Source organism: Telmatherina bonti (genome assembly GCF_933228915.1).
Source record: "Telmatherina bonti genome assembly, chromosome: 3".
NCBI lineage: Eukaryota > Metazoa > Chordata > Actinopteri > Atheriniformes > Telmatherinidae > Telmatherina > Telmatherina bonti.
Window position 1 is genome coordinate 30,082,619 of NC_136621.1, and position 140,930 is coordinate 30,223,548.

The 140,930-nt window shown below is 39.0% G+C and overlaps 5 protein-coding genes across 8 annotated transcripts; 2 read left to right on the forward strand and 3 right to left on the reverse strand.

The window, feature by feature from the left end:
* Positions 1 to 20,240: 20,240 nt before the first annotated feature.
* lef1 (lymphoid enhancer-binding factor 1) lies at positions 20,241 to 60,239 on the forward strand (the record flags this gene model as incomplete). 4 transcript variants are annotated; one of them, XM_079265037.1, is made up of 10 exons in its annotated part: positions 20,241 to 20,471; positions 22,153 to 22,216; positions 23,319 to 23,446; positions 43,021 to 43,153; positions 46,600 to 46,690; positions 47,978 to 48,097; positions 48,901 to 49,063; positions 49,862 to 49,969; positions 51,678 to 51,726; positions 60,160 to 60,239. In XM_079265037.1, the coding sequence occupies 10 exons, from the start codon at positions 20,241 to 20,243 to the stop codon at positions 60,237 to 60,239; spliced, it is 1,167 nt and encodes a 388-aa protein (XP_079121163.1). The 4 variants fall into 4 exon arrangements, with proteins under 4 accessions (XP_079121163.1, XP_079121164.1, XP_079121165.1 ...); XM_079265038.1 differs by having other exon boundaries at positions 20,241 to 20,444; positions 23,274 to 23,446; XM_079265039.1 differs by having other exon boundaries at positions 20,241 to 20,444.
* A 3,543-nt stretch (positions 60,240 to 63,782) lies between these two features.
* hadh (hydroxyacyl-CoA dehydrogenase) lies at positions 63,783 to 70,330 on the reverse strand. The gene is made up of 8 exons (XM_079238313.1): positions 70,152 to 70,330; positions 68,714 to 68,842; positions 68,455 to 68,612; positions 67,365 to 67,491; positions 64,956 to 65,045; positions 64,394 to 64,466; positions 64,186 to 64,302; positions 63,783 to 64,094 (listed from the first exon to the last, which is right to left on the reverse strand). The coding sequence occupies exons 1-8, from the start codon at positions 70,266 to 70,268 to the stop codon at positions 63,976 to 63,978; spliced, it is 930 nt and encodes a 309-aa protein (XP_079094439.1). The 5' UTR covers positions 70,269 to 70,330; the 3' UTR covers positions 63,783 to 63,975.
* A 696-nt stretch (positions 70,331 to 71,026) lies between these two features.
* On the reverse strand, positions 71,027 to 75,197 carry cyp2u1 (cytochrome P450, family 2, subfamily U, polypeptide 1). The gene is made up of 5 exons (XM_079238402.1): positions 74,651 to 75,197; positions 73,095 to 73,745; positions 72,274 to 72,435; positions 71,962 to 72,129; positions 71,027 to 71,872 (listed from the first exon to the last, which is right to left on the reverse strand). The coding sequence occupies exons 1-5, from the start codon at positions 75,072 to 75,074 to the stop codon at positions 71,667 to 71,669; spliced, it is 1,611 nt and encodes a 536-aa protein (XP_079094528.1). The 5' UTR covers positions 75,075 to 75,197; the 3' UTR covers positions 71,027 to 71,666.
* Positions 75,198 to 78,424: 3,227 nt separating this feature from the next.
* Positions 78,425 to 82,947, reverse strand: sgms2a (sphingomyelin synthase 2a; the record flags this gene model as incomplete). The annotated part of the gene is made up of 5 exons (XM_079264334.1): positions 78,425 to 78,861; positions 79,813 to 79,979; positions 80,385 to 80,538; positions 80,952 to 81,069; positions 82,499 to 82,947. The coding sequence occupies 5 exons, from the start codon at positions 82,945 to 82,947 to the stop codon at positions 78,676 to 78,678; spliced, it is 1,074 nt and encodes a 357-aa protein (XP_079120460.1). The 3' UTR covers positions 78,425 to 78,675.
* A 5,236-nt stretch (positions 82,948 to 88,183) lies between these two features.
* On the forward strand, positions 88,184 to 101,866 carry papss1 (3'-phosphoadenosine 5'-phosphosulfate synthase 1). The gene is made up of 12 exons (XM_079264898.1): positions 88,184 to 88,347; positions 89,217 to 89,331; positions 89,414 to 89,649; positions 90,639 to 90,777; positions 91,311 to 91,429; positions 92,150 to 92,263; positions 92,492 to 92,603; positions 94,152 to 94,357; positions 97,095 to 97,230; positions 97,524 to 97,792; positions 98,912 to 99,141; positions 100,831 to 101,866. The coding sequence occupies exons 1-12, from the start codon at positions 88,288 to 88,290 to the stop codon at positions 100,967 to 100,969; spliced, it is 1,875 nt and encodes a 624-aa protein (XP_079121024.1). The 5' UTR covers positions 88,184 to 88,287; the 3' UTR covers positions 100,970 to 101,866.
* Positions 101,867 to 140,930: the final 39,064 nt, after the last annotated feature.

Below are 140,930 nucleotides of genomic sequence, written 5' to 3' on the forward strand. Positions count from 1 at the left end.
GCAGGAGAAGGGAGCCAGAGATGCAGAGCTAAGAGGTTTTAATCTAGGAATAAACTGATGGCAGAACTAACAAGGGAGACATGGTCTAACACAATGATCCAGCAACTAGACACAGAAACCAAGCCGTATATATACTCACAAACAGAAATAGACACAAGTGGAATGACTTAACTAATGACTCCAGGTGAGCTACTGAACAGGAAAGCAAAACAGGAAACTAGACATCAAGGAACTAAACCAGGAAAACTACTGACTATAACAGGAAAGCAGGAACTAAAGAGAACATGAAACATCACATCCTGACAAAAGGCTTCAAGAAGATCCAGGATGGGCTGAAGGGACTACTTTCCAGCTGACATGGGCATGCCTGTGATCTTCCTGGACAAACTGGAGGGAATGGGCAGATGAGCTGAAATAAGTTGTCAGAGAAAGTCTGGGCTTCACTGTTTCCCAACCCCCATATCTGTAGCAGAAAACAGATGGGTGGTTGGATATTTGTGTTGAATTGACACACGCAACCACCAAAAGAATGTTATTTTAGTTCACCAAGAAATTTCTTCCCATAACCTTTAACAAAATTATTCAAAAAACACCAAGGATACTGTACGGAGGAACATTAAAACCATTGCTATGCATTATTTTCTGTCATCTATTTTTTCTGACTAAAACAAGTGGCTGCACATGTGCACTACTCTCTCATGTTACTGAAAGACAGCAAATCTATGAAATGTTGACTACAGCTTTTCAAGTTCCACTCTATGACCAGGTAACGGAATATACATTGCTCTGCGGGTGTGATGCAGCATTTCTAGGCCACCTTTTTGCAAAATCCTTGCAGGTTTTCGTGCCCTCGTTGTTCTGTTGCATTTTAAGCAGATACCCTAAGTTATCATTATGAAATACAGGAAAAAATAAATTTCCTGCATGAAAGCAGCACCGTAAGCTAGCTTGTTGCTATTCTGAGGTTAGCCCAGTATAGTTTTCTTATCAATATGTTTGAATGTGGGGAGGGGTAATTTGTTAATCTTTTATACATAATTCCTTTGTATCACAAGTTTGCCTATCCTAAAATTTCTGCGCGGAAAATCATTAAAAACCATAACTTCAAATAAATTCAGTGTTATTTGTGTACCACCATTTCACAACAATGTCATCACAAGGCACATTACAGACATACAAATTCAAGACAATTTACAATAGGTAGCTAGATAAGGAAAACTGACAGACTGCATTGAATCTTGACTTCGATCCAGTCCGTCAGTGTGCACAAGGTGACATTGGAATATTTCCATCTAGGACATAACATGTTTCCATGCTAATTTCTGAATGAAATTAAAGAAATATTTTTTTCTATAGGGAAAATATAAAAATTTGTATTTGAATGTACTTATTTAGACTTTAAAACAAGCATCTAACTGACACAATACAAGTCTGTTGTAAATTCTGCATTCACAAGTTGTCTTTAACTTTAATTTAAGCTAACAACTTTAAAAGGATTCTTTATTTACTGAAATAATTTATCACTGCCACACACAGAGACACAGACATACATACTGTATTCACATTGACCTAAAGTTGCTTGCTGTCTGTCTTCCATATACTTTCCAATACATCTGAGGAAGTTCCCATTTGAGCTCATGCAAAACAGTGCTGTCAATTGCTTGTTCTACTTGCTGTAGCAACAAGACTTTAAGGCTCAACCGCTTGTAGTGGGATTGTGGGTAAATGCAGCACTGTGAGGAAATGTTGATGGTGAAGTCATGCATTTTCATCTGCGATTAACATTATTTATGACATTGTTTGGCCTGGGCTTAGCAGTAAGAAATTAATGATGGATTTTAGAAGGCCATAAACACAGTCTTTATTTGGTGCCAAGCCAGTGGTTAAATATAAATTAAGAAGAAAGCAGAAGATCAATGGGCTTTCGATCACTCTTAAATCCCTATTGCTTTATGTTTTGTTTGATGTTTCAAGTGAGGAGCTCATTCACGCTAAAATCAAAGACCTGCCATCGTGGTTGCAGTAAGAACAGATAATATCATGGTGCGGGCTATGGGTGTATGGGTTAATTTTTAAGCCTTCAGGAAACTGTTGGTTCCACTGGGAGGTTTACTTGGGATTGAATTTGACTATTTGTAGCTGCTTGCTGACCAGAATCGTTGTATCGCTTACCAATGGTCTCTACAAAAGAATGAATACACATAATAATTAACCAAACAATAGTACATTTTAGGTCACAAGAAGGAAACGTCATAAACAAATGAAAATAAAGGTATTGATGAATGCATAAATAGATAAGTACAGAGGTTGTCAACATCTTTAAACACACCTGAAACAACCATTCAAAGAAAAATTAGCTTTAATATAGAAATAAAAACAGTGTGCCACACGCTTTTACCAGACAAGCTTACCAACATTCATGAATACCTCACGGAATGCAAAACAGAAAGAAATTAGAGAATCAAGTCAATTCATTGTATCATAAAGGTTTTACTATACTTGAGCTTGCAAAGTCAGTTGGTTCTTATCAGGGATTAAACTACTTTAAATACAAATTCAGATGATGAACAGCATAGGACATATTACATTTTCATCATATATTAAATAAATACTTAGCTAAAACTCAAAGTCAGTTGGCGTGTCATTTTTAATACATTGTAAAAGCCTCCTTAAGCACCAATTAATTCAAGTTATTGTTTTCTGTGTGGGTATATAAATATATATATATATATATATATATATATATATATATATATATATATATATATATATATATATATATATATATATATATATATATATATATATATATATATATATATATATATATACATACATACATATATATATATATATATATATATATATATATATATATATATATATATATAGAGAGAGAGAGAGAGAGAGAGAGAGAGAGAGAGAGAGAGATATAGATATAGATATAGATATAGATATATATACTGCAATGTATAAACTCTGATGGTATCTTTCAGGTGTGCAAGTGACCAGCTTCATAAGCACTAGTGCACCTGCATATCATCAGAAATGCAGGCTTTCACACTGAGTGCAAGCTGTATGAGCCCTCTTCTCTTTAGTCTACAAGATACGTCTGGTTTCCTGAAAGGATTTCACAGTTATATTCATTTAACCAGAAGAGAAGAGAGTGGCATTTTTGTATCATGTTCACATGTGACTTCTTCTTTGTTTGATAGAACTTTAGCCTGCATTTAACATGATACATTGAGCTCTAAAAGTGTTCCTGAGCCCCTGTTGGCGCAGAATTGTCCACGTTTTTAATGCAGTTCTATCTGAGGGTATGAAAATATTCAGCATCCAATCAAGCGATGTCTTCAGATTCTCAGAATCTTACTTTAATGCAATGTATTCTAGATTATGGCAAAGTGAGACTTTTCAATTGTACAATAAGGACATTTTTCTGAAATTGTCAGTCTTTTGCAAACTACCAAACTTCACTATTTTTACTTTTTAGAAACCATCTTAGCGAAGTGGGCTTTTATACCCACTTATGTTAATGACTAAGACTGTTCTCCCCAAAACATGCCTGTATAAAATGTATGAATCCGAATATAGTCTGTAACTCCATTAATAAAATATCTGACTTCCAGTGGTTGTGAGAAGAATTGCTTGTGAAAGGTATCGATGATGGTAGCATCCATGTTGTAAAACACATCATAATGATCATAATCCAGGAATTTGTCTTACTGCAGAAATGCACTGCAACAATGCGGGCAGTATGAACAACAAGGCAGAGGACTCTCAACACGATTGCTATATTTTTTACCAACAATGCAGGAAGTGACTTTTTTGTAGTAAGCTTCCTGTATTTGGTCCGCTTGAGACCTGTGTTTGTTGGCGGATTCAGTCCGCTTCTTTGATCCGAATCAGAATTTGTGTGGTGCATCCTTTATTCATTCATTCATTATCCTAACAGTTCAGTCCGATGAAGGGCCGTAGGTAGGGCTGCAACTAACGCTTATTTTAATAGTCGACTAATCAGTAAATAATTTTTTTGATTAGTGGATTAGTCACAATTATTTCTCTCCCGCCCACCATCTGTGCTTCCAGTTGACGCAGCTCTTTTTACAGGCTCCAGTATGTTTTACCCCAATCTTTTCATTTGTATCATATGAATGTCACCCTGATTCCAAGTCAGTCACAACATAAGGTCCTTTAGTAAGTTAAAAGAATGACTCCAGAACCATATTAAATTCATGCTTAACATAGTGTCATATCCAAGCTATACAGAATTTGCCTCGAAAGGAAAACAAAATAAATAAAATATTTGAACATCCAAATTTTTGTAGAATTGCATTGTAATGATTATTTCCATCTTGAAAAAGTCTGTTTTGTAAGGTAAACAGGGGCCAGAATCCTTAAAAAAAAAATTCCTGAATCCAAACGGTGATCCGGATCACCACCAAAATTAAATCAAGGCAGAGTACACTCTAGACCAGGGATCCCCAATCCTGGTCCTCGAGGACCGGTGTCCTACAGGTTTTCCAAGTGTTCCTTCTGGAACACGCCTGACTCAGACTCACACAAGCTTTGCACGTGTCTGCTAAATACACACTGATTTGAATCAGGTGTGTTGCAGCAGGGACACTTGGAAAACCTGCAGGACACCGGTCCACGAGGACCAGGATTGGGGATCCCTGCTCTAGACAGCTCGCCAGTCCATCGCAGCGCCCGTTTGGCACATCCACGTTTCTCCAAACAAAGCGGACTTTAAGAGCAAACGGACAAGGATTCTAATCAAATAGTCTAATGTGAATGTGCCTTAAGTACCACTTACTTCTCCAGCCTTTGTTGGGCCTGTTTATATTCTTAAGACTTGTCAATGCTGCTAAATTTAATATGAAATGGAATTTTTCATGAATTGGTAAAAATGTCTCACTTTCAACAGTTTATTTGTTTTTCTATTTTTATACTGTAAATAAAATGAGGGTTAATGAGATTTGAAAGTCACTGCATTCTTTCTTTCTTTTTTGGAATTAGGGTCTAAATAGTTTTAAGGAACAATTTATGTTTTCATATTATTGGTACTTGAGGTATCACGTAAAATATTTTGGTCTTTTTTTTGTCTTTCTTAACATTTACATTGTTGTTGTTTTTAAAAGCTTTGATGTATGTGATTCATTATCTTGTTGCAATATGATTTCTTTATCACAAATGTTCAAAACAGATGACAGATCATGTCTTTGACAAGATTTTGATCTGTTCCTTGAATTATGAACCTTGTTGTAATTTAGAAACTAAAATGTATTTAGGTGGCAGGAACAATAAGCAGTTCTATAGGTGATGGCTCATGACAATGTTGAACACCTTGCAACCATGAATTCTTTCATGGCCTTTCTAAGCATATTTCTACTTAAATTGCTAATGTAAATTCAAGTTAGAAACCTTGCAGAACCCATCACTGAGAGTAATGAGATGAGACAAACATAAACCACCAAAGGGGAGGGGGCATGTCAGACACTGTCATGTAAAAAATAAATGTAAATAAATGCTTATATTTGACAGAAAGAAGAAAAGAGTATGTATGTATTGCTAGAATTGTGTGTGACTGCAGACTTTAATTGTGTTGCACCCAGAAAGCCTCCACCAATCAGAGGGATTACTCTGGCACGCTTCAGGGTGACCGCAAAGGAACAAAAAACAAAAATCTGTGCAAACAAACCGGCCGTGATGCAAAGCAACTGAGCCTGGCCTGTTTTAGCTGCAACAGAGCTGTCACAAGACTTTCAGGGGCAGACCCCCATTTTTCCACACATCCTTTCAGATTCTCTGCACTGGATTTTCATTTACACCCTATTTGGTCTTTTTTCTCATTACCCTATTTTTTATTTTCTTATTCCCTTTCCATAGTGATGCTCTCAGTAGCCCTCCCCTTTTCTCCCTCTGTGTCACTCAGCCCATCTGGGCTGTCTGGTGGAGTTGGGAATATCGGTCCCTGTCAGGGGAGCTCAGTGGGGCCCTGTTGAAGACACAAAGGGCGGATTACTGCAGCTGCCAGTCACACTAAGACCTATATAGCAACTCTTCAGAGTCTATACCAGTGTCCTCAACCCTCACGCCCAGCCCTTTCACGAAGGGACATCATTAGCCGTGGCACAAAGAAGCCCCCTCCATGCACCATCTTAAGCAACGCAGCAATAAGGCTCACAAATAGCCTGATTGGTGAAGATGATATGCATGTGTAATGTATGCTAAAGGAGTGTCATCTGCTTAAAATGGGAGAGTAGGTACTGTAGAGGGTCTTTGTGTCTGAGGGGCAGCTTGGACTAAAGTTTCCCTGCTTTTTATTAATTGCACTTGTTCATAATGCTTGTTTCATGTTTCGGAATGGTCTATTTTTAATGGTGGACCCATAAACAATTTTTTGTGTTTTTCATACAGTTACTGAAATGCAATGTCAATAATTCTTCTTAAGCATCCATTCAAATAACAAGATATATCAAAGTTGATTAATATATCTTAAAGTTGATAATCATGATTTTTGTTGGAAGATTAAACACATCGCTCATAAAACAATAATGTGCAACTGCAAAGTTTTATTATAAAATAAGCCATTTTAATTATACATCAAAAGGTGAGTTTTAATTAGACTTTCCAGGAGAATTTCACTACTGGTCTTGATGACAGCAACTACAGAAAATGTTTTTGTCTGAGAAATCATTAGATTTTGCAAGAACAAAGGATTTCCCTCCCATTACACTCACATCATAAAACAACCACAATACACATAGTTTCCTTTAGTTTATTTTTCTTATTTAATTATTTATCACATCTTTGAGAAGAAATAGTTGTGCAGTGTTGTGTTGGAGCAAACTTCATTTCATTTTCACCCACTGTGATTCACCCTGATCCCCTCTGAATGATCATATGAAGCACCTGCTCTGCTAATTCACTGAAACCAACCAGCACTCATGGTTATGTATTCACTTCTCTAACAGTCATGCTGGTTCCCTAAAACCCTGAAGCACAGTTATATATGCTGTTGGCTTAAGACTTTAATCAGAACTGTCTCTGACCATTTTTAGAGAGCGGTTTGCCTTAATGTTTTCAATGTGACATAATGTTTATCTTCTCTTCTGTCTTTGAAATATTTTTCTGCATTGATATATTTTGGAAATTTCCGTTATATTGCCATTTAGGCTGTATTTGAGTTGCAATGCACTACAGTTCTTGCATGTTGGCAAAGAAAAAGGCAATTTCACAAAAGGAAGCAACATAGTTCAGTAACTGTTTTCTCCTTGGAGACCTACTCTTAAAGCAAAAGAAAAAAAGATGCATGTCTCTTCAAACATCATTCATAGATCCTTATAATGCTGGACTTGCATGCAGTAATGAGTTCAATTTTCCTGGTTTGTGGTTTTGAGGAAATAAGCCAAAAAACAACAGTGTGAGTGTCAAACTCCTATCCAGAGCTCTGCATGAGATCATGCCACCCCCCAAACCTTCCTACATAATAGGATGCTGTGGCTTGTTAAATGAAACACTTGGGAATGATATTTGCCCCAAAAATGGCCATTTGATTTAGGATTCCCCTCTGCTGCCTGTATAGGTGGTACTTCAGACAGCATCCCTCATGGGTTATAACACTTATGGTTTAAGGGTATGAAAAAATGACCTATTTAATTGTTTCGATTGGAGACTTGTTGTAAAATAAAAGGGCTGTCAACAGCACTGAAGACTTAGTCAATGGTCCAATCCACTTTATTGATAAAGTACATTTCAAAACCAGAACATGTCTCTAAAGTGCTGCATATCAAAAGAAGGTATATTGAAAAATAAAACAACAACCAGTTTAGATTTATTAAAATAATAAAAATGTGAAAAGATAAAATAAATAAGTGGTGAAATAAATTTACAGACCACAAATGACCACACAATTCATGTAAGTGTAAAAAAACCAATGAATAAAAATGGGTATCTAGATGAGACTTGAAGCACTGGGGGCAGTTTGGATATGGAGGGGCAAAGCATTCCAGACTGTGGGGCTGACTACAGAGAAGGCCCTGTCACCTCTGGTATCAAATGTCATCTTAGGGCACATTCATATCAGCCTTTTTTATTCCAATCAGAGTCTGTTTGCTTAGATAGTCTCCTCTGTTTGAGGAGTTGAATGCACCAAATGAATTCTGATTCGGATCAAAGAAGAGGACTTTGTCCGGCTACAAACACAGGTCTCGGCAGTCATCAGCAAAAAAATTATAAGACATAGTAGGTTTTCCAAAATTCTGTCTGAGTGGAAGGGAAGTACAGGTGGAAAATAACTGACCCAACGATGGAACCCTAGGGGACTCTACAGTGCAGGTGAACAGAAGATAAGGTGGATTCCCCCCTACCTGACTGAAAAGGACCTCCCACTTGGGTAAGACTGAAACCACGTCAGAGAAGTCCTCCTGACACCCCTACAGTTGTATGGTCTACCATGTCGAAAACTGCTATCAGGTCATGTTTAAGAGCACTAAAATGGCAGAGCTACCAAAATCAATCATTAAAAGCAGGTTTTGATCTCAAGACATGCCCTTAAATCAGGGGTGTCCAATGTCGGTCCTCAAGGTCCATTGTCCTGCAGGTTTTCCATGTGTCCCAGTTCCAACACACCTGGCTTCCATTAAATGGATCCAACAGCCAATAAAGTTCTGCATAATGACTGATTCATTTGAGCCAGGTGTGCTGGAGCATGGATACACGGAAAACCTGCAGGACTGTGGCCCTTGAGGACCGAAGCTGGACACCCCTGCCTTAAATCATGACAAAATGTTTGCCTGACTAGATGTCTCAAAAGTAATACTCAAAGTAATGCTGTGGTATTTGGGAAAATGTGTTTGTTCCTAATTAACAAATGTGCATGCAGTAGTTGGATAGTTTGACTTTTTATAAAAATAAAATGTAAATAAAGGAAACAATTGAAATAGCTATTACAAGACAGAAGCCAAGTAATTCATGTTGAAAAGGAAGTACAAAAGTTACATTTTACATTCATATGAGAGCAGATGCAGCCTTATCTAAAAAGGCAGATATTACATTAGCATTAAGTTTCTATTATACTTTCCACTATTTACATGGTTGTCTACTCCAAAAAATTAAAACAAAGATGTTTTTAAGTTGGGACGTGCTTCCACTACACATTCCTATGGAAAGCATATGTCTGCCCTGACTGTCATTGCCATAACTGACATTTAATGCACATTTATTCTTGACCTGGGGAATTCTCGTAACATGAAAACAGTCTTTGTGATGGATTAAAGCAAAGAATGATATAAAAACGAGGCTTAAGGGCTCATGTAGGGTTTGGGAATGTCTTTTAAGTCTGAACCTGGACCTGTGGCATTCTACAAAGGCAGGAAACATTCATATGTTTTATTGAAGTGAGAAGTATTGTTGCCTGGGGAAAAGTGTGAACATTTTGACTATCGTTTTCAGAGGACTGGCATTTGCAAAATCATCATCTGAACTTTCTATTGGACACTTGAATGTGTCTTTGTTTTTGCACAATTTACTGGACACACAAATATGAAGCTAATGGAAAAGGCAGTTTCAGCAAAATGTTATTCGAGCCAAAACCAAAACAGGATGAAAGCAGAAATAGAAAAGAAATGCTTGGTTAATATCAATTCAAAGCACAACCTGGGCTGATCAAGTGAAAAACTATAATCCACTGAAGCAAAAAAAAAAAAAAAAAGAAGATATATTTTCATACAATAAAAGATATCTGGAAATACTAATTTTACATAACATTTGGCCATCCATTCCTTGGTCAAACTGTCAGTGGTGCATTGATACAAACACTCTCTCTTGCAGACCTTCTCATGTTTAAACTTAAAGAAGCAGATGGCAGGGCAAAAAAAAAAAAGCTGGGCATAGCCACTTTATTATACATCCTGTGGGATTTAATGTTTCACATTTGGCTCACATTGGACCAAAGCGTGGGATATACCGAGGCCAAGAGTTCAAATGCTTTCATGGCCACATATTTAGTCTTCAATAAAGTTAACAATAAGACAAGATTAGCTGTAGATTTACTGTTGACTGTCTATCTCTGTGTATTTCTTCCCCCATAACATATATATTTCACCTAAAAAATATTACCTGCAACCACATGTTGGAGCACAAAGTAATTGGGAAGGGAAATATAAAATCTGTTGTTTAGAGACAGTCCAAAAACTGAAAGATGAAGCCAATGTTTGATCTGCCCTGCCAAACCAACAAGATCAACAGAACACTCATTTACCACTGCATGAAGTCATACATACATACATACATACAAACATAAACCTCAACAAAAGGTTTCCTTCCACACAGACACTTTCAGTCCCAGACAGAACTTTTAAACTTGTGCCTGTATTAAACAAGACAGCATGTTGGAGATATTCAAAAAGTAGCTTTAAATAAATCCTTAAACTAGTTATCGCTACTTTAATCAGAGGTAATCCAAAGTAGTGAAAGGCTAAGTAACTTATATTATCCTCATAAAAATTGTGACTTTTCTTATTTTTTCCATTGCCTGAGGCATGCCAAGAAGAAATGACTCATTTACAACAATTTCTTCATGTTGGGAGACGTTGCGGGAGAGTCTGTAGACAGAAGGGAAAAAAAATGGGTAGCTCTTCTAGTTTAAAAGCGTCAAATACTGCCTGCTCAAAACTGAAAAAGGTTCTCATTTAATACTTCTTAAATACGACAAGGGAGCAGAGCCAAGGTGCTCAACTAAACTTATCAAATTGGCAGCATGTGTCTGTCTGGAAATGCCTCCCTCTCTAGTAACAACTCTTGGGAATTATGGACTTTTCCTCTTTGAGACTAGAAGAAATCAATCAGCATGAGTAAGTATTACACTCCAGTGGTTTTAACAGTTAAGATCCTGATGGTGCACACAGGAAATCAACTACTAGCCTGGTTAAATATAGCCTGCTCAGACTCTTTGCACAGGCCGACTTCAACCGTGGGCCCTTACATCCACCACATTTTTACATAACGCTACAACAGTAACAATGCATTGAATGAAAAATCAATCAACAATTGTTAAAAATATATGGCATATATATATATATATATATGTATATATATACACACACATACACTGTATACACACACACACGTATGATTATAAATGAAAAAGTTAATTTTTAATATATAACCATAAGTTCTGTTACTCACCATAAACTTTATAAGGAGGTGATGTCACTTTGGTCCAATCCCTGTATCCACACTGTGGATGTGGGTGTGGGGGACATTTTAGGCCCCTTGTGCACTTTTTTTTTTCCCAACTCTGCGTGCCTACAGACTTTGCCTGAGGGAAATACACATAGTTCATAGCATTGTGACATTAAACACAGGGTTGGGAGCAGAAGCCTGGAAGTGCTTGAAAAAAAAAGTAAACAAGCATAGTAAGAACAACCATTTCTAAAGTTACCACAAAGCTTACATGAAAGGACAAACACGTGGCTTGTTGGTGATTACAGCCAGAGATGACATGAAATTGTTCGTCTTATGATGACAAATTTAAGGACGTAAGATAAATGACCAATTTTTAAAGTAAAAACAGCATGTGCAGACTCCTAATTGTACATCCCATCACAACATATATGAGGACAGGAGGCCACGACCAGAATTCGACTGGTATTTTTCAACATAAGGAGAGGTTCATTACAGGCATGAGAAGATTTTTCTGTCTGAATTTATCTTGAACAGTTAGCCAGATAAAAATGAAAGCTTCGCAGAGGCTTCCAGTTTGGTATAAAATGGATAAAACAAGCAACATCTTCTTCAATAATGTTCTACATAAGCATCTAATGGATGCTTTAAATAAAGTTGGTGTTTAGATTTGAGTTTTTCAGTTTTTATAATATGTTTCAGATGGAAAAAAATTTTTGTTTTTCGTTTTCTTTACATTGGCTGAAAAATAGTTTCTTTCAGCATATTTTGGTTAGTTACCTCAACAATCATGATGGAAACATCTTAACTAATGCTATGGAAAAGTAAGAAATTATTTTATCACAGGTCAACCTTAATCTCTCTTAAATTGAGGTCCATCTTCAAGTCAGATATGAATACATGTGAACACACAAGCTTGCACAGAGCTGCACACGCACACTGACTGAGCCAAAGCAGGCAGGCTGTGTTTACTGTTTAGCTCTGTGTGCTGATGTGATGAGACATCCAAGCTGATAACACAGGGCCAGAGGTACTGCCGCTCCGTGTTTGATCTCAGGCAGCTTAGGCGGCCTGAGGCTGGGCGATGAGCTCAGACAGAGGAGTGGGGTCAGCGAGGTGTGCTGTGTGCGTGATTACGGACTGGATGGGGGCCCCGCGACCTCTTAGCAGGTCAGCTCTGACCCCTGACTCTTACACAGCAGGTACTGACGCACTGCTCAGTGCTTTGTCCAATAACACAGTAGGATGAAAGGAGTGGCTGTGCGCACTGAGCGGACTGGACCACTTCCCCTTTGGACCCAAAGAATGCAGCACAACACAGCAGCGCTCAGTCCACAACAGCTGGTGGTGAAGCTTGGCCAGCCTCTGGACATATGAAGGCCATGCACAATAAAAAAAAAAAAAAAGGAGCCTGTAATGCCTCACCAACCTGAACAATTAAACTACTTGAGCCTTTGCCCTTTCCCACAGTGTAAGTGAACTAAATCCCTCTAAAGCTTCAATCAGAAAAAGATATTAAAAATGTTTGAAACGACTTCCAGAGATGCTCTCTGTATGTATAATCTGTGTGGTGCATTGTGACAGCAGCAGTTTTAGATCTACTTTGAGCGTAGCATTAAACACCTGACTTATGGTGCCAACAGGAACGCGCCACAAATTTCCACACGCTGCAGCACACTGTCCTCTGCAGAGAAGGTGGCTGTCTCAGCTGGGAGAAGTTTTTAGATAAGCATCCTCACAGTTTCCCTACAGGCAACTAGGTCAGCCAAGTGTTAATCTGCTCATTAGTCTTCTGGAGTGACAGCCGGACTGGGTTGCGTGTATATGCAGAGAAGACACAAGCTGCCTGTTATGATATTATATGCCCTGGAGGATTTTTATTTTGGCTGAGGCGAATTAGCACCTTCAAGCATCATCCAGTTGTGAGGATATGCTGTGTGTTGAGACTGTGAGAAGATCCAAAAAGATAAAGATTTTGCCTGTGCATGTTTGTCTAATGTCATTTAGTGATGGTGGCATGCAAGCACCCCATTACTTGAAGCTTGTTGGTTAACCATGCCTCATGCGAGTCCCAGGGAAAAGATGATCTCCAGCTCAGTGCTTCTCTCTTTCCATCAGCATCACTGAATGATGAGGATAGAAAGAAGGAGTCAGGCTATATTTTAATCACTCCTTATTGCTGCCAGTAGAACAACAGAGGAAGCTACAGATTGGACTTGATATGTGCACGTATGGATCCTCCAGAGGAAACATGTTTTTCAAGTATAGTTTTAAATATAGAAATGTTGCGCTGTATCATTTTTATCCACACTCGCAGACGAGCTAGGAGTGTCAGTTGGTCGGTGCACCACTTTGATCTAGACTTAAATATCTCAGGAACTAATCCTGTGAAATTTTGCACAGAGGTCCTACAAGGATGCATGCTACTGATTCCTGTAATTCTTTTGACGTCTGTTTTTGTTTTGTTTTTTTGTTTTTTTTACGTTGTGACACATCCATACTTGATGGACTGGCACAAACTATTGCATAACCCTCATGGGCCCAAGGTGATAAACAGTATTGACTCTTCTTTTACATCTCCTTGAAATGAACGTTTCTGGTTTTTAAACTAAATCAGAGTAAATTGTAACTAGAAATGCAACTAGAGAGCACATTCCTCTATCAAGTCCAAAACTATATTTCACAATTTTAAAGTAAGTGATGCAGATCTAAAAAAAAACATTTACTGGGAATTTTAGTCTGTGCTCCTATTCTGCAACACATTTCATGAAATTTGACTCAGTAGTTGTTGCATACTCCTACAAACACGCAAACACATAGCATACCCCTGCCAATTACTGCCGTCATCTGTTCTACAGACGTTTACAGTTGGGGGATGGAGATGAGATGAACATGCACATATTATTAGGTGTTACACAGAGCATATAACATATCTCTGGGAAGGGGAAACATTTCTCATTACCATTTTTGATCTGCTTGTAACCATTGTACAATAGTCGAATGATGTATATAATATTCTTATACCTTCATGAACACTCCATAACTCATAGTTTCAGTATGAAACAAGTTGTTCCTTTGTCATTGCATATCAGTGGCTAGAATGTAAGTACGATCTCCAGCCTTGAATTTCTGTGTGCACACATCTTAAAGGCTCACTCAAGAGGCATAAAAGTGCTTCCTAAGAATGCAGGTGATCCTGTCAAAATGACTCCTAGTGTTGTTCCACTGAGACTGTCCTCACACTTGGCCTCTTGGTGTGGTACTGGAGAAGCTCTGCAGCTCCTCAGCTTTGCAACAGATACAAGAGAACGATGAAGATTGCAAAGAACATAATAAACCAGTAGCTAGCCACTCTTGATGTCTTGTTCGCCACCCACTGACTGTAAAAGATCCCTTCAAGATTTATTCCACTCTGCCACTAAAGGTTTGGAATGATTGCCTTTGAGAAAGTGCTAAAGGTCTCTAGAAACATCAACAGCAAGATTTGTGAATCGCTTATATTTCAAAGTCGTTACCATACTGAACTCTGGTTCCATTGCCAATACATAGAACCAAAAGTCTTGGCCTGGGTTTCGAGTTTTAGGTTACTCATTGATTACATTAGAAATCATTACATTCTTACTGTCAGTCCAAGAAGTATAATCATTTTCTGTGATATGTTCAGACTCTTTAATGTGTTTAGTACTAAGTAACACATCCCATACAAGGCAAAAAACAGCAGCTCAAGACTACACCTCGGCCAGAATTGAGTCAACAAAAAAAATCCATTCTGGATTCAAATCCAGGGGCAAATCTATGAACAGCTGATTACTTTGCCTCTGGTAAAGATTTTCACAAAAAATCTATCCATATATTTTTGTAGTAATCCTGTTAAAAAGATGACAGATGGAAGGTATGGTGCCTCCTACATTACCCAAACTCTTGTACCTATTTATTAAAAGTAGTGGAACATTGGCATAATGACAGGAACATTGAGATCAAAACTCTGATAACAGTATTTGTAGGATTAATTTGCATGGATTTTCGTTCATTTTAAACTTTCTTTTGCTCTGCAAAGTGTTGCATTTCCAATACATATACCACAGAATTTATACGTAGTCTGACAAATTCCCCTCCTCTTCCATCAAGGAGTTCATTTCAACTTAATGACAGTTTGTCTGAGACAACCTTCTTAGCCCAGCCATAAATCAGCAGATCACAGGGTCTGCCTCATCTTCCTCCCCCCCCCCTCCCCGAGACACTTTCCTCCCCTTCAACAAGGTGACTCATCCCCTAACAATCAAAGAGAAGCACCAAGAATCACTCACCTCGGACCTCCCCTGGTTCTGATTTGCACTTTTGATAAATGTGTCTACCTTCTGCTTTAATTGCACACTTTTTTCATCATAATTTAGTGTTTGTTTCCTGTCGTTTTCTAGAGGATGGGTGTGAGCGCCAGGGCTATAATTTCTACATCAAGGAAGTTTTTTTTTTTTTTTATGAATGACTAGCAGGTGGAACAGACAGCAGAGTGATTTTACCACTGAAATCTTCTGTAGAGCATTTTTTGCGAGCTGATGTTGACAAACCATCCCACTAAACAGGCTTATATCACACTAGTGAATACAGAGGAACACATGCACTGCACAATAAGCGAATGGGAGATAATTAGGCTAATTTCTGTTTGAAGTATAATGCATTGCAATTAAAATAGAAAAGATAAAAGATGAGACAATAATAGATCTAAAGAGGACCTTGACTGTGTGTTGTTCAACAAAGAGCATTTTGTTTGACACAATTCACTGTATGATAAACTCGTGTCCTCTTCCAAACTCATAAGAAAAGGAAAAGCATTTTATATAACAAAATATGCATTATTATCTTCATAAACACTTGCACTGTCCATTAATATACTCATTTCATCATTGCATCCTTGAGATCAGTTAGTGGTCTTAAAGGAGGTAGATAAAGCATCAAAATCCGCTGGTTATGAATTATGCTGTGTATATAGATATATTTCGTCTTTTATATAACATGCAAAATGGAGTATCTAAAGTGAGAGACAACTGAATTCAGGTCACAGCACAGCAGGAAATTTTCCTTTTCATGTGAGATCCAGAGGGGTCACTCTTATGAACTCATTAGGAGAGAAATGCTAATGTAGCTCTGTTTTTTTCTCCTCCCTTTCGCACTCTCTTTTCTCCCTACTTCAACTTTCCTGGTTATTTTAACAATCGGCGCTGAGATGCACGGGGCCTCGCTGGAGACTAGAATGCAGTTTGATGTCAAATGAAAGTGTGCTACGCGGTTCTGACAACAGCTTCATTAGAGAGGTTGTCGTTTGTTGCCTTGTCATCAAGTTGCTAAACTATAACTGTTACACTGCAAACAAACACATTATGTTTATATATGATGACTTGTTAACACTGGGCTTATTGTTGGCTTCAACCAGTATTCATTAAATGGAAAAGAAAATCTATGAAATTTGGTGGAAATGTATGGAGGAGAGCAGAGAACAGCTTCTCTTCTGTCAGGCCTTTTAATCACAAAGATGGACTCTGTAGTGGCCTCTTATGTAGCAAAAGGCATCAAATGATGAATCTCTGCCACAAGCAGAAAAACATATTAAGTTGATGGAGATCATGTTGAAAAGGCCATACAGGGAAACAATTTCAATTAAAATCACAAGTGTCTTTTCTTTTAAAGGTTCCTAAAATTGTTGTCTGGTCGACTGCATCAGTCCACGTAATGTTTGCATCAATAGAAAAACGTCAGAAAAAGTCATTGTTCTGTTTAACATCCTCATGATCTCATATTTGCTCCTTGAGTCGGTCATTCAGTTATGTTTTAGGACTCAAGTTTTTATTACTTTTTGATGGAACAATGTTTAATTTTTGTCATTGTTCTTGTTGTCCGTGAACTTGTAAAAATGGCATTTATATTTTATAGAAACAATATATTTGTAAGACTTTTCTAAAGCTTATTTAATTAAAGCTGTATGTTGACAGTTCAAAGGGCTTTTATTTTGTAACGGCGGTGAGTCTGAATAATCTGGTTGGTATCCATAAAAGTCCATATATTTTAATGCCAATAAATAAATAAAAATAATCTAAAGAAGAAGAAAAAAGATTTAAGTCTGTTATTTGTATAATCTGTTTGTTTGGATCTCTTCTTTTACCTGGGGGGCCTGCAGGCCTATAGTCGTTTTTGAGCATCTTAATAGGCCTGTGCAACACAAAATCTCCTGCCTCCAGATTTCCCATTCTCTCCCAATTTTATTATTAAATAGAAAAAAAAATCAAAGTGAATGTTTCATATCATCAGAAGAAAAACACAACATGTAAAGGAAATGAGGTTGCTCCTGTTAGCGTGGTTTAAGGGTGGCGGTGAATGTTGGTAGCATCATTTCAGACAGTGCCAGAAAAAAAGTCCCGGATAATTAAATTAAATACGTAGTGTAATGAAGTAGAACCGACACTTTCTACAGGGTGGGAAGGAAAACAGCAAGACTTTTTTTTTTTTTTTTTTTTACCTTTCATCGCGGTTTTTGGCTGGAAACACGAAATATAATGTTGAAAGGTTTTTTAAATGAAAGGTTTGGTTGTTCTTGTCTGCCTGTGTGAAATCTATCTAATTAGCTCTCTCTCTCTTTCAGTGCCGTATTTATGCGCGTGTGTTTTCTCGCGTGCGCGAGCATTTGTGCCTCGTACGCACGTGTTTGAGTGGGCGCGTGGAGCAGCACGCGCTTTCCGCTATACTCTGGAATGCAGCCAGTCTCGGCGCTTTTGAATCCACACTCGGCTTCCAAAACCCAAAAGCCTTTGATCTTTTTTCTTTTTTTTTTTCCTTCTTTTTTTTTCTTGCCGTCTCCTTACCCGGAAGAGAACCCCTTCTCTCACCCTCTCTCTTTCTCCCCTCTCTCTCAGCTGGGATGAACGCACACGTGGAAATGTTGGCTCTGCTCCACACTCGGACCAAATTTAGTCATACAAAGGCAAGAGAGAGAGAGGGGAGGGAGGAGGGTGGAAGCTGGAGGAAGGGAGGGAGATGGCGGTGGTGAGGGGGAACCGGGCGGAGGGTGGGGGGGAAGTTGGGGATGAAAGAGCCAGCCGCCGCAAGATCAAAGGGAGCCGCGACTCCGCCCCGCTAACCCCACCTCCGCGCTTTATAAAGATCTGCCTCTCTATCCCAACTTCGATTCTCACGCAATCTCTCAGTGCTGAGACAGACTGAGAAAGCACGCCACTTCCACGCCTGTTTTCTTTCTTTTTGTCCAGTATTAAAAAAAAAAAATTCTTACAGTAAAAGACTCGAGAAGGTTTTCTTTTTTTTATATTAGGAACCCGAATGTATTTGTGACCTCTTCTACGCACTTGTTGTGTTTCAGATTTCCTCTTTAAATACTTGGGGCGAAAATGCAGAAAAACTTATCTGGAGGTACAAGAAATGTTAATATCATTCATCTGTATAGTGCCTATCTTTGGGTTTGTGTTTAGCTGGAAGTAATTCATTACAAAATAATTTATTTACCAACACTGATTTCATTTCGCCTGTTGTATATGTTTAAAAGGCTATTAGGTAAATTAGAAAATATGGATGTAGCATTTATGTGGACTATCCATTTTGTGTATCAGTGATGTTAATCTAGAGCAATTGAAGGAGATTACGAAAAATCGTGAACAAAAAGAACCATTTAAAAAATGTGGAACGATTATCTTACACAAATAAAATAGCCTAAGTAATAAACCAATACTTCCCCTTTATAAGTATCCAATATCTGTAGTCAAACATGTAGGTGTACATTAATCTTTTAACGTAATAATCTCTCTTTTATCCTGGGCTCAGCTTTTGAAACATTCCTCTTAAAGCAGCTTCTGCTCATTGCCATTTCGTGCATTTGCACTGAATTCCACTTATTTAAACTCGGTTAAATAAGCCAATACTCATCCTTATTTTTTTCTATACATCTTTTGTAATTTTTATTGATCCTAATTTGTTTCAAGCCATCTCATCAGTGTCAGCCTCAGTGCTTCTCCTGCCTGTCTGCCCATTTGTTGTGAGCTGTGTACAGATCTCTCTCTCTCAGGAGTGCGGTGTCAATCAGAGCCCCGGCTTCCCTTTCATCTCTCCTTCCTCCCAGTGACTGACTGAAGAGGGAGAAAAGGAGGGGAAGAAGGAGGAGGGAGCACGGCTACATTACCAACACACACATACACACACTGGTTACATTACACTGTGGAAGCGCTGCGGGAGCAGTGGGAAGTCAGTCCTCAGCGTTTCTCCACTCTATCTTCCTTTTTTGATTGTTTTATGACTTTTGCTTTTATCTCTCCTCATTCGACCGGCTTTGAGGATGTATTTTTAAGCATCACGGTGGCTTATTGTGTCGCTTGTTGTCTTGCCGAAGTGTTAAAACTGCGTATTCATTCAGTTACGCATCCATCAGCTACCTTTTCACCTCCAGATGGTGTTTTGGTTTTGTAAGCCTACTTTTGTCCCCCCCCCCCACCACACACACTGAAGGAAGCCTGTAGTCTTTTTAACTGGACCAACGAGGAAATATTTTTTCTGACTTTTATAAATGTACCTTTTCCACGCTGAGACATTTTGTAGGATCACGGAGTCTTCAGTTGACTGAAAGAAACTGATGATGAGATTTTAACTAGTGGTTTGTCTTCCTTTGTATATCTTCCTCATGACATTACGAAGTGCACCGGACTCTTATATTCACCCCGTACATCTTCGGTTTTTGCGTCTCTGAGGTTGAAGCTTTTTTTCCCCCTGATTTTTATTTTTTTTAAGCTAAAGTCAAACGTGGAAGAAGGACGCTGACAGCAGCCGCTCTCCTCCTGTTGCTTCACTGTGAAAACAGACCAGCAGCGTGTTTCCACGCCGTCTCCTCACCGTGTGGCTCACGGCCGAGGCTTCGGTGGCGAGAAAGGCACGTTTTCCCACTCGGTTTCGGAGGGTGGGGGATTTCAAGTGGGAGTTAATCTTCCCGTAGTTTTGGACAGTGGAGGCGCGTGTGTTGTCTTCAGTTTTAGTGGTGAAACGAACTCCCGAAATCCTTAAAAATGCCACAGTTATCGGGCGGCGGTGGGGGAGACCCAGAGCTCTGCGCCACGGACGAAATGATCCCGTTCAAGGACGAAGGAGACCCGCAGAAGGAGCAGATCTTCGCCGAGCTGAGCCACTCAGAAGAAGAGGGAGACTTGGCAGACATCAAGTCATCTCTGGTCAATGAGTCGGAGAGTAGCCCAAACAGCAACAACCACGATGTGAGTAATGTAGGCTACTCTGATGAGGTGATGAAGTGGGAACTCCACCTGCAGCAGTTCACAAAGTTTTGTCTTTCACTCGAATCACCTGAAATGGATTCTGAACTGTTTTTATTATTTATCTTTAGCAATCTGGGTTGAATTGGCTTTAAAATAAAAATAATCTGTTACGCTAAAAATAAAAAAAAAAGGCCCGAAATGTTTTCCTTTTGGGGTCGGTGTTCATTAATATGAATTAAATAATTTTAATCAGGGATGAAACCCTTGAAAACCACCTCTGTTTCTATGTTGCGACAGTATGCGGATCACAAATCTTTAACATGCTTGTGTAAGAACCAAAATTAAATTATTATAGGCCTAAATGTTCTATTGACAATATTTAGCATTTAAAAGATTAGCATTCTTGTAGGCTATTCAAGGTAAAATGAAAAAATAAAGTCTGTTATTTTGAGGTGTCAGAACTGGGGCCTTGTGAACCTGATGGTACCAATAACAGTCTGCAGCTGTAAACTCAGCACATGAATTCATTTAGCACACGTGGTTTAAAACCCACAGGCAAACAATATTATTAATATACTTTAAAGCTAATAATGTATGTAGTATCTCGTTATTCTTTTGAAATGTAGCTGATTTATTGAATTACATTCATATGGCATCTGTATTTGCATATTTTATGACAGAGAATGGACAGCAGTTTGGTTTCCAGATGACTAAATAGAGCTTTAAAAAAAAAACAAACAGGTGGATCAGGAGAAGAAATCTATAAATGCTTAAATCTGTTGTTTTTTTTTTTTTTTTTTAAATATATTTCTATGAAATGTAAGGTGAAGCAATATTTGGGAGTTCTATTAATTTTTCTTACTTCTACGTTTTTTGTTCTGTTGAGTCTTTTTCTTCTGTACATAAGTGATAATTTAAAGAAAAAAAAAACAAGCTGGAATCTGCATTAAATCTGCATTAGTAATTTCCTTTCCTGCTTATTTTCCTCCATGCTGGGAAATCAGGCTGCAGCTTCCACTCACACTAAAGTTAGTTGGTTGTTTTTTCACCGACTGCACTTGGAAATGAAATTTTGTATTCATGCGTCACTGAATGTCCTGCAGAAGCATCAGACGGAGGTTTAATGTTAATTAGGAATCCACTGAAGTTTCTGCACTCAGCTTGAAGCCATCCTGAGGGGTTTATACTTTAATATAAAAAAATAAAAGAAGAGGCCATCTTCCTAATTATGATTTGAAAAATAGAAAGAGATGGATCCTCCCAAGTCAGAGCAAAAGCTGTCTGTATCACTTTCTATTTTTATTAGATGATTTAGCTTCTGTTTGCACGCTGATTTTGCACTTATAACAAAAATGTGTTATGTTTATTTGAATGTGGAAGAAGTCCTAAACTTAGTTAAAAATGAAAGCGGACCTATGGTATTAAAAACAAGTTAATTTGTTAGCTCCTTGAGGACATCACGCTTAATTAAGTGGTTCTTCTACAGCTTTGATGCATGATACTCCATCTCCTCTCTAGAGTTGCTGTGTGTGTGTGTGCATGCACAAGCCTGTTCAGCTTGGGTGTCAAGCAGTGGGACAGTCATCCCAGCAGTGTTTGCGGGTGATTTATCATATCAGTGTATCGCTGTATTTAACCGTTTTTACGGGCCTTCCTATCTGATGCTCCATAATCATATGCATTTTTTTTTTTTTTTTTTTTTTTACAGGCAGCTAGACAGTCCCAAATACAAGATTCATATCACGAAAAACACAGAGACCATCCAGAAGATGGTAAGTGACACAACCCTAAGCCAGAGCTTACCATATTATCCTTTAAAAGAGCATATTTTTAAAATAGATGAAGGGGACAGAAGGATAACAAGCCTCTTGATTTTACCCAAACATAGATGATGATATTCTAGGACTCTTTTCCTATTTTTTTTCCTTAACAGAGTTCCTGATTAAGCTGATCCAAGTCTGGTCAGGACATGCTATGCTTTCATAAACACAGCTACCTGTTACTGACTTCACAGATGAGGGCGCCTGCAGAAATGGAAAAGAAGGAATCCGAGGATAAATGTGCCCCTACTTCACATGTTTTCAATTGAGAGATTGTTATGGCACAGGCCTTCAGTCCTTTTTAGTCATATTTTTATCGGATTGTTCCTAATAATTCAGTTACCCAAAAGTACTCTTTCCATACATCAGGTCTTGAGTTGTGCCGTTGCATGCAACATGTTGCTACCCCTTGAGACTCATTGCTCCCTGGCTATTGTAGTCTGACCCCGCTGCTGCAGGTCATCATTACGGCTTGTGAAGAGAAGTGTGTCTCCTCTTTGTTCCCCTTTCACTCCTCAATAAGACCCCCTCAAACCAAACATTGGCTTTCTTTACAACAAGATCCATGTTGCCATTGGGCTATATAGCAAAAATCCTTTCAACAGGCCACCCCCTCCTCCCCCCAGTGCACAGCTGAGTGGGCAAGTGGTGCTGTATTCAGACCTCTTGTATAAAGCTCCCCAGCTCAGGTCAAAGGCATAGGGGAGCAGTTGGGGTGTCTCCTGTTTTGACACAGTCTGTATGTTCTTTTAATTGGTGCTAATTGGCACAGAGGGGCTCCATTGTTCCGCTGTATAATACGACCCTCCTCCGAAACACAGGAAGAAAGGACACAAACAAAAGGCCGAGGCGAAATAGGGCACAGGTTAAAGCGATAGACAGCGATATCATTACCAAGGCTAACTTCAAGATCAGCTTTGTTATTTCTTGTTTTGATCGCAAATCACTGTTGGAGTTTATTATTTTTGAAGTTACGCTTGCATTATGTTCCATTTCTGCAGAGCAACAGTTTTAATGTTTATCTCCCCCCCCCTTTTTTTTTTTTTTTTATCAGGAAAGCATCCAGATATGTACAGTAAAGGCCACCCATATACAGGTTACCCAGGTTACATCATGATGAGCAACATGAACACTGACTCTTACATGAACAATGGCTCCCTCTCGCCACCCATGGCCAGAACGGTGAGTAACAAATCTTTATTTATTTTACTTATTTATTGTTTTAAAACTCAACTAATTGTATTAACTGCTTAAAAAAAGGTTCAGATTTTAGTCTGTGTTTTAGTTAAAAATTAAACTGGGGAAAAACTTAATCCAAGTAGGGTTATTTTATCAGTATAATTGATTAATTATTTTTTATTTTTCTTAAAGTAAATGATGCTGAAAGCAACTGTTAGTTATTTACTTAAAGTATAAAGCAAATTTAAACACCCACCAAAAATTGAAATATACCATGGTGAGATTATTATTATTATTAGTAGTAGTAGTAGTAAAATTTAGCACAGCTATGCCAAATTTTCTGCTAATAAAATTATTAAGAAGAAAGTAACTATTTAATCTGCACGCTACATATTCTGAAAGTATTATTACAGGGTCAGTTATAAGATAGAATTACATATATTTAAAATATTTTGCTTCTGATCTAAAATATTGCTATTAATGATTTTCATAGATAAAGTTAAATTAAAATATCTATTGTATAATCGTTCCCAGTCAAACAGCAACTGTTTTTATAGAAAATAAAAAACAGAAGAAATAAACCTGCTTTCATCTGTTAACTTGCTTTTTTAGTTTAGTCTTATGTCACATGATGATGCCTGTCCTGGTCTTTTATTGAGTGTTTTTTGATGAAGGATACTGTTTCTGCTCATTTTCAATCATTACTAATTGAATTCTTCATTCTGACACTGAAAACTTGGATATCTTTTAAACAAAAAACAAACTTGGTGGGTTAAATTGAATTCCCTCTTTGCATCTGTAAGATGTTTTTTTTTTTTTTTTTTTTTTTTTAACAGACAGCTTATAAAAGATTATTTGTAAGATATTATTTACTATGGAAAAATATAATGATTCCAGAGTTCTGGGTTCTTAATACATGAACTGTAAGCCATTTAAAATGCCTAATAAGTGCAAAATGCTTTAATATTTTATGTAAAAAAAAAAAAAAAACCCAAAAAACTCCTTTGATTCGAAATGAAGATTGGAAATTTTTTACTGAATCACGGAACATAGATTTCATGCAAACCTTTTTATATGACTAGTTTCAGCCAACTTGCTGACACCTGTCCTTTTGACAACTCTATATGACCCCTGGAAACCAAATGTCTCCCCCACTTTCCACAGGATTAACATCAGATATACAGTTTTCCCACCCTGTTAAAATCTCAAGTGATGCCTGCCTGCATGACCCACGTAAACCCTCTAATTAGCTCAGCATGTCTGAGGAGGCCTGAAGGCAGCATCACATCTCTGAGGCTACCCTGTAGAAGAGTTTCCAGTGCCGTCCAGGGTAGGCGTGTGTTTCAGACATCGTCCCCGTAACAGTATTAATTTCAGACCAGCTGCAGGCCTCTCGCTGGCGGCTTCCTGTGTCTGTCCCATTTGCAAATTTCTCCTCTCAAGGCAGACATAAAATGCAGAGCACACCAGCAGCTGTCCACTCTAATCCTGTTTCGTCCACGTCTCTCTATCGCATTTTAAAAGACAAACAGGTTCAGTCTTTCCATGGTTAGGGGGTCTCCACACAGGAAGCGCTGCCACATGATGCAAAAGAACTGAACGGCCTTGCAGTAGATGCAACTTGTTTTCGGCGGGGTACACTTGAGTGCGAGTTCTGAGTTGTTGGAAGATGCAGTTTTGGGAGGCAGATGTGATTGTCAGGGGTAGATGCCACATGCTGTGTGCAAAGGCTCTTTCTTCACATGCAACTCTATCATGAAATGATGTTAAAATTGCAATGCTTCTCCTCTGCCAAACTTGCAGAAGTGAAAGTATGTGACTTTATGGAGAAATAGGATCCAGATTACCTCATGCTTTGCCCTGTTTTGTTTACAAATAGAATGGCTTCTGAAACGTGGGATATGATGCTTTCCAAATTCCCTTTTTATGGCTCGTTTTCTGGTTAATGTTAACAATTATTCCACGGTACTGGGAAAACTCAAAGGTCTATATGGAGACCAGCTGACAGTGTGAGAGGAAATTACCCCTCAGTGCAGATGTAGTAGGCCAGGCAGTTAGGCGGCACACTTGCTGCCAAAACTTCTAAAGCCTTGCTTTCATTTCATTTACTGTGGTTGTTCTTTTTTCTTTTTTTTTTTTTCTTTTTCCCCCTTCAGTTCCTCCTCACGCTGTCTTCAATAAAACGGTAGTCATTTTATATACGTTTCTCTCACTTATCCAATAACAAGAGCCAAAGCTTGGTTGAAGGATCACGGAACATGAGTCCTCTGGCTTTCTCACTGATGTCAGCTTTCTGCCTCTGCTGTTGGCCACCGCAGCCACAGTATCTGCAGGCCTGGGATCGGTTTTCACCCAGATCAAAGGCACATTCTCTCTTTCATTCTCTTCCATCCCCAGCCCCATCACCACCCCCTATCCCAGCAGTTTCGATGGATTTCCATTGACCATGACATTCCTGCACATGCCGTCCACTCATGATGGAGCTGTTGGGATTTGCTGATTGTCAGCAAATTTGAGTACTTCTAGCTTAATAAGCTGACTCTGCCACAAGAGCTCAGACTTTAGTGTGAAGTTGTCTGAGAAGACGGCTGATTTTATAGGTGCGGATTTAATTGAGAAATGTGCAAAATTCTTAGCAAAAAGTGTAATGATGTCAGAGTTCATCATCATGTGATATGAAGCTTTCTGAGAAAGAGCAAAAGGGCATTGTTTACTGTAAGTGATGGTGAAAACTTCAATGTCAGCTTGCTGGACTGCTTTCCAGCAATGCCAATGGTTGAAGTGGGAAATAAGCTGGTATTTTTTAGTCATTTGGCTTTATGAATATTTTTTGGCTGTAAATATATACTTCATTTACTTACACATTTCTAATTTCACTAACAAATACAAGTCGTGCTTGTATGGATCTCTGTTTTGAACATGTAAACATTTTATAAACACATTTGGAGATTGTATGACATATTAAGGAATTTGAGATTTCTATTTGAGTTTGAGATCACTATTCTTTTTGCTGATTTGGTTTTCAAGTTACTTGAAAAATATCAGTGATGATCTTGTTTCTCATAAAGCACAATCTACTTTATGTTCCTTTTTTTGTGTTTTTTTTTTGTAATATGTTGAATGTTTTTCTCTAACACATCAGATTATCAGTGTCAAATCTTAATAAAATATTGGTGTGTCAAACTTGTAGAAACTAGAAAAAGGTACTGTGTGAATGAAAGGCTATATTTGAAAAAACTATAAGAATCTTTAACTAATTAACAGCATACAATGTGTGGAAGAGTATGTGCATGTTTGATCTCATCAATACATCCCTGCTTCTTTAGTCTCCCAAAGACCAGGCCTGGATTTGAAAATAACGGCGTCTAAAAAAAGACCACCACACATGTGAGGGTCAGCGCATATTTTTAAACGACCCAAAATCCATTCTCAGAGCATGTTGCTGTGGTCACACAAAACACCTCTGCATTAGTTGAAACCACATGAAAACTCCTGTTTTGCACGCTCCTCTATAGGTTTAAAACAAGTCCCCAGAAGCTCCGAGACCATGACATCCTACCATATCCTTTTAGTAAACTCCTAAATACATGGCTGACAAGACAAGAAAAAAATACTACTGCAAGTCCTACTTCAGATGATATGTTGACAGTGCAGAGATGCAGCACAAGGGTTTTCACCTGACTATGAGGAGTGATCTCCTGCTGTGTAAGAACAGTCTTGTGAGTCTTGGCTAACAGCTTTAAAAAAAAAAGAAAAAAAAAAAAGAGAGAATCTCATAAGATCGATGATTTTCCTTTTAGAGTTGGTGGTGGGGAGGGCTTTAGAGCCATCTCTTCATTGCATTGCACTTTTTTTTTTTTCTTTTCCACCCTTTGAACCCTCAATTGCAGATCCTCATGGTGAGAAAGAGGGGGTGCAGTACTGTGCTGTCCTTTGATGTAGTGAGAACGTGACGGATCTGCTAGCCACTGTCTCGCAGCGTGGAATCACTAACCCAGGCTTACCTAACGGGATTTGGTTGGACCGCTCTGGTGTCTCTCAGTGCCATGTGTGTCCTGAGCCCATGCCCCCAGTGCTACCGTGGAAGATCCCTGTTAAAGAGAAGTGTATCAACCAGCAGCCCCTTCATGCCCAAACATAATGTTCGAGATGGCAGCTTTTGGCCCCTTTCAGTAGTTTCTCAAAGTCTCACTACAGGTTGGACATTCTTCGTGATGTTGCGTTTTGGCCTCAAGCAGCAATACTTTGTCTGATCTTCAACTCATCTCATTTTCTACGTTTTTGCACAACTCTGTATATCAGTCTCAAAATAAGTTAAGAAAATGTACCTACTATAAGACAAAAGCATATTTATTCCATGTTTATGCCATCTACAGCAAATAAGAAACTTTTCAGCATGCATATCAGGGTTGTATTTGGATCATCTGTTATGCAGATCTCACACAGTAAAATATGTGTATGGACAGTAAAGACTTCACCAGGGACCCTGCACAGGAGGAAACCCTTGGCATCCCAGTCTTTTTGTTGCACTGCTGTGTCGTGGCCTTTTCCAAACGGCACCATTAATGCCAAGGTTTCTACTTTTCCTCGATTGTATGGCAACGCTGGTTGACACGTTCGCTCCATATGTGCAGTGCTAATGATGCCATGTGGTTGCAATCACCTTATCAGTGTTTTCATCTTGTTAAATGGAGCTTGGCAGAGTGATTCTCTTCCCCTTGGTTCTCATCTTAAACAACAGCACATATCTCTCTGTGCTAGTAGACAATCAAGACTGCACTTTCTGGGTGATTTATTTTTCTTGGCAACGTTGAGGCATGTATGCTGATTTGTAAGAACGTTAAAAAAGTAGTTGTATTTCTGCTAATTCTTTGTTGATGCCATTCATTTTTCATAGTTGTTCCAGGGTGTCTTTGTTATTGTGGGGGGACAAAAAAGCAACAACCACAGGAAATATATGATCAAAACAGAATGAGCAGTCAAAATAACAAATTCTTAGCCCTTTTTTGTCGTTGTTTTTTCCAAGTTTGCCATGAAACGAATAATCACAAGCACTCACAGCTCTAAACTGTGGGTTTTTACTTGTCTAAAGAAAAGAAACTGCTCATGAACATCACATGCAGAGATGCACATGACACGCCCTGTTGATGTTTTATTTTGGGCATGTGTCACTGCTCAGTGCAGGGCCCTCATCGATGATGACACTTTTTTCATTCCCAATCCTACCACTGAATTGGTTGAAGCTTAACCAATTAAGCAGTGCAGCCTGGAGCCAGGCTGCTGTGGACAGACTGCAGCTCGGGCCTCAGCACCTGCTCAGACGGCTTCACTCTTCACCAGCAGTCTGCTGCCGATCTCCAGGGGTCAGTGGAGGGTCTTGCCAAGGTTGTACCCTAATGCCCAGTTTTCTTTGAATGGCCAAGGCGTGGACTTCCTGTAAGGGTGGATAAAAAACGGAGACTCCAAGGCGATGTGTGCAGTTTTTTTTTTTCTTTCTTTCTTTCTTTTTTTTTTCTTTCTTGCCAAATTTGTTGTGCAACTCTGTGATGATGTTAAGACCACACAAAGTTGAAAGGAAGAGTTGGAGTTCAGGAACTGAGCTTCAGGCTTCTACAGAAAATGCTCAAAATTAGAAATTTTTCAGTCAGTCTTTATACTTGTTCTAGAGTTGTTGCTTTTTATCTAAAAATACAATTTGTATGGCCCTGCGTCAAAAGTTTAGTCTTTAAGCCAAGATTGAAGGTTGGCAGTAGTCCCTGAAGGCTGATCACAGTACCTCTCTGTTCTCTGATGCAGCCATAAAATGAGTAAAAACATGAATAGCTTTTTTTGACTTTATCCTGACAGCTTGTAGGTCTATAAAGAGACGAGCGGCGCTCCAACTAGTAAACTGTAGCAAGGGGGAACAATGGGATCATAGGGGTGAAACATGGCTACAAATCCTGCCGACTGTGTCCGGACTTCAGAGAAACTCAAACAGCCCTCACTTTGTCCAGCTAAGAAATGGAGCTATGATCAATAGCTTCTCTGTTGTATGAAACTGGTCAGTCTCGGGCGTGTTCTTGCCCTCCCTCCTCCTCTTTTTTTTTTTTTTTTTTTTTTTTTTTGCTGTTTCATATTTTTCAGAAGCTCATTATTTCTTTCTGCTGTGGGTGTGAGTGCTAAAGAGGCTCACATGCAATGTGTATCTGACAGCGCTGAAATATTAATGGTCCCCTGTGTAGGAGGTTGGTATAGGGCCTGCATAGTTACAGTACAAAGGGTGCCTTCTTGCCACCAGGCTTTATTAGCCAAGCCATTAAATGACTACATGGATATAGCTTGCACTCTTTCTTTATGCCTCCTTCTGTGTTCATGTGCTAAACATCAAACCACTTTCTTTTTCTCTGTTTCCAACACAAACGGGTGTCAGATGCAGACGTTTGTGTGTGTTTTTGTGTGCGTGAGCTTACAGTCATGGATGTATGCGAGAGGTTTGCTACACTGCTGGGTTTTCAGTGGGAGGACAAAGCGGAGGGCTTTGCTATCAGTTCATTTTGTGTGGTCTTGGTCATAAAAAACACACTGTTCTTTGACTGTGAAAAAAGCCTGTCTTTAATTTTTGGGAAACCCATAAAAGTTTGTTGCTCCTTTCATATTGGCGGCAGAATTGAAAACAAATGCTACATTCTCTCCTCCTCTCCTTTGAACTGGCCAATTATGGAGTTGTGAAAATAAAAAAAATAAAAAAAGTCAGTCTGTAGATCCTTTTACTCCCTTCTCTTTTCTTTCCTATCCCCCCCCCCCTTTCTTTCCTCTTTTCCTCCCTGTTCACGTTCTTCTCTCACTTCTCCCTTCTTGTTTTTGAAGAAACCGAGGGGGATCACTGATGTCAAAGTCAAAACCAAGAGCATTAAGAAAACTGGCGAAATGCAATACAGCTGCAATCCAACATGACGCTAGAAAATAGGGCTGAGGAGCAGAAAGCCTCTCTCCCATATTCCCAGGGCGCGCAACTGCTCCCGGCCTTGGCTTTGATCTCTTCAAAGCCTCCTGCCTCCTACTAGATGGAGAGTCTTGGCTGCCGCTCGTGAGCACTGGAGAGAGGCAGAGAGGGAGGTTGGGGGTGTTTTTTTGGGGTGTGCGGGAGGGGAGGCATCGTCTTTTCCTTTCCAAGGCTGAAATCAATCACGATGCCGAGGCAATTATGTGTAATTCAACCCCAGCCAGATTAGTGACTCTTGTTACCTGAGCGACCAGAGCTCTGTAATCTGTGAGACACACCGGCCTCACCAGCAAAAGAGTAGCCAGGAACAGGCGAGGGCACTTGAGGGGAAGGAGGGGATTGAGGAGAGAGGGAGGGGTGCTGAAAAGCAGGCTGCCATGCTGCTGCCCAGCAGAGCAGAAAATCGGAGCACAATGGAGTGATTACACTTGCAGATGTAGCCATATTTATGACGAGGTGGATAGAGAGAGCACGAAGAATGGAGAGTGCTGATTGCCATGGAGCTTGCTAGTTAGTGTGCTAACGAGCCAGGTCCCTTTTGTGTTAAAACATGTGCGTTCTGTCACCTCCACTGTGCTTCCAGTCCTCCCCCACTATCTATGCCCGCCGCCCCCCCCCCCCCCCCCCCCCCCAGTGCCATATCTCTATCCCTCATGCCCTCCACAGCCGGCTCTGAAATGCAAGCTTGGCCGAGGCTCCCGCCCCAGGCGCCCAATTTACGATGGCTGGAGAAAAACTCAGTGGTCTCAAGTCACAGAGGGAAAACAGCAGAGCTGAACGCTGCTCTTTCCCTGCTGCTGCTGCAGTTTGGCCAATCTGTGCAACTGTTTCAGTGTCTTAACACACAGCAGTGGAACAATTTATACCCCTCTGCTTTTTTATGTGGCTTGCTGAGATGGTTTATACGCATTATATGTGCTTCTAGTTAAAATAAATCTACAACACTTTCGGAGTTTGAAGCTCATGAGTAATACTGTCTGTCATGCTAATTTCATTCTAAATATTTTTATGCATTTTTTTAACAATTAATTTGAGGTCTAGCTAGGGGGAAGTTGGTAAATGATTTATATATACACTATCAGTCAAAGCTTTGGACACACTTTCCCATTAAATCCAATGGGAAACTGTGCCCAAACCTTTCACTGGCACTGTATAGATTTTATATAAAATATATGCGATGTATTCTCCAAATTTTGTCTTCCTCTGCTCCATGTCCTTAAGCATTGATGTCACAGGGATGAAAACAAGGCTTTGTTTTCTTCCCCAGCAGTCACTTGATGCAGTATGATGAAACCCACAAAGATATCTAGCAAGAATTTGTTTGTTGATCTGATGGGCTCGCCTTGTACTTCATGTTTCTTTTGATCATTGGACAGCACAGTCAGTGATGGAAGGCTCTTCTTTTCCACATAGTATATACACTCATAAATGAATGAGGTGTATCGTTACAGAACAGAGTTGATCAGGACCCTAATGTCTGCAATAGTTTTAACAAGGCAGGATGACTGGGAAGTGGAACTGAATCTATAAAGTATAAAGGTCACGCTGAATGGATTATGAGAGATGAATGAAGCCACCGTCCAGCTCAGTGGGGACCTTTAAATCCACCATGAGCCACAACCCTCGACTCAGGGGCCAGGTGATGCTTTTCATGTCCTCCAATGGAGAGACATCACAGAGGCATCCTCCACTTTGAGCTGCCCGTCATCAAACAATGCATCAAAACATCGAGTCAATCCACCCCCACTGTACCCCTATCTTTTTAGATGAAAGATGAGGGGAAATGTAAGTGCCCACCACACCCCCATACATTGATTCTACACTCTCAGTTCTTCCATTTAAAGTCTGCACACTCGACAAAAGATAGACAAAAGTGTTTCAAGTTACAAATCTGAATTTGCTATGAGTGAGAAAATTTTAAATATATTAGTATTATATACCCTCCCATAGCAGTGTCAGCGGTATTAAATAGTGTTTACTATTGATGAGTTTTCCAACTCATCAAAGCCAGAAATTCTGTTGCTCATAAATGAAAAGGTGTGAAGTGGATTGTCCAAAGATAAACTTAATTTGATGTTATGTTGTAAAGTGAAACAGTTATATTCAGCAAGAAAAAAAAATCTCAAATTTTGGGGCTTTTAAATTCTCAATCTGATAACGTCCTAGTCAGATAATTGTCAGGCATTTCTGTTATGGCTTCCCAAGGCCAAATATTTTATACTGAATTGTCTTGTTCATTTTGGGTAATCAACAGTAGAATAACAGCCTATAAAATAAAAATTAGACATTAAATCAATAGTCAGTGATTTCTACTTTTTGCTGCCTGAAATCTGGTAAATTCATTCAATTTCTGCTGACCAAAATTTGGAGAGGTCACATTTAGTCATGCATTGCTTTCTTAATTGACAAATGAATGCTTCGCTCAAAGTTGGTCATTGTGAATTAATCCAGCTAAGAGCTGAATTACACCTTTGTGGCATCAGGTGCACGAGTGTGCCCTAGATTGTCACTGTGACCATATGCTCTAAAGAGAAAAAGTCCCTTTTTGTGTTCCAGAAATTACCATTTCTTAGGACGTATCAACGGATGAGCAGACGTTGTCCTTTGCCATGTTGTACATGGTCATTGTTTTGTTTGTATTAAAGCCCACTAAACCCTGCCACAAAGCTAATTGTTGGGGCGGAGTTTTTCTTGTGACCGCTCAGATCCTTGGAGAGGTGCCTTAAGAGTTCCCTGCTTCTGTGGGGTTGGAGAAAAGCCATTTGTTCGGAGGGGATCAGATTTGAATAGCTCGGTGCTTGCCATTCAGATCTTAGCAGGGGCGTGTGCGCCTGGCTAGAAAGAAATCCTGAAATGTGTGCTTTTGATTAATGACTAATTCCTTGGTGAAAGGCAGTTGTTAGTAGTTTTTACCAGTTAATCCCTTAAAACGTGGAATTGCACCCAAACAGTGGGCTATTGGTATTGTTGTTGCTCCATTATGTAAGTTAGGGGTTTGCAATGCGATCTGCAACTTTGAATGCTTCTTAGCTGTGTGACCTGGGATTCAGTAACCTGCAGCAGAATGGACTTGTCATCTACAGCTTAATGTAGAAACAATCAAGCAAAAAAATAATAATCTTACAAATATATATATATATATATATATATATATATTTTTTTTTTTTTTAAAGTTTAAGAGATAACATGCATTAAGGTGATGATGGAGTCAAATTTCAGGTCAGGGCCTGGACACAGGTGTCATGACACCATAGGCAACAGGGATTCAGGTTAGCTTGCTCTTGTTAAAAGATTACATAACCTTACTGAACCCTAACAAAAGTAGCTAAATCTGTTAACATAGTTCTGACCCTTTCCCCTTCTGTCTTTGTTTGTTGCCTAAAGTCATCCGCGGTTGCTAACCCATCTATATTTTCATTCATTCTATTCTTAAACATTATGTGGGTGGGTGTGCATCTGTCTGAGTGAAATACAGAAGGAAAACTAGGTCAATACTCTCTTCAGCTCAGGCAGAAGCAGCTCTTATTCAAATCACCTCCCCATCCACGTTTTCCTGGTGTGTGTGCACCACTGAAAACCTTCACCGCAAACACAGCAGCGCCCCCACAGCTGAGCTGACTACTTCGTCCACCTTTCGCCGGTTAGCTTACTTTGCTCATATTACTCACCCCCCTATCCTAGATGTAATGTGAAATTTTGCATTTGAGCTAGTGAGGGCTTAGTGAGAAGAGTACTGTCTATAGTGCTCGTCTCCACAAGTAGAGACACACAAAGACCCCCACCAGACTCTATTTTCCCCCTCAACGCTGAGCTCCCAAATCCAAACTGACAGCCATTCATGCCCAGAATACCTGGGCGAAAGCTGGGGGGGGGGGACACTATCTAGGTGTAGCAGGCAAATCCGCTCTTGTTCAACAGATATATGAAGCTCCCGCATAAGGCAACTCATCAGCACTTTCCCTCTCATTCCGCGCTGTATTTTCTCTCCCTCTTTCTGTGTTATTGTATGGAGGCTAAGATTTTAGCATGCTAGCCGCACAAAGTGAGCTTGTGCTGCAATTTTATTTGTGTACATCTCACAGGGCCTCTGAGTCTTGTTGTTGAATGTGGATGTTGGCACCATCGTGCTGCCTGGCATGAATGTAGCTACTCAGCAGACCAGAGCTGGCTTCTAATGATAAATCATGCAGTGTGTTAATGCAGCAGTGGGGCTGCTATAAATAGTTGTTGGAGAAGGATGTTGTTTGATTCTGGAGGAAAAACTCCAAACGTTTCTGCTTTTTTTGGTTGGCTGGAAAGGTTGATCTCAAACGTATGGGCCCCATTAATAATGTCCCTCTTAGTTTCAAGCACATAGCTCATTAGATAAATATGATAACTGCAGTGAAAGTGAGGGTGTGTATATCTTTTCCTTATGTGTCAATTCAATGGGATATGATTTGGAGATGATGTTGTATCAAAAGACCAGAGAATACGTTTGTCTCTTACTGCAGCTTTTTTGTGTCAGTACATCAAAGCCATCATATGCAACCATCCTGGAAATTTTAAGAAAGGAATTTTGCAAAATGTTATTATGTCTTAACCTTGTTTGGGTGTACATACTGGGATTGTTTTTTTTTGTTTGTTTGTTTTTTTTTTTGTTTTTTTTTTTTTTTTTTAATTGAAAAAAACACCTATTAAGTTTTGCATCCATCTTATGTATTTGTTGATGTATTCAGACTTGCATTACACCTACTGTGCCTGATCGGTGCTCACCCTACTTTAATATATTTGTTTTCCTTTTAAAATCTAAGTTATCACCAGACCTTATACTTAGATGGACTATAAACCTTGTCGACATTAGATGTTAGACGTGTTGTATACATACTTACTTACCATGCATGCTTCTTTTACTGTTAATTATGAGCTGGTATCCTGTGTTGATCAGACCCCCTTAGTGCCGTGCCAGTATAGTAACTGTACCCCACAATCGAGTTTTCTTTCAGGTGTAACTTTTAATATTTTGCTCAATTTTGGTTCTGGAAGATTAACCTGAAGCTACGTACACACTGCAGGCATTAATGCTCAAGTCAGATTTTACCAAAATACATTTTTTCCGCTTTTTTAAAACAAATATAGTCATTCACTTTATCATTTTACCATGACCTTCATCACACTTAAGTGTGAAGTAACACATGAATATCACAGTGACATTTTTTTTAATTGACACGCATGCACAGAGGAAAACTACATCAACTTGCTGCATCAACATTATTCGCCATAATTTTGATATTGTCACGGTTCTCTTCTAGCAGCCCAGAATTGTGACGCTTGCATCTCTTCTGTGACGTCAAAGTCTGATGAAATGTGGCATTACCGTTTAGACTGAGGTCTCTTCAACACAGATCAGATATGTGTCTTATTTAGGACCACATATGAAAGCGGACCTGTTTGGATTAATGTACACCTTTTTACAGTAATGTTAAACTAGGTTCCAATAAGTAGTGTTTATGTTTTGCACTCTTAAGACAAAGGCTTTGTTTTTTGACACACAGCAGATTCAGATTATCTGTGTTTAAATTAAGCTCCACCATCAGACTGATCAGTTCGTTTCTAGATGCTGAAATTTTCATGTAGCATATAGAGCCATAGCAGACAGCAGCCATGTTCCTCACAGGGTTGAAGATGCTGAGTGGGTGCTCAAGTGTGGGTGTATGTGTGCTGCGTGCATTTTGTGTATACGTTTGTGTGTGCAAGCCTGCTGACAGTGGCACTTCAGCAGAATGTTTGCCCTTTCCTTAGTCCTTTGATGTGACCAGGTCCTGCTGTGATAATGAGCCCTGTGCCCTGCCGCAAGGTGAACATCCTGCAGTTCGCCCGGGGCTCTGCCAGAGCAGTGGCCCAACACCCACACCCCCCCTTACTCCCACATATGCACACACACACAAATACACAAACAGTCTTTCTGCAAACATATCAGTGGAACAGCCAACCTCCATTCAGAGCTGAGCCACCAACACACAGAGCGCAGACAGAAAAAGGAGTCTGATCCTTGGTGTGTTACTCTGCCACTGCTTATGTTTACTATAGCGACCATATGGCTGAGCATATAGATCAGTATGAAGATTGTTAGAACACTGATCACATTATGACATTGGGATGTATTAAAATCAGCATGCAAAGCATCCAAAGTGGTGAAATTGAAAGGATACACTGGTAACATGGGATCTGAAATGTAAGTATGGAATTTAGGATATATTTGGAAATAAATGGAAATGAACTAACTTTATCCTGCCAGGATACTTCTATAGATTTTGCAGGGTTTTTGAACAACAAAAGAGTAAAAAGAGAGTAAAAACCATCCTTACAAAAAATGTTATTAGCTAAATGGATCCCACTAGGGAAGATGAGGGCAACCATTTGAATAGAAATCTGTGCCCAAAATGTAATGATAACGCACATACTTTTACAACAATGAAGATTTAGAATACATGTATCATTTCTTTCTAAATCTATTGATGGCATTTACAGTACCAGTCAAGTTTGGACACACTTTTCCATTGGAATTAATGGGAAAGTGTGTCAAACTTTTTACTGGTAGTGTACTTCAAACTAAATAATCTCAAATGACTTCATTTCTTGTGGTAATGTGACTTGAATTGACCAATGAATATTGTGCTGTGTTCCTTTTCACAACACTGAAAATGAAAGTTTTCCAAGTAGGATTTTTCAACCACTGACAATGGCCATGTTTACATGAAAATTTCAGTTCCTCTTTCATTAAAAATAAAAGTTAAATCCCATCTAAAGAGATGAAAAATGACCTTATTCCAAATAAAAATGGCAATTCTGAATTAAACTTTATTCTGCAGTAAGTCACTAATTTATTCCCATTCTAAATCAGAATTAAGTAATTCCTCCTTAATGAATATGTTTGTTCTGCTTTAAGTTAATTCTGGTCTTTCTGCGCATGCTCGTTCTCGTCCTGTCTTGATGATGCAGATTTTATTTCTGCCTCCCTTCATCGGAACTCTATCTCTCCTCTCTTCCTCAGCTGCTGAAAAAAATAAAGTAGTAAGAAGATAATGTTGAGCTGATGGTTCAAAAATATAATCAAAATAAAAGCAAAAACGGTACTTTATTATGTGGTTTTCCATGTTGAAGCTAAAAAGAAAAGAAGACATAAGTGGTGAATAAAGATGTTTTCAATGTAAACCTCAATTCAGAATGATTTATTCAAGGTAAACGCAAAGCAGAATACTTCAATTCAGAATTATTTAATTCAATATAATTCCAAATAAAAAAAAAGACATATAACCATAGCCACTCTTATGTGATATGTGTCTACACAACCATAGTTGTAATCAAAAAATTGATTGGATTGAATAAAAAAAATGGATTCATTGAAAACACTGCCTATCATTAAGGGTATCATTAATTTAAAAAGCTGCCCACCTTAAAAAGTGGAACTGGTGCTGCTGTCTAGTTGCTTTGTTTCATTGTTTGATGATAGGTTCTGGTCCTAGACAGAAATGGTGGCTACAAGAAGCCACCTTTTAAAAGGCTTGGAGCTACTGAAGAGTTGAGGCTGTCCATGAGATCATTTTGTACCATGCCATGTTATACTCCTTTAAAAAAGTAAGCATGGGCTTTTTCCCATTTAGACTTCTCAAAAACATCCCCCTGCTGTCTTATTTTTTACTCTCTCTTCTTTCTCTGACTTGATACATGAGGAAAATGGCATCTGGATGATTTTAAATGTTCCGTTCCTTCTCCTTCAGTTTGTTAATAGCACGGTGCTGCAAAGAAATTAAGAGTTGAATTCTTTAAGAAGCGGATCAAGTCTTTTCATCTGGGGCAGGCACATTTCACACAAATTATCTCCCTTGTACGTTCAAAATGTCAGCAACAGAGCTAACATGTTGGGTTTGCTCGAAGCGCAAGTTCTGCATGCCAGCTGAAGGATGATGGGTAATCCATCTTGTCCTATTCACTCACGCTTGGTGGTGGTGGGGAAAGAAAATGCTTGGCTGTTAATAGCTTGTTTGTGTTCGTATGCAGAATGTATATGTTAAATTCATTAACTCCACGGTCTTTGATCCCTGCACCATGAACATATTTTAAAGCATGTGCACGTGTCTTTTTAAGCTGCTGTTTTTTTGTAGATGGATTTCATGTTTATACATGTTAATAAGTGTCAATCGTGTGTTAATTTTAAAGTATTTAACCATGTGTGTCCGAATGGTGCAACATTAGTATTTAGAAGACGCCATGACAAGTTCCTTACATGATTAATTTGTTCTGCAACCACTAAACCACTTAAACTGAATATATGGTGCATGCCTATTTTTGCTCCACCAAACTCCACTGAGCCAAGTTTGTGGTCAATTCTTTTTCTTTTTTTCACCTGCTGGCTTCACTGCTTTCCTTCTGCTTTTGGATTTTAGGCTCCTATTAGCATGAAGGGTATTTTGATTGGAATAGGGTGGGGGATGGAGAAGGAAAGGATTGGGAGGCATCACAAATGTATACTCCTCTCCAGGGCAGGCTTTCCCTGCTGTTCATAGCCTCCCCTACCGCTGTCCCAATGGTTGGCTTTGCTTGTTCGTCTCATTACCCTGGGCACGTGGTGCTCCTTCACTTGCTGGCAGCCTGGCTTTCTTCTTCATTAATTGGGTTTCGTTACATTAAGCCCCCTGGCCAAGGGGGCAATCCTGCCAGCGAAATATTCCATTTTTAGCACTTCACTCAGAGCTTGTGGGGTTCAACCGGCTTCGAAAATGGTAATTGGTTATTTATTTAAGCTTCCGCAGGTTGGTCTCCACTGGTTTTGGAAAAGGGTGAGAGGGAGGAGGGAAATACAGTGGCTTTTCTTTCCTGTGCTATGAAGCTACTGTTTGTTTGCTCTCTTTTGTTGGGCAAAGGTTTGACACAGACACACCTGAGAGTGAACACCTGGTCTAGGGGTGACTGGAGGAATTCAGTACCTGGCACACCCTTGCTTCATACTCAGACTCTTTCCATTTACAGATGTTTTGTCTCCGTAATCTTTTTCTATCGGTACATTATCAGTGGAAACAGTAGCTAAATATGGTATATACACATTTTAAGGGTGTGTACTTTCTAGTAGGGATCTGATGTAATTTAAAAAGACTTCCCAAAGTGGGAGTCATGGCTCTTTACCGGGCCAAATTTACAGCAAACTTTTCTTGTTGCTATTTCAGTTTCTTGCCTCATCTTTTTGTCTTCTCTGTTAATATCCCATGCCTTCTTTTTGAACATCCATTTCCCTGCTGAGTGTGGAAAATCATATGAGTGGGTGAGGTTAGGTTCTTGGGGTGAGAATGGGTTCTTCGTGAATAGATTTGGCCACATGGGAATCCATAGCCACCACGAGCTGCCATCTCCCCAGCTGTTTTTGAAGCACCTCACATGGTTTCTACACACTTGATTGTAGCTGCAGGCACGAAGAGTCCTCATTGCATATAAATTACAGAAGTGGGAAGTGATTATTATAAAATTCCCGCTTTCCTTTTTTTCCCCACTCCACTCTGCAGAAGTGGTATAATTGAGTGGAGTACAAAAGCTGTGCTTTGAGGCACGAGAGGGAGAAGGATGCCAAAAAGGCAATATAACAGGGCTAGTTACTCTATATATGATATAGATATCCATATAAGCATGCACATTCATGCTTTGCAACCATAATATGTTGAAAAATTTGACAGAGCTCAAAGAAATCTGGTGTGTCATCAGAAAAATTAAATAGAAAATGAACAATAATCAAACGTCACATTTCCTTTTCCTACCCATAATTTCAGACAGCACACCGAGTCACCAGCTCGCTGAAACACACTGGAGTGCGTTGTCCATGGAGGGCTTCCTGCCAGCTCCAGTTCCGCACAATGAATTTCGCTTAAAACCACATCTGAAGGGTTCTTTAAAAGGGCCAGCCAAGCTGGGATATGAAATTCAAATGGAACATTTTCTTTTCAATCCTTGCCGCCTCTCCTCTTTTTGCTCTCTCTGAAAAATATGAATAGAAAGATCCTAAGCCTATTATTTCTCCCCTACAATGAAAGAGACCTCCAATATGGCCGCCCTCCATTGCTACAGTGCTGCTGCTGCCGCTGTTGAAGACTTTCTGAGTCAGAGTGGGGATGAGAAGGGATCAAATTGCTGCAACGTGGCGTGACCTCCATGGTTGCACTCAGCTGAGTGTCTCCAACTACTTCGTCCAGGAAATTGGTAAAAGAGTGTTGTGATTTTCTGAACTCTTCCAAGAGCTGGAAAGTGGACTAGCCAAGAACTCTCCACCTGGTGTAAAAACCATGGCTCCATTTTCCATTACTTCAAGCAGAAAGGGTCAGCTGTTTTTTGCTTGATACGGCTTTTCTAATCACATTTTATGCATACAGAGTGATACAAAGCTGTCTGAATCTAATTGGTAATTAAAGAAAAACTCGTCCTTTCTTCTGAAAATAAACCACGCTTATATAGAGCTATGCAGTTTGCGTAACTGTGCACCCAAATGGCCATATATTCTGTATTGGTCACAGAGGCCTGCAGGTTTTGCCACGGTGGATTTTTTTTTTCTTTCACAATGGAGCGGTTTTATTAAGAAGTTGAGAAAAATGGATTTTGACAGCTGTTAAACTGGGAGAAGCCAGAGGAGTGAAAGTTTTCTGCTTTGGTGGAAACCTCTTGGTTTACTGGGTGTTAAGGAATCAAGCAACTCTTTCACCAGTTTAGAGCAAAAACAAGAATGAGGGGATAAAATAACTTGTTCCCTCTTTTTCTTTTCCCCCTTTTGCTGCTACAAGTTGGAGAGGACTTGCAGCTTTAATGATAATCTCCAAGGTTCTTATCTCATTCCCAGAGGATAACAAATGGGAGTGGAAAGGCGTAAAATAATATGGGCGAGAATGCTATTATTTAGCCTCCGGTGTAGGCATGTCCCAGTCCCTTCAGCCCTGGTTAGTCCCTCTTTTAGGTTTAGCAGACTTATTAACAAGCCTTCCCTTCTGTAAGAGGTGGGACACTCCCTCTCTCACAGATTATCCTGTCACCTTTGACTCTTGGTGACTGAGGTCAAAGAACCCATGTCACCTTGGGTGAGTGTGAAAAAGCTCTGAATCCTGGTCTGTTTGGTCTCCTGGTTGGATTTATCCTTAACTTTTTCCAGGAACCGGTTGTGCTTAAGACGCATTCGGTCGGCTATGTCCTGTGTTTGATGGTCCAGTATGAGGCTTGAATCAATACTGGAATAGGGAGCTAAGTTGACGTAGGAGATGAGACTCATCCTGATTCGGAGCCTGACTTGAATGACATGGGATGCTCTCACACACACACACACACACACACACACACGTACGTCAAAAAATTCTAGCTTTTTCATTGTTGTTCCTGGTTAGAAGTTTTCCATAAAGTGGGAGAGGTAAGAGTAGGTGGGGCGGGCTCTCAGGTTGAAGCTGGTGCCAGTCTGCGAGCAGTTCGGGGAAACTCAGACATTCCAGCCTCTTTTGTGTTTGTGTATGGTGGGAGTAGGTGAGAAGGGGCACCAGTCACCACTTAATACCGTAGGAATGTCCTTTTGAGACACACATCATCACACAACAGAGTGAAATTGTTAAAGGGCAGTCCGTTTCATTATATGTTAAAACTTTGTGTTCAGGCTAAATTTAGGTAAGTTAGGTTGAACAGCTTTAATCAGATGTCTGTTTCTGTGTAAAAAAAACTGATGACAAATTCAATGAAAGTGAAGCTGTACAGTGTAAGACGTGGCTCATCCACCCGTGAACTGACGCCTCTCCGATTAGCCATGTATCCTGTGGAGGTGATATTTTGACTCCAGCTCGGCCCTGGGCTCAGATTGTGAATAGTAGATTTAGCATGGCTAAGCGTTGCCATGTGTTGGGTGCAGCTGAAGCATGTAAGCTCTCTTGGCTGGTTTGTGTCAAGCCTGGTTCGGCCTGTTTGTCGGGAGGTACTGGGAATCGGCTGGGGATGAGGGGTCTGTGGCCGGGCCACTGCTGACGTGATTACCCCTGCATTAAGGACCGCTGCAGACATCTGTCTCACTCACGCTTTCTCTTCACAGTCACCCCCTTCCTCCTCCTCCTCCTCCCCCATCCCTCATCTCTCCTTCCCCCGGCTCTTGCTCTGTAATGAACTCCCCTTATTCACCAGCTAATGACTGCCTTTGATCTCCCGCCTCAGACCTCTGCTCTAACTCTACCTTGCAAGTCTATCATTTCTCTCTCCTCTCTTTGCTTCATCGCTCGCTTCTATTCGCTCCTCCTCTGTTTGCATCTTTTTCTCCCTGTTTCTCTCTCTCAAACATGCTCATGCACCTCCTTTGACTTGTTTTTCCTCTTTCCTTTAGGGAGTGGGTTTTTTACAGTCCCGCTGACCTAGGCTAAACAAAGTTTACAGCTACTGGGCTCAAAAAGGAGAAATTAAAGAAATGTTTTCAGTAACTTTTTGACCAAACCGTTAAAGTTAACCCACTTTCAAAAGAGGGCTCCTTGCTGTAGAAGAGATGACCTGTGAGGCCCTGCTTTATTTGATCGAAGAGTGATGCCATCTTTCTTCCTTGTTACTTTTGTCTCTGCAGTCCAACAAAGTTCCTGTGGTGCAGCCGTCCCATGCAGTCCACCCACTCACCCCTCTGATCACATACAGTGATGAACACTTTGCTCCAGGCTCTCATTCTGGCCATCACCCCCAGGATGCCAGCAACAAACAAGGTAAACAAAGACCAACAGGAGACAAAGCAATCAACAAGAATGTGGCAACTGGATTATTGTTGTGGAACTATGTTGATGCTGAATCAAATCATTAAAACCCCTGGATATCTACTGCAGTGTTGGTCTGGCACTCTCAGATTATTCTTCCATGAAAAACCTATTAGTCTCACTGCATGGAGGTAATTTAGGTGCATTATTTTTCATTTTGTGTCTAAGTTTAACACAAGACCAAAGATAAATCACACCTTCGACACTGAGCCGACAATCGGCAAGATGTGTAACACATTATTGGCATTTTGGGATTTTAGATTATTTTCTCCGTTGAGAGAACTCAATCTAGTGGTTGTTCAGTGCAACATGTGATCACATGAGAAGGCCGTGGCAGCAAAAAGAAAATGGCCACCATGTTACATATGCATATTTTTAATTGTAATTTTTCCCATGCAAGCAACAATTTAAGAACATCATGGTCATATAAAGATGCTAAAAACTCAAGAGGAACCAACTCTGTCTGACTGTACTGTGGAAACATAAATCAAACTGTGTGTGCAGGTGCAGGTTAATTACCGCCCTAGCCGTCAGTTTAGAGCAGAAGTTGTGGTGTATTCAAGTGCTGTTTCATTAGTCCAGACATTGATCAGGTAAGGCCTTTACATCAGTTTCATGTAAAAGAGCCATGTGAGTTTCCCATCCCATTCCTGAAAAGAGTAAAAATGTCATCAAACTATTGAAGGGGCTTGATGTTATACTCCACCGTTAAAGACAGAGGGAATTTATTTCGTTTGTTTAAAGTTATGGAAGTTTTAGATTAAGTCTGATTTTACTCAAAATACAGTAGTAATGGAGGATTGTTAAGTCAGTCTGTATTAAACAGAGTTTTATTTGATCTTTTTTTTTTTTCTTAAGATCTGTCAACTCTGTCAGAAATCTGTCGAAACGCACAAACCAAAATATGTCACAGCAAAGTCATCGTGAGTGTGAACTCATTTGAAGCAGCCTGTGCGGTTGCATGCTGAGCCCTGCTGCCCTCTCCCTCTGTACTTTTTGCCTCTCAGGAATAACATCAAGCTGCCGCTCTGACAGCTGTAGAAGAGCTGCTCTGCCTTTGGACGAGCGCTTCAGTCCTGCACAGCAGGAGACTTTCGTAGCTTCTCACTGATGCTCAAAAAAAGACGTGGGCCAAACATAGTTTTGTCCCTCACCTTATAGCTTTCCTTTGCTTTTTCTCTTGCAAATGCCAGTTATAAAGGAAGGGAGGGATCAGACAGGATGTAAGCGCTGATGATGAGGTTCTGAGGGACCAGCTATAAATAACAACGTAGAACCGTTGTGAGATGAAGGAAGCGGGACATGTAAAGAAACTGCGCTCCACATATGTCGTGCATCTGACACATGTGGTGGGATATTTATTTATTTATTTCCTGGTGAAAGCGTAAAAGAACAAATGAGTAGCAGAAAATAATGTACTCACTGGATTCCAGCAATTTGTCATGTAGTAGATTTTGATGAGAAAATGCTTCTCGCTTTACTTTTCACATTGGTATCTGACAATGAAGAGCAGTAAGAACCACCTTGGGGGGGGGGCTTTTTTTTTTTTTCCTACTATTTGATCTTGGTGCTTGCAGCCCAACAGCAATCCATGTCCAAGCAATCTAGTTGCAGAATTAGCTGCAAATGATTTCCTCAGGCTTATACATATGTGTGTACGTCAGTCGAGCTAAGACGAAGATACTTAAAACAAAATCGCTCATTCTTTTTTTCCCCATTTTCTTTTCTTTTTCTTTTTTTTTTTTTTGTTTGCTGTCCCTCTTGCTCTTTTTCTGCCTCTTATATCGACCAATTGCTGCTCAGCTCCCCTTAGTGGGCTCAGACTTTGATCTCCTCGTTAATTATGAAAAACAATCATGGATTTTCTCATTATGAGCTCTAATATGCGCAGGGCCGCTACGTGGGATGGAAGGTCGAGCAGAAAGGGTGGGGGGCTGGTAGTGCAGTGCTTTTGCTCTGTTTATTTATTTTTTTTAACATATAAACCTTTAAATAAAAAAGAGAGAGAAAAAAAATATATATAAAAACCACATCTGAGTTTTTGGCTACCTGTTTTGAGAGGAAATGCAACTGTAAAGCTTTTGTTAGGATGTCAGCGGGCATGTGTGAAACAGGAGGAGGGAGTAATTAGGCACCACAGAGGTGTGAGTGACAGGGTTAACATGCCAGGCCTCTCTTCCTCCCTTGTCGCTTCACCCCTCGCCTCTTTCCCTTCTACCCTCAGGAGGGCCCTATAGAAGTGTTGCGTGGTGGATTAGCAAGCGGGGAGCAGCGCTATCCGTGCTACGAATCCAGTGTCGCAACATTGGCTTTGGAGATATAAGCCTCCCACTCGGCTTGCCTCTCAGAGGAGGAAGGCCCCTTAGACCACAGCCTGGAGAAAGGAAGAGGGAGAGAGGAGATAGAAGCTGGCAGAAAAGGCTGGCTCCAGCAGGGATTAGAAGATGGTGCTAATCTTTAGTCATTTGCCCTTTTTTTTCCTTTGTGTATTCGTGTGCGCGTGTACGTTTGAATGTTCACGAAGGGACATTCCACTTGTCTGTGCATGAACAGCATTTCCTTGTACCTGCTTGAAAATGAAAAACGAATCAGTACAGGACAAGAAAAAAATGAAGTGCAGCAGATGTTTGTCATTTTGCTGCTCTGTTGCTACAACGCTCTGTCACGGAAAATAGGCCCCCTTGACCTTGAAGCCCAGTAGGAGCCGGAGATAGAGGGGCTTAGTCTTGACAGCTAGTCCAACTCAATCCTGTGTCTACAGGGAGAGCTGCAGCGTCTGCCATAAAGCAGAAGCCTCAATTATCCAGCTTAAAGACTCTAAAACACACTAGAAGGAATTTGGCTAAGCAGACAAAATATTATCCCTTTCTACTGGTTAATAATGTGAGGTCAAGATCTGTGTTCATGCCCTGAAACTGTGGGATGTCCTTGACTTGTGGGGAAGCAGGATGGTGAAGGTGGGTCACTAAACTGTAGGAAACATAGACTTAAGGCACTTGTCATGGATAAAAGCTAGCAAGTAGACCTTGATGCAAGGTCTGAAATTTGTGGTGCACCAGTGCAGCTCAGACATCTGGATCTCACCTCTGCGTTCCAAACTCTTATAAAAAATGATCTGACTTGTCAAATAAGGCAACGTTTAAAACTGTGTCAGCACAGCCAGATAAGATTATGTGGTAAACATTTACAAAGATGGTTTGGACCAGGAAATGTCTTAACCAAGTGACCTGCAGATCCTACGTTTGGATTCTTCCCCTTTAAACATTGTATGAAAATCTGTAGTATGTACATAATTGGATTATTATTGATTGAAAATGTTGAGATTTTCTCTCATGTTGTTCACATATATCTGAGTTGTCCACATCTATGATACTTATGTGTCACCATTGTTCACTTAGGAATGCCCAGGCATCATCCAGGACCAGACATGCCCAACTTCTACTCCCTGTCTCCAGGAGGAGTGGGACAGATCACACCACCACTGGGATGGTGAGTCACCAGCAGACAAGAGCCAAAACATGTACAAGGAGTAATTATGGCCCCTTGATCTTTACATGATATGAACAGTGACTCTGTACCAGCTTTGTGTAGTGAATAGAGAAAGACTTGCAGCAGCTTCAGCAGGGAGGTCTGCCGCTGGCTGTTTCTGCTTTGCTGCTGAGGCTTCAACCACACTGCTCCTCTGTGTGCCCAGCACATGTCAAACACATCACTGCATACGTGCCCCTGCATGGCCATATGGCTGCTTAACCTTCATCAAAGCTTTCTGGAAGCACTGTCTCAAGACTTGCTTCACGTTTGCAAAGTGCTTCTTTTTTTTTTATGTATCGTTTTTTCTTTTTTCTTGTCTGTTTTTTCCTTTGACCTTTCGCATCTTTTCTTTTGCACTTTTTCATTTCTCATCATATATTATTCTCCTTCTTTTTCCCCTTCTATGTCTTTTTTGTCAGCCGGATCATTTCAGGCATACAATGAGTGAAGACAGATGTAAGGTGCAGTGTCAGGCAGTATTTCAAGGACAGTGTCCTCATCTTCTCTATCCTCTACTCCCTAAGCCCTCTAAAATCTAAATACCTACTGTATACTGGCAGATTTTTTAATTTATCAGCTTTCCCTTAGGTTAAAAATAGTTTTTCTTGGAACCTACCACCCTTTTTTACTTAAGGAGCTAAATGATTTTTGGATCTTGGTCACAGGTTTTACTCCACAGGACTAAAGGAGTTTATGTGTTTAGTCTCATTCCCCTTCTTTATATGAACATGAATAAAACAATATACAGATGATGCAATCAATCCCAATGTTATGGTGTGAGCTCTAATGCCAAAATGAAGCAAAATGGGAGGAAAATTATGGAAAAGATCTTATATAGACCCTCTGACCTGGTGAAAAGAAGCAGACTCTCTTATGTCCGAGGTGGACTATAACAGAATTAAAGATGTGACAAGGGATGAAAGCATAGCTAATCTGAATATATGAATCATGTCTGAAAGAAACTTGAGCAAAAATGAAAACAGAATAGTGTATTCAGCTGTGTTTCTTCCAACTTTGTGTGATTGTTCATTGAAGTTTCCGCCTCACATCCTTATTTGTTACCATTTTACCACCAGATTGCTGTATAAACAAAAGTATAGCATGTGGAACAAGCATGTGGTTTCTTTTACAATGCAATGGCAGAAAATCCTGGGTTTCTGCCCAAATGTGTCATGTAATTTGACCAAATTTTTTAGAACTTAATAAAGTGAAAGAATGTGTGTTTCTCTGTAATTGTGATTGCAGGTTCTCTCACCACATGGTGCCCGGCCCCCCTGGTCCCCACGCCACAGGGATCCCCCACCCGGCCATCGTCAATCCACAAATCAAACATGAGCCTCAACATGAAACTGACATCATGCACATGTAAGTTCTCCAAGCACAAATTACCTCAATCAGACACACTTAACAAAAAAAAAAAAAAAAAAATCATGCCATCTTTCTGAGACGACATACTTCCAGGTATTTTATTCACTCCCCCAGTGCAGCAGGCCATTACTGAACAATCCTTCCCATCAGAGTCCCGTTCTTGCTGTCTTGATAGGAGCAGATAAGCGCAGAGGGCCCGTGCTCTTCTGATAAGAGGCTGCGCTTCATTTGGCCTCGGGGATCACCAAGCACAGAGCCGACAACAGATACAGGTCGAAGATTAGTGCTAGAACTGAATTCACATCCACAACGTGGGAAGTTGTTGTGATGGCTCTAAAGTGGTTATAGCTGATTTTTTTTATTTTTATTTGAGTAATAATTGCTATTCTTACACTAAGACTATACAAAAAGACCGTCAGACAGTAAGTCAGAAGTGGGAGCAGAGTGTTTTTCAGCTAGAGCACTTTCACATTTGGTTTTAAGCAGTTGCCAGTGTTCTGTGGACAACAAGGTTTGGTTGCCATTACTGGTGAAGTAATCTCTCCGCATGAAGGACTGCGACTGTACAACTGCACATGATTAAAGAGGCAGGGGCCCATGGCGTGGCAGCCCCTCTCACGCTGCCTCACCATTGGCTGAGAGCAGCCTGACCCTTGTTGCATTCGTCGTCATCGCGGCACCACGATTTCCTCCTCCTGTCGCTCTGCTCTTTTATCCTCTCAGTTTTCGAACCATTTTCTTTTTTCCTTCACCTCCATCCATTTAGTGTTTTTTTGTTTTTGTCTTTTCCCTTCCTTCAGGAAACCCCAGCACGAACAGAGAAAGGAGCATGAGCCCAAAAAGCCACACATCAAGAAGCCGCTAAACGCCTTCATGCTATACATGAAAGAGATGCGTGCGAACGTGGTCGCCGAGTGCACCCTGAAGGAGAGCGCCGCCATCAATCAGATCCTGGGACGAAGGGTAGGTCATGTGGATTGGCGTGGGCTCGCCGATCGCTCTCATTTTGCTTTGCTGCTGCAGTTTCTTTTCACAAATTAACTTAAATCATCCAAGAGATCACAGTTCAGGGCCCGGCCCTTACCAAGCCCAATTAGCTGAGAAAGTACAAAGATTCCCCTCTCTATTAACATAGTCTTTTATGGAGCAGTAGTGATGATTGTCATAATGATTGCCCAAGCCAATTACTTTCCTCTCAGCAGCACAGATACAGCCTGCCTATCTAAGTGACATTTAATCAAATTGGCTTCAATAAAACATGCCTGGATAATGGCACGGTTGGAAATGACAAAATTTGTCTCTTTTGAGGATTGGGGGAAAAGGAGTGGAACCACAGAGCCATGTTAAAAAGCCTTAACGAATAGGCCTAGGCAGCCAGCCACAGCAAAGCCTAGTTTGTGGCCTGCAGAGGGTAATTGCTTGCTGACACAGTTTGAATAAAAAGCACAGCTTAAATTGGAAGCAGTGTTTTGATATGAAATCAAAAGTTTTTTTTTTCTTTCCCTCTCCGACTCTTTTGCATGTTAATCTCTTCATCATGTTTCCCTCGTTTTCTTTCTTTTATCCCCGTTTTTTTGTTCTACACCAAACACTGAGAAGTTGAATGACTCCCACTGGAGGGGGGGGGATAAAAAGAGCATCAGCACACTTCTATACATTGGGAACATGGAATTGCATGCCAGTAATTCACTGTCTGCCCCCCCCCCCCCCCCCCCCCCCCCCCCTTCCTCCCAATCCTTTTTTTTTTTTGTGCTAAAACAGTGGCATGCTTTATCTCGGGAAGAGCAAGCTAAGTATTATGAGTTAGCCCGCAAGGAACGGCAGCTCCACATGCAGCTCTACCCAGGCTGGTCCGCTCGAGACAATTATGTAAGTATCAACAGAACAGATTGGCAGAGGTGCGCGTGCGTGCGTGTGTTTGTGTCGTTTATGTCTCTGTCACATGACTTGCTCCTTTTAATGGCACACCCACATAAAGAAAAATAGACTGCATACACACTAATTCACACCATCCTTCTCCATGCTAATGGGTCCATTTGCAAACCCTTTGTTTCAGCCTAATGTGTAATTCATAACATTGTTTTAGTGTCATCCACACTAAAATGGATTGTAGTATCACAGACACTATTATTGCCACTATGAGTGAAAATTGCCTGGTAATGGCTATGCCAGCCTTTGATGTTCCACATCAGCATGGAGCTTCAGATGTAAAAGCAACTGTTAGACCGAGCTGAGGAGGCTGGATTGTTCACGCAGCATTCAGCAGCAGCAACCTTTGCTCTCCCCAGCTGCCCATTCTGTTTGTGAATGAGCTGGATTTAGGATGCAGCCTGTTTTCAGACTATATAACAGTATGTTTGTGTGTGTGTGAGGACATGTTTATGTGTGTGATTGGGAGATGTCAAAATCTGTCGATGAGAATGAGGATGTGTGTGACTTTTCTGAAAGAGAGCACCAGCTTTTATTAAAAGTGTGGCTCCGGCACTCACATTCACTCCACCACTGAAGTGCTTTGTGGTGTTTATCTGCCTCCCCTCGGACACTGACAGCATCCCTCCTCCTTCTGCCTCCACTCCTCCACTGCCAAGATGCCTCGCTGAGGGGGACACACTGAAGCACAGCGCAGTTAAAGACTAACATGAGTCAGTGACAGTCTGTCCTTACATCATTTAATTTCCAGTTTTGTAAGTACAAACGAGAGAAGAGGGTAGAGCAACGGCTCTCTGCTTTGCCTACCACGGGGAGATAAAGCCATGACTCACGCTAAACATTCCTTAGAAGATAATTTTGTCTCCTCGTAGGAGCTATTCTCTGACTGCTCCATCATCAAAATCATCAGCTGTATGCAGGAAGCGCATCATGCCTGGAAACTCCCAAAAATAGGTAACGAACTGGCACGGAAAGCATGCAGCGTTCATAGCATTGCCGTGTACCACCTCTCTCATCCTTCCTCTCACCCACACTCACTTGGTCTCTCCTCTTCCTCGTCTGCCGCAGCAGTAGAAGGCAGATTAGCTCATGAATAAGTGGATTAGCAGACTTTGCAGCAGGAAACCAAAGTGCTGCTCATATTTGACTAGAACGACTCTACACTGCTATCTATACCTATAGTCTCCCCCCTGGGGATTTTGTATAAGCTATAAATCCTCACGCAACTCCCACCACCTCACTGAAGGAAGAGCGGTGCTCTCCACAGCTGTTGAGCTGGAGTGGCCTTATTATAGGCAATGCTTTAAACTGCATTTTTGTCGTTGACACTAAGTTGTCATAGCAACCGAAAAGAAAGAAAATAAAAGTTGACCTCTATTTAACCAGGAAGGGAACTACTATAATAAAGACACTAGCAAGATTTAGTTGTAATATTTTAAGATCATTTCAATATGGGTGAATCACTCATGTATCAGGCTGTTCCCCTCTCAGCGTTGCAGAGTGTGGTGGAGTCTGGAGTCTGGGGGATGCTGGTTGGATGCCCAGCAGGGGATGAGTGAACATGGCAGTCAGCAGCAGGATATCAGAGTGGTCTAGTGAGCGTGAGTGCTGGAGCCACACTTTATGCGTTCCTCTGTTTATTTTCTAGGGAAAGAAGAAGAAGCGGAAGAGGGAGAAGATGCAGGAATCAACCTCAGGTGAGAAACGGTCTCTGCAGCTTTTTTCTGTGGTGTGTCTGTTGCATCTTGTAGATGGGAGCAGCATCTTTCCATAAAGTGTCATCATCAATAGTGTAATTCTGCAGAGCCAGTGCGCACCTTGTAAAACTGTAAAACAAGCAATTTCTTTCAGTTAATGCACAGATAAGACAAGGTGCTTGTCAGTGATCACCTACAATCAGCATTTTGGTCTGACTTGACTTTATTTGTATACTGATCAACCCTTCATCCTTTACCCATATCGCATCCCTGCTTTCACATATTACACCTACTTTGGGATTAGTCTGTCCATTCTTACGACTATTTACAGATCTTGGGCTTTGCACTGTTTGTTCGCCTTCTGCACTACCGTATGTCTTTTTTTTGCTGACCTTGTTTAGCTGCACTTTTGAGCCTCCTCTGAGCTCAGCTGTAAGCCACTGAGAATTACATTTTAAGTAAAAATGTTAGTACTTTTTTTTTTTCTTTCTTTCTTTTTGGTCTGTACACTGTTAGCCAGGTGGATGGTTATGATCCATACCATCCAGACACCTCCAAATCTTTTTAAAAAAAGATGCAATTTTCTGCAGGTACAGGCCAGAGAATGAAAACGGCGTACATCTGAGAATATGGTAAGACAAAACCCTCTATGCCCTCCCTGTCTGGTACACTCTAATATATGTCAAGTTTGTTCCTAAACTGCTAAACAGTGACTTCAGAGCTTGTGCTTACAGACTAATCCTAAAAAGGTCCACTCTAACCTCGCCATAGCCATTGTGTCAGCAATGTTTAGGCCTGCTAAGGGATTGTGCATATTTTGCATTTCTGTGTGTGTGTGTGTGTGTGTGTGTGTGTTAATATGCATGTGCATGTCTTCTGTGCTGGTCTTGTGTTAGATCTGTTTTTGTTTCAGATGCTTATGAATTATTTTTCCACAACTGTGTGGTTAAAAAAATGTTTCAACAAGATGTGTTAAATGCTTGATATATCAGGTAGCTCATCTACTCCATGTTTTTATGGGCGATGATACATCTGAAAACATTTTAACTGGCCCAGAACATTCTTTTTAGACTGCTGGTTTATTCCAGGATGTCTGCTCAGTCCCATATGGACTACATGTGTTGTCTTCCTCTGCGACTTTGTAAAGCAGAGCAGCTTTTTGGCAGGAACTTAATGAGATGCTATACCTTAATAAGATTTCATGGTATCTGGGGTCTCAGGGTGTCAATAATGCTCTCATAACAAAAGCACTACGCTGTTTTTTTGTTTTTTTTTTTTGCCCCGGTTCATATTAAACGTCAACCCCTTTCAGAATTTTTTTTTTTTTTCCCTTTCCTCTGGTGATGGTAAAGGCAAGTCTACTTTCCTTCTCAATCATAGTTAAAGTTTTTCTGCCTCCTCTTGCTTCCATCTCTTTGCTTTCCTCCTCTCTCCCTCCCCGTGAGTGGGGTAGCATCCTGTTATTCCGCTCCCTTTTGGCTGCAGGAAAAGCTGGGCAGATGTGACAAATCCGGTCTCGCGTCAAAATCGCCACAACCGCACAAAGGTTTTCCACTTGATCAATTCTTGACCCAATGGCTCTCCCTGAACCTAAAATTGGGCGCCTACCCCCTCCTTTTTTTTCATCCTTTTTTTTTTTTTTTTTTAAACAAAGCCAGTTTTCAAACACAGTGAGTGCAAGCGCTAAAAAGCACTTTATCTCTGATCCAATAATTAGCAGTGCCTAGCCGCAGCGGGATGGACACCCTTGCTGATTCTCAGTGACAGCCTTAAACTAATATGCATAATACCAAGGATACTGCCACAACTCCCCAAGCCCTCAATTTATGCAGATCCCAAAGAGCTGGATTGAGGTTAGCTTGCTGTAGACGCCAAAAAACATCTTTAAATGAACTCGTTTGTCTATTTCTTTTCATCTGTCCCAGCCTCCGCCCCATCTGTCTCTCCCGTGAGTAAGAAATCTGGGCGGAAATTTGTTAATGAGTTGGTTTTTTGGTTTTTTTGGGGGTTTTTTTGAAGGCACCTTTTTGTGTACAAAGGTTCAAACATTTGCTACTTTAGCGTTTCCTATTTTTAGCTCTTGAAAATTTGTAATGAAGAATATTCAGCCTAACAAAATGAAAGGCTTCACTATATGGAGATTCTGATTTGGAGGAAGACTTAGGACATTTTCACATCTTAATTTTTTTTTTTTTATTGCCTCTGCTGTGTTTTTTTTTTTTTTGCCAATGAGGCAAGCCAGGCATTCGTGGACTTCTTTGTTATCTTTAGAATGTCAAACAGTGGGCCCACCACACAGCTGGTTCTCACCACAGAGAAGCAATTCTCAGAGAAGTTGTCCCTCTCTCTCGTCAGTCCTTGCCCCGGCTTCCTTTTTGCTTTTTATGCCACCATACTTCTTCTTCTTCTTCTTCTTAAGCCTCAATTTTTGCAGCCCTCTTGATTTTTGTCTCTCTCTCTCTCCGTCCTGTGCTGTCAGGCTTTTGTCTGACTGAGCCCGCTTATTCGCAGCCTTTGAGATAGTTATCTGGCCGAGACACATGCATGCCCCGAGGTTCTCTCTCGTTTCAGCCACTGCACATATTTTACACAGGGGGGAGACACTCCTAACAAAAGTGGCCTTTTAACCGGGCTGGTCAGGGCAACAGAGATGCAAACACTTGCAGTGAAACCCTGTGAAAGTCATATTGCTTCACGTTTCCAGATTATGCTCTTCAGTTTACGGCTTTTTACCCTGATGTTTGATGAAATGGGTTCAGTTTTCAGGCATGTGGTCCAGAATATGCAGAATGGGTTTTTAAAATGATGCATGTGAAGGTTAAAGGTCATCTCTCACTACAATTCCTGGTCCAGAAAACTTTAAAAGGAAATGTTGTCCAACCATTGGTGGCCACTCCCCTCCACCCACACCACCTCCTCATGTCTGTCTCACTGGTGCCCTGGCTCTGCTCCCTCTGATGTGTGCATCCAGAAGTCAGCTGTCAAAAGTCTTTGATGAGGCAGGAGGGGAAGGATGGAGGGAATGTGTGTGTGCGTGTTGGGAGAAAGGGAGGGTTAGGATAGTGCCCAGTAGAAAATCCCTCATTTTCAAGAGTTGTGAGTTTACCCAGTCCTCCTCAACTGCCACTCATCCCATCGTCATTCCCACATCCTCGTGTTCCTCTCCATCTTTATTTGTCGCCTCTCGTCTCCCTGACTCTCCTCACTCCCAACAAATTTCTGTTTCTCTCGCGCACATCGGAGCAGTCAGCCAAGCATTCTGGCTGCAATTAGGCAAGATTCAGAGTCTGCTTCCATTTCCCGAGTTGTTTCAATTTGGCACTGAGCCTCTAGGCCACTGCGGCACAGCCCACTGCCTCCACACCCTGCCTTATTAGTGACCCTAGGTAATTGGGGAAGGAATTGCCACAAAAGTTAAAAAAAATAAATAAATAAATAAAACAAGGAATAAAAACTGCTCTGAGCAGCACACAAGAGATGAGAGGATGTTTTAAAGCCATACGGAGGAAGAGAAAATAGAAAGGGGATAGGAGATGGAGGAGAAAATTTGACCTTAAATTGGAGCGACGCTTCAGCTAATGTTACTGGAGGTAGGAAATGGAATCGGAAATGTTCCTCCCCTCCCTTGACCGCCACAAAGTTTGCTCTGTGAAGAAAAACAACCCTGTCAGCACTTAGTTTAAGGACCTGTAATTTAAGTACATGTATGTGGCTTCAGCTTAGAAGAACCCCAAATCTCCCACAACGATGTGTTTGTCTCGTCCTGGCCTTGCAGCTTTGTTTGACACTTTCAGAGAAAGAAGAGGGAGGGGTTAACCCCCTTAAAAGTCTGTTTGTGAGGTGGTGGGGGGGATGCAACTACAGCTCTCCGGTTGTTTAGACTGGGGCACGACATTTATTTTGATTGAGTCACGAGCCCATTGTGTTGTGGTTTGACCAGCTGCAGTAACAGTATGAGGGTCCAGTCTCCTGGCTTTTTGTGATGTCTTCCCTACTTCCTGCCTTTCACTCCGTCCTCCCCTCCACATTTCAACCCCCTCACTCCTGAGGCTCCTTTTAGGCACTGCAGTTTTTTAGGAGGAGGCGGGTATTCGTGACCTTATAAAATGCTCTCCCTGTGAGATTCTTATCTCTGAATAAAAAGCCCCCCAGGTAAAAGAGGGCACAGGCAGGAAGAGGTCCGTGGAGCTGAGAGAAGGGGTATTTACTTTTCTGCAGCTCCAGTCCGGCACATTATTATTGTAGAAAGGCTAAACTGGAACCTTGGTTCTTCTTCCATTCATTTTCTGCCGCTTTACTCCCAGTTTGTCTTCGCCGCTTCTTTTCCTGCCCCACTCCTCTGTCCCCCACGCTGGATGTGAGTGGCGGCAGAGGCCTTTTGAAGCGGGACCACAGCAGAAGGAACAGTCATTGTGCAGGCACTTTGAACCCCCCCCCCCCCCCCCCCCCCCCCCTACAGCCTGCAGTGGCTCAGACTGAGCTGTGTGGGGGCATGGGGCCAGACTTCAGCTGTCCGGGCCCCCAGCGATGCTGCCTCAGATGTGGGCGACGGCTCCCGCTAACTCCCCCCTCTTCCCACACTCGCTTCTCCTGTGTTCTCCTAGCCTCACCCACACATGCCTGAGGTTTGGGGTTTTTGGTGACTACCCCCCCCCCCTCTTTTTTTTTTTTTACTTTTTTTTTTAAACCACAGCCAGACCACACCCTTCCTCACTCTCGTATTTAACACAGGCACTGTTTTTCCTCTCAGAGTTTCAGGCCTTCCTGACTCATTTGTTAGTTTCTGAAAGTCCCTGCAGAGAAGATGCATCCCATGTGTCTGCATTTTGATTGGAGATTTAAAAAGAGCAAAATAAGAGAGACACACAGACAAAATTCAGTGTTTTATTTTATGTTGAGAATCTCCAAGCTCAGAAAAAATGCTGACAGTGCTTTTGTTTAAAACCTCACCATCTCCTCCAGGTGGATTTCCTTTTTAAATGTCCGTTTTATTTTCCCATTTGCCCCTACCAGAAGTGCTGCTACGGTTTTATTGAGTCAAGGCTCCTTTTGTAAAGGTGTCACCAAAGCTGTGCAAACTAGGCTAAAGTCACTGCAGAGAAATGTGTTCAGGATACCCTTTGAGATGTAGCATCTCAGTTCTGAGGCTTCCCCAAGAACTCACACCTCTGTTAGTCTGAGCTACACTAAAATAATCTCAATATACGGAAAAGCTGGCAGTTCTGCAGGACGTTAAGTTAAACTGATAAGTACAAAAGTTTATGAGCCATCTTGACTAGATTAGAAAGATGCGGACAGAAACAGTACTTGTGTTTCTACCTGTGTTTTTGTTGTGTTATGGTTGCTGAGCAGATGTGTCGATATCCAAACAACCAAACATTCACAGATTTTTATGAGCTTTTTGCTTATATAATTATAGAATTTCCAACATTTATCAGTTTATAACTTCTAAATCATCATGCAGAGTTTTTCTGCAATGTTAAACCCAAGATAAAAGGGGGAAATGGTGCTTTTAATGCATACAGTTACTGTTTCGGACTCCTTCCAGGTTAAGCAGAATCCTCCTTACTCATATTGCTTTGTTAGCATTTTCCTCCGTTTCGCTCGCCCTCCTCCTCCTCTCTACTCTCTGCCATGGTAAAGTCTGCACCCAGCCTGTTCCATACACAGCACTTGGCTTAGTTTTAGTGTAATTTGTCAGCAGTGTTTTCTTTTTTAATAGAACCAAAAAGGAAGAGGGGAAAAAAAAACCTGGGTATAGTTTAGTGTGGGGAGGTGAGTGGTGGAGGGGTTGCCAGGATGGAGGTTAAAGGGCTATAAGGCGTGTGGGGGCCCCAGCTGCGGGCGCTTTGATTTGTCCTGGGAGGTGAAAGCGGCGATTGAGGCGCGAGGCTGTGCCAGTTATCTTAACCTCCCACACTTCAAAAGCTGGGTGAGAGCTCGCCCGACTCCTTCCTCCCTCCCACCCTCCGTCATGTAAAGGCAAAGGAATGGGGGGGGGACTAAACCTTCCCTCACCCTCTGAACAGAGGAGCGTTTCATTTCCTGCAAAAAAAAAAAAAAATCCAGCCAGCATTCCTGAGCTCTAATGTAGAAGGAGGTGAAGGGGGGGGGGTCAAGTTGCTTCTGAATCCCAGTGTTTGTGTCGGCTGGACCTTGTGAAGCACTGGCCTTCTGCCCCCTACAAGCAACCACCACACAGCCCTGCTGTTACTACCAACCCTTTTTTTTTTTTTTCTCTTAAATATGAACACACACTCAGTCGCACATGTGTGTGTGTGTGTATGTGCGTGGATATATACACTCACTCATGCTCAGACTCAAACTTGCCCGCAGCCCCTCAGGACTCTTCCCCAGGCAGGAAGGTCGGTGCTTTTCATGTCTGCAGTGGGGGAAGGAAAAATGCTCCCCAGGAAACTGGGTGCAGGGCCGGGCGTGCGGGCTGGCTTTGAGATCCCGGGATGAAAAGAAGGAAGGCGGCAGAGGTAAATAAAAGCGACAGGGGCTCTCTCTTGTACTCCAAGCACTGTGTTCCTTTCAGTTTCTCCTCTGTGCTGCTCCGGGGTCAGCTCTCCTCAGGAATGGTGGCCTCTGTCCCGTTCCCTTTTATCCACATGTGGTAAAGCAGTCTGCTGGGTGGCGTGTTTGTGTGTGCGGTAAGACTTTCAAGAGTTAAGATGCAGCGAGCAGCAGGACTTGACTGACTCCTCTCCCATAAAAACACACTTGGCGTTTCCACAAGGGAGAAGCAAACTAATATTGTTTCTTTTCCTTGTTTTTTAGTCCTCACAAAACATCCATCTTTTTTTAGTCGCAGGAGGCATCTACCCACCTCTGTCTCTGCCGCTCCACTTTGATCACACATTCTATTTGATGCTGCTCGTGTCTAAAATAGCTCTCCTTGGCTTGTCAATAACTGAAACTAACTCTGTTATGTTAGCTCTAGCCCAGATCACAGGAGGGAAAAGAACACTGCTGCAGTTTGACAATTTCCCTGCGAGGAAAACGGAGCTGGTTTCATGAACGTCCTCTGTAGCGGATTCAGATTAAACCTTGATGTCACCCTGAATCTAAACTGGACTACTGTGTTTTCCCCAAACTCTGCTAGCTTTAACCAGCTGGGTCACTGTAATGATCCCACTGTGTGGAAAGAGAACCCGCTGGTCCTCGAGTTGCCTGTTTGTGTGATGTATTTTCAGTAATTGACTCCATTCCCAAGCGTGCATTAATACCGCTGGCTTGTGGAGATTTGTTGGAGCTCACTGGGACACATGTGGGTTAGTAAGGGCATCTTGTCTCTCTTGATGTTACAAATTGTGCACACAGCAAAAAGAAGCTCAAAATATATCTTGAGAGGAGGATTACAAGTACTGGATTTTTTTTTTTTTTTTTTTTTTTTTTTTAAAGAAAGGAAAACAAAAACTTTTCTTAATGTATTTACTTACACATTAGCTGTGGTGTTAGTCAGGATTGGCTCTTCCAATCTTCTACGTGGAACATACGAGCCGTTTGATGTCACATGTAGCGCTGGCAGGTTTTGCTACACAGAAAACAACTTTTGTGGGAACTTTAAAAATGTTTTTGTTTGGGTTTTTTATTTTGTAAATAGTTTGTCACTTGTGAAGCCCACCTTCATATTTACCGTTTCCAATAACCAGACTGGTGTGGTGCAGTTGGCTGTGGTGAGCTGTGGGATCCGCTCACCTTCTGAACACTGTTCTGAAGTGGTGTCAATGGAGTGTAGCAAGTGTGGGCCATTTCTCTGACGTGGGGATTTTTTTTTTTTTTTTTTTAACCTCTGCCTACTGGTTTTTAGAAATGCACTTTATGAACGCTCAAGATGGCAAATCGTGGGTTATTCAGGAAAATCCAGAATTTCCTTTTTATGTTTTCCCATCGCCCACCTGCAGCACAAGCTTCATAAATGTCAACCAGGAGCTGCAAAATTGGGTGAGATAGTGAGAGGAGGAATGAGCAGAGACGGGAGCTGGGTCACAGCAACCCCCATGTTGAACTACATCAAAGCACGGCCGGCCCACATCCTGTCGCTGACCTATAACCCCGCTGTAGTTCAGCGCGGGGCTCAACATTGCTGCCAAGGCAATTTTTTTTTTTTTCTATCAGCTGTAAGATGACTAAGAACAATAATAAGACAAAAAAAACCCAAAAAACTAATGATTGATTGTGTAGATGGAGAAGACAGATAATCTGCATGTTCTCCGAGCAGGCAAGTATGCACACATGGTGAGATACCTCCCAGTCACTGAGTCATGATCATGTGTCTGGTTTGGGTTTAACTGAATGTGAAGAATGTTTTGGTCTGTGTTGTTTCAGATGCAAGACTTTCCTTTTGTAAAAAATGTTGTTACATTAGTTAGCGTGATTAATTAAGCTGTCTTCTTCTTTGTTTGTTTCCTTGTAACCCCCCTCCAGGAGGAAAACGGAACGGTTTCTCCACATGCAAAGCAAAGGCAGCAGCTACGGGCCCTCTGCTTGAGATGGAGGCCTGTTAAATTCCATAAAGACCCTTAACAATTCAAACTGAAGCCTCCAGTTCTCAGTGGACCCCTCCCAACCCCAGCCACCTCCCAACTTACCCCATCTAACCCTTACTCCTTTATCCTCAATACAGTCATACGCTACCACCATCAACAAAAACACTTCCCTGTTTGACCCAACTCCTTCCCCCAAAAGGCACCTACTGTAAAGACACTGAATTGAACAAGACAATCATGATTACTAGGAGCACCCTCACACAACTTTGCCCTTCTTCACCCAGAAAACATCAGTTCCAACATCTGTTTCTGTCAGTTTCCTTAAAGTATCAGCTTTACTGCAATCCCAGGCACTGCACTGAAAAACAGCAGCAATTGTGATGTGCGCACAGACTTCTTCCCTGCACTGCCCAAACAATCCCGACACCTGTCACTAAGTTATTCTAAGTTATTTGTCACCTGTTCCTTTTGTACAGTCCATTAGGCTGACATTCACTCCCTCCCACCTCCTTTCTCCATCTCTCACTGGATTTTCGAGACCATCTGGGGTTTCACCCGATTGACCAAACACCTCTTTTTTTAGACTGCACTAAGGAAGATGGAGGGATCTCATCTTGTCAAAGAAACGTCCTCAAGGCGCCATTTTAATTTGTTGTTGACCAAGTTGGTGCGAGAATGGATCAACGTTTTGATTTGCGTTTAATTTTAGACTTTTTTTTTTTTGTTTGTTGTTTTTTAAATCTTGAATCCTTGTTTCAACTTCTTGGTGTATATTTTAGTGATTTTTTTTCTTTTTATATAGTGGTATATATGAAAATAAGCTTTGGACACAGGAAAGCCATTTTTCTTGTTGAAGCATCTTGCAGAAAATTTAAACTTAAGGCTTCTTTTGATAACTATTTGTAACAAATAGTGACCTCGAGTCTTGCTCAGATGTAAAATAATGCTCAGTATGTGTACTTTTTCAAAAAAAACAAAACAAAAAACTGTCAGGATTTGTCAATTTTCTTGGTATTTTTGCAGGCTACATTAGGACAAGGGCGAAAGTGACAGCTCAGAGGCCTATATTTTATTGTTCTAAAACATGACAAATGAAGCAGATATATATATTTACCCCCAGCACTTGACAGTCTTTCTTTTATTGCAATGGACCTTTGTCTTTTCTCTCTGGTAGCTAATAGTGTGGTCTTTAGCCATGTTGTTTATTCCATGCAAACATCTCTGTAACATTTTGATTTTAATGCTCTCTTTTAGTATTACTTGATGAATTCCTTCTTTGTTTTTTTTTTTGTTTTTTTTTTTTTATCATATTTTTGGTCACTGTCATCTTGGTATAGCATTTTGCTTCCCAAGTGGTCATATTTGAATTGTTTCAATATGTTTTGTTTTTTAAAGAAAAATAAAAAGGCACCATTGGCTCATTTGATTGCTTGTGTGGTGGAAAGGCCAGAGCTAGATGTGCCACATGTAAAAGTCTTCTGTGTCATCCTTGGAGATTACACTCAAGTATCTGTAGGCAGGGGCGGTGTGTGGTGGTGTAACATATACAATATCTCTGTGGAAAGTTCAAGCTTAAATGTGCAAAAAAGCAATTATCACTTAAAGCACATTATGCATCTTTACTATATATCATGTGAAGACAAACTTGCAGAATCAAAGGATATAAACGTTTTTGAGATTAGTCTTTCCTCCTATCTCAAAGAAAATTGAAGACTTAAGGCAAATGGTGCTGCATAAAAAGTCATATTTGAGGGGGAAATAATATAAAAATGAATCTAGATGTTTTGTTGCATTTCTAATTAAAAGGCGCCACCTTGTGTTCATATTGAAGAAACTGGAACAAAGTGATCATGAAAACTGCTAAAAAATTCTATTTATTCAAGCAGTTTACAGTACAAAAGCACAAAATCAGATGTTTTAGTCAAAGTATTTAACCATTTATTTCTGAATCCATTTGGTTAAAACAATCCAAATATCCATTAAATGTGAACAGAAGCCGCAGGGATTGATTTACCGGTATGTTATTAAAGGTTAACTATTGGTATAAAGGCTGCTTTTTACTTTGATCTATTCTGCTGATTGTGAGATCAGATGAACTGTCTTCGTTTCACGATGCTGACTGGTGCATGAACAACAGAAGACTCTCTTCATGTGCATCTCTGCCAAAGGGCAAATCTTCAAAAAGTTAAAAGTCAAACATTGATTTACAAAACTTCAGAGGAGACTATTGTTCTCCAATATGCTGCTGAAAACTTAAAGCAGACATACAGAGAGAGCGGACTCTTCTGTGATGTACAAGTTTTGTATTTAAAAATTCAACTTTCACACTGAAACATTCAGATTTCAAAGAGCAGGTGGAAAATGACTTTTTTTCAACAAAGTGACTGCAAATTGGGTAACAAATAATTTTTTAGAATTCAGTTTTTGATTTTTACAGCAAGTGATCAAAGACATTTTAATAATCCTGAATAGAAAATCGTGTTGTCATAATGGTATAAAAGTAATTTTTTACGATTATTTGTGTTGTACAAGACAGACCTCCTGTATACTCTTTGTTGGAACTACGTTGAAGAAGCCTCTGACCGAACACCCTTTGTTTTTATCACTAAACATTTATAAGGAATGGAAAGACTTTCAGGTTTCGTTAAAATGGTTTTAAAATAATCCTATTGCAAAAATATTTTAATGAAGAATCTGCACATTCAGGCTGAAATGTAATTGGACAGTTAACATAACCTAATTAAAATGTTTGCATTTAATAGTTTTGTTGAAAATCCACACATACCACCCACCATTCCTTCTTTGTCTTCCTCTGCCGGACTTTTACTTCAGCTGTCTTCAGTTGTTGCTTGTTTGAACGTCTTTCAGCTTTTAATTTTTCTTAAACAACTGAAATTCAGTCAACATTGTGGAAATTTTATGACTAACTCAGCCATAGGAGAATATGCCACTTATTAAATAACTCCTGCTTCCACACCATGTTTTGGGTCATTCTTAATTTGTGCTGCGACGAGATCTTCTATAAACGTTGCTGGATGTGAGCACTCACTGAATCCCTACAACTTTAGATTTCATCCTGCTGCTTTTATCTGCTGTCATATCATCAATAAACACCAGAGACCCAGAGCTATCTGAAGCGATGCACACACCATCTAACTGCCTCCACCATGTTTTACAAAAGAAATGCTGTACCTTGGATCAGAAGCTGTTCCAAAAACCTTAATATCCAATAGCAACAAACATTCAGTTTAGATCTTAAAGTTTACTTTTCTGCATGAAGTTTTCAGTTTCTATGTGAAGATCAAAGCTCTGCGGCGGAGCTGCTGATGACAGCATCAATTCTGGGTGATGATGGTTCTTGACCACAAGCAACCTCTGTCACTTTGTCTTCAGTTAATACTATAAACCGCATATATCAGAGAACATTTCATAGAGATGTTACAGCACTGCCGACTTTGAACAAAATGTTTTAAGATCACACTAAAAAAAAAAAAGAAAATATCTTTTATGTTTTACATATCAATCAGCATCAGATCAATGAGCACAAGACACCAGTTTATGGAAAATCTGTTTAATCAGATTAGAATTCAGACATTCATCCATCTTTTAGAGGAAATCTGTAAGGAAATGAACTGAGAGAAAAAGTTGATGTGAAAGGCACTTTGCTCTTTCAGTTTTTTTTCTGTTCTTGTTTGAAAGCTTACTTTTCAAAACCCTGATGAGCTGAGCATGAAAACCACGAAGCCACATGTGATTACTTGTACTTGTAGAATCCCTCTCCTGTCTTTTTGCCATATTTGCCCTCCGCAACCAACTTGTTCAGCAGTTCACTTGGGGCAAACAGGGGGTTGTCAGGTTCCGCTGCGCTCCAACCTGAAAACAGGCATGAGGGGAAAATGAACACTTCACTCAGAGTAGTTCTGCTTCTTCTCATAATGAAAGTATCCACACTGTTTTTACTCACCATCGATGATGAACTTCATTGTATCCAGTCCTACATAGTCAGAAAGCTCAAAGGGTCCCATGGGATAACCTGCACCAAGTTTCATGGCAATGTCGATGTCTTCTTTGGATCCATGACCTGAGAAGAAAACCAAAGAACAGAACTGAAGCCATGTAAATGATGTTAAAGGATAAAGAATGAGGGTTGCCGTATTGAATGGTGCACTCACCTCTCTCATGCAAGCGGAGGGCCTCCATCATGTAAGGAACTAGGAGACGGTTTACAATGAATCCAGGCGTATCCTGATTTGAATAGAAGGAGAATGTTAGCTTCAGACAATGCGTAAATGCTTTCATTAGTTTGACAATTTCAACAGATTTATAAAACTGCCCGTTGCGTTTCTGTTCTTGTTTGAAAGCTTATTTTTCAACTTCATGGCCATAAAAAATGAAGCCATTTTCACAACTGTTCACTTTTCCATCTGCGTATTTTGTAAGATGAGATGAGATGAGACGAGATAGATAAAGATAAAGATATGTAAAGATTAAATAAAGATAAAGATAAGTAAAGATAAAGGTAAGTAAAGATAAATTAAAGATAAAGATTAAAAAAAAGATAAAGATAAGTAAAGATAAAGACAAGATAAAAACAAGACAAGACAAGATAAGATAAGATAAACTTTATTTGTATAGCGCTTTTCATAGACACAAGATCACAAAGTGCTTCACTACAATAAAAACATATAAACAAAACATACAATAGCAAGAAGTACTACTAAAAGTGGATCTCACCTTGCAGGACACTGGTGTTTTTCCAAGTGCTTTGCTGAAGTTTAGGAGGGAATCGAAAGTCTCTTGGCTCGTTGCTGAAGTTCCAATGACCTACAAAACATTTTTAGTCAAACATTTAAACCGACTCAGGCCTTTAACAGCATTTGTACCTATTAAACCTAAATCAAAGTAAACATGCAAGTCAACAGAAAACATCCAGTAAGCAGCAGTTGTCTGAACAAAACAAACAAAAAAAAAAGCCTTGTTTTTTTATTTCCGTTAATTTTATAGGCAAAGATCAACCAGTAATCTATCAGTTTTAGAAACGTAGGGAGAGTCAAAAGCAAGTCAACTGCAAATAAGGCCAATCTTTGCTCTCCTAATGACATCTCTATACCTGTAATATCCTATCTCTGCCTGATCTCTGTCCCAAGGGCTCAATAAATAAGGCAAAGAGGAGCGGCGATATGCAGCACCTGTCTGGTTCCTCTTTCCATGTAAATGATTCTGTGATGTCTCCATTAATTTTATTCTGGCTGCCGGACTATTATATAATCCGGAGAGAATGTCTGTCAGTGAGAGATGAAAGCCAGATTTTTGGGAGGTTTTAAATATAAAAAAATCATCTCAGAGTCAAAAGCCTTTTCAGCATCTAATCTCAGTAGCAGGGTTTCAAGTTTCTGTTGATCTGCGCGTCTCATTATGTGTAATATCCTCCTGACACTGTCCTGTGTCTGTCTGTGTTTGATGAACCCCGTCTGGTCTTTATGAATCAAGTTTGGTTATATTTCTTACTATTGTTTTGCTGAAATTGAAGCGAACAGTTTGTAGTCCATGTTTGGAATATTAATTGATCGGTAGTTCAGTTCCATTTGATCTTTTCCTCCTTTTGCAAAAAATGCCTCGTTGACATTAGAGGAAACTGGACCGACTGGTTTGTGATGATGTAAAGGCAACAGTAACCTAAATGCCCACCGGATACAACCAAGGTATGCAGAATGTCACCTCTGAATGAACAATATGTCGAATTTTAAATTAGGTGGACTATAGCAACAGAAGACCATACTGGGTGCCGCTCCTGTCAGCTAGGAGCAGGAAACTGAAGCTACAACTTAAACTCACTCGTTTAATTGGACATTCCATGATGAAAAAATGTTGCCTGTTCCGATGAGTCTTGATTTCAGCTGCAACGTTCAGGTGGCAATGTGGAAGCATGAACCCTTCCTGCCATCTATCAATAGTTCAGACTGGTGGTGGTGTAATGGTGTGGAGCAGGGATTACCAAATGCAGTCCTTGAGGCCCAGTATCCTGCAGGTATTGAATGTTTCCCCGGGTCATTAAAGGACTTGTGCAAAACTTGACAAGCTTACTTTATTTTGAAACAGAAGTGTTTCAGTAGGGAAACAATCAATACCTGCAGGACACTGACCCTCGAGGACCGGATCTGGATATCCCTGGTGTGGGGAATAATATGTGTAGAGGCCATTTCTGGGTTTTTCTCTTCTTTTATGGCTGTTATGCAAGTTAAATTATTTTTTGTATAATATCTTAGTATATTAAGTTATATTACATAGATTTTTATTTAAAGTCTGTTATACCATGGTCTGGGTGAATACTCGATTCTGATTGGCTGCAGGTTGTCGTAGTATTATTTAGCTTTTTTGATGAGTGTGAGAAAGATGAGGGAAGACAGGTAATTTATGTCACGTTCGAGGGCAGGAAATCTGTGTCAGGTGGTGCCAGACAGGATGAAATGATTTTTTTTTTTTTTTACCACTTTCAGGTGTTTTATTGGTTTTTGTTAACTGGAACAAATATATATTGATCCACCTTTATTCTATTTTTTTTTTTTGTTTGTTTAAAAAAATTTAAATTATTTGTAATTTTCTAAATCCTTTCCCTTTTTATTTTATTTGGGTTTTGGAAGTGCGTCCAAAAATCAGACAGTCCACGCTGCCACCGCCTTTAAAAGTAACGTGGAAAAGGCTGGTACAATATGTTTGCAACTTTGAGGCCCTTTTTATGAACTGAGCATCATATTAACACCACAACCCACCTGGATATTGTCGCTGAGCATGTCTATCCCTTTGTGACCAAAGTGTACATCCCCTACTCCAGCAGGATAATGCACCATGTCACATAGCTCAAATCATATCAAGCTGGTTTCTACAACATGACAACAAGTTCACTGTACTCCAATGGCCTCCTCATTTACCAGATGTCATTCTAACAGAGCATGATGTGGTGGACAGGAAGATTCTCATCATGGATGTGCAGCAAACAAGTCTGCAGCAACTGTGTGAAGCTTCATGTCAATATGGAGCAAAATCTCTGAGGAATGTTTCCTACATATTCTTTAATCTATGACACCAAGAATTAACAAAGTTCTGAAGGCAAAAGGAAGTCTAACAGTGTCCTAAAAACTTTACCTCTACAAGCTTCATCATTGGGACGGGGTTGAAGAAGTGAAGGCCACCAAATCTGTCCAGCCTGCTGGTGGAGCTGGCGATGTCAGTAATGGGCAGAGAGGATGTGTTGCTGGCAAAGATGGTGTGTCTACAACAGAGTACAGAATACTGTAAAAACAAAACAGCGGGAAACAATTAAGAAATTATCTTTTTTTTTTTAAGGACAATATGTAATAAACTTCTTTGGTTTGCAAAGAGTTTAAGATGCTATACTTCTTAGATGTACTAAAGAACAGTGGGCTGCCATGTTTTGGCACCCAGAAAACAGATGTAGGGGGGTTAAGTGCCTTGCTTGAGGGCTTCCAGAGTTGTCCTCTGCACACAACAGGTTGCTGATTCATGTCCTCATATCAACCACTTGATTCCATGAAGCATTTCTGCCAGATTAAGTTCAAACCTTTGACCTGGTCACTGATGAAACATTAACTTTATTATTCTTCAACCAAACACACTTGTGTGCTAAGGATATTGAGATCACAGACCAATGTCCTCTCATTTTCCTTTAGGATTTGCACGTTTGTTTCACAAATTACTGTCCCATTAACAATGGAAAGAGATGTAATGAAAAACACCCAAAACACTTTCCAGCAGCCTGAGAACATGATCTTTAGTACAGGCAGGCAGAATTCTTCTTTTTGGAGACATGTGGTTGTGTTTTGCACATTACTGTTGTCCAGTGATGGCTGGGATTTAAATATCTTTCAGTGTGAGAGAATAACATGCGACTTCATAGGCTATTTTGAGGATTTTTGTGGAAATTTGATGATGTTTTCGGTCATATTTATGTATTTATGCAAAAAAAAGAGAAATTCCAAAAGGTTTGCAACATTTCAGGTGATACTTTGTATAAAAAAAATAAATATTTGAAGCGTTATGAGCTGATTCAGTCATCTGAAACAGTGATAACTGAACAAGAAACACATTTCAGAAAACAGCATGCATAACAACATTGTCATCAATATGGGCTTTGTATCAAAAACTTGTCACAAAGTCAGCATCCACTTCTTATCTGACATCTTCAACAATTCAACAGAACTGAGGCCGTGCTTACGCTGGTGCCAGCTTGTCAAGCCGACCAAAAATATCCTGTTTGATCTTTAAATTTTCCACAATGGCTTCCAACACGAGGTCTGAGGACTGAGCTGCAGCTCCAGCATCTGTCGCAGTCGACACGTTTTTCAAGACTTTCTGAATGAATTCTTCGCCAGCCTGGAATAAACCAAAACAAAAGACAACATTCTCTATGAACACATTTATAACCATTACAGATGTGGCCGTCCATTTGCCTCTGTGGATGTACACCGTCTCACCTCCGGTTTATCAGCAAACTTCTTCTTCACCACTCTCCTTAGACTCCCTTCAATTCCCTTGACAGACTTCTTCAGGATGTCATCGGATGTGTCCACCAGTGTCACTGTGTGGCCGGTTGCTGCAGCAACCTAGCGGACAGCGGAAGTTCAGTATAGCTTAGAGCCAGTAATGATAACCTGTGTATATTTACACTCTGAAAATGCCTCAGACATGCACGTCATCACTATTAAATGTTTTCACTAAAATAATCCCTCAATCAACATTCATACACTGTATCTGTATTCTCCATGAGAACCCACTTTTATGTAGTTTCCCTGACCACTTCTCTCAAGAAGTTCAAGATGTTTTCAGAAGGTATCATTAGGTTTCATTTCGTAAAACGTGGCTTTCTTTCTTTTCTTTTACATGAACACAACTTTAAAGTGGTTTGTATTTCTGCAAGAAACATGTTTGTTCTCCCTTTGCAGGCAAGTTTAGATAATCCACATACATATAACTAATTCATAACGAAAACCTGTTTAGAGTAGAAGTGGACATTTTAGTTTATTTCCATTTATAAGATCATGAAGGAGAGGGTTAGGTCTTGCCCCACACATATATGTTAAAGGTTTTTGAGAAATTATACTCCACATGTGTGATTGTAGTCGTTATCAGACATTCTACCACAATATATCTTTTTCAGACGTTAGACTGTCTCGAGGTGATTAGATTTCACATTAAGAGACCGACAATGGTCTTACTTTTACATAATTGCAAAAGGAATTGTGAGCTTTCTTTCATAACAATATTTAATCTTCTGATGCATGAATCATTAAAATACAATGCCACATTTTTTTGACATGCAATATTTAACTATTAAACATGTACAGACACTTTTCATTGTCTTTAAAATTATTTGACTTTTTATTTATCTATTCTATTACAAAAAAGAAAAAAAAAAAATCCAAATTCCTATAGTCAAATTTATAGCATAGAAATATCCCATAAAAATGGACTAGTATCATTTTCTTGTCCTGTTTACCACTGAGGTAAAGTTGGCAATTACATGTACGTGCATATAAGACATTATATACTATATTTGTTTATACTTTAGTGGGTGGCTGCAGGTAATCTCCTAATGTCCACTGAAGCGAAAAAAATGTAAATATACCATTCTCACTTATGAATATACTAGAATATACTATGAATATAAAGAACAACCTTTGAATAGGTGTAGTGGACACGATGCATCAAAGGGTTAAATGCTTATGAAAAACTTGAAATAATGGTATACTGTCTTTGCAATTAATTCATCTCATCTCCCAGAGCCAGGTTTTAGCTTTAAGACCACCATTAGAACCGCTCTGCTGTGTGAGGTGCAACTTAAACCCCCCAACTCTGAAAAAATGCTGTTTTCCATAACGAGGCGAGCACGTCTCATATCAAATCGTGGCTTACTTGTGCAATTCCTGCACCCATCTGTCCACCTCCGATGATCGTAACCTGTTTAATGACAACATTCCTGACAGCGGAGGACGAGAAGCCTCTGACAAGCTGGTGAGCGTAGAAAGCCATGATCTGCTGCGGACCCCCGACTCGATGAAGGACACGCTGAACAGGGTGACCAATCACGTGACCCAGAAGGCGACACCGCTTCCACCTCTTGGAGTTCTTCTGCTTCTTCGAGTTAGGATCCCTGTGTTTGGTGCATTACCGCCACCTTCTGCTCCGGTGCCCCCCTCAAAGTCTTCCGATGGATTTAAACTTGGTTTCTTTAGTTTTTACTGCAAAAATACATTTTAAAGACACACAACCTTTCAGTCTTACAAACTGAGCTGTGTTTGTTAGGTGATCAGCTTAAATGCAGGTGGCTGTGGAGACCTCCACTGGAATGTTTGGAGCTTTCTATCCTGTGCATTAAAATTAAATAAACAAAATAAGTCTTCCCGGTACACCATTTTTTAAAGGCCAAATGCATATGTTTTTGGGTCTGCTGGGGTCTTTTGGGTCACACGAACTCTGAAAGCCTCTTTTTCCAGTTGGAAGCACAACATCGACCTCTGTTGGGGAAAATTAATACTACACTTACACGTTTTGTCAACATGAAAACTCGACAATATGAGTCAAATGTTGACATTTAATGTAATTTAAAGCAATGATTCAGTTTTGGATGGACTTTAATATCAAAATATAACTTTTTTCCATTTCCATTTACAGAAGCATTCCCACGCGGATCCAAAGTACAAAGTTCTTCATACTGTGCAAAATATTTCTTTCAGTGTCAACTTTATAAATTCCAAACATGTATTAAAAGACAAAATAATTCACGGCAAAAATATTAAGAAAATAGAGCTAAAAGCATAAATGAAGATAATTAGATATTCTCTTGCCAATGAAAGGTCTGCAATCAGACATACACCGTGATTACCTAAATATATTTTTCTTGCTTCAGCCAGAAAATATAAACTTTCCTTGTATAATATCTCAACAGATTATTTCCTTGTTAATGTATAAACAGTAAGTCAGCCATAAAACCAATAAAACATATAACACACAGATATCTTTAAAAATCAAGACATCCTGACACAATACTGACCTTGATGTTCAACACAGATGATCATAAACAGAATTTTGATGATAGAATATCTGTTTCTTATAAGCTTGATATACAAATATTAAAGTGATAATAAAGCCTATTACCATTTTTACAATCATAAAATGTGGTGATTGAAACACTTTAAAATGGTTTAATTCCTTTTTAACTTTCTCAAAAGCTTTTTATCATCACTTTGGAAGCATTTTGAAGTCAATAATTGCTTAAATCTTTGAAAATGATCAACACATGATAGTATAGTGAAATGATTTGGGAAGTCATTCACTCTGGCCAAAAAACTATATCCTTATATCATTAGTTTCTTTCCAGGGGATCCATCTATAAACTTTAGTGAGGTCTTTTATGTCGGAGCACCTTGTTTATATAAAATCAGATCCATTGTTCCCACTACGAGCACTCACACACACGATGTATGGGCCAGGTGCCAGAGTCAGGCCGAAGCGTCCTTGCAAAGAAGGAGGAGGCTTTCCTTCTGGGAGTCTGTATTTAAAGGCTTGCAATAAACTGGTGACTGTCAGGAAGAGTTCCATCTTGGCCAGCTGCTCACCCATACACACCCTTCGACCTGGCAAACACACAAGTGGAATTGATATTATGTGCATGCAGGTGAATTCATCTACATACTAACCATCATATAGGGAAGTAGTGGACTACCAATCCCAAACGGTATGAAGCATTCGCTCCTCAGCAGCTTTCCCTCATTGTCCAAGAATCGTCCTGGGTTGAAAGTGTCTGCATCCTCCCACATGGTAGGATCTCTATGGACAGACCACAGGTTGGGCAAAATAACTGTTCCCTTAGGAATAGTGTAGCCTCTGAACTCTGGAAAAGAAAAAACACAACTTCAGATAACCGTGATGGATGATTAAGAAAGAAGAACTTAACTTTCCCGAAGATCATGTATTGTATTTACTGGATTTGGGGGGGGGGGGGGGGGTGGGGGGGGGGTGCACAATTTTTAATTACCTGTTGTCTCAGAGGTCATGTGAGGAATAGCCAGTGGAACCACTACAGTCAATCTCTGCACCTCCATGACGGTGGCTTCAGTAAATGGCAAACTTCCTTTATCAGTCAGAGATGGAACCCGATGTCTTCCCACTACCGCATCAATTTCCGCCTGGACTTTGTCTTGAATAAAAAAGTTGGAAAAAAAGCAACAATAGGTATGTAATTATCATGTCATAAAAATTATTGTTTTACACATATATACACACACACACATACACACACACACACACACACACACACACACACATATATATATATATATATATATATATATATATATATATATATATATATATATATATATATATGTATATAAGTAGAATTCAAATGAATCATGTGAAATGTGATATATTGGTTTATGCGGTTTTCAAAACTGAATAAGGGATAAATGTCTAACTGCGCCAGACATTAAGCCTAAAATAAAGAAGTACAAGAGACAGAGATTACCACAGAAAATTTCCAGTTCCTATTGTTTTTTTGGTTTTTTTACATACTTGGTTTGCATTAATCACGTAAACAACAACTAACAGCTTAAAACATGTTGCAATCATCTCTTTTTCCGTTGCCAATATATAATAAATTTAGAAATATTTTATAACCACAAATATATTATTGGAACTGCACTATTATTAGTTGTTTCCTACAATGTTCATCTTATCCAGTAACCAATAAAACAAATGTAAACACCACTGGCAATTTGTCATAGAAGGACAATAAGAAGTGATCAAATTTCATAACATTTCCCAGTTTTAGACTGAATGGACTGTTGCTGCTATTACCTTGGATGTCGGGGTATAAGACCATGTAAAGCAGAACCCATAACACTGAATTAGTAGTTGTGTCGGTGCCTGCAATGAAGAGGTCCCCTATTATATAAAATAGATAATCCTCTGTGAAGCTGCTGTCCTCCTCTCCTGCAGCTTGCTGGGCCAACATCTCCATCAAGTACATGTCTGTTAGATCCCGTGGATTGTCGAGATCTAATGTCTCGCGGTGATTTGTAATAATCCTCTTCAGGAACACTGTGATGTCCCTTTCCACCTGCCGTAACTCTTTGAAAACCCCAAGAGGCAAATGGTACAGCAGTGGAAAGATGTTGATGAGGACTGCAGGGCTGTTCACGCAGATCTCCAACCCACGTGCCATAAGGTCCAGCAAGGTGCGAAACTCGCGATCCTCGTGATGGAAGCGCTGACCAAGGATCAGTGAGCAGATGACATTTGACACAGCGTTGCTGATCAGTGGACATAAGTCCACACCAGCTTCTCCGCTCGCCTTGCTCAGTCGTAGCAGCTCTGCTTTGATGGTTGCCAGACCATGTTGGATGCAAGGCTCCAAACTCAACTTGCCCAGGCCAAAGTTTCGGAGCGTGGCATGGCAGAACTTTCGTTGCTTTCTCCACACTGGCCCATAAGGTGCAAAAACTATCCCTGAAATAAAAATAGAAATATAAGACGATAGTTTAGATTATGCATCAAAGAGACGAACAAAACAGTGTAACTTAGCTCAGTTTTTCATTTTTTCACTTAACTGGTCAAACAGTAGCATACTCATACATATATTATTGCAAGTACATACTTCTGCCACTCTGATATATAACAGTGAAACACCCGTTGGCTGCAGTAAACTACTGCTGCAATTCATCTTGGGGTCAAATCAAACATTATATCCACCTCTCTGTGTTTTTGTACATGATACATACATAAATCACATCTATCTATCTATCTATCTATCTATCTATCTATCTATCTATATATATATATATATATATATATATATATATATATATATATATATATATATATATATATATATATAAACAGTTCTTGAGTGTCATGGGAGTTTCCCTGTTGCAATCGACCTGATACACATCAGATTTATTTAGTAGATTTATGAAGAGCTTGACATCAAACTTTGCAGAAGTCTGCTAATACCCAAAAGCTAGGCCTGTTTTTTATGACTATCTATTAAATGCCCAAACTTTGCAACAAACATTTGTATTTTAACATTGGTGATATTATGGGGTGGGAAGAAAACAAAACAAACAAAAAAACACAAAAAAGCCTGTAGCACCCTGTGTATTCATGTAAGGACCTGCGTCCAACTGGACAGTCCACTAGCACCTTCCTATCATGTCTACTGTTTGATTTTGTGCTTGTGTTGTTCTCACTCATATGTAAGTCGCTTTGTATAAAAGCGTCTGCTACATGACAATAGAATAGAATAGAATAGAATAGAATAGAATAGAATAGAATAGAATAGAATGAGGTGATTAGCATTTACTAACAACAGAGATACAGCAGGGAAAATAGCTTCAATGCTAACAGCTGCCTACCTTTGCGTTTCGTCATGATGGAGATGGCAGGTATGTCTGGTCTGTCGGAGAACACCTCGGGATGGTTTGACAGGGCATCCTTGACCACTTCATATCCATTGAGGACAACGAGCAACTGACTCCCAACAAAGAGGCTGTATATGTTACCGTAAATGTTGGTTTGCAATGTTAAAACATCCATTGCACTTGTGTTGTTGTGGAGCTGCTCCCCAAACCTCCTCCTTATAAAAGACGGGATTAAAAAGCCCCCGAAGTTGCCGACAATCGGCCATGGCTTCGGACCTGGGGGGATATTCCTATATATGCCCCGCTGCTTCTGATAAAAATTAACCAGATAATAAACAAAGGCAAATACAATTAGAGGCACTATGTTTGTGAGAGTGACAGTGCCGCTAAGATATCCAAGCCATGACAACGAAACCATGTTTTCACTGTTAAAACAAATTTAATTCAGTGAGCCAATAACACTGACATGACAATTCCCGTATTAAGTTCAAATATGTACCACGACGCAACTGGATGATCTTTAACAGCACAACTCATGCTCTTCTATGGTACTTCCTGTGTGTTGTTGTTGTGAAAGAGCGACTGTTTGCGTTGTGCCGTTACTGGCTTCCTATTGGCTGACACTGATGTAGCCTTCTGTGATTGGTGTGCTAAGGCAACCAGTGGGTCCGCAACATTTACTGCCCCGGTGACCCGGCTGAGAGTCAGGTGGGTGGAGTTTTCACGACGGAACTGATGCCCTGGTGAATCAGGCGGATGACCCGCTCAGATCCGGGGGTTTTATAAGACGTGTACAAGCTTTAACTACATAAGTAGAACCAACAAATAAAAATAGTTTTGTAGATAAACTCACAAAATATGCAACTTGATAAAGAATGGGGTGTGGTGGGTTGTCTTTTTTTTTTTTTTTTTTTTTTTTTTTAAGTTCAGCAGATTCTGAAAACAACTTTTCAGCTGCTCAAGGACTACCAATGGACAATGTTGCACTTTGCAGTGCAACGAAATGAAACAAATGTTTCAGATTGATTTTGTGGCTTCAGTACTATTTTTTTGTTATTTTCATAAACCAGTTTTGCCCTGAAAAACCCTTATTTGTTTTGGCAAAGCGCCTCTCCTCCGGCTAATGTTTCCCCTTAAACGGCAAACTCTTCCGCCGCTCGCCATTACTTCTCTCAGGTCATCGCCCGGCTGAAGTAAAGGAAGTAAACGGCAATCGCGGAAATTTTGTTTAGCAGGTTCCAGGGTAGCTTATTGTTTGCTAGTGTATCAATGTTTTCCAGGTAATTATAATTACATGTTACAAAATTAAAAGTACCATGAAAAAATTTACTCAACAGTAAAAACCCAATTAACGAAATTAAACTATTATTTATAATACCCTGCACACAATTACAAAGACTTTGTAAAAAAAATAAAAAGTACTGAAGTGTCCAGATTTAAAGAAAAAAAAATCTGCTACTGATATGTTACTAGTTTAACTTTTCAGTAAGGTTCCAATTTATTAAGCATATTGTTCTGGTTCCTTATATACTGAACAGTCAGAGCTTTCCTAACATGTCCTCTGGGGCTGAAGTTCCAGTAGGTTTCAAATGAGGAGGTGGTGAAGTAGTTGTTGAGTTGTACTTCTGTTGCAACAATACTGGACTGAGTTTTCACAATTCACATGTGAAAATGTCTTTAGGCAAATTATTAAATCACTTGTTGCACTAATTTGTTCCTATTGGATACATGTTGAGTAAATTAAAGTGTATTTACATAACCTAAAAAACACAATTATCTTGCTTGATCAGATTTGAATACCTGTTCAATCTCTGCAGAAATTTTAGTGGCAACATAGGTGCATCTGTCCTGACTTGAAAGAAAGATGTAATTAACCTCAATACAAAATTGCCAATGTCATATTTTGGCCAAATTGGAATATCTGGTTAATTCTAACACTACTGATTTATAGTGCATCACTTCAGTATGTCTTAAAATATGGCTTAGGGCCTTAGGCAATTATGTTATGGGGCAAACTATATAAGAAGTCAAAGTATCTTTATTGGTCTCCCTTTGGGACAGAGAGATCTGCTGCACAGAAAACCCATACAACCACGATAAATAAACAATAATAACAAAAAACAAGTAAAATCTCAATTAAAAAGCTATGAATATGAAATTGCTGATCAAGAGTACTACTACAAAGCCAGCTGTGGGTATTTGGAGAAGCTTACAGGTCTCTACATCTTGAGCTTTTTAACTTCCTGTTCATCTCCACTTATCCAATTATTAATGAGCTTCACTAACAGACAGGTGGATGATTATTGTACTACGTTTACAGAGTGGGACCATAAATCTTTTCCTTGAGTTCAGCAAATCATATTCAGAGTACAGATGGGAGGTGTCAGCCAGATATTGTCAGCCTGTGTGAGGGTGGTTTGCTCTGGGGAGTTAAAGGTGCTGCTACAGCAATGATTTGATCTTTTATATTTATTCAACTGGGAATGGAACATTGTAACACAGATTCTATGGTATATATATATATATATATATATATATATATATATATATATATATATATATATATATATATATATATATATATATATACATACATATATATATATACACACATATATATATATTTGTAGCACTTCATGTAAGGACCTGCGTCCAACTGGACAGTCCACTAGCACCTTCCTATCATGCCCTCTACTGTTTGATTTTGTGCTATATATAAATATAGGAAAACCAGTGTCTTCTCTGTATTAACCTGCCTCCATGATATGTGGCTGCTTAAATAGAACAGAAGTTTAGAAGACTGAAAAGACTGTCATCTGAAAAAATGATCATATATTAGCTCTGCTGGGAATCGTACAGTCTATGCTGGGAACTCATAGTCATTAGTATACATTGTAAGTAAAAAACATGGGAACAGAAATGTGAACAAGTGGTGCCTAATGCAATGATACACAGAATTCATTTTTACTTGTTGTGACTTATTTGACAGGAAGTAATAGTACCATTTTATCAAAAATGGACTGCCAGGTGTTCTAGGTGCACTGTTAACCACCCATACTTCTATTTCTTTTGTATAACTCCTTAAAATGGGACAATAATAGACCTTTTTTTGAGTTCTGGTTCTGAATGAATGTCAATGGAGCTGAAAGAGTTGGTGCTAAACTGCAGTGCATTCCTCCATGACTGTTTTTAAAAGAAAAGTAGACATACTTTCTGTTCTGTTGCTTTGTGTGAATTGGGAAAAAGGCCTAAAAAATCCAAAGTAAACAGTAACTAAATGCATTGCTGTCCCTACTGCAGTGGTACTATAGTTGATATAGCTTTGACTTCATTTTAATGTCTACCTAGAATAACACAACACAACACAGTACAATTATTTATCTGAATAAAAGAGGCACATTTGGACATTAGCATGGTTAAATTTTAATGCAGTGGTATAATGCTGAGACTAGACTTTGTGTATATAGACTTGTGACTACTAAAATCAATAGAAAATAATTAATAATAAAGCACATATAAAAATACACGAGGACTGATAATGGCAGCTTTGGTACACCTACAGATGTCAAACACACTAAGGCACCTTGTGATGTAAGTATACTGATTGAGAAACCTCAACAAAACACTTTATATGAAGGAGTTATGGTTGCAGATCTAAATCCAAGTAAAGTACTACAACAAACCAGCAAGTATCCAACAAAAATAAAAAAAACAAAAAAAAAAAGTGTGTGTGTGTGTGTGGTGGTGGTGGTGGGGGGCGGGGGGGTGTTGTGGTGGCGCTCACCAGGATCCCTTGCAAGAACCATTCACAAAAATAGCTACAGCTTGCAGGACTTGTTTTCATAAATAAATCACAGTCACAAAATACAGAGACATGATGATTATTCCATTCAGAACACTTTGTTTGCAAGTAGTATGCATTTGGTATGGTTTTGGTTCCTGCCCAGGAGACAATACTGAATGAATGAATACTACTTTCGCAGATTGTCAAGCAGCAATGCTGATGCTTGAGGGTCATTTCACTCCTCTCGTGTGCTCTGTACCATGGAGTATTTCTTGCAAGGGTTCTTCAGGCAGGCAGGAGGCCAGGTGATGGGAAAACTGTATGAGCATGGCACAGAGGTTTGGACATTTCTCTCCAGGAAGTTGAACAAAGGGTTCCACCAGGTGTTGGTGAGGTAGTTGTTGGGCGAGCATTTCAGAGTCTGTAAAGACAGGAAATGTTGTTTTCATGTGTAACATGCTGAAGAGAAAAAGCTGGTAAAATAGTCTGTAACAGAACAAAAGCTTGTAGCTTGTCTATACCCCAGTGAAACCCACAGTTGAGGTAAAGTGCCATTTGTGTGCATATTGTTGTGCTGTGAGATATAAAGTGCTAATTTGTAAATTTGTATCTTACATCTAGTGTAAAATCACCATTTAATTTGTCTAGCACCTATTGCTGAACAGTAATGGAAAGTTGAATAATCAACCCAGAAAGTGTGGTAACAAGTCAGTAGCAAAGTGTTTTGGGGTGCAAAGAACAAGGAGGAAAACAGTAAAAGGTCAGAGCAAGCTTAGTGACCTCAGTGGGGAATGGGTTAAAAATAGAAAGGATTGTATGGGCTCCGGCTCATTTTTATACACTAATTTCAGTGGCACAGTTCCTCATTATGTTCTCAATTGCAAGTTAAAACTGTGCAAAAATACAACATCTAACAAATTTAGCAGATATCAAATAAAAAATATGCATGTTATATAATTAGCTATGTCTTTGCAAATACTGGACCTAAATTATTATAAGATAAATATATTGTGTTTTTATTTGCAAAATGTTATTTATTTTCCCCACTAGAGGGCGACAGTCTAGCATTTCAACGGCAATGACACAAAATTATAATATCTATTTATACACTTCTGGTGTATAATCATGTATGACCCATTTCCTTTAAATATAAATGTAAATAAATTCTTATCATGCAACTTTCAGTTAGTAAACTTGAATTAAACCTAAAACAACGAAATAAAACATGTCACAAGTCAGGTTTTTTTTAGGCTTCCAGTTATAATAAATCCCTCTACAGCACAAACTGAGCGCTCCCAGTTCAATACACTCTCATTTATCAACATACATACAGACACACAACACACACACAGCATTCAGCTATATGTCCCACCTGTAGGTTAGCCATGGTGTGGTACCACCAAAACAGACGGGAGGTGATAAAATAGGCCACAACCACATCCACACTGTAGTGCTCATGTGCCACCAAGATACAGACCACACCCACAGCACTCAGTAGCCAGCACATGAGGTGGTACCACCAAAAGGACTTCGGTGAGTCTTGGGAAAGAGGAAAAGAAAGATGAGAGTGCTGTCAGTATTTTTTTAAAGCTCCATTTGTGATCTGTTCATCCAACTCTTTACTGTAAAAAAAAAAACACTCAAAGATTTTAGTGCAGACAGATTTCCTGTGACAAAAATATTAGTACCTTTAGCAACAAGAGCACCTGCTAATGAATCTTAAAGTATATTTGGAAACATACATTTGAAAGATGACATCTTTAAGTGTCTCCCGTTAAATGTAGGTCCATTAAGAAGACCTATGTGTGGCTTTATAATCCAATAATGTGGATAATGCGGTATGCAAAAGTGCATGGTGTAATTCATGAATAATCAATGAAAAAAAAACAAAAACTCATGAATTATTTCTCTAGCAAGCAAACAGGCATTCATTTCAGTACTCACACTCCTTGATGAATAAGTAGGTGAGGGTGAGCATCACTGTGTGTCCACTGTAGAGGAAGTCTCCACACAACAGATGGGAGTTTGTCATGGAAAGGCCTCCGCCTGAAATCAGCCGAAGAATTCGCTGAATTTTTGCCTGGGAGTCTCCGTGAAGCTGATGCACAGAGAAGGAGATAAAAACATTGAAGTTGCAAAAAATGATTTCATGTATTGGTCTAATTGTTTGTTTTGTAATGAAGCTGAAGATAAAAAAAATAAAATAAAAAAAAACAAGTTTCCAGCCCTCAGAAAGTTTAAACATAAAAAAGAAATTGATTATCCTTTCTACTGCCGCAGATGTTTGGTTGGTTATTTAAAGTGCTGACATAACGGCAGGATATTACTGGGCAACAAACAATAAATTCCTGATAAAATCTTGTTCTCTAACTATGATCCTCTTGCCAGAAAATAACTGTCAGGAACGCATGTTTTCAGCAGAAACTGGTGCATTTTGATATCTTTGTTGCACCCAAGGCAGTGAGAGCTAAAATGGCTTTTAAAACAAAACAAACAAAAAAAGAAAATCACCTTCGGAGCACAGGTCATGTGCATGCCAGGCACAGGCAAGGTGGTGATGTACATAGTCACACAGCGGTACAAGTACAGGGTGCCAATGAGAAAGAGGAACCGTCTGCATGCTATTGACCTGAAAATCAAAAGCAGACATTCATCATGGAGTTATATATGTTGCATTGATGCATTCCCACAACTACTTCTATAATCATATATTTCTCAGAGTGCAGTATGTCAGAGTTCCACTATGATTTTTCCATGAAAGAAAATCCTCTTAATAAATCTGCAGAGACAATCTTTCTAAACATGCTTGAGGCGCACAGTTAGGTTTTACACGCTAATTAGGTTTCATTAATCAAAACCACATATCAATAATGACAAATCTCTAATTGTCCTAACAGTGTCATACACTAAATACACTAAATAGATAAGTCTATGACACACATATCATGCCTGCAGTAGTGGTTAATACTGAAGCCTGACACTGTTTTTCTTGCACTGGAATTAAATTTGCTATTCTCAATTAAAGTAATTTTATGTCTTCATTTCTGTAAAAAACAAAAAGAAAAAAAAACAATACCCTAGCCAGACTTGTATTTACAAGCAAAAAATCCTTAAGTGGCCTTTTAAAACACTAAAATAAAAATTTTTTTTAAAAAAGAGAGCGAGAGAATCTGATATTTTTCCGTAGCCTGGTTTGAAGCGAGTCATCTAAGTTGAGACGCCAGACGACGGCTTCACTGCTAGTGGTTATTCAGAAGTTAATTCAGAAGAAGTGATTTTCTGAGCCAGAAGCGAACACAACAACAAATGTGGTGAACATCCACGAGAAGAAAATGAAGAGCATCTATGAAAATATATCAGGAGCATTATATCCTAGAAACTGTGAGATTCTATGCTGTTGACCAATGGATGGTGGCTGGTACCAGCTGATTTGGTCATTTATTTTCCCTGTAGGTAAACAATTAAATATGCCTTATATTAATAAAAAAAGTAAACCATTTGCACAATCTTTAAATTAGCTACATTTCTTTCATTCATAAAAAAAAAAAAAAATCATATTATGTAAAAAGAAGTTATTGTTTAAAAGGACTCATTAGTCTGTTATTGTAAATGCCATGGCAATACCCTTTCAGAGCTGGCCAAACAAGTCAATGTTGTTAGTTTCAGGATAAAGTTAATGTGATACACAAAAACACAGCATTAAATATCAGCCACTGCCTTCGGTAGATTAACAGAAGTCAGTATGTCTGTGTATCACAAATTATATCATATCTGGGAAGATGCTGGACCATCACATGAATTTATTGTTTTCTGACTCAGAATGGAAAAAACAAACAAACAGAAACAAAAAACTGGCGAGTAACATTGTTTTAGTCTTCACCAGGTCAGGCATAAAATGTTAACATCAAGTTCTTTTCAGCTAACATGGATCATGTCTATAATTTTCATTTACCTTTTTTTATTATCATTTTCTACATGATAATAACAGCAAAGACAGAAATTAGTTATTTATACAGACTTTAACCAGCATTTTAAAAGAAACTGCAGCTGCTTCTTACTTGTATCTAAAGAAGAACAACTGGATCATCCAGATGACCAGCAACACCATGCCATTGATTTCGGTTACTGCGAATGCCCACTGGACCCTGTCAATATAATCAAAAAACTTATCGGGAAGAGGTGGGCTGCTCTCTTTAGGTGGGACCCTCTCATGTACGATTGTGATGACAACTGTTGTGAGGACCAAGTTAAAAGCAGCATAAAAGAAAGCGATCACTGTTTTCCACCACTCCATGGGCAGACGGTTGACTTGGGACTCTGGAACGGGAATCTTCACATAGTCATTATGTCTGCTCATGCCTTTCCGAAAACCCCGTTTCGTATCCTCAGCACCTGGAGTGTGAACTGGACAGGTTTTAAGGGCACTGGGCACAGCCCCAGCCTCCTTTTCAGGTTTCACACTATCCATTGCAGACTCTCTGGCATTCACAAGCTCCTGTGAAGCCATGGGTCCCTGCTCCGTTTACCCACAGGAGTAAAGCTTTTTTCTGCTGAGAGACAGAGAGACAGAAGGTTGATACTGACAAAATCAAATTTGGGAGAAACTTACATACCAGTAGATTACATTGAGCATGCCATATCACCATGATCAGAAATAAGTGAGATGAATTGTGGTTTAGTTTTACTGTAATTCTTCTCTTTGGGGAATTTTACTTTCTTTTAATCGGACATTTATTCACTGGAGAATCTGCTTAAATTTTTATTAGCGCTCTTTTTGACCCTGCTTTGATAATGTCCTCAACAAGTAGCTGCTGTACAGATTCAACATGTTCACATGGCGACACATTACTATCACCTACGAGGCAGTTGTTAGGAGACACAAGTCCTAATGGTAACCAAAAGACGAACATAGTTTTAGTGAAATGGTCGTTGTTGAACTCTTGGTAGTTAATGACATGAGAGTGCACTGCAGCAATGAAGATTTTCATTGCTTCACATCCAAAAGTACTTTTAGTACCTCAAATAGCCCCTTTAATGGGTTGAGGGATATTGTTATTAGCCCTGAAATGCATCACAACAATAGATGACCCCTGGGAATCACACAGAATGCTGTTTACTTGCAGAGAAACCTAGCAGCAGGAGAAAAGATAAAAACAGAACATGCCTGGGTGCAAGAGAGCTGCGGGATGTATCAGTTTCCTAGAATCAATTTTGGGGAAAATGATTATAGAAGAAAGCTCTCGTAGAAAGGCTCAGCTGATTTCATTAGTGTTATGCAAGAGATTGATTGATAACAACACAAGACCTGACCAGCTTTAAGAGCTCATAAGATATGCTAATACTTACCAAGTTAGATAATTATATTAACAAGAGCAAGTAAACACTAAGCCAATTACGATGTCATGTCTTACTGGGACTGTGTTGCATATCTGTGGTGACTTACTGGAAGTTGTCATCCTATATGTTAAGAATGTTTAAGGGGAAGTTTCAATTGCTGGTCCACTAAAGAAATTGCAACAACTTCATGAATAACTGATCAAATGCAGAAGTTTCTGTTGTCGAAATTAGGCCATCTTACAAAATAACTTCATCTTTTAGCCAAACAGTTGCATGAGAAACCCTGCCTTTTGCTCAAAGACTGCTGGGATAGGTTCCAGCTTCCCCGCGATCCCCTTCATTGGATTAAGCATAGGGCTGTGACAATATGCTTTTGTCCTGATTTGATTCCAGGTCTTTGAGGTGCCAATTTAATTGGTATTTTTCACAATTCTTCAATATTGCTAATTTTTGTAGATTAAAAACAAAACAAAATGTATATAACTTTTTTTTTTGCTCATCATTTTTCTTGATTTCAGTTAGGAAAAAACAACACAGTAGCCAGACCATCATTCTGCTGCTATAATGCTCAAGAAAACAAGTAAAGATTAATAAAAACTATAAAAATAACAAAAATGTTATAATTATATCAAAATATTTTTATTTTTTTGGAAAAAAATTATGAAGCAAAAAATCACGATCTTTGATTTTTTTTTTTTTTTTTCCCCCACTCCTAATTAAGCAGTTAGGATAATAACTGAATGAATGAATGAGTTGTATGAGGTGTCTGGTTAGAAAACATAAATGTGTTTTAGTCACAACGTTTAGAAATATTTACTAATGTTGTCCTTTTTCTGATGACATCTTCCAGTCTACTATCGCTTTTTGGATTTTAACTCTACCAGAATTTCACATCCTCTTTCACCAGTCCACACGGTACTGGGGTGAGATCAAATCCTAAAAAATGGGAATGTTTTCTTACACTCTGCGCTGTATGCACATGCACATGCACATGCACATGAACATTGCTGTGGGATGTCAGCACAGTGCCTGCATTAGACTGGTTTTCCAGTTGCCTCCTCCCTTGTGTACAGTGTGTAGTATTTTCCCACCAGTCAGAAGATCAAGCGCTCTGTAGGGATGGGTGGTGATGGAAAACTGGCAGAAAAGCCTATTCTACGTGGTCATAGGCTGTTGTAATGGGTAACTTGGCATCCTCCATCTGGGCTATTTCGAGTAAAGTCATCTAGCTGCTTTCAAGGCTGTATTTTACTTTCAGAGAACTAGGGTTTTCACTCCATTTTAGGACTTTGATAATAGCATGCTGCTCTCACTGGCTCCTCATTTTCATCTGTGCATCATGTCTTTATCAAAGGAAAAGCTACGTATAAGTCAAGCCAGAGGTGGTCCTGCCTTCTATCAACTAGAACGCAAAGTGAGCTGATTATGCACTTCCCATTAAAAAAAAAAAAAAAAAAAAAAAAAAAAAAAAAAAACTGCTAAGAGTTTTAATCTTATGCATAAAGCATGTTAAGGGGTTAACTTTTGTCCTTTTACAATAAAATCGAGTTTTACCTAAAAGCATGTCTACATACATTTGGGTACACCTACATTGCATATTAAAGGTCTTAAATTACGTTTATGTGAATACATTCATCATATAATGTCTACTACTACTACTTCTTCTTCTAAAACTACTACTACTACTACTACTACTACTACTACTACTACTACTACTACTACTAATGCTACTGCTAATATTAATAATATTAGTTAAATTTTTCCAAAAATTTGCATTTCGAAAGATATTATTGTGGCTTTGCAGTAGTAGAGGGAACATTCAGAGCAAGTTATTGTCAACACAAAACTTAAAAGTAAAACTACAACATTAAACATCCCACATCCGGAAAAGCATATAAATATTGTGAGTAAATTATATTTTAGTGGTAAAACTGCTTGCCACAGAGAACATGCTCCCGAAGTGTTTATATTTAGTCTAAGTTATACTTAGTTTAGTTTAGTTAATTCTAAGACATTATTGTGTGAGTAGCTATTTGCTGCATCTGGTTATGTGGAACAAACTGTTGCTACTTTTCAATGAGTTAAATCTTAAACAATGTATGAAAATTCAATTTGCTAAAAATTGTATTTGGCATTTTAAAAATAAATGTGTGTAACTGTTTAAATATAATTAAAGAGACTTGTTTGACTATGGAAGAACAAAAAAAAAAAAGTTACAACGAGTAGTAAGAGTATGCTGAGTAAGTGGTTAACAAAATAGTTTTCCATGCTTGCAAATGAGAAAGCCCCCTCAGAATTATCTATATTTCTGCACAATATAGACCATGAAGTGACTGGAACTGCAATCATTTATTTACTATGAACAATGCTCCTGCTGCAGCTGAGGTAGTTCATTTGAATGGGACGTTCAAATGAACGTGAGGTGAGGTGTTTTTGATCATGAGACAATCAGGGATGAATGAACACCAGCAAAGATGACTCCAAGAATGAGTGTAACATCATGCAAAATGCATCAGGGGAGCACTAAAGAACAAAGCTACACGAAGAAAGCTATCACTCTCTAAAAGGGACCTTTATTCGAGGGAGTATATCCTGTGTGTGTATATCTATATCTATATCTATATAATTATATTTATATTCACTTATTGCATCATGTTCTGTTGGGCTTTGTGAAAATCTGAGGTTTTATGTCTTAATAAATGTATGACCCTAATTTTAAAGCAGCTATATGCTAGGGATCTTGGGTGCATGTTTATCCATATGAATGTTTCCACATAATGTGGACACAATAATGTGAACAATTTTATTCTTCCTTTTCCTACTATGCTCACTTTCTCACCGAAGTAGCCATGTCACGAGTTAAACATGCAAATGCACATTATTTGCTTGAAAGAAAAAAAAAAGGGTTATAATTTTAATAATAAATCCATTTCAAACAGCACAGGCAAAAATAGCCTCACTGTTCCTGGATCCACCCTTACTTTTCTAGGTTCCTCAACCACATGTGGGGTGGATCCTGGTCACTTGGGTAAGGCTCAGGGCTGGGTGTCTCCCATTGCCTCTTGTATATTATAGGGCGGCAGTCTGTCACATGAGATGCCTCTGCCTCTGTGAGTTTTTAAGTTTACTTTTGGGGTGTAGCACAGTGGCCCCACACAGTGTTAAACACTAGTTTCCACAGGACGCTACAGGGTGGGGCAACAGGTCATTACATGCCCTGTAATTAAGAATTAAGCCCTTTCTTTTCCATCAGACACATTAACTGTCAACCAAATAAACATATTACATTACAACAAGATCCACAAGCATGCAGAATCCGCACTCAGTACAAAGGGTTTGATCTGCATTGAATCAGTCTGATGATTCATCTACTCAACATGAACTCAGGCATAAATGCAGATAAAACTCTTGGAAATACTTGATGTAAAGACAGGAACTGCATACAAGACATGAACATTCAAACATGTTTCCTACAATTCCCATTCACTGCATATTTCTGTTGTCTATCTCTGGGCAAGACTGATGAAAAAGTTGTAAATCCTTTTATTTTTTTTTTCTTAAATAAATTTATAAACATTATGAGTTATTGTCACAATCATTGTTTCCAACACTTATCAGCCAACGTACAGGCCTGGCAAGATCTATGAGTCTGCTTTAGGATTAGATGGTGAACAGGTTTTTTAGCATCCTACCTGCCTCTCTCAGGCCTCCTCGCTGTTCTTCCTTGCAGGAGGAGTTGCAGCTCCGTGAATCCCCGATGCTGCTGCACCCTGTCCGCGTTCTGCTCCACGCAGGCAGCAGCACTGTTGCGTTACACGGCCCTGCCGCTCGCTTTGGATGAAGCGCTCCTCCCTGAAACCCTCGTGTTCTCAGACCCAGCCCAAACCCAGACTGTGTAGCGAACCCATTACCTCACAACCCCCTTTAATTTACAGTAAAACAGCCCTGTAATTGACGCATGCATCGCCCTGTAACTGAGCTAATTTAGGATTAGTTGCAAAAATCGTAGTTGTGCAGTTTGTTTTTTTTTTTAATATATTATTATTTAGGCCACTGGTGTAATTTAAATGACAGAAACATATCAAAATATTTTTCTTTTATTCTTAATAAAAGTCTATTTTTTATCTAAATATAAACATTCGCATTAATTTATCCAACTGGAATTTTCCTTTCAACTATGAACCCTTTATGACTGAAGATCAGTACAGTTTCTCCACTAGTCACTGTTCACAGGGGCAACGATGACGCTAAACTGACTTCAGATCAGTTTTTAGAGCCGACTATAAATACAGGAAATGCGTCACTTCATGGCCGGTGACGTGGCAGCTGGGGAAGTCGTCCCGGTTGTCGTGTCAGACTCCTCACCTCCGGACTCCTCTGTCCTCTTCATATACATTTGCTTAACATCAGCACATACCCACTGTACGAAACGAAGGGCTCGGGGTTTTTTTTTGTTTTGTTTTTGTCGCTGTGTGTTTTAGAGGCATTCGGTTGAATCAGACACCCAGCCATGGAGACGCATGGCAACTCGCACAAGAAACAGAAGCTAAGCAACGCTGCTGAGAGCTGGGTGAGTGTCTCCCCCTCCCCAAATAGTCTTGCTAATTCAACATGAGATTCCATCATGTCCTTCGACCTCTTCTTTACCAACTATTAATGAGCTAACCCGCTAGCCAGTCATTAACTAGTCAGTTAGCGTAGTTAACATTAGCAACAGTGCTATCCACTAAAGCTAGCTTTACATACCGAATCGTTGCTAACTACGCATAGACAGGAACTGAAATGTCTGCAGACATTAACATTCACACAAAAGCTCATGATTAATCTTGATGCCAAAGCAGTAGTAACAGCATTGCATTGGTGGAATCCAACATCTCATCCAACAAAACTGGTATTACCTTAAGGCTACAAGGTGATTCATATGATTCCTGCATAACTCTAGGAAAATATTCTCATATCAAATATTATTTCAGTTAATCAGACTCATTAAACAGACAGGAAAAGCCTCAGACTTGTCACATAAAAATTTTATTGGAATTCTTGATCCTCGAATCCAGAGACCAAACCTGCAGCTGACTCAAATGATACGACTTGAAGCTCTGTCTGTATAATGTTAAATTAAGTTCTATGTTGTTTTTCGGAGTTGGTAGGACAGGACAAAAACTTTATTTGCATCACTCTGATTCGTAGTAAATGATATAGTCAGTTATTACATCAGTGAGTGATACATACTGTATATTCCTTAATTGCAGATTTTCACACATAAAGTGTTTACGTGAGAAATGACATCCCGTATCCCGTTTTCTTAGTATTCATATTTTAATGCATTTTGAAAATTGATTTCTGTTTTGATTGAATTTAAGTTTGTTTTGTTTTTTTCCATCTGTTTTCTAAATTTTTATGACTGAGATTAAATGAAATTTAAATTGCAAATTTCAGGGAATGCAACGTGCAACTAATGTCACCTATCAAGCTCATCATGTAAGCAGAAACAAACGTGGGCAGGTTGTGGGCACAAGAGGAGGATTCAGAGGATGTACCGTGTGGTTGACTGGTATGATTGTTACTGAACAAAATTCCAGAATGTCCTTAAGATATAAGATTATCATCAGTTTGTGGTTTTCCTCTGTGCTAAGGTTTGTCTGGTGCAGGGAAGACCACAGTAAGTATGGCTCTGGAGGAGTACCTTGTCTGTCACGGTATCCCCTGCTACACGCTGGATGGGGACAATATCCGTCAGGGTCTGAACAAAAATCTGGGTTTCAGCCCAGAGGACCGAGAAGAGAACATTCGACGCATTGCTGAGGTGGCCCGGCTTTTCGCCGATGCAGGTCTGGTCTGCATCGCCAGTTTCATTTCTCCGTACAGTAGGGTGAGTAAAAAAAAAAGTATCAGTAGTGGCATGAGAGGAACGAATAGTGTCCATTTGGTTCTCATTTTTTCTAATAACATTTACGAAACGCATACATAAAATTTCATGCATTTTAGTTTTATGTAAAGGACACTAATATTAGCATACTGCTGTAAAATACGTGTGGGTTTTAAAAAAATGTTGTTGTTTTTTTTAATTAACCATCACACTGCATTAAAAAAAAGATGTTTTTTCCTTTGAAAACTGCATTCTTTTTCACAAACAAAAAAAATCATGGCTACCTGTTTCAAAAGCACACATCTTTCTTGTTGTAATAAAGAATGGAAAAAATATGTTCATAGTGTCTTTTTCATTGTCTTTTGTATTGGAAAAAAAAAAAAAACCATGCACACAAACAAAAATGTATTTACAGTTTTTCTTTAAAACTTTTTACTTGTGAAGATCAGGGGTGCACTCTACCTTGAAATTCAAAGTGAGCAACACGACTCGATCGTCCTGCTCTGTCCCCCTTTGCATCTTTTACTTGGTCCGCATACTGATTTAGTCTCGCGGACGAACAGAGCGATGATCTCTTCGTTGAAGAATGGCTCAAACAATTCCCCTGTAGACACCTCATTGTCTTCTAAATGTGTCCCTGCAAGTTAACGAACAGTGAACTGTGTTACTGTATTTCGGCTCATTCATGCGCTAGCAGCTGTTGGGCACTTGCAAAAATTGGGCACATGAATGCGCTGGCAGTTTGATGAAGGTTAATCATAACAATATCAATAATGGAAGTTTGTCATCCCCAACCTGCTAATACTGATAATTGAATGAAGTTTAATAACAAACTACATTCACTAAAATGCTGTGCAAGATATCTTGAAGCATATTAAAGGTTTCTTTTTTATTTGCTGCAAAAACAGTGCAGAAAGTAAACACAAAGAGCCAAATAATTTGCCAGTTTAAACTGTTTGATTTCATGTTTGTATCTCATTTTTCCATGGCAGGATCGTCTCAATGCCAGAAAGATCCACGAGGCAGCAGGTCTACCGTTCTTTGAGGTTTTTGTGGATGCCCCACTCGATGTATGTGAGCAGAGAGATGTGAAAGGTCTCTACAAGAGAGCCAGAGCAGGCGAAATAAGAGGTGAACAATAATTCAGTTATGTTAATTCATTCAGTGACAGTTTATTCTGCTAAGTGGGCATTAGCATTCTCCTGTAGTGTGACAGCTTGTGAAATTTTGTGTTGACCTGTCCTCTGAAGTTCTTTCTTTTCTTTGTGCTTTTACGGAACTTTGTGTTACATTTTATTGTTATACAAAGTGCTTTATAAATGAAGTTTGATTTGAATTGATTTCTATATTTAATAAATGCAAGATTTTTTTTCTGTTATTGTAGTTGATGCCCATTTCATGTTCAGTCCTGAATTTGTACCTCCTACTCTGCTAAATCCTAACGTGTACATGTTTTCATAGTGTGGATGATGTTGTTATAAACCACAGTTGTGCTATTAATAATTAAAAGCCACAAAATAAGTTCTTTTTATATGCACTATAGTAGAATATCAATTTTTCAGTCTGTGTTTATTTAAAGTTAATACGTTATTAGAGACTAAACTTTCTTGAAAGTGTTGGATATTTTATAAATAACCCAGTGAAAACTGTAAATCTCTTTTTAGGTTTCACTGGCATTGACTCTGAGTATGAGAAACCAGAAGCTCCAGAGTTGGTGTTGAAGACAGACTCCTGCAGTGTGAATGACTGCATTCAGCAACTTGTTGACTTGCTTCAGGAGAGGGTGAGGAGAAGAAATATTCTGTCTTGAGATTTTGTTTGTTACAATTTTTAAAATCCCTTTTAAGGTGAAGTTAAAGCTGGGGAAGGTAATCTTGCTCAGATAATTTTTTTTTTTTTTTTACTCTGGGTGAAGTGGTTCCTCGTCTTGATAGTAGTCTTTACATTTTGGAATCATGAACAATAAGAAATATAGTTAGACCCCTTAGTTTGCTGTAAATCTGTAAGAACTCTGACCAATCAAAACGTTCGGCCCGAATTGAAGGTGTTCATTTCTGATATTTCGTAAGCTTCTTCTCCTGGCTCCCCTGACTGAATGGCTGCATTCAGCAACTTGTAGATTTGCTTCAGGAGAGGGGGAAGAGAAGGAGAAGAAATATTCTGTGTTGAAATTTTGCTTGTTAAATTTTGTTAAATCCCTTTTAAGATGAAGTAAAGTAGGACCTGGAAGTTCTGACCAAATGCTAAAAGCAGTGCTGTAGTTTCTACATTGGCCACTAGGTGGCAGAGATGCATCATAATTGCATTGATCAAGCAATCCATTTTATTTTATTTATTTATTTTTTATTATAACGGCTTACTCCAAATAGTTGGATCAATTTTTATGGGAATGCAACTATTTTTTAATCATGTGACTCAATACTCCTTCAGTGAAATGTAAATCTTACCAGACGGTATTTATTATGCAGAATTGACTGCACTTTAACGTTTTGTCAATTTGCAGGATATAGTTCCTGTTGATGCCTCATATGAAGTGAAAGAGCTGTATGTACAGGAGAATAAGTTGGATTTGGCTAAGGCTGATGCAGAAACTCTTCCTGCTGTGCAGATTGGAAAGGTGATTATCTTGTTTGTTCATGTATTTTTTTTTTTTTTTACAGATTGAGTAATCTTATTTCTAGTAGTTGTAAATGTAACTATTGAGATCTGTATTTATTTTGCACGTAGACAGATGGGTAGTCAAATACTGTCTGCTTACACATTATTCTATCTAATTTTGATTTTGAGCTGCATTCATGATCAATTGCTCAGATTGACCTTCTGTGTATGATTGTATGAACCTTAGGTGGACATGCAGTGGGTGCAGGTGCTGGCTGAAGGCTGGGCCACTCCTTTGAATGGCTTCATGCGAGAGAGGGAATATTTGCAGTGTCTTCATTTTGACTGTCTCCTAGATGGTAAGAAATGTTTAAATGACTTTTCATTTAATTTAAAAAGACATTCCCAATGTGCCCTGTTATATGAAAAGACACCAGGTGGAGTCCACTGCACACAAGTGGTTCAGCAAAAATAGCTAATGATTCTCTGGTGGGACTTAATTGTATGTCTGTTTTAGCAGCCTGGGGACTGGATGAGCATAAACTAGTCTGCACATCGACCTAAATGTTCTTTAGAAATGAAAGTATGTTGGTCTTAGAAAGGGTGTAGTTGCATTATTATGAAATAATTTTTAATTTAGTTGAAAATGGTCTCAAAATGACAACAATTGCTTTGTGCAATATTATCGTCTATCACAATAATTTCTGAGACAATTAATCGCATTGGCAAAATTTGTTACCGTGACAGGCCTAGTCATACCCACCACTTGAAGTGCTTTACACTACATGTCACAGTCATGCATTCACAAACACGCTCATACACCGATTATCAGGGGCAATGCAGGGTTCAGTGTCTTGCCTGATATCGATCCTCCAAACTCTTGGAGATGACCGCTCTTCCACCCAAGCTGCAGTTTTAAAATATATCCCAAAGTCATAGCAGGAAATATCAGCATATATTTAGATGTGAAAGGTTGTGATTCTTTCCTGTTAGTCTTAAGGATGAAGGACACAGAGGAAGAAGCTTTCTATTGATTGACACTGGACACCGCCATTTGTCCAGTTTCACTTCCTTCCATAGATTTGACAGTGAATGGATTGATTACACACAGTATAATGTTATAACCGGTCGGGAAGCAAAAAAAAAACTGAAGGTTTTGCTAAACAAGAAGTCAGAAAAGATAAACAAATTTAAAGTCAAGCTTGTGTCTCTGCAGTTCGAACATTTGGAAGTTGTGTGTGTATATTTTATTGCAACCAGCTGTGAGATCCTCTCTGTGACACAGTGGACCAGAGGAGGTCCAGAATCAGGCAAGGGTAATGAAGGAGTCTCCTTTCCTTCTTAACTTTTGCCATAATGTTATATGAAAAGTGTGAGGGAGAAGGTGGCAAAGCTCTAGTGTAGTGTAAAGGAAATGCTTTGTCTTTTTTCTAGAGTTTCTTCAATTGCAGCTGTGTGGACTCATTGTATTGAGGTTAAAGTGTGTGTGATCCACATAGAGCCTGAAGGTATATGGCAGAATTCTCTGCAACAAAGCTTGAACTGTTTAGTTGCTTACACAAAATTTCAGGCTATCTTAAATTTTGGCACAATTCATTTTGATTCAGAACATTTAGACAATTTTATTTTGCTATTATGAATAATAAAAAAAAAGCCATTTATGAAAATGCAAAAAAATTAAAATAAGAAAAAATTCTAATACATGCGAAACTTCCTTGGGCAACATTTACAGCTGGAGGTTTTTCTTTTAAACCAGTCATCATGTGAACTGATGATCAAGGTGTTTCTTTCAGTATATAAAAGTGACGACTCGTAGCAAAGATATTTGCCAGATTAATGCTGAGGTAATCATTAGATGGTACATTCGGAGTATATTTGTATGAACACACAGTCTCCTCCTCTGCCAGGTGGTGTGATCAATCTTTCAGTGCCTGTGGTGCTGCCAGTGTCAACCGCAGATAAAGAGCGTTTGGATGGTGTGACGGCGATAGCCTTGGTCTATGGAGGCAGAAGAGTGGCCATCCTTCGTAACCCAGAGTTTTACGAGCACAGAAAAGAAGAGCGCTGTGCTCGGCAGTGGGGCACTACCTGCAAAGACCACCCATACATCAAGGTTGGTGCCTTAGATGAGAGATCTCATGTCTCTTGATTCCTACACACACACACACACACACACACATACATGTGTATATTTTTTTTGACCATTACACAGAGAACAAACTGTACGTTTCCCCCTACACTGTGAGCATGTTAAGAAAATCTGCTCTGGGTTGTTTATGCTGTTGACCTCTCCAAAGAAAATCACTGTGAAGCATCTTTCATGACTGCAAATAGGCCAGTGTTGGACAGGCTGGATTAATTAGAGTGTGGAAAACAAATCACAATATGATCCAGAAAACATCTCACTGGGGAGGCTAGTGGTCATTGATCAAGTCACGTAGACACCTCTGCATGTTCAGATTTTTACATAAAGGTTGCCAGAACACACTGCAATCAGTCTGTTTGGAACTTATGGATAGGAGTGTATTCTTTTGTTAAAGAGTTAAATCAGATGTCAGTGAAATATGTGACACATAAATGAACTGCTTTTTTTCTTTTTCTTTGTTTTTTGTCTTTTTCAACCACTTCAAAGTACTTCTCAGAATTAATTTAGAAATTCCTTGTATGTGAGATTGGGTACTCATGACACACTTAGGACTCATCCCATTTACAGAACATTTGTTTTCTAGTGCGCAAATTTAAAAAATGTTTGCAAAGACCCACAAGTGCAAAATGCTTTTACTTCTCAAGGCCAATTTACACTGGCGTCAGGCTGCTGCCTCTGGAGCTCATCGCGGTTGTTTTGGTTCACACCGTATTCTCCGCGGTGCGTCAGGTGCATCCCAAAAGTGCCTTGCTTTGCCTTACTTTTGATGCAGCATGCTTCCAGAAGCTCAGCCGTTCAGATAGTGCCAGCAGAGGTTGGAACAGAACCATCGTACACATTAACCTGGTGGAAATTGGCTGTCAGTTTGCTTTAATAAAAACGTGGAAAGCAAAAACTACCAGATTCTTTTAGTTTGGACATTTGTAATCACCTTTTTTTCTTTTTTTTTCTTTTTTTTTTTTTTTAAAGTAGACTTAACATATCATGGAGCTGCAAATGAATCAAATACTCACTGCATTTATGTGTGAATGGAATTTATGTCTGAGGAAAGGTACAAACATAAAAATTGATTAACTGGAGGGAAAATACCGAGCAGCATCTGCTGCAGACTGTTCATCAGAAAATGCAAAAGTTGTCTACTTCCCTGAATTCTGCTCAGACAGAACGCAGATCCCATTTGGGCTTGTTATATTGCTTATGGAAAGACTGAATATATGGAAGAGTGAAGCTCTTCTGCCTCAATGCCCAGTGTGACCACTTGCCTGTCTTGGTCCACCCTCATTTTCAGGTGTTAGAGTTGAATGCAGAACTTCCACCCAAAGAAAAAAAAAATCAGTCTGAAATTGTTTTGCTCAGGTGCCAACAGCTTTTTCTTTGCATCTTATTGACTGCTGTGGGGCTCAGGTGGACTCTGTTGGGTAGTGATGCCCTGAAATGATCCTGTATACCCTCCAGGAAGCAGTAGCACTGAAAAAGATATCTGTTTTTTTTGTATAGTTCCATCTGTGTGAAGAAATAATGTTACTTTCATCAGTGCAGATGTTTGGCTGAGCTAATAGTTACCTCCGTGGCATTTAGTGACTTCATTCCCTGCAGTCATACTGTGCTACTACTGGCTTATTTGAAAGTAAAAATTCTGGCCTTAGAGCCTGAGCTGTAGACTGCAGCCGTCTTAATATTTCAACACACTTGGTAGTAATTTTACATTTTACTTTTATCTTATTTCCTCACATTGTTCCTGATGAAATCTGGCCTAGCGATGTGTTTAAAGATACACAGCAATTTTCATAAATTGGTACCACAGTTCTGTACTGTCAACACCTGATGCTTCAGTGCCTCAATGCTCTATTTCCCCAACTGTGATTCTTTATCCGCTCTAACTTAACATGTGTGTTCAGCCTGTCCTGATTAAGGCTGCAGTCGTTAAAGTTCGTGTATGTATACTTAAGTAGATGTTTTAACTCTATGGAGCAGAGCCAGTCTGTCAGCGCTCCGCTCCAGTGATAGCAGCTCCACATAACATGTAGTTAATCCACTTTTTCCTGTTTACCTGTCCTTCAGACAGAGTCCCCTTCACCGGAAGCAATGGTGCAGCAGCTGTTTATTTGGTTAGGCTCCTTTTCACATGTGAATATGAGAACAACGGTTAAACAGAGCACATGTGTATGTGAGAGCCTCCCCTTCGGTTTATCCACAAGCACATTGTATCTTTCATGACTCATATCGGGCTGACACTAGTTTAAATTGGATGAATTATACCATGGAAAACAAATCACTTGATCTTTGAAACATTGTTCTGTTTTTTTTTTTTTTTTTTTTTTTTTTTTTTTTTTTGGTCATGTCACAGCCACCTCTGTTGCAGACAACATTCTGCTTTATATGCAGTTTATGATCAAAGTGAAATCAGTCTCTTTGTTAAGTATGGATATCAAAGAGTGTTCACATGACAAATGATGTGTCAATGAAACAAGTCATGTGGATGGTTTTTTCATGTACAAATGTGTCACGTTACATCATATTAAAATCCCACAGTATACTGGTTTTAGTAACTTTAGCTGTGGTCTCAAAAGTGCCACAGAATGAAGGCAAAATACATTGCTAGAAAAAAAAGCAGCCTGTTCCTGTATCTTATGTTTGATACCTTTCATCAGGTAAAATACTCTGATGTTGTTAAACATTAGTGTCATCATGACTCCTGTTTCAGATGGTGATGGAAAGTGGGGACTGGCTGGTTGGTGGAGACTTGCAGGTTCTGGACAGGATCTATTGGAATGATGGGCTGGACCAGTACCGACTGACACCCACGGAGCTCAAACAAAAGTTTAAAGAGATGAATGCAGGTATAAGAGTGAGGAGATCTCAAAACTATGAGACAACATGGTCACGATGTTTATAAACTACTTTGGCTTTTTCAGTCACAACAAAACTCACAGCCTTTCAATAAGAAATAAGTTGGCCACAGTAGAAACACAGTGAAAGTAAAGTCTTTGGAGTGAGTCAGACGATTTGTCATTTCTTGCAGGGGTTCGGCTTTAAGCAGCATGGCGCTTGGGTTTTTTGACTGTCTTGTCCAGATGTTTACAGATGTGTTTCATTGCATTTTAACAAACATTTCTTTTCTTCCCACAATTAGATGCTGTGTTCGCCTTCCAGCTCCGGAACCCTGTCCACAATGGCCATGCTCTGCTGATGCAGGACACGCACAAGCGCCTCATTGAGCGAGGCTACCGCCGGCCCGTTCTCCTGCTCCACCCACTTGGAGGGTGGACCAAAGACGATGACGTGCCGCTGCCTTGGAGAATGAAGCAGCATGCTGCTGTGCTGGAAGAGGGCATACTCAATCCAGACTCTACTATTGTTGCAATTTTTCCCTCACCCATGATGTATGCAGGGCCAACTGAGGTAATGATAATCAACAGTGTTTTATTTGTAGTTGCATGTTTGAGGTTTCTTTAAACACATGCATCATGTTCCCTTCAGAAGTGACAGAACAAAAACGTGTCCGCAGCAGTGAGTAATGACATGTTCACGGAAGATGATTGTCACTTACTTTGTCTGCAGATTTTTGAAAGTGAAAAATGACAGGAAAGTGGACTTAAAATTGTTTTGAGGTGTTCTGCTCAGTGTTTTCGTGTTGTGCACAAACCTCTAATTGACTGAGTGGATTTGTGCAGCTGAGAATCTTTTAATCATTCACTTATGATAATGGAAAAATTGTGGTGCAAATCATTGAGAACAGATTGTGGGCTGGTGAATGTCAGTGAGACAATTTAGTCTTTTTGTAATAGTAAAATGGAGGTTTTTAGAGCCAGGCACAGCTGCAGTCGGAGTGTTTTAGCTCTACATTTGTTGATGCATTGAAAAGATAGACTGTTGTTCTGCTTGCATTAAAATTATTGAACTTCCTCTCTAGTGAAGAAGGTTCTTAAAAGCCCCGAACTAAAACCACTTTTCCTCTTAATTTATTCTTTTAAGTTAATCTAAAAGTCATTGATCCTGAAATGTAGAAATAAAATGGATTTGACCTGAAGGACTACCTACAATAACCAGTAGCTTAGGATCCATGTGTAGATTTAATGACTGGAATGAGAAGCAGAAAACCCTTTAGGAGTCATGTTGACTGCAAGTCCTTGATGAAAGCAATTTTTCTAAGGTTTGCTGGGTGAACCTATGTGTAAGTTGTTTAGATCAACCAAAAAGAAAATGGTAACATTTTATACTTTATTATATTAGCTATGAGGTTTTTTTAACTTTCAAATATTTTAAATTAAAAAAAAAAAAGCAATCTTTGTAAAAGTTACCCCTCCATTTCATGGCTACAAAATCTGTTTTTTGTGAAATGTCGTTGCAAGGTGGCCATTTGTAGATTTCATTTGGGTCTAATTATTTGAACTTGTGCATGTTTGAAATAACTAGTGATTGTAACTAAATACAGGATTTAGCCACAGGTTACTTGGTAACAAAACCATTATCTGTATTTAATTTTTATAGCCTTTTTTTCTTTTAATTCCTTGTCCACAGGTTCAGTGGCATTGCAGAGCACGCATGGTTGCTGGTGCCAATTTCTATATTGTGGGTCGAGACCCAGCGGGCATGCCCCATCCCGACACGGGAAAAGACCTGTATGAGCCCTCCCATGGGGCTAAGGTCCTTACGATGGCTCCAGGCCTCATCACTCTTGAGATAGTACCCTTTAAAGTGGCTGCTTACAACAAAGTCAAGAGAGTAATGGACTTTTATGATCCCAAAAAGTAAGTACTCAGTCATAATTGGATTTCCTCTTTGTATGTGTAAGTATGTGCTGCTAAACGTCTGATAGTCTTTAGGGGTATTTATTATGGTAATGGGACACAGGAAAGGTTTACAGACAGTGCTCACTTAATTTAAAAGCTTATTTGTAAATTTAGGCCAGCGTATTACCTCTAATTTAGAGCAGTTAGCCCAAGCTGCCTAAACAGATATTATATTCTCTAAATTAATTTCTCATTAAGCTTGTTTTGTTTACAAAAAGAACCCTGCCATTCATTTTCTTTCTTGCTTGCTTTCTGTCTGCAGTGAAATGCTGAGCCAAGAATAACAGCAATGGGTTTTTTTCTTCTTACTGTGAAAAAGGTTTCATGGATTAGTACGGCCTTTGATGTTGTTCAAAATTACAAAGACCTGCCTGCCGCTGATTAAAGTCTGTGTGGACACTGCATAAGATGACTAACAAAAGCCATAATTTGTTTGCCCTTTCCTCCAGGTCTGATGGAGCCACTTCCATAAGATTATGCAACTGTTGATAGGTTGGGTTAGGACTAATAAAAAGAATAGTTTTGTTTTCCATGAAGCATGTTTGGGACATGAAGTCAGCAGCAAACTGCTGGTTTGTAATGTCTTGTGTTCTACAAAAGAACTTTTAAAAACTCATTTATTGAGAAGATGTGAGGAAAGTATGTGAAATGCCACATATTTCACTACAAGCTAACTTGTGTTAGTTGGGTAACAGAAATTAAAGGTTTGTAATTAGTGCAAAATTTTGAATTCAAGACTTAATCTTGCAAAACACAAGTAATGCTGTCATTAAATGATGCAAAGCATATTTCTTTAGACTTGTGTACAAATCCAAGTAAAGAGCTAGAAATGTATTTTCAAAATGCTAAAGAGACACAAAATAGATCAGTTTATAGTCAGCTTTGTTTGCTCTTAAAGAAAGTTTGTCCTCACATGTCATGATGCTGTTGCTGGTCGCTTCTGCAAAATTTATAATTTGTATTTTTCATGTTATCCCTTTTTCATCTCACTTCAAGGCCGTGCCCCAAATTACTACGGAGCAAAGACTACTGAATTTGCAGTCTGCAGACGTCACTCAGATTTATAGCATTCCTTTTTCTCATGCTGGTCTTGCCAATTTTCAGGAAGAATATGGATGACCAACTTAATCAAAACACTCTTCTGTCTTCCTCTAAAGTGCAATGGCTCATATCAGAGCAAGCTGTTTCCAGTTTTACACTGGAAGAATTTCCATGGAGATTCTTTACCTACCGTGAAGCAGCTCTAACTTTTATTGTTACGGGAGATGTGCTGCCATATAATTGAAAATTAGAAATATTACTCCCTGAACTTCTAGACTGTAACCCTCAATGTGAGCTGAGGGCAGATACGCATATATACCTGCTGGCAAAAAGTTAAACTTTCAGCCCCCCCCCTTTCTGACAAGTTAGTTATGATTTATAGGGACATTTAGAATGATGTAAACTTGTGTAAGGACTCCATTCAGCACCAGGCTGAATTAAATCAGTCTTCTATTGCTTGTTTCATATCAAACTTTTTTCTTTAGTCAAGCAGTCACAAATTACAATTTAAGGCCAGGTCTTATGTCCTGCTAATAAACATCTGTTCATTAGTTTGAAATAAGCCTTAAAATTCTCCCTTTCTTTGTCTCTCTTTTTCATTTGCAGCCATCAAGATTATGATTTCATCTCAGGCACACGCATGCGTAAAATGGCTCGTGAAGGGGAGAACCCTCCTGATGGCTTCATGGTGCCGAAAGCCTGGGCTGTGTTGAAAGAATACTACAAGTCACTGGAGAAGGCATAAAGGTGGAATCACAGATGAAACAAAACAAACAGACATGGGAACACAGTGGGTTCTGCTAAAGTCTGAGAAGATAAATGTGGGGACCACTCACTTCTATTAAAAACCTCACTCTGGCTTTTATTCGTGCTACATTTATGCTAAACTGTTGATCAAGATACTGGTTTCAGTCTCTTCTAGTCCTGTTACATTTGTGTTTTAACAGTATGTATTTTATTTAACTGAAGTTCCTCTGAAATACTGTAGGAAAGATCTGTGCACTGAAGATTTGATATTTCACGAGACTGTCATAAAAATACGCGTTTGTGTTTCTCACCAACTGAACAACTGTATATTCTGGTAACGGGTTACAAAAGTAGTGTTTACAAATCTAAAGACCAAGAAGGCTCACAATCACCTGATTTCAGAGTGCTGTTGAGCAGTACGGAGTATTCAGGAATGGATGTAGAGTATTTGTGCTCTCCAAATTTAAAGTTTCTGCACATACTGAAGTTTTTTTTACTGCACCCAGGGCTCCAGACAAGCTGCTTTATACTGTGTGCATTCAAATGCTTGTGGCAATTACTTAAATTTGGTGTGTGCTCCAGTATTTTAAGTAAAAGTTGAGTGCCTTGGTCTTCAGTTATTTCACATGGTGTCTTGTATGAATTAGGGACACACCCAGGCTTTTTGTCCCATCTGTTGCATTTTTACACTTGAACTGTTCATGTAGTTAAACAACACTGATCAACACAATCACAAACTTCTAGAAAAAAACTTTTATTTTCTTTTTTTTTTAAGTCTATTTATTCCCTCCTAACATTTCCATGTCTGTCATTTTAACCGTGATGTGCATGTAGATATGTAGTGCTTCAGTGTTTTGGTATTTTGTTACATTTTCAACACTTTTTTCTTTTGCCTTCCTGGAGTTAATATTTTCCATGTGGTCATTCATTTTTAGAAGTTGGCCTGTTTAATCAGACTGTGGAGGGTTATAAAGAATCAGATTTGTAATCTTCTTATCCAATAAAGCATTTTTTGCAAAGAACAGTTAGTCTGCTCTTTTCCTTTTTGTACTCGTTACATCATTTGTTACATTTAAAAAAAAAAAAACCAAAGGGTTAAAAAATAGCTTATTTCTTTAATTACATTCATTTTAATGTGGAAGTTCTGCATTTATTAGTTGTTCATTAGATGTCAGTCCTCTATTTCAGAAGCAGTTTATTTTCCATCAATCTGATACCTCTACATACACTACTCACAAAAAGTTAGGGATATTTGGCTTTCAGGTGAAATTTATGGAAAATGCAATATGTTCATGCTACAGTGATATAATATAAAAGTAAGACATTTAAGTAGAAGGATGCACTACTGATTTCCTCATCTCAAAAAATTCATTCAACACAAAAGGTAACAACAATGGTAGTTATACCACAACAAAAAATTTGAACGTCTCAATATCTCGTCATGTGCCCTTGAGCATCAATTACAGCTTGACAGCGACGTCTCCTGCTGTTCACAGGGCAACTTATTGCCTGCTGAGGCATGGCATCCCACTCTTCTTGAAGGGCAGCCCTCAGGTCATTGAGGTTCTGGGTTCAGGGTCTCGAGCCTCTACACGACGGCTCAGCTGATCCCACAGGTTTTCAATGGGATTCAGGTCTGGAGAGAGTGCAGGCCATTCCATTTGAGGTACACCAGTCTCCAACAGCCGTTCCCTGATGATGCGGCCTCGATGAGCAGGAGCATTGTCGTCCATGGAGATGAAATTAGGCCTGTGCTGTTCATGTAGGGGCACAATCACTGGATTAATGATGTTATTCAGGTAGTATGGGCTTGTCACTGTACCATTCACAAAGTGTAGGGCAGTTCTGTACCAAGTGGACACCCCTGCCCACACTGTAACACCGCCACCACCAAAAGCTCGCCTGGTGACAACAGTGGCTGATGCATAGCGCTCTCCCTGACGTCTCCAACATCGTTGCCGGCCATCATTTCTGCTCAGTGTGAATCGACTTTCATCAGAGAACAGCACTGAGGCCCACTGGTTCCTCGTCCAGCGTAAATGCTCCCTGGCCCATGCAAGACGATGATGCCTGTGCCTGGTGGTGTGGTCAGGTACCCGTGCAGGTCGTCTAGCACGCAGACCATGCTGATGGAAACGGTTTCCAATGGTCTGACGTGACACTTGGGTGCCTCTCACCTCTCTTAAACGTGCCTGGAGTTGAGTGGCATTCATCATCCGGTTTCTCAGGGCAGTGTTCACAATGTAGCGGTCATCAGCACGGGATGTGGCCAAAGGACGTCCACTTCTAGGCCTTTCTGTGACTCTTCCAGTCTCTGGATATCTCTGTTGCAACCTGCTGATGACACTCTGTGACACTCCAAGCTCAGTGGCCACTTCTGTCTGAGAACGTCCTGTTTGAAGCATCGCAATGGCAAGGGACTGTTGTTCCATTGTTAGGTGTCGTCTTGGTCTCATGATGTCAAAATGTGAACAGCATGATGAGGACAACTGTTTAAACACCAGCTCTAATTGAACCAGGACATTTATTGGTCAATTCAAGGATCACACACCTGCTGTGATTTTTGCCGTTAAGCTCCTTGTTAGAGAACAGCAACTTGTGCAAAATTTATTGAAACATTTAACAGTTGGACATGTGCATTTAAAAGCTTAGAGAAGATCACATTAAGTTCACCTGTACAGGTTTGAATACATTTTAGGCTTGTTGTGAAATTTCACCCAAAAGCTGAATATCACTAACTTTTTGTGAATGGTGTATAACTGACTTTTAGACAGACCCACTTTCACACTCTAAATGAGCATAACACTCTTCAAAATAACATTTCTTTTCATTTTGAGAGCATGTCCCTATAGAACCTCGCAATTGGTCAATCAGCTATACATAGAATAAGACGGAGTGTTTTCTGACCCCAAGCAAACCTTAACACTTTGAACAGTAAAGCGCTGCAGCTGGTGTCCAGATGCAGAAAGAGGGGAACAGACAGGGTTAAATCCAGACAGAAATGTTGTCAGAAATACCCTGGATACTTCCATCTAATCCAACTCCAAGATGTAAGGAAGAGATCTGCCAGCAGCAACTTTTTTTGTACTATTTGCCAGATCTTGTTCAATCTCACATGTTAATCAAGCTGGGACCTCAGTGCGACTTCAAAAGAAGAGCTCTTTTTTTCGCACATCAAATGATCAAATGATTTTGGAAAGATTGTGTTATGATTTCTGTTATCCTTTTAACTGTCTGGAAAAGATCAGTGCTCTCTGGGTAATGCAGGTGTCTGTTACCATGAGTCTCCATATCCTCTTGATAATATCTCAGTTGTAGCTTGCACAGTCTGTTTTAGTTCTGGGTCAATTTTCAGCTTGTTTGCCCCATAATCAGATCTCTCTTTGAAACTTTTCTCTCTCTCAGGGTGCCTTACTACATGGCTCCCTGCCAAGGAGAGCGCTGGAAGGTGCCAGAAAGAATTTGTCTCATTCTGACAACCATTTGTGACTTCTGGCTTCGCATCGCTTAATTTCATTGTGACCGGATGTTTTTTTTTACAATTTGAACAGTTTCAAACAACATCTGTAATTGGTATTTAAGATAAAGGACTTTATTTTAGTTTTAAAAAAAAAAAAAAAAACGTGCAGAAGATTACCTTACTTTAAAAACGTGCACAAGAAAAGCTGATTGCCATTAAGCTTCATAACTTCCAGGTACGTATGGGTGGTAAAGATATGCTTTGTATATTTAAATAAAAATTTTGAATTGATACTTTTTATTTTATTTGTTTTTGGGAAAAGTTCTTGTCAACTTTTTTTTTTTTTTTTAAACCATTTTTAAAATCGTTTTTAGATATTTCACATACATAGAATATGAACTTTCAAATTGTTAAATTATTGGTATTGTTGAAACAAAATCTATCTATAAAAACAATAAAAAGTTGCTATCATATTGAGAATGAACTTTGGAAGTTTTATAGTTATATCTATTTGCTTTACTTTGGTCGATAACAGAATTTAAATTTTTGGCATAATGCATTTTTAATGAGTGATATAGTGTGTGTGTGTTTATTTATTTATTTTATCAATCAATGCAACATAAGAATGATTATATCCAGAATATTAATCCCCAAAAGAAAATTGCAATGTTGTAGTGCTTTATGAGAAGAAGATTTTACTTTGTTCCTGGGGGCAATGGCTTCTGACTGGAATGATTTCCTGTTTCTTTTCAGCAGCTTGTGCAGCATTCTTTTCTTGACAATCAGCTCCAGAGTTATCCCCATCAACCATCCTACTTGATCAGTTTGTTAAGTGTTTAAGTGTCCGCCTCTCTAATAATAATTTATAGTAATAATAGTAAAACTTGTAATTTTAATAGGTTTAGTTTTTTAAATTTAAAAAGCTTTTTTTCAGTAAGTTGTAAAAAACATTTCTAAAACTTAAATGTTTTAAATCGCTGTTATAAGTGAAATCAAATGTATCTAATTAGCCACTCAGTGCTCAAATTTCACTAAAGCAGGTCAGCTTTGTAAAGTATTTAGCTTTGTTCCAGAATATGCCCTTTAAAAAAAAAAAAAAAAAAGTCTCATTTTCAGCACCTTTTTTCATCCACTGTGACTTAGGCTCTATAATTAGCTTTTAAAATGAACAACCTATTAAAACAAGGCTGCCACACCAGGGATGTAAATCATTGTAATTAAGAAGTTCATGTTTCCATTCAACAATTACAGACCATCAAGCGGATTCTATTAAAAAAAAAGTGTGAATAGGGCCAAAAAAATTAAAGAATATTTAAGATAATTCCCTGTTATAAACCAGTCCTCAAGACATATTTAAAAACACTGTTATCTAACCAAGCATTTTTGAGCATTGTCTTCCAGAAAAACAGCTACCCTTTGAGGTTATTATAACAATAATATATCCATCACATGTCAGAACTTCCTAAAAGTCCAGTTCATAAAGCAAGATGTCAAACAACTCTTCCCACTGCTATGAGCACAGTCCAAAACGATTAGACAAAATCTTTACTGTTAATGAGCACAGACGGGGCTCTGCGCTACTCTGCTTAAAGCCATCACAGAGGAACACGTCTTTCCTTGAATTTGAACCATATCCTGCATATTTCAAAGTAAAGCCTGTTTTTATCACCACTGGCTTTGAGCAAAACTCAAACCAGATGGAAGGAAATTGGAGATAAATACAGCTGGGGTCCATGTAAAAGCAGAACCTTTTGATGGTACGGGATGTGACAGTGATGATGTCATTGCATGTATGATGCATACACATATAGTGGTAAACTTGTGTCAATTTCATACTTGACAGCATTTTATTTCCCTTTCTAACATGTGCAATTTGGTTGTACATGCTGTAAAAATGGAGCCACTGTTGGGATGACAATGATGATTATTATCATTGTTGTCCCCAAAGCTTAGTGTTTTTGGAGCTTCAGATGAATAAATATTTTTTTAAGTACAGTCTTTGTCTTATGGTATCATGTAGAAAATAAGTTATTAGTTATGCTACCTTAAAATGTATACATAGAGTTTTTAGACTTTTATCAATTTTACATTGCAGATCAATCTTATAGATTAAATATTTTTTTCTCCTTTTAACAGTCTTTGTCCAAAACTGGCTTAAAGTATGACTATGTAGCATTCTGTCCTTTAAAATATGTTTCTGACTGGTGATGTCACAGTTACTTGCTTATTCGCATTCCTGGAGCTGCCCAGTAGCCTCTTGACACTGAGAAATTATACTTAAGAACTTTTTTTTTCCAAGATACTCCATCATTTTACAGCTGCAACCTTACATCGGTCCACTGGCACTTTTTTAAAATCACACTGTAGCGGAGCCATCGAGGAAACACAGGAGAACAGGAGGAGAGACCTAGTATAAGCTAAAGCAAGAGTTAACGTTGGACTGACTTTTACTGGCTGAAGAGAGCTCAGAGGACAAGTGGAATTCAAGTGATGCTAAATTAACCATTGTTGGGGGGCGGGGCTTATTCACAAACAGCTCCCTGTTTGCTGTAATATAGTTATGGTATTATTTAACTTGATTTAAATTGTAGAGATACAATTAATATCTATTCAAGGCTCAGTTTTTATTTTTTCTTACTAAAAGCTTGTGTCTGTAGTTATATCTACTCACAGACAACAATAAAGTATCCTAGCTCTCCGCTACCAAGTCTTACTTTAAAAAAAATAATCCAGAAACACTCTGACCACCGTCATTTTTGGGAGAAAGGTGCAATTGGATGGGGAAAATAAAATCTGAATACATTTGAAGTTGGGTCTAAAAGAACTGGAGAACTTTTCCTGCGCACATCTTTTGTTCTACTACCTCACACAAGCAGTTGAAATACAGCAGACTTCAGGCAACACTCATTACTCCACGATTACAAAGGCCTTATAAATCACTCTGCTTTACGATCCTGTCAAGGCACCATGTCGGGATGAGGCTGGACAGGCTTGGGAACATTAAGTCAGGAGCCAAAGGCCCAGAATGAAGAGATCACACAGACAGAGAAAAGATCATGCATCAAATGATGATTCGTGAACACATCAAAGGAAAGCATCTGTTTCACAACCTTTGGAAGAAAAGAAGAATTCCTGGCACTGTGTTGAAGATAAACTGTGTGGCATGGAATATGTCTGCATCTTCAAAATCCTCCTGAAAGTCTCCCCAAAAATATAACAGAGAAAGAGGAAACAGTTCATCTGTTCTTTTCACAGCAAAAAGTCTAAACTGGGTTAAAGTTTGGTCATAGGTTCACATACACTAAACTAATGTTCTGCTGCAGAATATTTGCCAGTTAGACACTGGGCAATTAGAACCAGTGAATTTGTGATCTGAGTCTCTGTAATTTATACTCTTGATCAGGTGTTGATTTCAGGACCAGCTCACCCTAACTGTATGTGGAAACCCATTTTAAGTATATATTTTTGTTTGTCTCTTAAACATAAATAATTCTATTACATTTAATGAAAGGCCAGTGTTGCCATTCCATTACTGTCCATGATGAGTTTACATAGAACTTAAACCATTTTAGGTAGTGAAATGATAACAAAACATAGATAATGAATGTGATAATTTGAAGTTTATTTGGCACCAGACTTAATTCTCAAATATATAGCCATATCAGAGCATATGATGACAATCTGAATACTGAAAGATGGACTATAGGAGGGTTTATCTATTACAGATCAGCATGAATAATACTACATTTTTACATACATGCGCTAAGGTTTAATTTCAGTCCAGCCTTTTAATTTGAGCATTGTGTGTCAAAACACTAGCAGGGAGTCAAGTTATGAACCAAAATATGTCTGACATCACAATGCTAGATGATAGAAAATTGCTTTTAAGTTATGCAGTGAAATGAGCAGCTTTAGATCTTGCTTTATACATATTTAAGTGCAACATAGTGTTATAATATTTCACAAAAAGATGCACCTCGTGCCTTGTGCTTGTCCTTTGTTGTAATCCACAGCAGGAATTTATTCCCAAACAAGTTGTCTGCCTGTGTTTGTCAGGACTTGGGAACTTAAAATCTGAACAGTTTTGGTCAGACTAAAACATGTTTTCTACATGTAATTGAGAAGTTCTGCTTAGGTTTTATTCACAACAGTTCTTTATTTATTTTTTTTTTTTACAAGTCTCGCAAACATGCAAAGGTTTTAGAGTGCAATCATTTGAATATCCTCAGAGGTGAAAAACAGGGGCTTGCATTTCAGTAATCATCAGGTAGAGGCCCACCATCTTTTTAATATGCTCAATCTAATCTTCTAATCTCTATTTTAAATGACGGTCACTGTTTACAAAGTGCTGAATTTATTAAACCCACTGCAAACAAGATTTATGCATGTTGTTTTCAGAAAAACAGAAACTCCAGCTGGTGATATTAAAGATCCACTTTAAAAAACAAAGTTACACATGTGGTTTATACATTTTGTTGGCAATGGTTATGAATGCTGCGTTGTATATTTTATCAGGCAGAAATCATAAACATAAACACTGAATGACAAGAAAATTAGAGGAATTTATGCTTTTACTGCTTTAGTTGAAACCAAGGCTCAGCTTTTATTTTTTCTTACTAGAAGCTTCTGGAGTTTTAAACATGGAGGTGGTGATATTTTTGTTGGTCTGCTTGGTCCCAACAAGTTCTCCCCAAACCCCTTATGTGAGTGTTCTTTACTCAGTACCAGTGAAGAGTAATATGGTTTTCCTGGGCTGGAACCAGTGATTTGGCAGTCCAAACAGAAAGCACTGCTTTTCAGCTCTGGCTCTAATTCAGCTTCAATCAGTTGTGTCAAAAATGTCGGACCACCGGGTTTTACGACAGCAGAAGTGAGCCAGAACTTTAAAAGATATCATTGCTGCACACAAATAAAGATCAGTTGTAAAAATGTAACAAGTGTGCAATTTTAAAAATGTAAATCGCAATGTTCAGAATGGTAGGAAAGAAAATATCATTAAAAAGAAAAATAAAAAAGAATGAACCCTTAAAAGCAAAAAATATTCTACATTACACAATGTTTTGAGTAGCAATGTTATGGTTTAATTTATTACTGCCCACAGTGTGTGTGTTTTTACAGTGAGTGATATGTCTTGTCAGTTTGGGTTTCTGTTTTTCTGCTTGTTTGTTCGGAGTGTGCTCTGGGAAACTTTTTGTTCACACAGCACACACATAGAAAGGGTCTATATTATAAATAGAATGTAAATTCAGATTTTAGCAAATTGCTTTATTTAACCCATGTGTAAGATTGATAAATATAAATATAAAGCTCTACTTTAGGACAGGACTGTTGCAGTTGGAAAGCATGATGCTGCTTACAATAGATATTACCAAGCATATGTGTAGAAGATCTGCTGTTTTCAAACTTTTATATGAAATACCCATATAGTTTACTAAAAATGGCACTGATTCAAATCCCTGTGAATACATCACAGAGTTTAAGTGGTACTTTTAAAAAAACATAGTGGTCCTTCATTACAACCTATCCCACGACCAGGATGGGTTATAACACGTAACAGTTGGACACTTCGAGCAAAAATAAATGTCACACCATTAAATATGCTTCAAAAAGATATGTTTTGCAATAAAAGAACAATCCAGAGCAATGGGGAACATTTCGTCAACACTTCTCTTCGCCTTGAATTAACAAATTACTTCATGCAGATTACTGACATGTTTATGTCATCTGAAGTCTCAGTATCTTCAGTGGCTTTCAGTATTACAGTAAATTACAAAAACAATGTATGTTATCTTGGGGGTCATGGCTCAAAAAAGTTGAGAATGAAAAAAGGTCTAAGAACCCCTGATCAATACTAAAATCACTGAGTTAAACCGAAATTAGCCTAATCATTCTCTCTCTCTCTCTCTCTATATATATATATATATATATATATATATACATATATATACATATATATATATATATATATATATGTGTGTGTAAATATATATATATATAAATATATATAAATATATATATATATATATATATATATATATATATATATATATATATATATATATATAATGGCCCCAATTTAAGCTTTTCTTTGAAATGAACTATGGGAGAACTAAATGTAAACATCACTGATTCCAATTTTCTTTTCTTTTTTTTTTCTTTTCTTTTTTAAATGTCTTTACTTTCTGCTATTTTTTTTTTATTTGAAGTTTTGTCGGATTGGAATATTTCAGAGCCACATGAGTGTAAGCTGGAGAAATACCAGTCCCTCGTCTTCAAGAACGGCAGGCAGCGATGGCATCAAGGTAACTTGTGGCTAAAGAAAAGCAAGCAGTGACTGAACCTGGCTGGCAGATAAGAGGGATCAGAACTGACAGCGGAGGGTCCACTGAGACAGCTTCAGGACGGTGGTTCTGCTGTATAGCCTCATGTCAAGTGGTGGGAGGCCCTCTTTAAAAAAATTGGTAAAATCTTGAGGTCTGAATCAAACAGCTGTGCCCTGAAAGAAGTCTGAACGGAGCCCCTCCTATGATTGCCACCTATGTAAAAAGCAAGACGCAACTCTTACCAAGGTAGCTACTGTGATATGTGTCATTTTAAAAAAAAAAAAATTATAAAAATGTTTTAAATACATGATGGCTTGTAAATTCTGTTGTAAGTTTCCGTTTTTCTCCCCATCTACTATCTTCTCTGTGTTGCTAGCAACATAAAATTCATATAAGATTTCCTAGGAAAGTCTTTAAAACTGTTTAATAATATCTTGATTATCCAACACAAGTTAAAAATATCATTAAAGAGTTTTGTGAAGAATTAAGAATTATGATATTTTTATTTTAAGTTTTTAAAATCAAATGCATTTTTTTTTTACAAGCTTAACTACAGCTTTGAGCTTTTATCATTTACAGTTGTCAACACTTTATATGAACTGGTTTGCCCAGTCCTGTTTATACACTGTTGACCCCAATGTGTTTCTGTGGATCATATTTGTGCTCATGGAGCTGAGTCATATACGGAGACATGATGAGTACCTGTGGTTGACTTTCAGGTGCTTTCCTTGTAAAACAAACACAGTGATGCTGTTTCAGCCTCTCTTTGGCACAGCTTACTCAGGCAATCTCAAGTTCCCACATATCTTCAGATGTGCTGCTACCCGATGCCATGGTTCTATTTGTCTTGGACATTGTTCTGGCTTTGATCATAAATTGCAGTAATTACTTTGGGCTTTATCCTTCCCCCTGGAAACAATGTGTGGAAAAGGAGAAGCTGGGACATATGCAAGCACAGGCACAGACGACTTCAGCTTTTGGGTATTCTGATGAAGAGATAAATTAACTTAGTAAATGCCGGCTTTGTCTTTGATTCACAGTAGGCTTTACAACATGGTTATTAGCGTGTAGTCACTTAGCCGTGGATTACTTAAAATCCAAACATAATCCATGTTGTAACAGAACCAAACTGCTTTCCGTTTCCTTCTCTGCCTTCCTTAAATTTTTTGTTCTCCCATGTTTAAGCAGACATAAATCAATAAGCACATCCTGATACGTGACTACAGGAAATTATTCACTGTGAATTTAAAAAACCAGCAGGAATTTGGACAAAAAACAAACAAATAACAAAAAAAGGGCAGTCTGACTCTTTTTGGTCCTTGGATTAATTGTACTGGCTCTTTACCATTATCCACCCACATGCTACATGGCCATGCTTCAATGCACTTTGCAGCCTCCTCTCAACAGAAAACAAACCTGCTTGTATTCAAAGCATCTGTATGGATACCATGATAATATTTATTGGTGATTAAGATTCCTGTCAAACTGCACTTTAACTTCTTGGAAGCTCTTCAACCTCTGTCTCTGGGAAATAAACATCTAGCTATGGTGGAATCTCAGTGTGGTTATCCAAAAATATGGTGACAGAAATTCCAAAAATTCTCTATTTATAACTTTAAAACCTTTAATGATCTGAGATCTAATCCTTCCTGTGGTCCACCGCAGCTTCCTCGCATGCGCCACTAAAAACATGGCTCAAACTAAAGCTTGAATAAAAACTGATCTATCACTTTTTACAACTGGTTTTAACAAGATATTGTCATGGTATTTGGTTTTGTGCATTGCATGACTTGCAATTGAGGAACAGACTGGACAACTGTGCCACCTTACACCCCAAGTAAAAAGCAGAGATGAAATGTGTATTTATACACACACACACACACATGCACACACACACATGAACCTCACAAACTGAACAATAAAATATAGATGCCACAAGAAGTGCAACAAAAAGTGCAAACGTTAATTTAAATAGGTAAAGTTTTTTACAAGAGGGGATATTTTGTACACTGCTGTTTTAATGTAATTATTTCAATGTAAGTATTTTTATACTTACATTAATTGCAATAGAGTTTTACATGAGAATTTACACCATGCAAATTTCTCATGCTTATTTCATGAGGATTTACACCATGTTTCAAAGGTGATGACAAATGGATAAAAATTATAGTCAGAGAAAGACACGGTTGCATGCAGTGAACTCAAATTGTTTCCCATATATTTCTCAGTCAGTTACTACAAAGCCACAAACTGGGACATTTACTGATCTCATATAAAAATATGAGCCAAAAGTTGGGAATGGTAATCTAGGGAATGTTACTTGCAGGAACTTAAAACCCAAATTCCAAAGGGATAAGTGTGAGAAAATGTTCAGTGTGGCTTCACAGTCAAAAAACACTATTTGGACCGTTTGGAGTACCGATTAAAGTTAGCTGGAACTCCAAACATCAGCCAAAAACTATGGTTCAAGATGAAAATGACTGATAACAGAATAAATCTTAGCCAGCACCTCCAAAAGAACTAATTTTGACTGAGAATAAACATGAATATGATTTAAGAATCAGCCCCAGTCTCACACTGAATTGTGCAACACTTGGATTGTGTTGACAACATTTCTTATTAGAAAAAAAACCTACTCTACCCTATGAACAACCAAGCATATCAAATGTGCATCCTGAGGGAAGTCATTCCTTCACAACGTGTTAACTTCAGATGCCAACATGTAATGATCCACCTCAGGACATCTTGCTTTTTGTCACCTACAAATGAACATTGTTATTCTACAAATTAATGACATTTTGTTCCCATTGACTCATTTTATATATATTTGTCTAAAAGCCATTAAAACTCTGTTTAAAATTCAAAGTTTTAACTGTGCAAAGGGTAACTTAACCTACGTTTGCGGAGAGACATCAACAATATATCTGTTCCGTAACCAAGGCCCATAAAGCAGTGAGTAAAACGTTTTGGTTATTGAAAAAAAATTATGAGGGAAGTAAGATTATTTTCAAATAATTCTCCTTAAAGTGATACTGTGTAACTTTTGAGCCAAACATTAGTCTAATGTGAGTAATAATGGATGATTTCTGGGGTCAATAAGCAGTGCTTGATACCTGTCGGTGCTCCGAGGGGGCTGACTTCTTCAGAAACCAGACATTGTAACCTTGCAGTAGTGGGATAGTGTGACCTAGAGAAGTTGGCTCAATGGTACCTCTCTATAAACACAAAGGGCTCTGCTTTATGCCATTTTTTCCTCTCCCATCAAAAGTTACGACGGAACAAAGTCAGAGGGTGAAAATGGTGTCTGAGTAGGCCAGAAAGAGAAAGCTGTAAAAGGAAGAGGAAAGACACAATTCGACCTTGGCAAAGAATTATTTGACTGGTAATAATTGGGAATAATGGTAATAACTGTTGTGCAAACGTACTAAAATGTGATGTACTTTTTCACATCTTTCAACCCGTGTTTACTCAAAACAATGGTGGTAAGTGCTTGTGGAGCTGAAGAACATTGCAGTGTACGTCTGTGTCTTTATTTTACTGTTTAGTAGAAGCTAAATGCTGCAAGTTGAAGCTAATCAGCTGCAGACCAAAGCTAACGTTACTCCCATTTCTGAGACACATACCTCCACCAGGGCCCCATCCTTTTATGGTGAAGAATCTCTTGAAAAATTCCTGAACCTGAATTACTTTGCTCTCAGCTGTAAACACAATTCCAAAACACAGATGAAGACTTTTTAATTTTCCAACAGTGTTGTGCGGCTTGCAGGAAGTTACAGGTTTAATGGCTCTAGTGGCTGAAAAGTTACACAGTATGCCTTTAAAATTAAACTTCTCTTTTCAGTCCACCGTTGACCAATCCAACGTAAGTAAATGTAGGCTTAGACTTCATTTTTCATATCTAAACACTGAACATGGCCATCTTTAAAATACAGTCTATAGTTTTTTTTTTTTACAAATTTGTAGGTCCAGTGTGAGGCCAAACAGTAGCATATTTCCACATTTGTCAAAACAAAGCAACTTTAAATCAGGGCAAACATTTTTCTGTCTAACCTGAACATCTCTGCCAGTGACCTTCTTCCTCATTTGTGGACAATAATCATACCTGTGATGACTTTGCTCAACAAGATTAAAGCTTTTCACTGTTCTAATGATGTTTATCTTACAGCACTGCTTAAAAACTGATATTATTTTACCATGTGTTGTATTATATCTCTCATACAAAAACTCTGGGTGCAGGCAAGTTAAAAAAGCTCAGACTTATTCTAAAGAGCTTAATACATATAAACCTCTCCACCTGTCAAAAAAATCTTTATAAAAAACATTGCAGCAGTGCATCTCAATTTACGCCAAATTTTTGATAAATATTAGTCATTTTTCCTCAAAATGCACTAAAAAGACACTAGATTACTCAGGTTTTCAATTGACATTCTGCTGGCCAACTCTGTGGCCACACAGTTATCCTTTTGTTGGAGCTCTCAGCCATATTTGATACCACTGACTATAGAGTGTTTTTGCTCCCTTCATTTACATATGGGTCACTGTGTATGTCCACCCTTTTGTTGGTCAGAAGTAGAGCTAGAGATTAAAAGCTAGAGTTTCCCATTCATTCATGTTAATTTTGATGATAAACTTTTATTGATGGACAATTGCATAATTCTGCATGAAACATGTATCACTATATGTGTAATTAAATGATCTGATCATCGGAATAAACGTTTAGAAGGCTGGAAATCTTTCAACTTGATACGGGTGACATTCGTCTGTGTGCTTAGCTCTTTTGTCCACATGTATGGTGGGCCAGAAGTGTCACAGCAAAACAAAAGCCACAACACAACACTATTAAGTCTATGTAAATGCCTGTAGTAGCCACATTGCTAACACAGATATGCAGTAACATATTTACTTATCACAGTTTACACAACAATGATAGTGCATATTGAAAATAATAAACTTTTTTTTATTTTATTTTTACCATTAGTGTTTTACACACGTCTCAGACTCTTTCAAAAGATGTCCCACTTTTTATTTGTAAGGACTGAAAATTACTCACTTCCTGTGGAACTACATACATTGCCTCTCACTCTTATAAAAATTACAAGAAGCAATATAAACTCTTTTGGGGCTTATTATGATGTGTTGTGGCTGATTGTGTTGTGTTGAAATTGACAGGAATTTTCACTCCACATTGTTGGGGCAACAGCTCCTACATCATTTCACAACACAACTGTGAACTATTTCCAAAGTTTATTATAAACGGAATACAACAGTGGACGATCACTGTCCAAAGCTATTGTTGTCTTTGACCTTTTAAACCAATAAAATGGCAAGGTGCACTATGATTATGTTCTGAGTCTGATTCTGAGATGTGGTTGGGCTTTCAAGAGTGATTTTGAAATTGTTCTCATGCCTCTCTAAATGAAGTTAAATTGTTTTTATACATTTCTGTCTGAATGCTGTCAAGCTGAAGAACTAAAATGGTAAATGGGCTTGTACTTATATAGTACTTTTCCAGTCATACCGACTACTCAAAGTGCTTTACATTACTTGTCACATTCACCCACTCACATGCACACTCATACCCCAATAAGCATATTGGGGGGCAACTTGGGGTTGAGTGTCTTGCCCCAGGACACTTTGGCATGTAGTCAGGGAAATCCTGGAATCACTCTCTCAACTTTGAGTTGAAAGACAGTTGCTCTTCCTCCCGAGCTACAGCTGCCCCTAACTATGTAGTCCTAATCGGGCACTTTTGACTTAAAGGACTTGGGAGGTAACTGATGGATACCAGCAGGCTAACGGATTTTGGCTTCAGAAGGCAAAAACTCAGGCAATGGAGGGAGTTGAGTGAGGCCGTGGAGAATGACATTAAGCTGGCTTAGAGGAGAATTTGGTCCACCATCCGGTGGCTTAGGAGGGTATGAAGTGCACCATCAACACTTTCTATAGGGATTGTTGTGCGACTGACCTCGACTGGGGAAATTGTGAGTCAGTGTTTGAAGGCCTCTTCAAAACTATTGACACGTATTCCAATGAGGAGCAGAGTCTGGGGACACAGGGGTGAGCTGTCCTACCTCAGGGATTGAAGCTGTCAAGATAATGAAAAAGTCCTTTAGTGGCAGGGCCAAGGATGGTCGAGATCTAACTGAAGTTCCTCAGAACTTTGGATCCTGTCTGTCTGTGTCGAGCCTGCCTTGATGCATGTCTGCAATGCTGAGTGCTCATCAGTAGGCCTAACTCTGGACTAGCAGACAGGGGTAGGAGCAGTGATGGGAGTAAAGTTGTTGAAATAAACAGTATTACTTTTTTCAATAACAGGTTATCTAACTAATTACTTTTTCCATCATGATAGTGCTGTTATCATTACCAACCTTGGATAAGTATATGACTGGCTGTCTCTCTGTATATGACAGAGAGACAGCCAGTTCAATAGTAGCCTAACTACAGAAATATCGAAGGAAATATCATGCTAAGAACTACTAGAAACATATGTATAAACCTAAAACTCTGATTAAGCAAGTTGCTTGTTTTTTAACTTGTGTATCTATTTACATGGTAAAATCTAGCTTAAATAAGATAATAAATTGCTAATAAAGAAACATGTTCTCAGAAGTCATGGAACACATTTCTGTCAGGGATAACTGCCTTGGCCTGTGAGCTTGCATTGCCACAACTCTTAAAAAAAGTGATTAGAAATCACCCCAAAAACAAACGGATCAACTTTAGTCGCAATATACCAAAAAGAAAGAACTGAGGTGACTTACAAAAGTAAACTTTAGCTGGTTATCTGGTTTTAATACTATGATATTTTCAGTAAACGTTGTTGCTGTTCACTGAAAGCATCGAACTCCTGTATCTCACATTACATATTACACGTATTTCAATCAAGACAAACCACAAAATATATGAGCTGACATTTGTGATGATATTTTGGCACAAAGTGAAGACATACATTGAGCACAGTAACCAAACGCAGCTGATTAAAATATGATTTCGGTTGTCCGCGATGTCAGCGCCTCGTAAATAAGGAATAATAAACTTGTTGTTATCTTCGTGACAGGATATCTTTAAAACTATCCACTGTGGGCAAGAAAACAGTAAGTGATAGTGTCAAATACACTTTACCTGCCTATTTATTACACCTTCAAGTTGACATGAAAACATCAGGATTTATAATGTTAAATGACAAGCTGAAGCAATGTCACAAGGCTTGTTTACACACTGATTCAGAGACAAGGTTCAGTTTTGCAGCAAGCAGGTTGACTACTCAAATCACTTTACACTGCATGCCACATTCACCCATTCACACACACTTGGACTCATACTCCGATAGGTATGAGTCTGGTAGCAATGCAGGGTTCAGTGTCTATCCAAGGACAAGTTGTCAGAGGAAGACTGAAATCCAACCGCTCTTCCTCCTAAGTTACAGTCACCTTAATTTTAAGTTCTTTTAAATTTTATGTATATTTGCAAACAACATTTTAATATATGGGCCTTTTACATTAGCTCATTTTTCAGTGTTACAAATTTGTTTAGATATTTATTATCCAAACCGCTTATTCCGATGAAGGGTTGCGGGGAATTTGAAGCCTATCCCAGCAGTCTTTGGGTGAAAGGCAGGGTACACCCTGGACAGCTCGCCAGTCCATCACAGGGCCACACAGAGACAAACAACCACACATGTGCACACTCACGGGGGCAATTTAGAATAACCAATTAACCTAATGGTGTCAAAAACACGTTTTGAGCGTCAAAAACGCTCAACACTGGTCACTGAACTGCCACTTTTGTGTCCGACGTCCAAAACACTTCTAACGCTCCTGCCGCATTTGGCGCTTGTCTGGAGCGAGCGGCAAACGCGGCGGAAAAGAGAAGGGGAAAGGCGGAGCTTTTCTTCCCGTCAGTTTGAATGATGGCGGATTCAGTAGAGCGATGGCGTGGTTTAACTCAATAGATAAAGCTAGAGAACGTTGTCGTAGAACAGTGATAGTCACTGTTAATGCAACAAGAGCCGCACTCAGCAGAGAGCCCCCCAAACAAAACGTATCCTGCTATGTTGCCAAATCACTAACATTTAGCTTTTTAGGAAGGAATGGTCATCCTAAATATTGCACGGAGTAATGGCGTCTCAGCCACGTGTCTGGGTTCACCACAGAAATCCTCCAGGAGCTGCGAGCTGATCGCTCTGATTGGTTAACGCCTTGCGTCAAGCAGCCAAAGGTCAGCTTTGCCCATCTCTGGCTTTTGACGCGCATTCCACACGGAGCTAAAAAACTTCTTAAATTTCTGTGCCGACACCCAAAATGCGACGCGAGAAAGCTCGACGCCCCCTTGCCGCGCCTCCACATAGACTTTACATGGAAACCTGCCGCTCTTGACGCTCAAAATGCGTTTGGTCTGAACACACCATAACATGCTTGTCTTTGGACAGTAAGGGGAAAGCCGGAGTACCTGGAGAGAACCCACGCATAAACTCCACACAGAAAGGTCACTGCCCAAACTGTCCAAGCCCCAGCCGAGGATTGAACCAGCAATCTTCTTGCAGCAACCACCATGCACCCACTTATGTATTATTATTATTATTAATTTGCTATAGATAATTTTCCCCCAACTTAAACATTCACTTTCTTTTACAGTAATGAGGCATCTGCAAACTTAAATGTAATGTGTAATAATGTTTTAGTTTTTAGTGTCTCCATAAAAAATGATGGCAAAGTAGGAGAGTAAAGGGGTCTTAAATGTTCATGACCCATCACTAATTTTCGTCAGTCAGAGGTGTCACATGCAAAATTGTAAAATTTCTCAAGAATCAGTTTATATTCTAATAATGCTTAAAATGCATGCTAAACTGGTACCAATAACACAGAGACCTTTGAGAACCACATATTACTTTTATAATTTTTTTTAAACAATGCTGAATTACCTCAAATAAACCACACAATGCAGCCATTTTTGTGTTTTACTGTCCTCTGTTGTTTTACCGTTTAATGACATTATCCATTAAATTTCCTAACATTGGATTGTGGAAAAAAAAAGTAATGGTCAAAAAGAGGTTTAAATAACAAAAGCAATTAAATTAAATTGTTATCACTCAGATATCTCAAGGCACAAAGGAGGAGAATCCCAGCACCACAGTGCTGAAACACAAGTCTGCCTCATTCAAATAGCATCATCATTAAAATAATATATGTTTATATATTATTTTAACAGTAACAAACTTGCTTCTGACCTATTTAACACCACACCACACCACAAATTAGTGGTACTGATGGCAAGATTACAGTAGTAATGAAAAGTTATTGTAATAAATAAACAATGCTGACAACTGAATGCTATGCTTTTAATTAAAGAAACATCCAACACCTCATGGAAAATAAAATATAATATGAAGTGAAGGGGGCCGTGCAGCGGTTAGCACTGTGGCCTCACAGCAAGAAGGTCACTGGTTCGATCCTTGGCTGGTTCGGTCAGTGGCCTTTCTGTGTGGAGTTTGCATGTTCTCCCTGTGTATGCGTGGGTTCTCTCCGGGTACTCCGGCTTCCTCCCACCATCCAAAGACATGCATGATAGGTTAATTGGTCACTCTAAATTGCCCCTAGGAGTGAGTGTGAGCGTGAGTATGGTTGTTCGTCTCTCTGTGTGTGGCCCTGCAATGGACTGGCGAGCTGTCCAGGGTGTACCCTGGCTGTCGCCCAAAGCCAGCTGGGATAGGCTCCAGCTTCCCCGCGACCCTGAATTGGAATAAACGGTTCGGAAAATGAATGAATGAATGAATGAATGAATGAAGTGAAGGGCACTGTTTTTTAGTGCTCCACCTCAGTGTGTCAGGTGAGCGTTTAATGTGAGGAAAACTCCCCTTTGCTTCCCTGTAATGAGAATCATGGTTAGCAGTCTATGTTGTCCAAAACTGATCATTTCATTGCAAGACGGAAGACATATCAAAGTGTTACAGATCTGATGCTAACTTTATTGAGAAAGATTTTCATACTTTAATTTCAACTGCGGTATATGAGAAAGTTGTGCACTGTAGCTGACAGTTTACATGTCTTCATAAATTATTAATAGCTAAACTGTTGTTGCACATTTGAACATGATATAACAGATGTCTTGACAGTCTGTCAAAGTCCTGCCCTGCCTGGAACTGTGATTTTTTTCCCCTTGAGTAGAGGTTTTGGGAAGGCTGTGGATCATCTGCGGGGTGGAGTCCGGGTGCTAACTCTGCATGTGCTTCCACCTCGTCACAGAGTTCATCAAGTACCAGCTTGTGCACTCAGTCTCCGCCAGATTGTCTATTCTTTTTAGTGTATGTTCCCTGTGTGTTCAAGAGTGACTCGTTCAACTGCAGCCCAACTGGTCTCCTTTACATGAGACAACATTAGTTCAAATCTAACAAACATTAGCCATTTGTCTGCCTGCCCACCCTGACTCCAGCACCTGGTGAGGATCCCTGGTGGCCCCTCCAGAGTCCCCTATCACTACCATTTTATACTCAGTGTGTAAGATTTGGATGGCCTATCAGAAAACTAGACATACAGGTGATGGGAATAATTCCTTTGATCTAATCATAAGATGCATTTTTCTTGAAAAAAGTTTATAAGAAACTTGCTACAGAAAATCAGATCCCCTGCAGTGTGACTTTACTTCTCAGCAACATCCTCAGCATCACTCTAACACATCATTTCCTTATGTGATCACTCTCGCTACTCTAGATAGTATGATTTACACATCATACTATAAACATTTCTGCTCAGTTAATCTGAACATCTCTAAATAATACAATATACTTGACAGTGTTTCTAGTATTTCCCTCCAGCTTGTAGTCATTGGTAAGAAGTTACAAATTAGTTTCTGATTCCATCTGCAAATTTTATCCTACAGTATATTATGCTCACTGTTTGCACAGGTTTGTTGGAAGTCTTACTGCATCGCTTCAAAGGTTCTGGTTTCACATAGCCTGAAAACATTATATTATAAAATAAATTCTGGAAAACAATTTGAGTGTCATTTACATGATGACAAAATAGGACATTTTATTCTGAGTTCTTACCCGAGGAATGGATCTTTGCTTTGTGCCTGACCACAGACACTTTGTTCACTTTCTCAAAACCAAATTCCTACCAACGTTGTCAGCATGTGCATAGTGACTGAGGAACAAAACATGCCCGATATGCACCACATCTGGCCTAAACATCTCCCCAGGGAAGGAATGGGCGAGCATGGTTTGTAGAAATTCCCAAGATCCCTTAAGCATGCAAGTGTTGTTGAAACCACCATGACAAATGTGGCTCTGCAACACAATTAGGGCCAAATGATATCTGACCAAACATTGCAGAAGACCGAAGTGTGTTCACGACATACTCTGAACATGAGAATTTGAATTGACTGGACTGTCTCACTGCTAACCTGACCACTGCCACTTAATTTGGTTTGACTCAGGGTTTTTAGAGTGTAAATCAATGGTCTTTTCAAGTAGCAGACCTCCATGAAGTCAAACATCTGTTATGTAAATATGTTTGCGCCACGACTCCGTTTCACATTGCTCATCAAACTGTGGTGTCGTTATATAAATAAATAAATAAATATATATATATATATATATATATATATATATGTATATATATATATATACATATATATATATATATATATATATATATATATATATATACACATATATATATTCATTTTCTGAACCGTTTAATCCAATTCAGGGTCGCGGGGAAGCTGGAGCCTATCCCAGCTGGCTTTAGGCGGCAGGCAGGGTACACCCTGGACAGCTCGCCAGTCCATCGCAGGGCCACACAGAGAGACGAACAACCACTCATGCTCACACTCATTCCTAGGGGCAATTTAGAGTAACCAATTAACCTAACATGCATGTCTTTGGATGGTGGGAGGAAGCCGGAGTACCCGGAGAGAACCCACGCATACACGGGGAGAACATGCAGACTCCACACAGAAAGGCCACTAACCAAACCCCTCCCCAGCCAGATCCTTGGCTGGGGAGGGGTTTGGTCATATATATATATATATATATATATATACACTACTCACAAAAAGTTAGGGATATTCAGCTTTTGGGTGAAATTTCACAACAAGCCTAAAATGCATTCAAACCTGTACAGGTGAACTTAATGTGAAATGCACATGTCCAACTGTTAAATGTTTCAATAAATTTTGCACAAGTTGCTGTTCTCTAACAAGGAGCTTAACGGCAAAAATCACGGCAGGTGTGTGATCCTTGAATTGACCAATAAATGTCCTGGTTCAATTAGAGCTGGTGTTTAAACAGTTGTCCTCATCATGCTGTTCACATTTTGACATCATGAGACCAAGACGACACCTAACAATGGAACAACAGGCCCTTGCCATTGCGATGCTTCAAACAGGACGTTCTCAGACAGAAGTGGCCACTGAGCTTGGAGAGTCACAGAGTGTCATCAGCAGGTTGCAACAGAGATATCCAGAGACTGGAAGAGTCACAGAAAGGCCTAGAAATGGACGTCCTTTGGCCACATCCCGTGCTGATGACCGCTACATTGTGAACACTGCCCTGAGAAACCGGATGATGAATGCCACTCAACTCCAGGCACGTTTAAGAGAGGTGAGAGGCACCCAAGTGTCACGTCAGACCATTGGAAACCGTTTCCATCAGCATGGTCTGCGTGCTAGACGACCTGCACGGGTACCTGACCACACCACCAGGCACAGGCATCATCGTCTTGCATGGGCCAGGGAGCATTTACGCTGGACGAGGAACCAGTGGGCCTCAGTGCTGTTCTCTGATGAAAGTCGATTCACACTGAGCAGAAATGATGGCCGGCAACGATGTTGGAGACGTCAGGGAGAGCGCTATGCATCAGCCACTGTTGTCACCAGGCGAGCTTTTGGTGGTGGCGGTGTTACAGTGTGGGCAGGGGTGTCCACTTGGTACAGAACTGCCCTACACTTTGTGAATGGTACAGTGACAAGCCCATACTACCTGAATAACATCATTAATCCAGTGATTGTGCCCCTACATGAACAGCACAGGCCTAATTTCATCTTCATGGACGACAATGCTCCTGCTCATCGAGGCCGCATCATCAGGGAACGGCTGTTGGAGACTGGTGTACCTCAAATGGAATGGCCTGCACTCTCTCCAGACCTGAATCCCATTGAAAACCTGTGGGATCAGCTGAGCCGTCGTGTAGAGGCTCGAAACCCTGCACCCCAGAACCTCAATGACCTGAGGGCTGCCCTTCAAGAAGAGTGGGATGCCATGCCTCAGCAGGCAATAAGTTGCCTTATGAACAGCAGGAGACGTCGTTGTCAAGCTGTAATTGATGCTCAAGGGCACATGACGAGATATTGAGACGTTCAAATTTTTTGTTGTGGTGTAACTACCATTGTTGTTACCTTTTGTGTTGAATGAATTTTTTGAGATGAGGAAATCAGTAGTGCATCCTTCTACTTAAATGTCTTACTTTTATGATATTATATCACTGTAGCATGAACATATTGCATTTTCCATAAATTTCACCTGAAAGCCAAATATCCCTAACTTTTTGTGAGTAGTGTGTATATATATATATATATATATATATATATATATATATATATATATATATATATATATATATATATATATATATATATATATATATATATATGTATAATCGTGTTTGTCTCGGTCAACCATCAGGTTTTCTGTAAGAGAGTAGCTGATGCCTGGCCTCAATTACAGCATACTGGATTCACCCACAGAAATAAACATACTGAATCAGAGAGCCTGTCTGGTCATTGTTGTCATAGGTTGCCCACTTGCACATGCTTCTTATAAAGACAGGTGGCATCAACAACTCATTGCATCTTTTATCTTGCATTTAGCTTTTTGGTTTGGTTCTTTTGTTGATAACAGATTGTTTGGAATCAGTGGCTTGCTGGAAACAACAAAACCTTTGGCTTTAACTTTCACAAGTGCAAACATGAACTTTATTGGGAACATTTTACAAAAAAAGTCCATGAAAAACTAAGGGGAACACGTTTATGCTTTCTCAGACAAAGTTTTGTCAATATTCCGGCCTGTCTGGCGATGGGCCACGCTTGCTACGGAATGTACATGAAGGCATGAAGGTCCTTTAACATCAAATTGGAATTTCATTACAAAATTTTTTTTTCTTCTATGTTTTTTGTAAAACATTGCATCCTGTAAATTTATTTATTTAAGGCCAGAAAAAAAAGTCTTTATTCTAAACATTTTGTGAACACACAATAAAGATTTGCATTTTGGTCAACACCTTCTTTATCATTTAAAATCAGGTGTCGTGAATAAGTGACCAGTGGATCCATAGGTGTAGGTTTAATTTTAACATTGGTAGACACGTGAAAGTGTCCCAAAAGAGACTCCTAGAAGACAAGTAAATTGTTGCATTGATTTTAACCTCTTACGTTTGTGGCTCAAGTCAGAACTCTGGATACTGAATTTCACATGTCTCTGCATCTCTTCCTCCCTTGTCTCACAGTTTAGATTTTGTCATCTGACAGAATAACAGATAAATGCATGCAAGGGGAAACAAGTCATTTGACTTAGTGACAGTTATTCATATTACTATTATTGACTGAATAACAGCTGAAAAACAAACTTTTTGGGCCGGGTTCAGAGATAGGGCTTAAGGCTAGTCACACTAAAATGTTGGAAGTGACTTATATAAAGTCACTGGCAAAAACTTGACTTCAGTAAGTCCCAGTTTTGGCTTAACATGTTAGTGTTTCATTGAATTGTATGTTCTTTCTTTATCTTTGTCAGGACTACAGATGCAAATTAGCTTGTTTGCTATAATCCAGCATGCTTACATCTGTTGCTATAGGTAGAATGTAAGTTTAATGCAGTTCTCTACTGGCATCTTTTCTGAGACAATGATCCATAATTTATTGTACAAACATAGGATATTTCTAAGTTGTATTTTATAGAAATGTTAAGAAATATGCTTTGTTTTTTTATCTTAAAGCTGTAGAGCAAGAAGTGAAGTGTCATTCTTGTATGAGGGATCCAACATTAGGTTTTCCGAGATTCCCATTCATTTATGCAGACAGACAGATGGACAGACTTCAAAAAGCAGATGTTTGCCCACTAGCTTAAAAAGGACCAACGAAAGCCCAGCCCAACAAGGACAAAGCCATACTTCAAGAAGAAGTATGTGAGTGGGTTTACTTGGGTTTCTACATAAACTGGACATAAAATGTCATCTAAGTCACAGCGAGAGACAAACACAGTCTTCTTTAGTTAATCCTGCACAGAATTACATGTTTTCATGTTTTTATTGAACACAACATGTAAACAGTAACACGGCAGGGTGGGAAAAGTATGTGAACCTTGAGATTCAATTACTAGCTGATCCTCGTTTAGCAGCAATAACCTCGACCACATGTTTTTCGTATTTAAAGGTCAGACCAGTCACAATGAATTGTAGACTAACTTTTTGTAGAAATCATAAAATCATAAAATGTTTGATGCTAAATCATAAAGTTTGCAATGAATAGCAAAACAACAAGTCAATGTAACTGGAGAAACTGGTGTTATCTGAGCAGTAAAACTTGAACATTGTATACAAATAGTTGCCGTTTGTCTTTTTAACTACATTTTTTCAATGGTAAACCAGAAGAGAAGGCACCAATGTGTTAACCTTCAAGATTACAATTAATGTCAGAATAATATAGTCTCTTTAATAGCTTCCTTCTTTTAAGAAAGCATGCAGTGTTTATTCATGCCACCAGATAATAGTGTGACTGATCTAAGGCTTGTGGTTAAAACTACAAAATAAGAAATATTCAAAGTTACCCACATGAATGCAGCTTCTCTTGTAACTCAGTTAATACTTAGTTGTTAGGGGATGAGTAAAAGGAGAGGAGCAAGACACCCTGTATATTTGTCAATTCAGAACAAAGGATTCATTGAGTGTTTTTGGTGAGTGTTGGAGGATGCCTCCTGCCCTGTCGTGCTAAAGTGTCAGTTCTTAATGATGAACGTATCCACCACCATCAGCCTTCAGCTAAATAAGTGGGTGGCTCAGGAACGGCACTGTCCCCTCTTTTGTTGCAGCCTCAGAAATGTCTTTCAGCATTTATAGTGTGCAGCTATTGGCTGAGAACAACTGAAAGGACGTTTTTCTTTCAAAAGTTGCCAAGGTTAACCACTATGAGCACATTCTTGGTTCCTTTGTTTTAGAACAGAAAACACGTCACATGATCATACTTGGTCTTTTCTGACAGTTTTCGTTCTCTTTTTTTTTTTTTTTTGGAGGGAGAGAGAGGGGTGGGGGTTAAGATGAATTTCGTCAGGTCAAAGTGAACACCTACATACATCTGGTCCAATCACATCAAACCACTAAAAGCAGCAAGGACCAGGGAGAGACGTAATAAAAAACACTTTTTCTCCCTCTGGTTGTTCAGTGATTTATGGGTGTCGGACACATCAGTGCAGCTTAGAAGGCGTACAGAGGTTGAACATAAGGTTAATCCTTGAGCCTTGAGGATATTATTGATGCATGAAGGATGAGAGATTGTGACAATTTGAGGGGCCCACAGCTGGAGAGAAATTCCAGCAGGATTATTTTATCATGAAAAGTGGGTGCTCACAAAAATAACAGTCCTTTTGGTAGTTTATAATTTGTGGTTACGTCCCTGCAACTTGTATTGCAACTCTACAAGAATGGAAAGCCAGTGGCCGGACTCTCACAGCAAACAGCAACAATTTGTCCTTCACTTTATCACCTGTATTTTCATATTCAGAATAAAAAAAACATTTGACATTCACTTGTCTAGTTCTTCCTATGTTGAGCAATATTTCAGAACATTTTAATTTTTTTCACAATTCTTTAATTTAAAAAATAATTTTGTGTGACAACATTGGTCTTGACTACTTAGTAGCTGAGATTTTTATGTCATAACAGTTGTAAATTACCCTTCAACTTTATTATTCTATCTAATTTTGTCATTTACAACTTCTGCTTGGCCTGAAATATGAAAATTTGAGGTCCAAACAGAGATCCAGCTATCGGTGATTTAGGACTTATGCACCTAATCCATGTGTGTGTGTGTCAACAAGCAGGATGCCACATCTAGAAAAGCGTGTGTTAAAATATTTTAGTTTTTGAATAAGTGGTTAGTTGGTGTCGGCCGAGTACTGGCAGTATGTCCATTTCTGACCAAGAATCCAGGATGTCTTACATGAGTCATATGTTTGTGGCGCAAAGGTCGGAGTGTTTGGGCTCTGACTGATTAAATTCACACTCGTCCAAACCAGAAATATTCCAAGACTAAACCAACACATCTGAGTGACCTATGACTGAACCAGAAAGTATTTAACACTTACAGGATAAGTCACAGATGTTTGTGGTATCATTGTGAATGTGGCATGAGGAACATTAGACACACACACACACACACACACACACACACACACACACACACACACACAAACTATTTGGGTCTCTAGTATCACATGCACACAAGTTTTTCTCAGCATTTCTTATTACATGTATTGGTATGGGCTGCAGGGTGGTGTCCTGGTTAGCACTATTTAGAACTAAAGCATAATAGTTCCTGCTTCAAATCTTGGCAGAACCTTTCTGGGTAAAGTTTGCATGTTCTCTCCAATAAACGAGCTGATTTTCTCCAAGTACTTTGGCTTCCTCCTACAATCTTAAAACAAGCCCGTTAGGTTCATAAGATGACTCTAAATTGTCCCTTAGGACTCATTTATGCTCAACATTGAATATGCAAATGGCCGGCATCTTTTGTCCGCCTTTTGTGTTTATTTTGTGCACATTTCAGTCTGTTTTCAGAGAGTTTAGCCAAACAGAGTGGTGCTACTAAAAATTGTGGGGGCAGTGTTTTGCAGTATTGCTCATGTGCAACAAGTGGAAGAACAAAGAAGAAGCTGTGCCATAATGAAGGGCTGCCCAGATCACTGCTGTCTACTGTGTTGCCTTTTAGTGTTTCTTTCTGAAAATGTGCATTATCAAAATATTCTCCACTGTTGCTACTTTTTAATGTAAATTGTAATTAAAACTCATAATGTTGAAATAAATTCTGCCCTTTGAGCACAAAGACACTGGGAAAAACATAACCTCCTTGGCGGAGGTAACAACCGAGTTCATTGCAGATAAAAGCAGATATCGCCCCCCGCAGTGATCCCTCCCTGCTGCAGACGTGCTTCTCATGAAGCATGTATGGACCTGACGAACAAGATTTTTTTTTCTTGTTCTTGCAGCCACGAGAGCAAGAACTCAATTCTTACTTCTTGTGGAGTATGTAACAAGCTTGGTTATAGAAAATGGATGGATGTATTTGTATTTGCCTACACAAAATCAGAGTGCCCTAAACATAGTTTGTTAATATACATACTGTAACTGTGTGAGTGAACGGGGTGGTCCTGACAATCTTGGTATTCCATGGTAAATCATCAAAGACGCTGTGATGAATCACTCTGAGCAAATAAAGTAATTTTAAATTTATTGTAACAGCTGCAAGAAATCTAAAAAACATAAATGCATGATTATGAAAATGGTATAATTTACACTTTAAGAGCTAAAACTGTAAGAAAACAAGGTTGTTAGCCAAGGAGTGAATTAACTCAGAAAAAAAAAACTTTGCTTTGAAAATACTACGGGTATGTAAACATTCATAAAGATGATTAACATTACTGTAATTAAAGCGCACTATTTTAAAAAAAAGCACCCTTGAGTCAACAGGGAGATGAAAAAAAGACATGCTTTATTGTAGAGTTTCTTCCCTGAGACTTTCTTGTGTACCAACATCACAATTTTTGGGAGAATAAAGCACTGTGTTGCGGTCTTTTAATTCAGTTCTACACACTACCTTTGATAGCGAGTGATAGTAGAAAAATGATGTCACCACAGGTGCTTGCTGAAACGATAAAGGACCTCTCAAGATGGACAGACACTAAGTCAGATTAAGGCCAGAGGGGAACTTTTAGTTTGAAAAGCACTAAATAATACATACACAGATGACAAAGTACTGCTGAAGTAATGTCCTGATAAAACTCTAATCTAAAGTTTGCTCTGAATGCAATAGATATTTTCACTTACAAATATGTATTCAATCAAAGATACTGCTCTGTAAAGCAGTTTTAATCTAAATGCTTGCTTTGAACCTTCTTAGCCCATGCATAATGTGGTTTTTCTCATATCAAACTCTAAGGAATAACATTAGCAGTGTTCCTTTCATGGCATCTTAGCAAGTCCTCTGGTCTGAAACATTAGGTAAGTTTTTATCTACATTCTAACATTGACCCATGGAAGGACAAATAAAATCATATCATTTTTGTGGAAAATTTTTTTTCACTTTTATATTTTAAATACAAGTAAAGCCAACAATCTTGAACTTAGACAGTAAACATAAGCGTATAGCACTTACCAAAATCAGTCAGCGACAAGAAAATGTTATGAATCATTCAAAACTGTGTTTATGTTGGTATTTTAATAACTTCAAAATAAATTCGGTTTTATTTCTTAAAATACTGTCTATGAAGTCTCAGAATGGACAAATAGCTATGTGTGAAGTGAGAACTCTCTCAGCTTTGAAACTGCAGTGAATGCTTTGTTTGATAGGTACTAGAGCCCCATTTGGGATATATGACATTTTAAAAATGTACATAGACCACAACTGTACACATGCACATTATTTTATTTTATTTTTTTTAATAATATTTTGCTGTGATGGACTGGCGAGCTGTCCAGGGTATACCCTGCCTTTCGCCCAAAGACGGAGCGGTTTGGAGAATGAATGAATGAATGAATGAATAATAATTTTGAAATAGCTACTTCAGTGCATCATTGCTGCACCTGAGACCACTGGATCCTCTCACAAATAAAAAATGTTCATATTTGGAATAATTTTGGCCACTAATGAACACCATCTATTCACAAATGTGCTTGGCATTTGAGGTTATTTTTGTGATCATCTTCACGACTACCTATGTCAGTAATTCTTAAACATTTGTTTAAAGGTACAGTAATGAAGACTTTCTTGTTTTTTTTTTTTTAAATTGTTATTTTAAAAAAAATCCAGAATAAATCAAACAAAATCCACAAAAATTCATTGTGCTTTAAGTGAATGATGTGTTGTGGATATTTACACTTCTACCTCTGACTATTACACAGATATAAAACATCTATGGTTCACTATGCTGCAAAATAAAGTAACAATGGTGCTACAAGTCAGTCTGCAACTAAGGTGTAAGCATTTATTTAATGCTTACTTCTTAAAGCTTCTGATTTACATTTGGACTAAAAATTCCACATGAAAAGGGTGGAATGGTGTTTTTACTTTAGCAGACTATATGGACCAAATAAAAGTAAACAAAGTGAGACAACACTGTATCATCAGAGGCTCAGGTAGAGTAATGTTACAAACCAAACTAGTACCATGCATGCAATTAAAACAGAAACAAACAACAAATGGTGGTGATTCAAACACAACAAAACACATGCAAAAACATAGCTGCCTGCCCCTTTCTCCCAACCAAGGCATGCAGGAGACTGAAAACGTGTTCAAAGCATAATGGTAAATATTAAATCATATGTAATGGAGTCATAAACCATTCTGCTCAGGCTACCTTCTACACTGACTGTTTTGCCTTAGCAACCACTATAAGATTTGTCATGCTCATCACAGATGACTTTCCTTCAGATAAAGGTATGTTGCACATGTGTAGGTCAGAAAGAAAGACAGACATGGACTCTCCACTCTCCTTTTCTGAACTGCGCCCTTGGCTCAACTCTGCCATCTATGCTTTAAACCCACCATTCCAAAACAGTTTCTCTCTCAGTTGAGCCAAGTGCAGACCAGTACTAGCATCTAGCTATCAAGGAAAAAGTCCAATTACAGTTTTTTTCCGACTGTTTTGTGCTTAACAGACACAAAGGATCGTTACCTCTGCCAAGGAAGTTATGTTTTTTTTTTTTGTTTTTTTTTTTTTTTACCAGCGTTTATCTGTTTGTTTGTCTGTTTGTGTTCAAGATAACTCAAAAAGTTATGGATGGATTTTTATGGAATTTTCAGGCATTTTTGGAAATGTAAAAAGAAAGAACTGGTTTAATTTTGGTGTTGATCTGGATCACCGTTTGGATCCAGGAATTTTCTGAAGGATTCTTTAACATTGTGCTTGGTGGAAGTTTGCGTGCTCTGAGTGCTTTTCCAGCTGTAAATGTTCTTTTATTTTAACAACTCATCTTTGAATCTAGAAACTCTTCATTGACAGCAACATGGTGACCTCACTGAACATACAATATATGTATGTGTGATATATCGAATATAAAATATAGAAGAAAGGTAGTCAGTCACGGTCTGAAATGAAGCCAATGTGGATAGGCCTTAAAATGAATTACCAGATGCGCACTAGGCACTGGCTCCAAGTTTTCTCACAAGCTTTTATCTCATCAATAGCAAGAGTTAGTTCTGCTGATTTGTATACAGGTGGTTCTTCAGAAATAGTTTAGTGATGAAATAGATGTTAGTCTTTAAAGTCGTATATTTTTGTCCCCTGAGATTCAAATATAACAAACCAACTCCACTTTTTTATCCATTAATGGTCACATTTGGCTAAAGGCCCAATGTCAAACTCAAAGGTTCAAAACAACAATTTACAAAGCAATTACTTATGTCACAGTGACTATTTTAATGTTTTATTAATGTCCCTCGGCTAAGGTTGTCGTCTTAACGTTTTAGTCTTGGACCATGTTCTCTGCTTTCTTATTAACATGCTGTTTCTAACAGCTCATTGTCATTCCCACATAATGCTTTCCACATTTTCAACTTTCCTGATTTGCATGTCTCAAAAAGAAAAAGACTAGAAGAAAATAAAGGCCAATTAAGTACAATTAAATATGTTAAACATTTTATGCATTAAAAAAAAAAGTGAACTTCATTTAAATTTCTGTATGCATTTTGCTAAAATCTTTCTATGAATCATAAACTTTTACCTGCCGATCTGTTTAACTTGCAAATGTTTTGTTACTTTTGGCAAAATGTACATTTCTTTCCACCTAAATGGGAACTCTGCTGATAAAATTTGTTAACTTGCTGAAACAGCTGTTGGCTTTATGTACAAACACTGTTGCTGGACATTCATAGACAGATCTGCGAAAAGCTGTATGCCACTATAATTACTGCAGACATTTTAAAGCAGCACTTTAGGGTAAACTGCTGAAAGCATGCTTGAGCCAGACATAGCATCTATACCACCAAACTCACATGGATGTGGCTGAGACTGGCTTCAATTAAAACACTATTACTGTCAAGTCTAATCAACACTCCTCACTGGGCTCTCACAGCAATAATTAAGCTCCCATTTATCTGTGCTGTCCATGCACAGCTGAAGTCCAAGTATGCTATTAAAATACCGCAGATGATATTATCTAATTTTCTGGTTTACCATATTGATTCAATGGAATATTTGGAAAATCACAGTTTATCATGAGAACATGGTATTTATAGCCTATAGTGGTCAAGCACATCATAAATCTCATTTGGAGAGTTGGCCACAGACTGCCAGACTCTGGCCCCTGCCCACTTGGCTCTGCTCAGTGTCTACCTGGAGCCCGTTATTCATGGTTCTTACATGTCTGAGCTTCAGGCTGAAATGTTCTTTTTCAATATGATCACCTCAGGGGGACAACAGTATTTCATTTTCTATCATGTTATATTGCAGCAACATGGGCATGAAAGAATAAGGAGCAAAAGCCATACTTTTGTGTGACACTCGTACTTAGATATACTCCTTTCTAGCAGACTTGTGAACTGCCCTCTTCACTCATGAAGAGGACAGGCAGACACATTTTTATGGAAGTCTTTTAATAATAGCCACATGAGTGACAGTGCGCTTTTGTGTGTCAGTACTTCCCATAGCCCGAGGCAAAGAGAGCATAGTTTGATTTAGAGGCAGTAATGGCCTTTTGGGTCCTTGAGCACCAGAATGTTGCGTGCTTTCATGTGGTCAGCATTCTCCCAGAGAGGGGTCACTGTTATCGATTAAAAAATCAAGTCAGTTAAAGGCTGTAACTGGGTGCATTCATGTTCCTCAATGAAGGCCCAGCTTTTTGGAAATGGCCTAATCCATCTTCCAGGGAAACGAGAAGGCTGGAACAATTGTCTGCCAAGCAACAAGGCCTCCTTTAAACAAAGCCATGTCCACCGCTTGCTTCAGTTGATCTTCCTGGAATGTGCGCTTAATGAAGTTTTGAAAGCAAAGCTGGACTTTTGATTAGAGTGACATTACTAACAATCCTGATCAGAGCCACAGAACTTTCTCTGTAAGGAGAAAGGGCTCGGTTAGGACAATGGCTGACTGATGTTTGAGAAAGTTATCTATTGGCTTTATGTTCACTTCAAGAAATAAACATCGAAAGCTGTTGTGGTTTTAAATATTTGGTTAGGTCAAAAACTTTCATTAAAAAACTATAGACTCAACTCCGAAGAGCAAATATTGTTAGGACATGTGCTCATGGTGCTCAGTAGATCCAAATGAACGTATTTAAGATATTGTAAAAGCGAGGACGTCCTCTTTTGCAGCAAGTATCTTAATCACAATGTGCTTTGTGTAAAGTGGAGTGCTGCTTTGTAGAGTGCATGCTCAGTCACCAAAACAGACGCTTTCTGTGCTTTTTTGGAAACTGCATACATTTTGTAGGGGTGGCAGTGTCTCGGGAGGTAGAGCAGATTGTTCAAAAGGACTGGAAGCTAAGCAGTTTGAATCCTGCTCCCCCAGCAGTGCCGGGACATTTCACCCTCCTTGCTTACAGTGTTTGCGTCGCTGGTGAATGAATGTTTCAGTGGCTGCTGGGTTGTTGTCAACACAGTATGCCCCAGGTGTGTACCATCACTTAGTAAAGTGAAATATAAATCTGTTTCATCATTATTATTTTCAGTAGGAGTCATACTTTCAGACAAACTAACCAAACACACACACTGTGTCTATGAAGCCAGTGTGATGCAGTATCCGCTTTGCAATGTCCTGTTGAATACCTTTGATGACACATTTCTCTTACTATATCACATACTATAACCATGCGTTCAATTTTTTAAAAATCTTTTTCCAGTTGTTGTAGCTGACAGAACTGATCAGAACTGTTCCTTGCTTGGAGGCTTTGATGGATGCAGCTTTCACAGTCAATCCTGGTCTTTGTATTTCAGCAGTAAACGTGCTGATTGCAGACTTATAACAGTTTTACTTACATGAACTTTCCTTTCTTTCTTTGTTTCTTCAACATCTTTTTAAGTGTGTTGCTGGCATCAAAATTTGCGCTAATTGCACATTCCCAATCCAAATTAAATGGATTGGCAAATATATTCAGAATAATCTCAGTAACGCTTGTGTCTCCTATAAAGGCTCAGATATTAATTAATAGATTTAAGCTTTGTTGTATTTTAAGAATATTTACAGTTTCTGTGAATTGAGCATATGCCACTTCAGTTATAATTCTAGAGATGAAAAGCAGTTTCCAAATTAGATTAAAAGTGGAACAGGAAAATGATTAGGCTTCATCGGAAGAGGAGCGGCAGCACATTGTTCAAAATCATTTAAATAAAGTCAAACTAAATACAGACCTAATTAGATTTTTTATATGTACAGAGGATTGTATTTTCTCTCTCATGAGAGAGGAAAGAATGATAACAAAGACTAAAACATGTCCAAGTGATAATTTGGGCATGTGAATATTGTTACTTCTGCCAAGGAAGTTATGTCTTGCTTCAGTTTGCTTGTTCCTCTGCTTGAACTGGCAACAGTATGTTTTTGGAGCCATCAATCCATTTGTTTGCCTGCTACTATGAAATCATGCAAAAGCTTTATATAAATACATCACTGTCTTTAATAAATGTTCTGAAGAGACCACTGCTCCGTCAAAAACCTACTCACTTTATTGGATTGTCTTTTTTTTTTTTTCAGGATTAACCCTTTCATGCATGTATAAATAAAAAACAAAAAAAACCAATGCAAGCTTTTTTTCAAATACAGCATTTTACCTCTACAGACATATGCAATTATACTTTTTTTTTTGTTGTTTTAATTGTCAGTGATATTTAGAATTTATCATGATTTATTGTTTATTTCAACATATGCTATAAAATACTTACAAAATGATATATAATCATAATTATATAATGAGAATCTTCTATAAAAATATAGATGTATCATTTTTTCCAATTTATTGCAAAGGCAAAATTGCACAATTACATTATGTTCAATTATATTATATAGTTATTTATTCTCCAGTGATTGGAAATGTATTGGATGATTCACTAACATCCACTGAAGTGGTTTACTTACAAAAATACCATCCTCATTTATGAATATGCAAGAAAAAAGCTTGTAAATAGGTGTCCACTATGTGGCCACTATGCATGAAAGGGTCAAGCTAATGTTTCAAAGCATAAAAGCATCAAAGCTGTTGGAAATCTGAAGCATGGACAAAGAAAAAAAAAAAATCTAGATTTTCTGTATGGGCCTTCACACTGTTTTTGAAAGAAAATTGTTTTGGTAGTACACAATTAGTATATAGACTAAAAATAAAAAGGGGCTACTGACCACCACCAAACCAGAAATCAACTGCAATGCTGCAAAACTGTGCAATTATATTCCAGCAATGCTTTTTCTCTGTCAAAACCAAATTATTGTCAATCTGGGCATTTGTGTGTGAACAGGTGGGAGGTTATAGGTGGGTCGTAGAAGAGTCTAGAATACACAAGACAGGATCCAGTGACACAAGACAGGGTCAGTGACACGGTTGGCACTGGAGCAGGTACCTAACAGGATATATATTCAGGAGGCACCAACAGGAAGCTTCCAAGGAAAAAAAAATTGCAGGCATAGTAAATGCAGCTTGACAGTTAGCAACGAAAGCAACATTACAACATTAAGCTTGTATCAAATACATATTTGTATGTCAATGTACATACCCTGGACATTTAGAGACTCTCTTCTATGTCAGGTTGGAGCATGAACACCTCTACCTGGTTTGAATAATTATGTGACGTTTGGGCCATTTTTAACCCATGAAATTGAAATTTTAACGTTCTAATGATTAACTTTTTAAAAATACTAATCTTTAAAACAAAACAGGTGATTTCATAACAACAAAAACATAGTTTAGTGGGAAATTCCCCTTTAAATATTTGTAGAAGTAAACTGCACACCTACCTGTCTATAGGCCTAACATGTTAAATGATGCTGATACTTTAATTACATTTCCAGAGTTTTAAAAACATAAACCATTTGACAAAAAACAAAAAAGTTTAATTAAAATGTTGATCATAATTTCCCTAAAGAGTTAAAAGAATAAAAATAAATTGTTTTATTAGCTTGTATGTCCATGACATGAATGGCAAGCCATAAGGAGTTTTTAAAGAGTAAAGTAAATCTGAGGTTTCTGGTCCCGACATCTTCCATTTTGACTAAGTCACACTTAATTACAAACATAAGTTTAAACTGCTCATTTTATTTGGAGAGGATTCAACATATATAAAATTAAACAAATAAATAAAAAAAACAAACAAAATATATCTTCTACAGATGACAAAGTGGAAAAAGCAAACCAAAATCCTGTTCGGAAACAACTCTTTAATTAGAGGAGTTGTCCACACAAGCCTTCATAAATGTCACCCTGAAACATTCTGGCAATAAAAATACCCAGTCATCTGCATTTTAATAAAAACAACTCAACAAATGTGTTTTTCTTGTGACGCTCCAACATATAATTTCCTGGAACCAGATCCATTTCCTTTTGGTTTGCTGCTTTAATGGTTAGCCACCTGCAGGATGATCCACTTCATCAGGCAACCAGCTCTCATCTGCCAGACTTGGACCACTAAAAAAGGGAGCGACAATCACTTGCATCATCTGTTCATCATACTGGGTGTTTTCCCCTTGAATGTTCTGCGTGAATCACTTCAACATCAGTGACAGTCTTTTCCTGAGCTCCACCTCGCTCCCAGCTTGACTGATTCTCTGCTGGTTCTCAGCTGCGGGAAACCCCAATTCTGTACACAACATAAACAGGCAAATTTCTGAATATTGCTAGATCAAAGGAACACTCAAAATGTGCCAAATGATGTGCTGTGCTGATGCAGAGTTGTGGGTAGTCAACCACGGCTCTGAAAGCCTTTCTGGATGGTTTAAGTAGTAAACATGAGTGACTTCCAAGAATTTCAACCTCAAGTTGGATTTCATATAGTATTTACAATGACGCACAATATATACAGACCATTCCATTTACCTTTATCTTACTATCATGTCTCGTTTAGTACATGCAGCTAAATCTCACACATTTCAAAGCGAAACCAGTTTTTACTTTGGATGGAATTTAAAACTTTACTTTTAAGTGTGAATGATAGAAATGATAGAAGAATCAATTCATCTTAATATTATCTTTATTTTACCTAATATTTTTGTAGTTTGAAGCGCTGATACATTTTTATATTTTTGTCTGACCAAGTTCAATGTGGAGGAGAAACACAAACAACATGTAGAGTTGAATCATGACTGCCTGAATGCTGAGCAGGAAACACCTCATGGAGCACCTTCACTGCATGTAATAGGCCATTTTGAGCAGTCTGGTATTTACGTGAGGCACTCGCAGAACTGACATTTTCTACAAATTATTCTCTGTTTTGAGACAGTGGCATCAAACAAATGTGTAACATGACTGAAGATGTCTGGTATAAGAGAGTTTCATTCCGTGATCTTGATTTAATATTTCGGCAAAACCCAAATTGCGAAAGAACTGGTAGTTAAGTGTCTATTCTTGCTCCCAGGTGAACAGGTACATCCTATGATGTAACTTCACAGATGGGTTTAATTCTTTAACACTGGAAATAATTGTAAACATGTGATTGCCTTATGGAGTCTGGGGTGATGAAAGCATATCAGAATGCAAGATAATTTCATGGGAAATGCTTTCCAACTGGCCTATCCAAGAAAACAATCACAGATTTTTGGGTGAGGTGCTCTGCTGTTTTACTCTAACTTTTTTTTATGAAAGATCTATTTCAAATGACAAGTCAGTGAAACTCTGCACAGTGTTACGTGGAGAACCTTTATCCATCCCACCAGATTCTTTACTGAACAAAGCATTCATTGCCTTCCCTCCATCAGCGTTTTTTAATGTATGCTACTCAGGCCTATCACATCTCATGTCCTGTGGTTCTTACGGACATTTCCACACTTGGAGTATTAGTGCATCCACATGTTCATTTTTTCCCTTGTGGAGGAAAAGCAGTCTGTCATTTTCAGTGTCTTCTTATTTGTGCGGGCGTGTAAGAAAGTGATGAAGGGGTTGAAATGCCCGAGAAGCTCCAAACCTTCATTTGCTTCAGCACTGATTTGCGATGCGCCACTTTCACTCTGTTTGAAGGACTTCTTCAGCTGTTTTATCAGAAGAACTGGAGACAGATAAAACTCAGCTGGGCGCCACGCAGCAGAGGAATAAAATGATGCTTTTTCTCTGAGTCTTTTTTTTATTCTCTTTTTTTCTGCAGTTTTTTTTTTTTTTTTTTAACAAAATAATTTATAATATAAAGCCTTTTGAGACTTTAAGGTGAATACATGATTGTGTCAGTGAAAACACATTTGCTGATATTGATTTCTTGTTTAGAATTCACATACAAACCCACAGTTCCCAGTTGCTGATTTGTCTAAAAATAAATTATTTTCCAAATGTATTCCAGTGAAGGCATCTGTCTGGTGGGAGTCTTTCATGGTAAATCACTGTGCACTCAAGTGACAACGATGGCTAAAATAGTATCACCTCTAAGCGTCTACAGTTACATCAGACAAGTCCAATACTTCCTCCCACTCCCCAGTTCAGCTGGTCACCCATTGTCTCCAACAAAAGAACTTGACACTTTGAATTGGAGTCTGTGATGGATCGCTTTTGAGGTCAGAAGCATTTACCGGTGTACTGGTTTCATCCCAGCCCAGCCAAGCTTCCAGACTTGAATAGATGGTTCCAACTTGTGTGTGAAGACTAAAGCATTATTAGGTGGGGAGTCATTGAGCCATTGTGGGAAAAATGCTTTTGATGATTGTGTGCTTGTGTATTGATTGAAAGTATTTTGGGCTAGATTTACAAGTACTGCGGTTCTTACTTAATGTGCATTATATTTTCCACAGTTTTCATCCATCACATAGATAATCAAGAAGATATATTTTCTTTTAAAAAGTTGTTTTAAAAGCTAAAACAGCAACAACCATGAAACCATGAAATAAAGCATTTAAAGGTGAACATATGCACACGTTCACCCATAAGCATGTTGCCAAGAGAGCAAATGTATCCAGAAGGACTGTCCCTGATAGAAAAAGAAACAGCTCGTTGTACAAGAAAGATAACTATTATCTGAACAACACGAATACGACTTATCATGGTGCAGGACTCTAAGAATCAAAGCAGCCTCTATATAATCTTATCACCTTCCCTTGCATCATGAGGGAAGTCTGGGGGAAAACAATGGTTATCAGATTGTTTTTAATTCGATGACATGAAGTTAGAATGCTGGTTAAATGAACCCACAAGCCTTTTTCCCCTCCGTTTCACCTTTTTTCCAGGACATCACGTCAGAGCATACGCATTTCTATTAAACATAATCGAACTTTGTGATAATGGAAAATGTCCCACCTTGCGCACAATAACCCTCTTTAAAACTGTTCGTGCCCCCCCTTTCCAAAATCCATTTCCTATGCCTGCCCAACCGCTTCGCAGTAAAAAGGGTCAAGTGCTCAGTTAAAATACACAGTGTATAATTTTATAGCTTTTCCCCAACGGGGCTCCTGGTGCCGGTGTCGAGACGACAATGAGAGAGCAGCAGTGCCGCACTCAGATCAGTTTCATTCTTTGTCAGTCGTGAATAGGGGCGGAGGAAGCAAACTCATTAGAATCCTATAAAAAGAAAGTATCCGAGATCATAAAACAGCCGACTGTAAGGCTAAATGCTCACTCAGAGCCAGACAGAGACTCAGTGGAGACCTCCTGACAAGCCTCTTTCTGACCCTCAGAGCATCTGCGTTTCAACAGATCCACCTCTCCATCTCTTCCCTACTACACCTCCCTCTGTGGTTTTCAGAGAAAACTCCTCCATGGCAGTCATTTTCTTAAACGTCAGATTTTTTATTTTAAATTTTGTTT

What these genes read in the sequence shown, in the direction of transcription:
- hadh (XM_079238313.1), bottom strand. Translation starts at nt 70,268, where the DNA reads ATGGCTTTCTACGCTCACCAGCTTGTCAGAGGCTTCTCGTCCTCCGCT. An exon ending in TGGGTGCAGGAATTGCACAA is followed by an intron (nt 68,843 to 70,151) that starts GTAAGCCACGAT and finishes GCTGTCCGCTAG; the next exon opens with GTTGCTGCAGCAACCGGCCA. An exon ending in AAACACCAGTGTCCTGCAAG is followed by an intron (nt 64,467 to 64,955) that starts GTGAGATCCACT and finishes TATTCAAATCAG; the next exon opens with GATACGCCTGGATTCATTGT.
- cyp2u1 (XM_079238402.1), bottom strand. Translation starts at nt 75,074, where the DNA reads ATGGTTTCGTTGTCATGGCTTGGATATCTTAGCGGCACTGTCACTCTC. An exon ending in CTTATACCCCGACATCCAAG is followed by an intron (nt 72,436 to 73,094) that starts GTAATAGCAGCA and finishes TTTTTATTCAAG; the next exon opens with ACAAAGTCCAGGCGGAAATT. An exon ending in CATGACCTCTGAGACAACAG is followed by an intron (nt 72,130 to 72,273) that starts GTAATTAAAAAT and finishes TTTCTTTTCCAG; the next exon opens with AGTTCAGAGGCTACACTATT.
- papss1 (XM_079264898.1), top strand. Translation starts at nt 88,288, where the DNA reads ATGGAGACGCATGGCAACTCGCACAAGAAACAGAAGCTAAGCAACGCT. An exon ending in GCAACGCTGCTGAGAGCTGG is followed by an intron (nt 88,348 to 89,216) that starts GTGAGTGTCTCC and finishes TGCAAATTTCAG; the next exon opens with GGAATGCAACGTGCAACTAA. An exon ending in TGTATGCAGGGCCAACTGAG is followed by an intron (nt 97,793 to 98,911) that starts GTAATGATAATC and finishes CCTTGTCCACAG; the next exon opens with GTTCAGTGGCATTGCAGAGC.